The sequence below is a fragment of the Lissotriton vulgaris genome, chromosome 4_1, assembly GCF_964263255.1.
Source record: "Lissotriton vulgaris chromosome 4_1, aLisVul1.2, whole genome shotgun sequence".
Classification (NCBI taxonomy): domain Eukaryota; kingdom Metazoa; phylum Chordata; class Amphibia; order Caudata; family Salamandridae; genus Lissotriton; species Lissotriton vulgaris.
Genome location: NC_141691.1, coordinates 5989266 through 6133444, shown reverse-complemented (window position 1 = coordinate 6133444; position 144179 = coordinate 5989266). Strand labels below are relative to the sequence as shown.

Genomic DNA, 144179 nt, shown 5'->3' with positions numbered 1-144179 from the left:
GGACCGCAGCTGTTCCTCCACCAGCCAGTCAATCGGCTCGCAGGTCTTCCTCTATGAGACAGCTCGCTGGCTTGCAGCTGTCCCTCTGCAAACTAAAGGTCAGCTTGCAGTTGTTCATCTGCCAGCCAAGTCACTGTTGTAGCTCCACAAGCGAACACTAAAAATATACTGCAGCTCTCTCTCTAGGAGATACCCACTTCACGTTCCCTCTCCCCACATCACTGTACCATACCTATTCCTTTAGAAGTGGATGGGCCTTACCTCTCACTATACTAGTGGGCCTGCAGCTCTCCCTCTTCAAACCAACAGGCCAAAACTCTCCCTTAACGAGCAAGCAAATCTTCTCGGAGGTCTTCCTCTATGAGTGAGGCTGCCGGCCCACATATCTCCCTCTGAGAATGACCGGTCGGCTTGCTGCTCTTGCTCTGCAAGTCGTCGTGTCCGCAGTTGTAGCTCTGCTAGCCAACACTGGAAATATGCTGCAGCTCTCTCTGGGAGATACCCTCTTTACACTCCCTCTCCCCATATCACGGTCGAGCAAATATCCCTTTACAAGTAGACGTTGCGCACCTCTCCCTATAGAAGTTGGACCGCAACTGTTCCTGTGTGAGCCTGCCCGACACTCTCCCTCTACGAGGCAGGCAGCCGGCTTGCAGTTCTTCCTGTACGAGCCAGCCCGCCGGCCTGCAACTGTTTCTCTGTGATCTGACCCGTAGCTCTCTCTCTACAAGCCAGCTAGTCGGCTTGCAGGTCTTCATCTAGGAGCCAGCCCGCTGGCTCGCTGGTCTCCCTTTGAGAACCACTGGTGGGCTCTCAACTCATTCTCTGCGAGCCAGTCTGCAGTGGTACCTCTGCAAAGCAATACTGGAAATATAGCACAGCTGTCTCTCTACGAGATTCCCGCTTTACGCTCACTCTCTACACATCACTGTCCTGAACCTATCCCTTTGCAAGCTGATGGCTGGCACTTTTTCCTATAGTAGTTGGCCCGGAGCTGTTCTTGTGCTAGCTGGTCTGCACTTCTCCTTCTGCGAGCAGGTGAGCCACTGCGGCTCCTCTATGAGCCAGCCCTCCGGACCACAACTGTTCCTCTGAGCCGGCCCGCAGCTTTCCCTGTATGACCCAGTTAGTTGACTCACAAGTCTTCCTCTATGAGCTAACGTCCCACCTTGCAGCTTTCCCTCTACAAACCAATGTTTGGCTCACAGCTGTTCCGCTGCGAGCCATTGGGTCCGTAAGTGTACCTGTGCAAACACTGAAAATATACTGCACTTGTTTTTGTGAGATATCACGTTCATACTCTCCCTTTTGATATCACTGGTCGCAGCTAACCATTTGCAGGGGTATGGCCTGTACTTTCACTATAGTATTTCAACCGTAGCTGTTCCTGTTCTAGTCGGCTCGCAGTTCTCCCTTTGCACGCTACGCAGTTTGGCAATCCTACTGTCAGTGCCATGCACTTCTCCAATCACCTATCCAGCAGTATTTACTTATTATATCTCTACGTCAATATCTACGCACTTATACATTCAATATGAGCTCTGTTTGCAGGACTGTAATTATTTTAGTTAATAGTACTGTACATATGGAATGGTGTAGCTACTAAAACTAGTATAGCTACAATATTCTGTGCAGTATGTAGACCTCTAACCAGCTACAGACTATTGATATACTGTTCTAAATACATAGTTAGTACCTGTGCAGTGTAGGAATTCTCTTGTCTGTTCCATTCACTTCTCAAATCACCCATCCAGCACTATGTACTTATCCTACCACTCTCCCAATATGTAAGCAGTTATAAATTGATCATGCACTTTGTTTGCAGCAGTGTAATCAATCCAGTTTGTAGTCATTTACTATGGAATGGCCAAGACAGTAACTGTAGTACAGCTACCATATTCTGTGCACTATGCATGAGGACCTCTAACAAGCTAAATACTATTGATCCACTCTTGTAAATTCCAACTTAGTTAGCCAAGCAGTCTAGGAATCCTCCGGTCTGTCCCATGCACTTCTCATATCACCCATCCAGCACTTTCAACGAATCCTGTCACTCCGCCAGTACCTAAGCACTTATAAATGCACTATGCACTCTTTTGTAGCACTGTAATTATTTTAGTTAGTATTTATACAATGGCCTAGCCAGTATGATACCTACAGCTACAATATTCAGTGCACTATCTATACACACTTCTAACCAGCCACATAATATAGGTTCACTGGTGTATATAGCCAGTTAGTATCCATGTAGTGTAGGATTCCTCCTGTCCATCCCATGCAGTTTTCTAATCACCCATCCAGCACTATCTACTTATCCTATCCCTCTACAAAATCCTAAGTACTTATAAGTTCACTCAGGCACTCTCCTTGTAGTATTGTAATGTTTTAGTCACTAGCCATGTATTTATGGAATAATACAGGTTTGTAATCATGCAGTTACACAATCAGATGTGTACTACTAATGCTGTGCTCTAGTATCTTTTACACTACTCATAAAGTAGCACAATTATGCAGGTAGCACTGTTCAATTGCAGAAATAATTGATGTATTTTCTTTGTACGTATTTTTATAATTATACATGTGAATATATCATTATTTTAATTATATTAACCTGTTTTCAAAATGTTTATTTTTTTACAAGTATTTAGCATCATTATTAAGAAGGAGAAAGAATGACGAGAAAACAGGAAAGAAAAAGAAAAGGAAGAAAGGAGGTTTATTTGGAAAAAAGGAAAAGAGAAATTAGATCAGGTATAACATGGATGTTCAAAGAAAAGGCCTTCTTGTAAGAAAAGTAAACTTTTTAAAAAAAACTTACTAAGACTGTTTTGAATTTTAAAAATATAAAAGAGACAGACTGAACAAGAACATTGTTCAAAAAAGTGGAAAATTAGATTATTAGAAAAAGAATTATGTTGGAATATGGATCAAACAATTTTCAGAAATTCGAAAAATAATATATACAAGTATAGTACTCCAGAATTTACTAAAAAAAATTAAAATATATAAAAGGAGAACAGACAAAAAAGGAGATTCTAAGTGTTATTGAAGAAGCTTTTGAATTAAAAAGAAGATTATTTATCTTAATTTTAAACAAGATTGAAGACTTGCTATGAAGGAAATAAAACGTAAAAGAAAAACAATTGTAAATAGAAAAAAATGTGAAAAATATTTTCCGGGGAATGGAAACATACTTCTAGTATGGAACCTTTTTTTAATGAAGAAAGTTATTTTCAACAAAATAGTTTAGTGAATGCAGTTAATATCTGTGGTCATTCTTATTAAATACAAGATGGTTGTCCCTCATAAAAACACTCTGCAAACGTGCCCTGTGGCGCGTTTGTAATTGGGGAATAATTCCCCTTCAATACTGGGGGTGCCTGGGGGCCAACTAGCCCATAGGGCTGCGTTACAGAGAGGTGGTTCAGGCCACACCCCTTTTTACACCTCTCTGCAACACAGCCTTGTGGCGCTTACTGGAGGTACCTGGTGGGCTAGTTAGACCCCAGGGACCCTGAGGATTCAAGGGAACCTAATCCCCCAGCTTAAAACGTGTCACGGGGGGTGTTTGCAGACATGTCACCTCAGGCCCCGCCCCTTCCTTCACCATTGTGCAAACGCGCCCTGTGGTGTGTTTGAAGTTGAAGATTTTATTCTTCAATCTTGAGGGTCCCTGGTGGCCAACTAGCCCACAAGGTACCTCCAGTTTGCGCCAGGGAGCTTCATTGCAGGGAGGTGTTCAGAGGCCACGCCCCTTTAAACACCTGTCTGCAACGCAGATCTGTGGCGCTCACTGGAGGTACCTAGTGGGTTAGTTTGACCCTAGGGACCCTCAGGATTCAAGGTACTTAGGGCCAGATGTAGGTAATCCAGATTTACCTATTCTAAAATACAGAATTTTACTGATTCGGTATTTTAGAATGGGTAAATGGATGTAGGTAAAAATTCAATACATTTTACCGAATCGGTAAAATTCGGTATTACCCATTCGGTATTTACCCATTCGGTATTTACTGAATGGGTAATTCCATTACATTCCTATGGTAATGAATGGGAATTATCGATTTGGTAAATACTGAATCTGTGAATACCGAATCAGTAAATACCGAATCAGCTTTTCAAAAAAAGAAAACCCAGGAGTCAGCCAATCAGGTGCAACCACCCCGTTCCCAACCAGGAAGTGGCTACACCCAGGCAGGTGCAAGCAATCAAAAGCTTCCGGAGAGGCTGTGAGAGCAGAGCAGAGTCCCTGAGCCACAGGGAAACGTTACTGCTTTTGAAAGTGTAAAAATGGCAACCAAAGACACTGAGAGGGAAGGTGCAGAGAGGAAGAGGAAAATCAAATTCAGCACCATGGAGCTGCAGGTCCTCGTGGAGGAGGTGGTCAAGGAAACCAAAAATTGTTTGGGAAGTAGTCCCTGATGGTGTCAGAAACTGGCAAATGGAATATTTGGTTTGAAATACAGTCAAAGGTAAATGCAGTTGGAGTGACCACACTGGAGATAGAAGACCTGAAGAAGAGGTGGTACAACCTCAGGAGCCTAACCAAAAAAAAAAACATTGCAGAGCTCCACAAAGAGGCAAACCGTACTGGAGGAGGGAGGAACAGGGCACCTGCCCTGACTGAGCTGGAGGAGCTGGTGGAGTCGCCCCTAGAACCAGAGAGTGTCTGTGGACTGTGAGAGGCAGACAGTTATGCGACACACATCAGTGATAAGCATGCTGAGGCAATAGCTACAGTGTTTCAGTGATTAGAATTTAATTGTATAAGCAGTGCTGCAAGAACACAGAGCTAATGTATGCTTTTATGTCCACAGGCGAGACATCTCGCAGGTGTACAAAGGAGAAGGAAGGCAGTGCACCACAGAGGGACGGCACCCAGGAGGCAGGCACAAGTGCATGGAATACCACAGAGGACAGTGGTACACCAACAGCACAGCCAGCTTTCCAAGACCTGCATATGTCTCCCCAGAGTGTTCTGGCTCCCCTATGCTACTGTCCTCACCTGAACTGCCTACGCCACTGCCTCATACAACACCTGCAGTTCAAAGGAGCAAGAGGCATGTAGTTGCCACACTAGTCATAATGGTGCAATCAGCAGGTGACATGGTGGGGGATGATACACCAACCTTTGCTGGGGAAGAAAGCACTGCCATACAGCAGTCCAATGCACAGGATGCCCGTACAGGTACCAGACGTAGCAGGCCCAGAGACAGCAGTGTTGCACAACATGTGGAGGGTCCCAGTGTCTTCCGTGGGCTGGAGGGTAGTATGGTGAAAATACAAAGTATGCATGGGAAGGCCATCCAGTCGGTGCACACCAGATGAGGCACTTGAATGAAAACATGGCAAACATAGGAAAGGCCTCAGTGCATTGGTGGATGTAAACAAAGAGATGGCATCAGGTATGAGGGAGATGGCTGCAGGGATAAGGGACATGTCACAATCTGTGATGCTCTTGTGCACAAAACTGGACCAGGATAGGACAACAAGGCGGAAGGACAGGCAGCGAGCACAGCAACACACAAAGGCAGTTAACCGCCTGCACACAGCAGCAATGAGGTGTCCAGGGGCCTTGCAAGGGTGACGAGTTCTGTAGAGGTGCTGCTTGATGCTCACTCAGCACATACTGCTGCACTGGATGTACCTAAGAGTGAGGAAAGCACAAGTAGGAGCAGCATGACAATTCCTCCTATTGCTGAGACATGGAGGAGCAGCAGGCTCCATGGTGCTCCCACTGCCCACCCACCCAGTGAGGACAGCCAGCCAATTTCATCTGGAACCAGTAGGCATGGCTAAAAATGATTAATGCTGTCCACACTCCATGACCTTTAATGGGGATGTGAGCAAGGACTCCCATAATTGATGGATACCATTTGTGTTGCACATTTGTGCCTTTGAGTACTTGCATAGTGCCAAAAACTAAACTACGTTGGGTACATACTCCACCTGTCTGTGTCTCTTTACTTACTTAAAAGTAGTTCTGTGTTATCTCTGTCTGTCTCTGTCTACCATCTGTTGCTGGAGCCACTCCTGTTGTGTTGGGGTCAGGCAGTGCATGTTCATCATCGTGGTCCTTATAATCGCTCAATTCCACCTCTGGGCCCTTCTTTGTAACAAGGTTGTGCAACATTGCGCAAGTTGCAATGATCTTACAGCAGAGGAGTGGTGACTACTGCCGTGCGCCTCTGCTTTTGTGGAGGCAGCGGAACCTGCTTTTTAACAGCCCAAAGGTGCTCTCCACAATGTTCCTAGTGGATTTGTGTGCTAACGTTGTATCGTCTCTCGCTCTGGGTTGATGGGTTGAGGTAGGGTCACAAACACATACATCTGCAATATCTATCAGGGTGTGTCACAGTGTTTTACCTAGCAGGTATCCTTCTCTGAATTCCCCCGTTGTCAGGCGTGTGCAGATCCCACTGCTCTGAAAGATGTAGGAGTCGTGGGTGCTTCCCAGGAATTTGGTCACAATGTCTGTGATAATGTTGTTAGCATCACGGATTACCAGCACATATTAATAGAGTCCTGTTTCTGTAAATGTACTCTGTGGCAGCAGTTGGGCAGATTGGGATGTGGGTGCCATCAATACAGTGGATGACATGTAGGAACTGTGCCAGTTGATAGAAGTCAGTCTTGGTCTTTAGCAGTTCTGCATGTGTGTCAGGGAAGCTGATGTAATGATGCATTCTGTGCATCATGGCCTCTAGGAACTTCCGGAAGAAACGGGACAGGCAGCTCTGGGACACCCCACCTACTGCAGCATTCACCCCCTGGTTACTCCCAGATGCAAGCAGGTGTAGGCTACACAGCACCTGCACATGGGTTGGGATGGCATGTGCCCTTGGTGTTGGGTGCTCCAGAAGTGGGTTCAGGTCTCTAATCAAGTCCAGGATGGTTTGGGGGTGTAGCCTATACCTTTGCAAGATCTCTTCCTCAGTGAGTTGGAAGAGCGTTATTCGCTGTCTGTAGTCTTGCTCCTCCCTTCTCCAAACCCTCTCTCTTGCTGCCTGTAGCCATAGCCGCCTTGCTATCACGTAGAATGTCGCCAGTCTGGTCACACTGTTGCCTTTTGGAGCCTTTTTTATAGCCTGCACCTGGTTACCTCCTGCTTTCATTCCATGGTAATGACCGTCTCTTAAATACTAAGTATGAGCGCAAAATCCGTTCCACTCACGGAATTTGCGAATTTTCCGCAATTTCGCGATCCGCGAATCTCGCGAAATTGCCGGAAAATTCGCAAATTCGCTTGCTGGCAGATTTTTTCGCACATACCCGAGTTAAAGCTCAAATTCTCAGCCCAAACAACTAGTGAGCACAGTCTAGGCTAGGCAGTTGTGCTTCCTCCCTATATCTACCACCTACAATTAGATGTAATCCTTGATGGAGGTCTTTGCATCCACAAGTTTCTCGAGGGAAATCCCCGTGTACTTCCTGTGAAGTTGCTTTCTTCTCATCTGCTGCTCTGATCGGTCTCTGACCCTTTATAAACAAGAGGCATGTGAACTTGCATAGAAGCCCTGCCCGTTTGGCCCTGCCACACACACACTAGGGTATGCAAGTCTGTCTTCCCGCCCTTTCCTCACTATGATTGACAGCTCACTCGAGGGACCTCGGCGCCTTTCGGCGCGGTGGTAAAGTTACAGACACACGTGGTCACTGGAGACAGCTGTAGTGTAGCAAAAGCACTATACATTTACCCAACGAGGTAGCACTTACTGATTAGCCAGTAGAAAGTACTCCAGTTGAGTAGAGGTATGACACAACACAGTGGCATCTTCGTGGATAAATATACAGGCAGGATTCATTCTGGCACGATGCTCCTGTCACAAAAATTAAACCTCAACAGGAAGCACTTACAGATATAAGCTGGTGCCCGAGTGGAAGCTCAAATTGAGTTGCGCATTATAATCAACCCAAACAACTAGTGAGAACAGTCCAGGTGTTTTTCCTCCCCATATCTACTGCCTACAATTAGATGTAATCCTTTATGGAGGTCTTTGCATCCATGAGTTTCTCGAGCGCAATCTCCGTGTACATGGAGGTTGCTTTCTCCTCATCTGCTGCTCCGATCGGTCTCTGACCCTTTATAAACAAGAGGCATGGCAACTCTCATAGATGCCCTGCCCGTTTGGCCCTGCCACACACATACTAGGGTATGCAACGTCTTCCCACCCTTTTCCCCATTATGATGGACAGCTCACTCGAGGGACCTCAGCGCCTATCGGCGCTGTGGCAAAGTTACAGACACACGTGGTCACTGGAGTTAACTCTTCTGGCCCTTTACACAGCTGTAATGTAGGAAAAGCACGATACATTTACCCAATGAGGTAGCACTTACTGATTTGCCACTACACAGTGGCAAACAGTCTATTTGTGCCGATCCACAAGTTCGCGAATTTTTTCGCGAACTCGCAAATTTTTTTGCGATTTTGAGCGAATTTGTGGACTTCAAATCCCCAAAATTCACCCATACTTATTAAATACAGAATTTCATGAAATTCAGTATTTTAGAAGTTACCTACATCTCGATTCTCATTTTTTACCATTTCTTATTTACCTATTCGGTAGATTCCGAATCGGTAAAATACTGATTCGTATTTACCAAATCAGTCTTTTTTGGGCTCCTACATCTCAAATGCCCAATAACAGTCGGTAACGGAGGAAATTCTGTATGTTTCGGCTGTTACCGACCGGTATTTGGCTACCTACACCTACCAGCTTAAATCGCACCATGGGGCTCGTTTACACACTGGTGAAGGGAGGAGACTGGGCCTGAGGTGACATGCGCAAACACGCCCTGTGGCGCGTTTTAAGTTGGGAAATAAATTCCTCTTCAATCCTGAGGGACCCAGGGACACAAGTAGCCCAGCAGGTGCTTCTAGGTAGCGCCACTGCGCTGAGCTGCAGAGAGGTGGTGCAGGCTGTGCCCTTTTTTACATCTCTCTGCTACGCAGCTCTGTGACGCTTACTGGATGTACCTTGTGGGCTAGTTGGACTCTACGGACCCTCAGGATTGAAGAGGAATTATTTTCCCAACTTAAAACACGCCACAGGGCATGTTTGCACAGTTGTGAAGGGATCGGATGCTGTAGGGAAGTGACTCTATATATACTTGACCGAAGTAAAATCAGCCGAAGTACGAATTCTGATTTACTCACTGTTACCAGGACAGACCTCAGTGCTGCATCTTTGAGCCCAGTACTGATCGTGAAAAGCAATTCTAACCGTACTTACCAGTAACTTGAATTACTTCCATAGGCTAACATTGACTTGTTTCATTTGGAAATTCTTCTAAGTGTGGAGTTTTGGAGCTTTAACCCCTTCCACACTCATGACGAGCTGGGCTCGTCATGGTGTAGCCTCCTCATACACTGATGACGAGCCCAGCTCGTCATAAAACAATATAAAAAAGCAAATCCCAGCACAGGAGGGGAATTGCCTTAGCAGCCATGGAGTTAAAATATTCATCTAAAATCAGCTGAATTACGAATTCTGATTTACTCACCTTTTATCAGGAGAGTCCTTAGTGCTGTATCTTTGAGCACAATACTGATCATGAAAAGTAATTCTAACTGTACTTACTAGTAAGTTTAATTTACTTCCATAAGATATCATTGATTACTTTTCAAATATTTCTCTAAAATCAGCTGAATAACAAATTCCGATTTACTCACCTGTTATCAGGAGAGACCTCAGTGCTACATCTATAAGCCCCGGACTGATCCTGAAAAGTAATTCTAACCATACTTACCAGTAACTTGAATTTCCCCCCATAGGCTGTCATTGACTGGTTCTTCTAAGTGTGAATTTTTGGAAATTACAAATATTCCTCTAAAATCAGCTGAACTACGAATACTGATTTACTCACGTGTTAGCAGAAGAGACATCAGTGCTTCATCTTTGAGCCCAGTACTGATCCTGAAAAGTAATTCTAACCATACTTACAGTAACTTGAATTTCCTACCATGGGAATCCATTGTCTGGTTTTCACCAGAAAAGTTTATAAGTGTCTATTTTCACAAACTACAAATATTCCTAAAAAATTGGTGTATGACTTAAACGCATTGTTTCAACTGTTTACAGGAGATGCACCAGTGCTGGATCCAGGATCCACCACTGAGTAAGAAAAAGTAATGATAACACTACTTACCTGCTAAGTGAATTTTTCGTCCATAGGGTAAAATTGAGTGGTTTCACTTGGAAATTCTTCTAAGTGTGAAGTTTTGGAACTTTAAAATATTCACCTAAATCAGCGGAACAACAAATTCTGATTTACTCACCTGCTATCAGGAGATACCTCAGTGCTGCATCTTTGAGCACATTACTGATCCTGAAAAGTAATTTTAACCATACTTACCAGTAACTTGAATTTCCTTCTATAGGCTAACATTGACTGGTTTCAATTGGTAATATTTCTAAGTGTGGAGTTTTGGAACTTTTTCACATTTACCTAAAATCATCCAAACAACTAATTCCGATTTACTCACCTGTTATCAGGAGAGAACCCAGTGCGGCATCTTTTAGCCCAGGACCACAGCCAAACTTCAAAAAAGACTCCAACACTTCCAGAACGCCTCCGCACGACTCATCCTGGACATCCCCCGACACAGCCACATCACCGGACACCTGAGAGACCTGCACGCGCTCCCCATCAGCAAGATAATCACGTTCAGACTCCTCACCCACGCACACAAGGCTCTCCATGACCTGGGCCCCTAGTACCCCTAGTACCTCAACGACCGCATGACCAAAACTTGGAACTCCCTCCCCACCCACCTTCGGCCTACCCAAGACCATCTCTCCTTCAGGAAGCAGCTCAAGACCTGGCTGTTCGAGCAGTAACATACACCTCTCCCCCAGCGCCTTCAGACCCTCCCGGGTGAGTAGCGCGCTTTAAAAATGCTGTGATTGATTGATTGATTGACTCTGAAAAGTAATTCTAACCATACTTACCAGTAACTTGTATTTCCTTCCATAAGAATGCATTGTCTGGTTTTCACCAGAAAATGTTTTAAGTGTATATTTCACAAACTACAAATAATCCTTAAAAATCGTCTGTATGGCTTAAATGCATTCTTTCAATTGTTTACAGGAGATGCACCAGTACTGGATACAGGATCCACCATTGAGTAAGGAAAAGTAACAATAACACTACTTACCTGCTAAGTGAATTTCCTCCGGTAGGATAACATTGATGATTCTATGTGAGCAAATGTCTAAGTGTCAACTTTTAAAATACAATAATATTCCTTAAAAATCACTACTGTAACCAAAACGCTTTTACTCAGGATATGTCCCAGCACTAAATCTAGGATCCAGTACTGTGGTTAGAAAGGTAATCCATAAAGTAACTAATTGCATTTAACAAAAAATTTCTATTGAGCTAAATGTTGCATTGTGTTTGAAATTGTGTTGCCCATTGCAACATCTCTAACTACTGTACTTAAAAGACTATTGCCTATTTCCAAAGTATTTAAACTAAAGTAATTCATTCTTAGAAAGTATATTTTGTAAAGTAATGTATACTGTAATTATAATGTAATTTGAAAAAATAAAATATCTAAAAATAAATATTTAAAAAATGTAGTAAATCAGTATCAAACAAATAAATATAACAATTAATACATTTAAAAATGGTCATTTAGAAAACCTTTTAAATTCACTGAAAAATAAAATAGGTTTCAGACATGTTATAGTTAGGAATTAGCATTTAAAAAAACATTTGAAATTCACAGAAAAAAACATAGGTTTCAGACACGTTATAGTTAGGAATTAGCATTTAAAAAAACCTTGAAAATTCACAGAAAAAAACATAGGTTTTAGGGGTGTTATAGTTAGCTGGACATTTCGCTTGTACAAAACCATTGAAATCCTGTGTTATAGTTAGTTGTACTAAGTATAAATTTTCGCACCCGCAATCCACTGTTGATTATGTCATATATTAAATCATTTGTGACATGGTCATCATCTTTGACATCACTGATGACATCATCCACGTGACAATCTGATACATCTTATCATACACTAGTATAACCTTTTAACACTCATTATAAAATATGGAGTACCATATTTGAATCCAATGACACACCAAAACACTTTTCTAAAAACCCACTCAGTGATTCCTACAGGTACACACACATCTAAACACTTGCCTATAGATTCACTCATACATGCTAACAAAGATCAATACAACACTATTAAATATACTTATACACCTACATCAACATTACACACCAGCACACATCCTGTTCACTTATGTAGTTATCCTAATCACTTATGCAAACACATGATCATACTTATATTTACTTAGATACACACGTATACAAAACCACTTCATTGATTCATATAGATAGTAAGTCATAATTAATATGTTATAACATCACTATTACAAGTATACGGTTTTCGATACAGTCACTCATTCAATCACTGAGTCCTATGTATAATTATTTATATACAGCAACCGTCACACACACTGCCTTTTATATTTCTACTTTGTTGGATATTTATCATTGAGAAATATATTTACTCATCACCACACCCATAAAGAGATGCACTCACCCAAACAACTGTTTCCACTTATAGTCTCAACATCATATACCTACTAAACCAACTATTTTCACATCTTTGGACAGTCACACGCCTCCCACACAATCACACACACATTCACTATCCCATACAAATAGTCACTTAACTAATTAATAACTAATATAGACTTTCACACAGCTAGTAACCAACTTACATAGTAGTTTACACAAGAAGAGATAGACAGATATTCACACAGTTTAATCACTAACACATATATTTAGTGAGACACTTTAAATTAGTCACTTGGACAGTCAATTACACGGAGTCGCGCGAGCGCGTCGACCAAGATGGCCGCTGCCACCGGAGTTCCGTAAGTGTACCAGCACAATTAGCCGATAAACGACGATATTCCTATCAGGAATAACCAATTTATGGCGGCACTTGCATTCTCTACATATTTCCCACCTTGTGCTTGACTTTTAAGCGATTTCTCTGTGGGGAAGTGCTTCTGCTGGCTCCTTGGTTCCTCTCCCCTGCCTCTGCTCCAGCTTCTGCCAGCTTGCTCTGCATATGGGGCGGAGTGCTTACAAAGAGAGGGCCTGGCTTGGGCCTGGCCACACCCACGACCCAGTTTAGCTGCTGCACCAGTCCTTTTGAAGAGCTTTTGGGGAATTTTACGTCCTTTTTCCCTCATATTTATTACATTTTGAGGTTTTTTTTATATTCTGTATTTCTCTGACGCAAAAGGTTATTTTTTCACCTCAATATGGAAAATAAAAATGTTGCTGCTAATAAAAGGAAAAAGCAGATATCGCCTACTCCATCTAAATCTAACGTTGTTGAATCTTCTGAACAGTCACTTGCTCTAATTTTGGAGGAAATTCAGGCGCTGCGCATGAATACTGATACTATTGCGACTGAAGTGAGAAATGTTCGCAAAGATATGGCTCCTATGTCCATGAAAGTGTCTGATAATACTATCAAAATTCAGGACAATAAAAATAAGTTGGACTCTTTTACACCAATGCATACTCAATTGCTTGAATTTGAAAACCGTAATAGACAATACAATCTCCTTATTTTCAATCTGCCTGAAGAGATTGAGGGATCTGATTGTCGCTTATATCTAGAGTCATTGCTGCCTGGCCTCCTAAATATCAAATTCCCCCAAACATTTGAAGTGGATAAGGTTCACAGAATTCCCTCACATAGGAATCCTCGCCACAATAAACCCAGGCAAATTATTTAACCCCTTCGCTGCTCATGACGAGCTCAGCTCGTCATGAGCCACACTGGAGCTGTGCTTATGACGAGCTGAGCTCGTCATGAACAATGGGATTCAAAGCCTCCCAGCACAGGAGGGGAAAAGCCATAGCAGCCAAGGTGTTAAGGTTTTGCGACACCATCATTTGGTCCTTATCAGGAAAGCAGCAAGAGACATTCCCTCACTCCTAGTGAATGGTTGTAAAATCTTTATCCATCAAGACTTTGCTAAGGAAACGGTTGCTATTCGCAAGGAATTTTCCTCTAATTGTCCGCAACTGAGAAGCCTTGGTTTTAAGTATGGTCTATTTGATCCTTCTACGATGAGAGTCTGGAAATACACCTTCTCTAAATCTTTTCATCGTCCTGAAGATCTAAGGCTTTTTCTGGAACAACAAGCTTCACCGTCAATGGACACTCATGATCCTGTTACTTGAACGCTTATAGTTGATTTATCTTGGCATTTAAATATTTCTCTCTTCACGGGCTCCAACGGTTTTATGGCCATGCTTGAGGAACGGGTGTGCGTCTCTGTATTCTTCTTTATGTTTCTGTTTCTTGTTTGTCCTTTTTCTTTCCCTTTGTGCTTATCCCTATTGTGTCTTTCCTTTTCTTGTTCTCTACATAGAGTTGCTCTTTTTCCATGGCTGTTTTTCATTTCCTCTTCCTCTGATTCTTTTTTCTATCCTCTTCCTTCTAATTCCTAATGGCTAATACTCATAATGTTAAAATTGTTTCACTTAATGTTAAGGGTCTACGGCATCCAGTAAAACGCACTAAAATCTTGGACTACCTAGGTACGTGCAAAGCTGACATTTGTTTTATCCAAAAAACGCATGTTGATGACAACATTATACAATATATGAGGAAAAAGTGGGTGGATATTATTGTTTCCTCTCCTGCGCAGGGGAAGAAAAATGGTGTTGCAATTTTCTTTGCAAAAAGGTTGCACTGTCAGATTCTTAGTAAGCTCACTGACACAGAAGGTAGATATATTGTGGTTAAGGTTAAAATTCATGACTCAACCTTCTTTTTGCTTAATATCTATGGTCCTACGGCTGATGACCCTTTGTTTCGGTCTACTATAACTACTGAAGTTCTAAAGTTGGGGAAAGTTCCTTTGATTGTTGGGGGGGATTTTAATGTGATTATTGATCCGTTGGTAGATAGGCTTTCCACTGCAAAATTCCGACCTCCTAAAGTTTTTCATGCCTTTAAATCTTTCCTTCACACAACCAAGTTGGCTGATATTTGGAGGCTACACTTTCCTACTGATAAATGGTTTTCCTTTTTCTCTAATCCCCATAATTCTCATTCAAGGATTGATTATGTTTTGCTTTTGCCTTCATTATTTCAATTAGCCTCCTACCCTGTTGTAGGTAATATTGATATTTCGGACCATGCCTTAATTTCCTTTGTTTTAAACATTTCCTCTACTTTTACCAAGCAAAGTAGGTGGCGTATGAACACGAACATTGTACTTAATTATACTCATAAATCTAAACTATTACAAGCTATTCAAGACTATTTTTTGTTCAACCCTGAAGGTTCAACTTCGATTGTCAATAGATGGGATGCCTTTAACGCCTACATTAGAGGTACCACTATTTCTATTATGGCCCATGAGAACAAACAATTTAACTCTAATGTTAAAAATTTGGAAACACAAATTGCTAAATATGAACGTTTATTTATTTCTTCTAATGACCCTCAACACAAATTTAAACTACAAAAGCTTTGTTATGAATTTAATGCTATACTTAGTACTAAAGCAGGAATCCAACTCGCAAAATCTAATGCTAAATTTCGCTTTAATACCAATAGATCTGGGAAACTTCTTGCAAACTATTTACGGATCAAGTGGGATAAAACTCAAATAACATCAATACGCGGTTCTCATGGCCACGTTGCTATATCCCATAATGATATTGCCCAGGAATTTTTTAATTTGTATTCTACCCTATATAGTAAACCAGTCCCCTGTGATGATTCTTTATTTGATTCCTTTTTAAATAAGTGTATTTTGCCTCACGTTTCTCCCTCAGATAGAATAGGTTTAGATTCTCCAATTACTTGTGATGAGATTTTACTTGCTATTAAATCACTTCCTAAGAATAAATCCCCAGGCCCGGATAGTATCCCAGCTGAATTTTATAAAGAGTTTCAGTCTCATCTTTTACCTTATTTAAGTACATTTTTTTCCCATTTTGGTTCCACTGGCACTATTTCGGGCTCCTTTACGGATGCACTAATCATTGTTTTGCCCAAGCCTGATAAGGACCCTACCCTGGTTGCTAATTATCGTCCCATCTCCCTAATAAACCAGGACTGTAAGCTTTATGCTAAAATCCTTGCCACTAGATTGGAAAGGGGCGACCACTCGGTCCCCCCGAACGTATGGATGAGTGCCTCGATCCCCCCGGGAAGCCATTTTTGGGCGGGAGGCGCGTCTCGGCTGGTATGCCCGAAGCGGCGTAGCCGGGGCGCGCCTTTTCCCGCCCTAGAGTGGGCTGGCCTAGACACCGACGCAGCCAGCCACGCCCCCGGGGCGGGCAGGGGCGGGTTTTCGCCCGCCCTGAAGACGGATAAAAGAAGGCGCAAGACCAGAAGACGTCCTCTTGTTCTTGTGCTCCGAAGCTGCACCTCCTCGCTACACGTGAGCTCGGGACGGAACGAAGAGCCAATTTTGAGCGTTTTGATCTTTTTCTTTGTCTTTCAGAGACTTCGTCGGAGAGATGCCCAAGAAAGGCCCAAAGAGAATGACGACCGAGCAGATGGTTCGGGCCCTTTTTAAGGATATGTCCGACATAAAGAAGCGGCTGGCGGAGCGAGATGGGGAGGAGGGATCGGGCCAACCACCGGCTGGAGGGAGACCTAAGAGATCGAAAAGGGTTCCAGCTGGGGGGGACGCCCCGGCTCCCTCTGCCCCGCTCGAGGCGCCGACCCCAGTACCGATCGAGGGGAATCCAATCCCCGTTGTCGTCACCCCGACACCTAAGGAAGACATGCCCCCCGAGCTGGCAGCACAGCTAGCGGCATGGTTGGGGGATAGCAGTGATGGCGCCACGGCTGCTGAGGCACAGGCGCTGATCAAAAAACTTCGCGAGAAGAAGGAGGCAGCTAGAGTGGCCGCACCGTTGGCAGGGATAGACAAGCCGCAAGCGGCAGAAGCTGCGTCCGGTTCAGGTAAGCGGCCATTGCCGATTGCACGGGACGAGTCAGCACCCTCTCGTAGAGAGAGATTGGGACAGCATGTGCCTTTAGCCATAAAGGAAAAGATCTGGGCAGGGGAATACGTGAATATTTTTTCCTTGCTTGTTGATCATTACGATGTGGAGCATGTAAAAAGTCAGAAGGACCTAATGCATCCGAGTGTTTGGCGCGCAAAAATGGCCGCCTTTAAGGTAAATGAGAACATTGGGAACTGGGGCAATGCCTGGGGTATTTTTACGTCGATTTTGGGGGAACGTAGGCCTGAGTTGCTTCCTGAGTTTCCCGTTTACCAATCACGAATTATGGGTTACTCGACGGCGTATCAAGGTAACCATTGGTTTTGTTATGATAATCTGTTCAGGAAGGAAAAAGAACATAACAAGAGTTTGACCTGGGATTGTTACGATTCTTTAACGTGGGATAAAATGAAAGAATCGGGAATGTTACGAATGCCATTGGTCGGGAGTAATGTTGTTGACTACTCCCGCCAAAATGTGGGGTCGCCCTTTCGACCAAGTACGAGCACCGACGACCAGTCGAGGCCCGCAGGTAATAACGGGAGAAAGGGTTTCTGTTATAACTTCAACAAAGGGAAATGTACCAGGCCTCCGGGGTCCTGTAAATTTAAACACGAATGTAGTACGTGTGGGTCATCCCATCCTGAGTCAGCGTGCAGAGCCAGAACGGGTGAGAATGGGGGCAAGGGAGGCGCCAAACAGGTCTAATTTAGTCCGAGGGGCGCCTCTACCGACCCCGATTGATACCTTGGCAATGATCCCCTGGCTCAGTGATTACCCGGATCGTGCGTCTGCCGGGGTGCTGCGGAACGGTTTTACACATGGTTTCCGCATCCCGGTAGGGGACTTTCAGGGTGTAGGGATTTGCAAGAATCAGCTTTCTGTTTTACAACATTCATCTGTGGTGCAGGAAAAAATTCAGAAAGAGGTTAGCCGGGGACGGGTCGCTGGCCCGTTTAGTGTACCCCCGGTACCGGATTTTGTTTGTTCTCCGTTAGGGGTGGTCCCCAAGAAGGACCCAGGTGAGTTTCGTCTGATCCATAATCTGTCTGCGCCACACGGCCTTTCGGTGAACGACGCAATTGATCCTGAAGTTTGTTCGGTGCGATACGCATCGTTTGATGAGGCAGTGGCCATCTTGAATCGCCTGGGGCCCGGGACGTTGATGGCGAAATCCGATATCGAGTCAGCGTTCCGGTTGCTCCCGGTACACCCAGACGACCAGCGTCTTTTGGGATTCGGGTTCCAGGGATCATTTTACATGGATAAGTGTATGCCAATGGGATGCTCTATATCATGTGCCTATTTTGAGCAATTCAGTACTTTCCTGCAATGGGTGTTTACTAAAAAGACGGGTTTTCGAAATGTGATGCACTACCTTGACGACTTTTTGTTCCTTGGCCCCGCCGGAAATCCCGAATGTGCCCAGGCCTTAAACGAATTCTGTGGGTTGATGGGTCATTTTGGTGTGCCGTTGGCACCGGGTAAAACTATGGGTCCCACGACTTGCCTCGAGTTTTTGGGGATCGAGTTGGACTCAAGGGAGGGGTGTTTCCGTTTACCGGCTAGCAAAGTGTTACAATTCGGGTCAGCCCTCCGAGTATGTTTGAACACACCCAAGGTTACACTGCATCAGTTGCAACAATTAGTGGGGAAGTTGAATTTTGCCTTGAGAGTAATCCCAATGGCTCGCCCTTTTTCCCGCTCCATTGCCCAAGCGATGATCGGCCTGAAGGAGGGTCATCATCGCACGAGGTTATCGGCTGAGGTCCGCCAGGACATGCGGATATGGTTAGCATTCCTGGCGGACTTCAATGGCCGAGTCGTCTGGAACAAGCCAGCCGTGTCCTCGGAAGAGCTTGGGCTATGGACGGATTCAGCAGGAAGCATAGGGTTTGGCGCCATCTTCGGCACGAGCTGGTCTGCTCAAAGATGGCCCCTATGGTGGCACGAGAAGGGGCTAACGAGTAATATCGCTTTCCTTGAATTATTTCCCATTCTCGTTGCCCTGAGAACCTGGCCAGAAGGTTTCAGGGATCATTCTGTAGTCTTTTGGTCCGACAATATGACCGTGGTAGAGTGCATCAACAGTCAGTCAGCCCATTGTAAATTGATTTTGAGGCTGCTCAAAGAAATTGTCTTACTATGTATGCAACTGAACGTGGTTTTCAGAGCAAAACATGTCCCAGGGGTGATGAATCAGGCTGCTGATGCACTGTCTCGTTTTCACATGCAGGCTTTCTCGGGTTTCCTTCCTTCAGCGGACCCGGAGCCGGCACCCTTCCCCGAAGCTCTCTGGTCTCTCGGTGCCCCGAACTTCGTCACCTCGTGGGAGAGAGTCTAGCACCCAGGACAAGGAAGGCATATGAAGGGGCGTTCCAGGCCTATTTAGCCTTTTTGGGGGCAGAGAGAGGGGGTCTTTGGGGTCAGGAAGAGTGGGTAGTACTCTTTCTTATGTCTTTACACAGGGCTGGGAAATCGGTGGCTACGGCCCAAAGGCATCGTGCCGCCATTTCCTTTGTTGCCAGGGCCCATGGCATCCTGGACCCAACAGCGTCTTTCACAGTACAGAAAGCGCTGCGTGGGTGGCAACGCCTAGAGGGTCGCAGAGTAGACGTGAGGCGACCGATAGGTCTAGACAGGTTGTCCCTGTTACTGGCCACACTCCCGAATACATGCTCGTCCCCTTTTGAGACCTGTTTGTTCCGGACTGCATTTACGCTGGCGTTTCACGGGGCTATGAGAGTTAGTGAGCTGGTTGCAAGGAACAAACAGGATGTGACGGGGGGCTTGTGCAGGGAGCATGTTCAGATCAGGGGGGACGCGATGATTGTCTCCTTTCCCCGGTCTAAGACTGACCAAGATGGGAGAGGGGACTGTACGATCATTCGCAGGAACCCCGAGTCATCCATGTGTCCGGTACAGTGCTTAGAAGATTACCTAGCACAGAGAGTGGCAGCATGGGGGGGGACATTGTTGAGGCATGCAGACGCCACCCCGCTGACGAGGTTTCAGTTTCAACGGGTGCTTGCAATGGCCATTGCCGCAGCGGGCTTGGACCCGGGCGAATTTGGGACCCACTCCTTTCGTATAGGGGCTGCCACTGAAGCTACAGCCAGGGGTCTTAATGTAGAACAAGTGAAACGTGTGGGGCGTTGGTCCTCCAATTGTTATAAGAGGTACGTGCGATTGCACATGTTGTGAAGCTGTATTCATGTACTCACGCCTCTTGTCTTTTGTTTATTTTCAGTTGTGCAAGCTTACGCGGCAGGGCAAACTGAGCAGTCGACCCAACACCAGGCCAGCGGTCGCACGTCACCGGCTGTGAAGAAGGAGGTGTGGGTCGTGGGCCACTCATACGTGAGACGGGCCGCAGACGTATTCAAAGCAGGTGACATGATTCACATAGCTGGGGAATACGGGTACAGAGTGTCCTTCTACGGAAGGGGCGGTCTCTGTATTGACCAGTTTCAGGAATTTTTTGAGGGCCTGTTAGGGCGGATGAGGTCACCGCCGTCCATAGTCATAGTACATTTGGGGGGCAATGATTTGGTCACCACCGGTAGACGACTGCTCCTGGAGGCTATGCTTTCCACGGTAAGTTGGTTAGCGAGGAGAGTTCCGGGGTGCCTAATTGCGTGGTCTCATATGATTCCACGAAAAGTGTGGCGGGGGGCTATCTCGATCCCTGCTTTGAATCATTCTGTTAAAAAGTTGAATAACAAAGTAAGTAGGTTGTTCCGGTCCAAGACATTGCATTCAATCTCGCATAATTGTATTAATGATGATAGTATGTATCTGGGGGATGGTGTGCATCTGTCGAGGGCGGGGAACGAGTTACTCATAGGAGACTTCCTAGCCTGGTTAAAATCTTTAAAGCATGACCTATAGGTAGGAGTTTTGTGGGGGGTCCGGATAGCCGGTCAACTATCCGGACCTGTGGCGGTAAGGTCATGATCGGTGAGCACTAATTGGTAGATCCCTATGAGTGGGCGTCACCCAACACGGATGGGAGCGCTCGGGAGAGGTGGCCATTGGCCCCTCAGTGGGGAGGCGGTCCCGTCTAAGGGCGGGTCGCCGGAAGTAAAGGAAAGGCGGTCAAGGCCCCTTCCTTTGTAGGAGGGGTTACAGCCCCCTCCTGGGGAATTTCCCGGGGCTAGTGTCATCTGCGACGGCAGATGCGGTAAGTTGTGTGGGGTGGGGAGAGGTCAACGATACCTTCTAGATACCACACACAAGTGTTCGAACGACCTTTAAATGGCGTCGAGTCTTAAGTGCCCCCGTCAAGTCAAGGGAAATTGTTAGTAGTTGCACTTGTGGTAAGCCCCTGTGCCATCGCCCCTCCTAAGTGGGAGGGGTAAGTCTGGTTAGGGATCTTGACACCGGTTATGACCTTGCCGTTGGCCCTTAAACGTTAGGATGTACAATTTCAGTGTTCTTAGAGAATGTTTTGTAGGATGCTAGTTCGGCTAGGAGAACCTCTGTATTAGAGATTATGTTAAGGTTAGCCAAACATCGTAATGTGATAATGAAATTGTACATAACATGAAAACGTTTAATGTTTTAAATTTTTTGTTTTAATAAATACGGCCGGGATGGTCACTCCATCCCACATCCAAAAACTTTAAGAACAGTTTCCGGTTTCCCTTCCTTTTGGGGATTGTGTTGAGAGGGGGTGGCGGGTATCTCAGCCATATGGAAAGGGGCGACCACTCGGTCCCCCCGAACGTATGGATGAGTGCCTCGATCCCCCCGGGAAGCCATTTTTGGGCGGGAGGCGCGTCTCGGCTGGTATGCCCGAAGCGGCGTAGCCGGGGCGCGCCTTTTCCCGCCCTAGAGTGGGCTGGCCTAGACACCGACGCAGCCAGCCACGCCCCCGGGGCGGGCAGGGGCGGGTTTTCGCCCGCCCTGAAGACGGATAAAAGAAGGCGCAAGACCAGAAGACGTCCTCTTGTTCTTGTGCTCCGAAGCTGCACCTCCTCGCTACACGTGAGCTCGGGACGGAACGAAGAGCCAATTTTGACCCACCCACCAGCCCCTGAGGACAGCAAAGTTGTTGTGCAATAAAGTGAATTGATAAGTTTGTTTTTCCGTTTCGTTTACAGGCTATAACAGTATCAGTTTGTGGTTAATAAAGATGGTGAATATCGTTTAGGTTGTTACGATTAAAGTGATTTGATGTGATGTTGCATTGTTTAGCATGTTCCTTCGGTCGTAGCGACCAATGTTTTCATAGGTTGAAGAACTGTCGTATTTATTTTTGGTAGGCGGTAAGGTCATGATCGGTGAGCACTAATTGGTAGATCCCTATGAGTGGGCGTCACCCAACACGGATGGGAGCGCTCGGGAGAGGTGGCCATTGGCCCCTCAGTGGGGAGGCGGTCCCGTCTAAGGGCGGGTCGCCGGAAGTAAAGGAAAGGCGGTCAAGGCCCCTTCCTTTGTAGGAGGGGTTACAGCCCCCTCCTGGGGAATTTCCCGGGGCTAGTGTCATCTGCGACGGCAGATGCGGTAAGTTGTGTGGGGTGGGGAGAGGTCAACGATACCTTCTAGATACCACACACAAGTGTTCGAACGACCTTTAAATGGCGTCGAGTCTTAAGTGCCCCCGTCAAGTCAAGGGAAATTGTTAGTAGTTGCACTTGTGGTAAGCCCCTGTGCCATCGCCCCTCCTAAGTGGGAGGGGTAAGTCTGGTTAGGGATCTTGACACCGGTTATGACCTTGCCGTTGGCCCTTAAACGTTAGGATGTACAATTTCAGTGTTCTTAGAGAATGTTTTGTAGGATGCTAGTTCGGCTAGGAGAACCTCTGTATTAGAGATTATGTTAAGGTTAGCCAAACATCGTAATGTGATAATGAAATTGTACATAACATGAAAACGTTTAATGTTTTAAATTTTTTGTTTTAATAAATACGGCCGGGATGGTCACTCCATCCCACATCCAAAAACTTTAAGAACAGTTTCCGGTTTCCCTTCCTTTTGGGGATTGTGTTGAGAGGGGGTGGCGGGTATCTCAGCCATATAGCTCCTATCCTTCACTCCATCATTCATCCAGATCAATCTGGTTTTATGAAAAATAGGTATTGGGCTAATAATACCAGAATGCTTTTACACGTTATTGAATAGAGCCCTCACCTTACTTCCCCTGCGGGACTGATGGCTTTGGATGCAGAAAAAGCTTTTGCCAAAATTCATAGGCAATTTTTATTTAAAACTTTATTATCTTTTAATTTTGGTGCCCATTTTATTCTTATGATTTCTGGTTTATATTTTGCCCCCACTGCTCGTTTGTTTATTAATGGTCAAATTTCTACTCAGTTTCATCTCTTTAGAGGTACTAGGCAGGGTTGTCCCCTTTCCCCACTGTTATTTTTATTAGGAATTGAGCCTTTTCTTAACCCCTTCCCTGCTCATGACGAGCTTAGCTCGTCATGCAGTACACTGGTCGTGTGCTTATGACGAGCTGAGCTCATGCAGTGAACCATATACTGAAAAGTGGAGCACATCTGCAAAATGTTTCTGAGAGGGACTGTATGCAGAAAGTCAATCTGCAATACATTATTTTGGAATCTCAGCTAATCAATCTCATGGCATGTCAGCGTGGTACAAACGAGTATTGGTTCCGTCGTCATGGGGAATTGAAATGTATGCTAAGAATCCTAGGAACTCCTACATGTTTCCTCACTCTTAGCTGTGCTGAGTATGCATGGGACAACTTACTTCAATTTCCACGAGAGGCAATTGGAAACATACAAAATATAGAATTCAATATAGAATTCAAAACACCTGGAGAACTGTGTTCTTTGGATCCAGTGAATTTTTGCAGATATTTCAATCATAGATTTGAAGCCATGATGTCTTTTATTGCCAACAAAAAAAATCCTCCCCTTGGAGAGGTTTTGGATTTCTTTTGGAGGAAGGAGTATCAAGCGAGAGGTGCTCCTCACATACATATGTTGGTATGGATTAAAGATGCACCCAAATTTGGAACTGATTCGGATGACACAGTGATGAGTTTCATTGAAGAGTATTCAACATGTGCTGTTCCGAAAACTACTGAAGAAAACAATTTAAGGCAACAAGTTTTACGCTTTCAATCCCATCGTTGTGGAAAGTACTGTCGTTGAAAATTCAGAAACAAGGACAAGTTTTACACAAAATGTCGTTTCGCGTTTCCACGACCAGTGATTTCTAAAGGAAGAGTAAATAATTTGATGTCTTCTCTGCGACATACTCTGACAAGGAAATCACCAAAAAATACATACAATTTAAAAAGAAACGAAGAGTCCAAGTATTTTAACGACTACAACCCAGTGATTTTGTCCATGTGGAATGCTAACATGGATATTCAGTTCGTTGCTGACAACTCTATTGCTGTGGCTCGATATGCGACATCTTACATCACAAAAAAATAAAAGACAGAACTGAAAGAAATGTGGGAGGACATTTCACATAAAAAGAGTGTAAGTAAAAAATTATACAGTTTCAGTCTGAAGATGTTATCGCATCGAGAAATTAGAGCATATGAATGTTCTGATCGGTTATCATCAACAAGTCTCTATGCCAAATCTAGAACAATCATTTGGGTGAGCCTATGTCTTGCTGCAACACGAAACTGAGTTTTTAAATCTGTACAAGAAATTGAGTATTTGGTGGAGAAAGAACCACACAGTACAGATATTTTGAAGACAAACATGTTGGATACATACTATCCAAATAGAAGTACTCAACTTGAGAACACTTGTTTGTATGAAGTTCTTCAAAACTATAGTTATAAGAGGAACATCACAGAAGATATCAATAATGGAAAATATGCTGTCATTGGGTATGAAGGATGTCTAGTGAAGCAGAGAAAAGGACATTTGATTAATCATCGAAAATTGAGTTGCGAATCTCCAGACAAAAGAAAATTTTACTATTTAGCTCTTTTGCAACTCTTTAAGCCATGGCGTACAGAAGAGGAACTACTTGGAGATTTTCTCTGTTATGAAGATTCTTTTAATGCAACCAAGGATACCATAGAATGTCCTGTTTTTCCAAATTATCTGCAAATGTTGAACGAAGAAATACAGCAAGAAGCCACAGATTGCTAGAGACAGTTCTCAAGACAGTCAGAGTTCTACTTCATTGAATCAGGATCCACTAGGAGGACCAATTATCCAAAATTAAGCTGCCACTGCCATGCATGAAGGTGGAAAGAGCTATGGAACAAGCTCAAGAGGATGTAGTTAACTTAGAGGATTTGGTAAAGCAACTAAACGTTGAGCAGAAAAAGATAAATGACTAAGTCACAGAACAGATTGAACATGGATTCAGACATGAGAAAAAAGAGTGCTCATGTACATCATTTAAACCTGTCTGACTGTACGTAAGTGGAGAAGCAGGATCAGGAAAAAGTTTTCTGATTAAAGCAATTGCAACTTATCTGCAGAAAAGGACTGAATAACCGCTGTCTTGTGTTGTAACCGCTCCAACTGGACTGGCAGCACATAACATTAAAGGGATTATTCTACATTGTTTACTGATGCTGCCAGTAGAGCATGATAATAAATTGCATTACAACAAGTTATCTGGAGATGCGTGTTCTGAAGTTTCCAGAGTCCTGAAGAAAATGAAACTTCTTATCATTGATGAAGTAAGCATGGTCTCAAATCTAATGCTTGCTTTTGTGCATTTGAGAATGCAAGAAATTCTTAGAACAGAGTATGATGTGTCATTTGGAGGAAAATACATTATTGTTTTTGTATATCTACTGCAGTTGACTCCAGTAAAAGGACAACCAGTGTTTAAAATGCTTACACATGAAGATACCAGGAAGTCCCTTGGAAGCATTGGAAGCATTAATATATGGTTAAATTTCAAATATGCAGAACTGTTTCAAAATATGCGACAGGCAAAGGATGAAGATTATAAAAAAATTCTACAAGATATAAGAATCGGAAAAGTAAGCGAGCATGGGAAATAAGCTTTACATGCATGATTAATTTCAAATTTGTATCTAAATGAAAACATTCTTTCAGAGAATATTTTTAAGAATATTACTGAGAACAAATCTGGAATATGTTTAATGCCAACTCTGCAAGAATGTTCCATCTTCAACAACAACATGTTAAAGTTAGAAAATGAAGAGATTGTGAAACTAGAAGCAATAGATAAAATTGAGCATATGGGAGCAACAATTATTTTGTCAGAAAATTTGAAATCAAAATTGTATTCATTAGAGAAGAGTATATCTAAAACAGCTGGTTTTGAAAAGACTCTGAATGTGTGTTTTAATTGTCGTAATATTTTGAGATGGAAATTAAATGTTGAAAGAGGTCTGGTAAATGGAGAAATGGGTAATGTTGTTGATTTTGTGAATCATAGAAATAGAGATGGAATTTAATTTTAAAAAATTAAATTCGATGGCATTGAGCAAGTACAACAAATTCGTTGTTGTTCTGCTAGATTTTTGCTTGTAAAAGACTTATATGTTCGCCGAAAACAGTGAGTGATGTCACTGACTATGTCATGAGGGATGTAATATATGACGTCATCAGCAGTGCATTGCAGGCGCGCAAGTTATAGTGAGTCCAACTAACTATAACGTGGAATTTCAATGGTTTTATGTCAGTAAAATCTCCAGCTAACTATAACTGGTGTGAAACCTATGGTTTTTTCAGTGAATTTAATAGGTTGTTTAAATGCTAATTCCTAATTATAACTGGTGTGAAACTTATGGTTTTTTAAGTGAATATATATATATATATATTAGTGCTGTAATCAGTGATGTCACTGACCATGTCATGAATGATGTAATATGTGACGTTGTTAGTAGTGAATTGCGGTGGCGCAAGCTTTAGTTAGTTGATCTAACTATAATGGCAGAATTTCTCTGGTTTTGTATGAGTAAAATGTCCAACTAACTACAACACCCCTGAAACCTATGGTTTTTTCAGTGAATTTCAATGTTTTTTAAATACTAAATTCTAACTATAACATCCCTGAAAGCTATGTTTTTTTAATGAATTTCAAAGATTTTTTAAATGCTAATTTCTAACAATAACGTCTGTAAAACCTATGGATTATTCAGTGACTGTCAAATGTTTTTTAAATATTAAAATGCTATTCTGCTCATTCTCATTAATACTGTTTTCTCTAACTTTTTCACTACATAAACGAAAATAAACTGTAAAACTGTGTGTAATGTAATATATTTCACAAATCACATTGTTACTTGTCAAATAATAAAAAAATATTTTACATTTTGAAAAAAAAATGTTATCCCTTATTTTACTGTTATCAGATTCTACGTAACTTCACTATTCACAGTGATGTTAGTGTAGTATCATCATAAACAGTTGGGAAAAAACAATCAAATAGATTGTTAAAAAAAACAAATAACTAATTCTTGTAAGCACAATACAAAATTAACACAAATTATATTTCCAATACTATTTCCAATTTTTACATATTACCTTTACAAATAATGTGTTGAATGTGTTTTAATCATTCAATATGAATTCCTTAAAGCATCTTCACATTTTCCCTCTAGTCCCCAATAATGTATCTAACATATTTGTTCCAGAAAAATTAAATACCAGTTGGGTAATTCATAAGGCAATCTCAGTTTTATTTCGAAGTGTGTATCACTGAAGTGACTCCACCCATTATTGCATTTTAAATATACAGTTTAAAGTCCACATGTGGTAGAAGCTCCAACATGGAAAATAATAGCCAGTGTTGCAAAAGTTCTTTCAGAAATAGGTACTTGACTAGCAACACAATTTTTAATTTTCGATTCCACTTTTCTTCAATTTGGTCTACGGCTTTGTAGCTCAAAATTACATATGTTCTAACTCTTTGTAAGCTTAATGTAGATAACATTTCTGATTGACAACAAGAACATTTCATATCATGAATTAGCTATTTTACCAATTTTGTAAAAGGTACAGATTTGCCATCAGGTATTGTTAAATATAGAAACTGTTCTCTGTTAACTATAGTGTTTGAAGTTAATGAACACTGTTCACATTCATGATCCCATTTGTAACTGAGTCCGTATAAACTTTCAATCTCGATTCCTTCAACTTCTAATACTACAAGCATACCCACCAGAAACTCTTGTGTATCTTATTGTATATTAGGGCTGACCGTTAAAAATTAAGTACATGTATCCAAGAGTTGGCAGATACCAGAAGCAGTATTGATTATACTTCTGTAGTTTTCAATTGTTGAAATAAAGTATAAAGTGCAGAACATAATCTTTTTTTTCTTATTTTCCATAATTTTGCCATAAATATCTTCTAGATAAAATATAATGTTTAGAATAACATTACCATAACAGTTGACACTAGAAGCATTTTCTTATTGGTATCCCACAACATCCTCACTTGTTGTATTTTCTGTTTCTATACATCGTTTCTGGTCTCTTGAGTTTATTTTCTGCTCTTGAACCACACTTGATTCAGCAACATGTTTGTGTTTTAAACACACAACTGATTTTTCATGAATAGTATATCCACCTAAAGTTGGTGCATAAAGTCGTCTTAAACTATTATATTCTCTTACACAGTTTACATCAGCACTAACCTTGTTTTCATCAAAATCAATTAAATGCAAACCAGACAATGTTCTAACTAGAGATAATGCAACATATGCCATTCCCTCTTTAAACACAGTTCTTCCAACATTTACTAAATCATTATCTACACTTAATCTTTGAGATTTATGAATGGTTATTGCATATGCTGAACAGAAAGGAAACTGTTTTCTACGAACATACAAGTCTTTTGCCAGCAAAAAAACCCATACATAATGCCCAATCAGTCTCACCTCTAAATCTGATCAAATTTAATTTTCAAGATTTCAATTGCATTTCTTTTTTGACATTTTATAAATTCAACAATGTTCCCCATTGCTCCACTCACTAAACCTTCTTCTATATTCAAATTACGCCTCAAAATTACCTGACCGTTTATAAATACATTTAAAGCAGTTTTTCATACAAACTTTTCTAAAGAATCCAATTTAGTCTGTAGTTTATTAGAAAGAAGAATTGTTAATCCTTGTTGCTCGATTTTGACAGTAGCTTCAATGTGAACTATTTCTTGATTTTCTAATTTCAGAAGCTCTTGATTAAATGTAGAACACTCTTGCACTGTAGTCATTAAGCAAAGTATCTACTTTTTTTCTTCAATGTTCTTGTACATTACTGCTGCTGGTGTGTTTTCAGTTGTAAACAAGTTCTGTAGTAGAAAATGTTATAAAGCTTGTTTGCTTTGACATCTTTCAGAATACTTCCATAATCGTCATCACTTGCTTGTCGCATATTCTGAGTGAGTTCTTTATATTTAAAATTTCACCAGAGATTCACATTTCCAATACTTCCCAAAGATTTCCTAGTGTCTTCATGTACAAGAGTTTTAAAGACTGGTTCTCCTTTCACAGGAGTTAGTTGTAGCAGATCTGAAAATACAAATAATTATTTTCTTCCGAAGAGAACGTCGTAATCTGTTTTTAATAGCTGATGCATTCCTAAATGTATGAAAGCAGGCATTAGATTTGGGACCATGCTCACCTCATCAATAATTAAAAGTCCAATCTTCTTCAGCACTCTTGACACTTCATAAGAAGCTTCTCCAGACAACTTCTGATATTCAAAATTATCATCATGCTCAACTGGTAACATCAGAAACTTATGCAAAGTAACTCCTTTAACATTGTGCACAGCTAATCCAGTTGGAGCTGTTACCACACATGATAAATGTGAACCTGTCATTTTTTGAAGATACCTGGTCAAAACTTTAAGTAAAAAACGTTTGCCTATTCCAGCTTGATCACTGATGTACATCCCAATAGGTTTAAATGATGAACATACACATTCTTTTTATCATGTAACAAACCATGTTCTATCTGTTGTCTCACTTGTACATATATTTCTTCTGTTCAATATTTACTTGTTCTTCTAACTTTTCTAATGTAGTATTCTCCTCTTGTGCTTGTTGCATTGCAATTTCGACTTCATGCACAGCAATCTCGGTTTCCTTTTCTACTATTGGTTGTCCTAGAGGATCTTAACTACATGGACCAGAACTTTAACTATCTTGAGAACTTTTATTAGCAACTTCAGCTGTAATAGTCTTTTCCTGTCCAACTTCCTCATTCAACAAGATACCCGGTCAAAACTTTAATTAAAAAACTTTTACCTATTCCAGTTTGATCACTGATGTACATCTGAATAGGTTTTAAATGATGAACATACACATTCTTTTTATCATGTAACAAACCATGTTCTATCTGTTGTCTCACTTGTACATATATTTCTTTCTGTTCAATATTTACTTGTTCTTCTAATTTTTTGAATGTAGTATTCTCCTCTTGTGCCTATTGCTTTGTAATTTCGACTTCATGCATAGCAATTACTTTTTCTGTTTCTACTGTTGGTTGTCCAAGAGGATCTTAACTACATGGTGCAGAAATGTGACTATCTTGAGAACTTTTATTAGCAATTTCAGCTGTAATAGTCTTTTCCTGTTCAACTTCATCATTCAACATGTTTAATTATGTAGGGAAAATTGAACATGCAATGCTATCTTTACATGCATTAAAAGAATCTTAGTAGAAGTCAAAATCTCCAAGTAATTCACTTTCGCTAAGCCATGGTTTGAAGAATTGGAGATGTGTTAAATAGTAAAATTGTTGCTTGTCTTTCACAACTGAGTTTCTTGTGGTTGATGAGGTTACCTTTTGTGTGTTTTACTAAACATCCATGACGTCAAACTACTGCATATTTTCCTTCTTTTAAATTCAGTTTAACATGTCTTTTGAAGCAGTTATGTTGAAGTACTTCATACAGACATAGCTGTTCCAGATGTCAACTCTTTTTAGGATAGTATGTATCCAACATATTAGGTTTAAGATTGTTTGTACTGTCTTGTTCATTTGCTGCTAATAATTCAATTTCTTCTAATGATTTCAACACTCTATTTTGTTGGCAGGTAAGACCTAAAGTTACCCAAATAAATTAAAAGTGCCAAAGTAAATTTGGATTGAGGCTAGGAGGCATTAAATCTAATCACACGAACATCAGGTCTAACAAGGCATGTCATTATAACATGCTACTTTACAATGCAGTTTCACCAAAAATGCATTTACCAAGTGTTTTAATTCATCACTGTGTATTTAATATTACAACACAAGTTTGTTCAATGTGTTTTTATACCAATTATTAAAAAAAAGTAATTTCTAAATGACATGCCTTATTAGGATAATCTACTTATATACACAATTAAAATAAACAAATGTATTTAATTATTTTAAAACCCTCCTAAAATATGGATGCTTCATTACCAAACATATCAAAATTGAAACACTTTTTTACATTGAGGTTTTGTCACAGAAAGCTCTTGTATTAACACAAAATCCAGTAAGTAATTTACAAATAAAAGCACATTTAGTACTATAAAAACTTATGACTGCCATTTTGTTATCAGTCATTAGTAGACCTCTGAGGAGACGCAATCAGTATCTTGAACTGCATGAAAAGGGAAGCTAAGAGCATACTACTAGCTGTCTCTTGTTATTTGTAAATGAATAAAAATACAAGAAATCATATATTTTTCACAATGAGTACATATATGAGTTGATAATCAGATTATAATCAGACATTTTTGTTTCCTGTTTTCAGAGCACATTCATTGTGTCTGCACGAAACACAGTGTTATTCAACTAAACCAAATCGGAATCCAAAAATGCGGTCAAGAAAATCCATCACAAACAAAAAAAAAATCATTCCGGGCCTGACTAACAAATGTAAATTGCACTTTTCAGTACTCAATGCTTTTGAGTATGTTTACTACTTTTTGAGTATTCCCAAAATCTGATTTTAAGTGTATTTCAAAGGTGCAACTAACACATTTATCACAAAGTTGAATGACCTGGAGGATTTACAGGTTTGAGGAATTAATAATTTTTTGTAAGTTTGCTACTCCCTTGGCTCATTACAGAATCCAAATGTTAAGTTATACTTTAGAGTTTGTATCTAGCCAAAGAAGACCAAACTTACTCAAAAGTGTGAAGTACTCAAAAGTGTGTTGCCGACAAGTCTTTTGATATAGGGGAGAATTTTGACTTACACTTTTGGAGTAAATATACACTAATGTTTGGGAATAGCCAACAACAAGTGAACGTGTTTAAAAAAACAAATTAGTCTAAAGTTTAATACACCTTTGTGAATCTGATGGCATAGTGAGTACAGGACCCACTACAGGGCATACCCTTCCCACTAAAGGGCTGATTATGAGTCAGGGAACCACAAGACTTGCTAGGGTCTGGCAGCGGACGTCTCCCCACCACCCTATTATGAGTTAGGCAGTGGGTCCACCATAGCCACGCTGCAAGGAACTGTTATTCCCTGGTGGTGTTGTGATGGTGTACATATATACCATACTCTCAAATAAGCAAAATATATCTTACTGCAAACACTTATACCACATTAACATAATTCAACTAACTAAAAACCACAAAAGTAACTATGAACATGTCATGATTCAAACCATTTTAAAAGTTTACCCCCAAACAGTCATAAAATGCTATTACTGCCATTTCGATCAAAGCATAGGGAGACACCTCCAAGCAGACTCGTGGGGGCTCGGCAGTGACTGTATTCTGACTGTCTTGTTATGGGATAGGCAGATGGACTGCCACACCCCTGCCACTGCTGACAGGGAACGGCCATCCCTGACAGCGTTGCAATGGTTTAGAGGATCTATGTGCTTGACGGGAAAGCCGCAGTCCTGCTAAGCATGTAATGAGTTTCCTCTCTGACAGGGTATTCTGGCAGTTCCTCCTCCATGGAAACTCTAGGATAGAGGAGATAAAGGAGGATCTACAAGCCCTCCTTGTGCATCTGTGCCCCATGGATGCACACAACTGGCTGTACACCAGTTCCTGCATGGCATGGACTTTCCAGCCCCGGCTAATGCGGAACTGTTTTAGGAGTTCCCATTGCAGTACCTTTGTTTAAAGGCACCACCGTGGGTACACCACAAAAAAAGTCTGCCAGAGAAGAAGAAACTCCTAATCTGGTGGGTTGCCTGACCACAACTTTTTTGCTCTGGCAAGGTCCCAATACCGCTCTGCCAGTCATAATTGGGCCTTGAGGCCACCACTGCTGTGCACTGCACCATCAAGTGTTGCGACCAACTGCCATATTATAACTTAAAAAAGTGGTCTGGCGAGGTGGTGTAGCAGTTTCCACTGTAGTGCCTCTTTCAAAGGCAGCAGTGCCTTTGAAAGAGGCACTACACTGGGAATGCCACACAAGCTTTCCTCACAGCATGGGCTTGAACGTCCATGCTCTGCAGGAACTGGTGTGTATGCACACAAGGAGGCACATGTTAAGTATAATCCACTAAAAACAAGAACAATATGATTCAAAAAGCCCAAAATGTGCAATGATTCAATGATCAAAATAAGGATCCTGCAAATCAACCCAAAGTATCTAGGAACCAGACCCAATCTGAAACAAAGATTTACCCTTTGTAACCCGAAAAAAAGAAAATGTAATTGAAAAAGTGTTTTATTATATACCAAACAAGAATTCATTTTAAAATACATGGCAAATCCCAATGCCCATAGGACAAGCTCATAGACGAAAAGATGGTTGTGGGCAAGTCAAGCACCAGGCACCAGTGTATGCCATCTTGATGGTCCACTTCCACTCACTCTCAGGTAGGCCGAGATGAACTGATTGCGCTGGGTGGGAATTACGGGGCCTGAATGGAGATATCACCATAGCAAATACTCCTCCCCTCACCCAGACCAGCTAATTCCACTGGAAGTATGGTACTTGACAAAGATTGGAAGTGTACTATCAAAATGGCTGACACTGGTGCTTTGTGTCTGACTTGACCACAACTCCCATCATGGCCTTGTGTTTCAAACACCGGTCCCCAGTATTAGCCATCTTGCCAGTACATTTTACTAACTATCAGGAAAGAAGAGTTACATGGGTGCTAGTTGGGCTTGGCGGGAAGAGTGTGTGTATGGGGGAGCCAGGTGGGAGTTGGAGTCATGACAATTGCTCCACCCCCTACACAGAACAACCACTTCACCGGGCCTATGGCTAACTGACAGTGAGAGGAGAATGGACTAGCAAGGTAGCTGACACTGGAGACTGGTTTCTGTAGCACAAGGCCTTGATGGGAGTTAAGGGCGTTAGGGGCAACTTAGACACTGGTCACCAGTGTCAGCCATCTTCCCAGTACATTTCCCCTCACTGTCAGGAAAGCAGAGTCTCATGGTTGGGATGGATGGGAAGGGGTATGTAGGAAAGGACCTGATGGGGAAGTACTAGCAAGATGAGTGACACTGAGGGCTGCTGTTCAAAGTAAAAGGCCTGGATGGAAGTTGTGGCCAACTCAGACAGCCAGCACCTATTGGTCACACTGTCCTGTAATGCAATGACTAGGTGAATACTGTACTTGGAAAGCACAACATTTTTTATTTTGACTGTGTTCAACCACAAGAGACAAAATTGAGCAGTTTCCTTATCTATTGGTCTTAGCCTCCCAATAAGCATGTCATGTGCTACTCAAGGTTCTATTATTATGAGAGTATTAGTGTTTCAGTTAAATGTCCCTTTCCTCCCAAAAAATACTGCATCAGCCATGGAATATCCCAAACTCACTACTTTTAAAAAAATGAATGCACCACAATCACAGTAGGCATCATCATAACCAAATTAGACAGAACCATAGGTTGTTAGTTGTCATGGTGACAGTCGCAGGTTTCGGATTGTGCGAGCATCCAGTATAAACCAACGTGGTAGCCTCATATTAGAAATGTACCAAAGTCACTTGCAGTCCAATGATGTATTTTGAACCACGCAGCAGGTTTGTCATCTGTAATCAATGGAATGTATTGGACGGATTCAGAAAATGTGACTGACACAGACCTATTTCTTTGTACGCATATACTGTAGGCTTTCTCTGCGGTTTAGATGTAAGACTGTATGTTCCCTAGAGAGTGCACTTGCCTACACCAACTGCATGATTCCAGGACCTTCTCATCTCTCTGCTGCTGTCCACATCCTCTGGCAGCTACAGAGCCTCAGCATTCACAGCTGAGCAGAACTAGATGCTGCTGAACATCCTCCTGCCTCTGTACAGCCAGCTCTATGGCAAACCAGAGGAGCAGGTGAGTGACGATCACACAGCATTGTCAGTTAACATGTGCAATAACCATGCACACACATTAGGAATCCTGGAGACAAGCATGTAAGCTGTTATTTTTCAAAGTTTCAAAGTGTGTATAAAACTGTTCTGGGCAAGCAGATTGCTGTAGAAGTGTATGTACTGATGTAAACACCATGTTACTGTTCTCATGGGAGAGAGTCATCATTGAACACTGGTTAATTGCACAGAATGGCACTTTGCTCACCTTCAGTCAGTGTGGGAACGCTGCTCATGACCTATGTGTGCCAGTATTTATCTATGTACATAGTATAAACTAAGGCCTGTCTCAATGTCATCTTTACAGGTCAACTCCTGTCAGAAGGTCTTCCTGTGGAGGACCATCGCCAGGAAGGTGTGCTCTGTGAGGGTCACCCGTCGGCGCAGTATCCACTGTAGGAAACAGTGGCAGGACATGAGAAGCTGGAACAAGAAGATCTCAAGAGTCCAGCTGGGCCTAATACCTCCAAGCAAGAGGGGCCTGTGCTGCACCCTGAACCCCTAATGCTCTGTATCCTTCAGCGGTCTTCCATGACCTGGATGGGCAGTTGAGAGTCAGACAGCAGCAAGGACGGGGAGAGTATGTGCCTTGTTTCACAATATATCCACCCAAAAATACAGTTTAACAGAATGCGATCTATTCAGTTTCATAATTCAAATATTCCAGATAGGCAAGATCCTTTCTTCGTTTGATGGCCATCAATATAAAACGAATAAAAAGTTGATAAATTTTCCAAATTACTAATTTATTTAAAAGCAGCTTAGAAGGAATGCAGACTATTAACAATAAAAATGGGTTATACATTTTCTAATGTCTCTGTAAAAATTACAAAAAAAGTAGGAAATGGAGAGTAGTCTGAAGAAATCTACCATCACACAAACATTTCGGTAACTTAGAGCTTCACTTGCTCATCTTTGGGAATGCCATCTGGAAGTGAAGTGTATTTAGCCTTAATCTAGTTAAATAAAATCGATGTTGTATATTAGTTATAAAAATAAGATACGGCTGAACACCCAATAATTAGGTGCCTTCAAGGTAGGAGCTTATACACGATTTAGTACTTAAAACAACATGCATTTGATGAGGCCCTGGCATTAAGGAGCCTTTTATTAGTTCTCTTTTACTAAAACTTTTGAATATCCTCAGGGGTCTTAAGATTCACGGCCAAATTACATTCAATTAAGAGACCACAAATATGGTTTAGCCATGTTATTTTCTTACAATGATCCAGGGTGAGGCAGTCCAGAATTAAATCTCTCGCAGAATGTGTCTCCTCCCAGGCAGTATTCTAATCAGATCATTTAGATACAGGGTATCTGCAGCCTTTTAAATAAATTATTGTGTGAACTTCATATACCTTTACTATTGTAAAGTATCCCCAGATAAGAAAAGTCCTCTCTATACATAAACTTCATCATTATAGTGTGTTCTGTTGCCAGTTTTCTTTTTCCCGCACTTTATGACTAGGGTTTTACTCAAATTAATTTTCAGATGTTTTTTAGTCGTGAAGGTTGTGAAGTTATCCATCAGGCGTAGCAGGCCATTTGCTGTCCTCGAGATTAGGACAGCATTGTCGCCGTATCATAAAACTGGGGTAACACGCTTACCAGCTTTCGGAGCGTCAAACTCTCAGACTCTGTAATAATGAGTCAACACGGTTAATATAAAGCGAGAATAAAAGAGGGAAAGGGTACAACGTTGTCTAATCCCACGAGTAATTCTAAAGTGCTTTGTGCATTCCCCAGTCTCGCAAAAACGTATCTTTGAGGTTAAGTGAGCATATATTTGCGATACAAAGCTAATATTGTCCAGTGGGCACCCATCCCTTCGAGCGTCTGCCATAACTTAGAATGATTTACTAAATCCAACGCACTAGATAAATCAACAAAATAAAGGTTGGAGGGAGCCTTCCTTGGCGAGGGTGTATGTCCCTATAGGCAGCTCAAGGTTAACACACTGCTCAATCGTTCCAATACCCCTTCTAAATCCATACTGGGCTACGAGGAGATATGTTTTTCCTTTACCCATCATGCCCAACAATATTCTACCCATTACTTTAGATGTTGAGTCGATAAGGGATATTGGACAGTAGCAGCTTGCGATGCCTCTATCACATTTTTTGAAAATGGGGACAATCACACTCTCCACTCAAGTTGCAGGTTTTACCCAATTGATAGTTGCATTAAAAAATGATGTTGGTGCCCAGAACTCAATGTTATACTTAAAAACATCAACTGGGAACCCATCCGGGCCTGCAGCTTTCCTGCTGGCACTATTCTTAAGAGTGGTTTTATTCTCATCATGGAAAATAATTTCTAATGTAGTATTATTTGAAAAAATAATGTTACTATTCTCAACTATATTGATAGTCTGCTGTGTGGAATTCGAAATGGCTTCAAAATGAGTTAGCCAATCGTCGGCATCACTAATGTATTAACTTTAGCGGATTGAGTGTCTTTAAATAATGGCTGATCCATGGTGTTCCAAAATCAGATTGAATCTTTAGTCTCAGCTGATTTAATCAAACTATCCCATGCATTATCTCTAAATTCCATTTTCTTTGGTGTATTGCTTGTTTGTATCGTTTCCGTAGGTTAGTGAAGTCTTCCCTATTTCTGGGGATTGCTTTTAATGCTTCGTTTAAATCCCTATTGAGTCTAGAGCACTGCTGATTAAACCATCTTGGGCAATATTCCCTGTTTATCCTAGTCTTACGTTTCAGGTCTTTGGAGATTTCAGCAGAGATGTTTAGGAAGGCCTTAACAATGGCATTACTACTAGAAGAGTTATCTAGGCATGTTGTTATGTGGTGGTTAGTTTTTTGGATTATCCTTTTTGAAAAAAACCTGGAATCAACACCTGTCCATTTTATAGAGATCCCATTTTCACCCTGTGTTTTTTTTATCAACAGCATGGACACAAGCTTTTGCTATGTGAAATATACTGGAATTTAATATTAGCACCAGAGGATGGTGATCACTAAGTAAACTGGTCAGCAAACTTCATTTGTATACAAGGGACCAACAGTTCCCTGAAATAAAAAAATGGTCAATGCATGAAGATGGCCTAGCTCCCACAAATCCATAATTAATGCACATTACCTCACAAGCATCCAGCTCCATAATTTCCAAGTTATGTTTATAGATGACATAATTAATTGTTTCACCATAATTATTGTGTGGAAAATGAGAAGGATTATCACCTAGTTCATCCTCGTAGCCACATTGGGTCCCTGGTGCAAGTTTACATGGTTCGATATTGAAATCCCCCGCCCAGATTAGAGTATAACCGGCCTCTGTGCTCTTCGAAAAATTAACCAAATTTTCCTCCATTGAAGAAATAATCTCATGTCTTGAGGAGTTGAACATATTATTATAAAGTTAATCACTATAATATCCTGTTTTCCTTAAACTGAAAAAAGTAGAAACTGAAAAAGCTGTGCTTTAATAAGTGTTCTCTTTAAAGTCAAAGGAGAAGATACTGATATTAGTAATGCTAAGCCACTGCTCGCTCTCCCAGCCCTTGATGGATTTTCTTTGGTGAAAATTGTTTTAAACCATTAACAAAAAAGGTTTCTTTAAGCCATGTTTCTTGTATTAAAACTAGGTCGCAGTTTTGATGCTTTCAAGTCAAGTTATATCATGCAGTTTGTTCTTATTCCCTGCGATATTCCATGTCATAATATATAATGAATCCTGCAAGGTACGCCTGATAAAATTGCAGTCCGCCAGGCTTGTAGGCAGGGTGATATTATTTCTATGACATTGTATCTTGGCGTCTACGGAGGTTACACCATTACTAAAAGGGGAGGATATAGTTTGGTTGCCTTCAAAAATAGGTGCCGGCTCCACACAGGCTACTTATACCAGTCTACTATGCTGGGATATAATGTGATCACTATCATCCTGAGCTACTTCCCTTGCATATACTCTTTTTCATCCCAGTCAACCACCTCACTACAGCACCATCTTTGGCATAGATGGTATTGTCTGTATAAATTGATTACTAGTGCTAAGTTGGGCTCTTCCAAACATGTGGAGCTGCTCCTTTCTGGGTCTATAAAAGTATCCAAGGGGTAGTGCAGTGATAATGTCTTCAATACTATTGTATTGCCAATCTGGATCTACTGCAACTTTTTCTAATAAGGAGCCCACCACATGGGGGCGGCAAAAATGTACAACTACACAGTCCCCATTGCATGCTTTTTCTGTTTTTCCCACCCAATTCACTCTTCTTACTATAAGTATTTTCCTGAGATAGGAGCCTGGTACTGCAAGAAGTATTTACAGAAAATCAGTAAGCAACTCTGTTTTTCAACGAGTCACAAGTTTCTTTATAACTATCAGTCTGTTTAGGAACATTTTTTAAAATGATCACATAAGTTGTAGCTTGTGGGGGCAAACTGAAAGGGGCCTCCTGCTGCTTCCCATATTGAACCTGGCCTTCAGTTTTCCTATTACCATTCACTACAGTTACTGCAGGATTTTGTAGGGGTGGACCATGTTCTTCCTTTCTATATTGAACGGGTGGTTGTGAAATATTATCCTTTTCTAGTACAATTTTATTGCTTGAGCCAATATTTATATTTTTATCTGATTTATTATTTGATATAGCCTTCTGTAACATATTTGATGCATTAAGTGGCCTCAAAGTTTTAACCAGTTCCAAAAATTTTGAAATGTCATTTTGCACAGTTTTAATTTTGCTCAGGACCTGCCTTTCAATGGTGTTGATTTTCCAGTGAATATCTATAGCATGTTTATCATATTTGAACCCTAGACCATTGTCAGTCAATATGGTAGGTTTTCTCTTTGTTTTAAGGGATCCTTGCAGGACTAGTCCTCCTTGATACCATGTTTTGTTTAAATTTTTTCGAAGGGTGGGAGTCCAAATCAAGCGTGTCCGAAACTTGTAATTTCATGGGGGGTTGTTAATACACAGGGGGATAGCCTGACCGTGTGATCAGTCTTACTATTATTTAGACTGTTATTTATGTTAATACCATTTCTCTGGTCCAAGGCTACAGTATGGGGGCAGGAGATATTACTCCGGTCATGCTCTTCCACGACTGACTTGGTCTCCCTTTGGGCTGCACCGAAAGCCAGCTTGGCGGCTGCCAATTACTCCTCCACTCGTACAATCTCTCTATTGATAATACCCATAGCGCTTTTTAAAGAGTTAGTAATAAGTACAGTTTTATCTGCAGTCTTCCCTTTGCTTGTTGTCAATTTTCTCTTCCCCATTTCCTAAAAACGCAGCCCAACGAGGAGCTAATGTAGTATTAAACAGCTTACCAGGGTGCCACAGCTCAGACTTGCTGAATCCAAAGGGAGTGGCCCTGCCCGGCATCTTTTGGTCTTGGACGGCTCAGACGGGCCCGTCTTGGTCCTGTCTTCACCCAATCATTGCCCGTGCGTTTCCCTCGTTGCTTGAACACCGCAAGGTCTTTCAAGCCCCTCCAGGGACTGGGTCTAAAGTGCAGGGCCCGGAATTGTCCTGCTACCAGCAACAAGATTTCCGTGCTCCTTTCTCGGTCTCCCGCATTGCGGGACCGCCACAAGGTCTTTCAAGCCCCTCCAGGGACTGGGGCTAAAGTGCAGGGTGCAGAATTGTCCAGGGACCAGCAACAATGGTCTAGTGCTCCTTTCTCGGTCTCCCGTATTGCATGACCGCCACAAGGTCTTTCAATCCCCTCCAGGGACTGGGGCCAAAGTGCAGGGTGCTTAATTTTCCAGCAACAAGTGTCCAGTGCTCCTTTCTCTGTCACTCATGTCACTAGAAACACTGGTATTTCACATGATTGGGTGTATGATTCCCTCCTCTCTATTCCAAAGAGTCAGTTCATGTTTCTGACTCTGTAATAGTGAAAACACATGCCATTCAGTGGCTAACAAAGTAGGTCTCTGGAGGAAACAGGGTTTTTATTGTCAGGGATGATGACTGAAACAAATGTACAATGGTTCTCATATGTGTAAATGCACTTGTCTGGTCATACATGGTGCTGTTTTAATCCATGCTTTGTTTGCTTTACCGTTGGATTCTGACATATCATATTCTATGTTTTTCCCCTCTGTGTGGAGTATCCGGGTCATGGCGGGTGTCCAGAGTGTGATGTTGAGCTTCCTTTTGTTTGGTACTTAGGGTTGTACAAAGTAGGCATTTTATCAACATGAAATGCACAGGAGATGGCGGGATCAATGCTCGCTAAAGCACAGCTCCCTTGTGTAGCTGACAGCATGGTGGCCAGTTACAAGAACATCCTGACTTTCTAGGGGACCATTTCTTGGCACATGGCTCATTGATAGATATGATGGGACACCTGTGGAGAATCAAACATACTAAATGCAGACATTGTCTCCTACCCCACACCCTTCAAACAAAGGTGGAGTTAAGAGACTGGTGAACTTATTTGATAATGTGTTTGGACACATGAAGAATGCCCCACTTTCACCGGCTCACTGGCTATGGGCCACTGATATTATATAAGCCTTCAATGACCGAGGAGGAGTAATACACTAGGCACTACCGATGTACAGTATCTTGTGATGCCAAACTCTAGTCCATTCAATTTCATGTCAGCTACAGGGCATGTCTCACCTCAGCTTTAAACTTGTGGTCCGGAGTAACCAATGTATTTTTTAAGGGTTGGTTCATCCTCCTTCCATGGAGTGGAAGGAATGAATGAATGAATGAAATGGCATTTGTAATGCACAACTATGCCCAATGGGCGTCAAGGCGCCTAACTCAAATAACTAGCTGTCAGCAGTCAGAATCAGTGCTTACTGGTATGCTTTAATGAAAAACCAAGTTTTCAACGCTTTCCTAAAGAGGTCAAGTGAAGGCAATGATTTGATCTCAAGGGGAAGTGTGTTCCATATCTGGGGTGCAAGAATGGAAAAGGCCTCGCTCCCCCAGCTAGCCTTCTTAGCACGTAGGATTACCAGTTGGTTAAGCTCCCTCGAGCGTAAGCATCTGTTCGGGACATACCTAGTGAGTAAGGATCCAAGGGCATCTGCCGGACCTGCCATCAGGGCACTGTATGTAAGGCAAAGAAGTTTAAACATAATCCTTGAGGGAATAGGGAGCCAATGGAGATTCTTCCTCGCCAAGGTCATAGAGGACAGCCAAGGAAGGGCAAGGGCAAAACGCGCCGCCGCATTCTGTACAACCTGCAGGCGCTGCAGAAGGCCCTTTTTGGCCCCGGCGTAGAGTGAATTACAATAGTCGAGCCTTGAGCCAACAAGAGTGATCACAACCTGCTTACGTGCCTGTGGGGAAAAGATAGTGGACAATTCTTTTCAGAGTCCGGATGACACCCCAACAGGTGGCCACCGTCCTATTGACCTGGAGTTCCATAGAAAGCCGGGTGTCAAAGATGACACCCAGGTTCCTGGCAGATTGTGTAGGAGTGGGGCAGATGCCTAAAGATGGAGGCCACCACTCACCTGACCACATGCCCAGGTCTTTGCCGAAGACCAGGACCTCTGTCTTGTCCCCGTTCAACTTTAGGGAGTTGGAAATCATCCACTCTGCAACAAGTTGCATGCAGGACCTAAAGTTTGACGCGGCGACATTCACAGAGTGGGTCAGGGACACCATAATCTGCGTGTCGTCGGCATACGACACTACCTCCATCCCCTGGGATCTTACTAGTCTTGCAAGGGGGGCCACGTAGATGTTGAACATGGTCGGACTCAATGCCGACCCCTGTCGCACCCCACATTGCAAAGACTTGGCTGGGGAGAGGTACTCTCCTAGCATAACACGCTGCTCTCGTTGATGTAAGAAGGAGCTCAGGAGACTGAGGGCCGGTCCTTCTACCCCTGCCTCCCTTAACCTAGATGTTAAAGTGGAGGAGCGAGGGATATTCCTGGGGAGAATGTTTTTAAAGGTATCCAATGAAAGGATGGATTTGTAAATGATCATCCCTCACAAGGACATTTGCAGGCATTGTTAGGCCTCTGCAGTCCCGACACTGCAACACTTGTGCGCAGCGACTCGCTAATGGTGTATGGCTGAGGCTACTGCACAGCGCAGGGAATGAGCTATGTGCTTTCAGGGGATTGCAATAGCTAAGCCTAGGATACCTTTTAACAGCACTTACAGGATGCTCAGCAAGAGCCACTGGATGGGTGCAGGACTTTGTAGGATGAGAGTCCCAGACATGTGGCCATATACCTATCAGAGGCTGTCTGGACATGGCTAGATGAGGCAGCTGTGCTGTCATGTGAGGCAGATTGGCTGCATGACATGTCCTCCTTTGGTAATGTAAATGGGTATCTCTTAGAGTTCACATATGCTACAATGACATCTGTTGACAATGGGAGCCCGTACCTGCCAGCACCTACAAATCCAGTCACAATCTTTGACCGTGGGGGACCGTTGGGGGGCATATCACTGCTACATCTGTTGCCAGGGAGGCTAGGACCACAGCCGCCAGTCTGCTTTGCGGCGAGGTGCCGCCACCTCCACTGATGTACCCTGCCACCAGCAGGAGGTGCTTAAAAAATGAACAGGGCTCCTGCCAGCGCCTACGAATCCTCCTGCAATCTTTGACTGCGGGGTCATTTCACCGCTACCACCGCTGCCGAACATTGCCAGAGCCACTGACGCACCCTGCCAGTGCTTAAAACCGTCAAAGCCCGGAGGAGACTGGGCTGGGCCTATTCACTTGTTGCTGCTGTTCCACCTTTAGGTCCTGTGGGAGTTTCCTGGTGTTGTGAGTTGCTCATAATAAGATGTATATGATGTTCGCCTGAGTCTTTCTTACGCCTTTCCTCATACTATTTGTGGTAGTGATCTTTGTCCCATAAAGCAAATCTCTGGCCATAAAATTGCCAAAAGGAGGCAACTGGGGACCACGGAGGGGACACTTAAGACCCCCAAGTTGACTGCTTCCTAACAAAGGCTGCCTCTGTTTTTGACAATGACATTTAGGCAGTCGAAGGATGGCTATCCTTTGAGAGGAGTTTCCTTGCCTCCTTGAACGAAGATTTTGTGAACAGCGGGGTGCCCGGGGCTAATGAGCATGGAGTCCTGGAAAGCTCAAAAAATACAGCTATATCATGAGAAAGCACCCCTGTTACCAGGTCCTCCTGGGAAAAGGAAGAGGAAGTTGAAACATTTGGAAACCTCTGTTGGAGCTAATACCAGGTCCAAGGAAAAGCTGCAAGAACTATTGCAAGGGCACCACCTGGGGAGGTTCCTTGGGGTCCCATTGTTTCTACATGCTCTAGGCACTGTTTCTTGTCAAGTCGTGATTGTTATACCATTTTTAAGTATATGGTTCGGTATCCCCCTGGAGCCCTCTGTGTATTTTACTACTTACAACTGATCTATTGTTCCAGTATTCTGTGTTTTGTGTCCTAACCTCGTGTAGAGGGTAGTAGAGAGTGTTATATATTATAAATACATATTTTTATGTAACTGCTGTGTGGTTCTCCGTTCATTTAGTCATTCAGGAGGTGATATTCTTGTAAAACAAGCTGCTTTACATTCCTTTTAGATTAAGCCTGAAGGCTGCTCTCCACAGCTACGACTAGGGTAGCTTTCTAAAGGTTAGCCTTGACCTCATACATAATAAGGGTTGTGTGCACTGGTACAGGGTGCATACTTTAATTAGTAACCAACATATTCCAGGCCACCTTCCCACAATATTATTTACCAAAACCTGTGTTTTTTTTTGCATTGTAACTATGTGTATAGGTTTGTTTAGAGTTCAAGGCATACACTATAAAACCTAGAAGAATCATACACATGCCTGCTGTGCACTAGTGAATATTACAAGTAGTGTAAGAGTCAGAGTTAGGTGCACTCCCATCTCTGAAGGAATCTTCGACCTTTATGTACTCAAGCCTCATCGCTTTCACAATGGTTCTACGTATTCAGGTACCTTAAGGTCGAGATGGGTTCCATGAATATGCGTTCTTCAGGTTAGCATAGAGTAGGCATGGCTCTGTAGGAAGAGTGAACGTTAGAAGGTACCATTGGCTAATCCATGGCATGTCTAGGACCCCAGGAGATGAAAGTTGAACCCGCCCCCTTGATTGATCAGGGGTCTTTCTCCTGAGTCTAGCTGGCTTCCACTCTGGTTCAATGAAAGAGTCAGCAGCAGTGACAACCTAAAGGTTTCTCTGTCAACAGAGGTCCCTCGCCTGGAACCCCAATAGACTTGGCTTAAATAGAGAAGAAAAGATTCCATGCAGGAGGCTCTCTCTTCATTTAATAATTTAAAAAAGGCTTCAGAGTAGAAAAGGTGACCCCATGGGCAGATTAGCTGCTGGGGAAAGTAGTCAATCAATCAATCAATTAATCATGACATTTGTAGAGCGCACTACTTACCCGTGAGGGTCTTAAGGCATAGGGGGTAGGAGGTGCTGCTACTGCTCGAAAAGCCAGGTCTATTTCTTTGTAGAGTGTTTATGACCATTATGCTAACATCACACCCTTCTTATTAAGGATGCTCAACAGTGCTCTGGTTCTTGGTCCTCTGGTCCTTGGTCCTCCCTAATGACTGAAAGAAAGCCTGATGCTAGCTGCAAGATGAAATGTTGGAACATTTACAGATTTTCAACTGTTCTTCATTGAAATCTTGGTCAATATTCTACAGTTCAGACCACACTCTTCATTTTGCTAAATTTTGATCTTCACTCAGTTGGAAGACTTATCACTAACTCGACCACACATTCGGACAGTGAATATTTCATTTTTAGTAACAATTTATGCCAACTCAGAACCCATTGGTGGTGTGTTTTTTTAAAAACCCTCAGGGCCTTATTATCTAGTTTTTGACACAGGGCAGAGCATCACACCGAATGTAGCACGTTACAATGCATACTTTTACATTGCGGTAGGTAACAACGCAGTAATTACAACAACCGCTTTGCTACAGCACAATGCTATTACCATGCAAGTCATTACATCAACTGGTAGTAACATTAGGAATGTATAAAGTATTATTCCAACTCCAGCCTACACAACAGTAGGGAAGGTGTTGGAAAAGTAAATGATACTACTCATTATGTTAGATCAGCATCTACTGCAAGTTGATGCAAAGAAAAGAACAGGAATGCGCTGTATTTGTGACATAGTATTCCTGTCCCCTTCATTTGCGCTGGCACACAATTGGCTGCCTTGCGCCAACTCAGGCATCCTTGCACTCTGGTGCAAGGCTGTCTTCATTGTAGCAATGTTTTTTTCTGCAGAAATGGACACCTTCCTGTACACAAACTATCAGTGGAGGTATTTCCTTGTTCTATGTGTGGCTCAGAATTCAGCACATATAAAAGAAAAAAACAAGATACAGTGCATTCATGTCCTCTTCCACTGTGCTAGCACACTATTGGCTGCTTTGCACTAATGCAGGCATCTGTGCACCATTTTGTAATGATTTCCACGTTGTAGGACTGATTGTACCTATAACCAGGCGCAGTGGCCTTTCCTGTCCTTTTAAACATGGAGGAGCAATATATGCAACCAGTGCATCACAACAAGTTATGTCCTGGTGGTGCAGGGGGCTTCCCAGCAGAGGGAAAAGCCAACCCCCTGCCTCAGGCACATTTGCAACCCTGGCAGGTGGGAACATTAGGTACGCAAGAGGTGTACATCCCCAGAAGTTTAGCCACACCCCTAGGGTGGGCTACCTGGTGTGTACAACTGAAGAAGGGTTGTGCCATTTTTAAAAGTAACGGAACAGAGATGACAAATGGGCAGAATAGCTGTTGGCGAGAGCAGTCTACTAACTCCCACCCCCATAAAGCCCCACAATAAATGACTTAAAAAGCTCTTCTGGCACCAGAACCTCAGATCTGATTAACTTTCAACCAAATGACAAAGAATTGACCCGAGGCTGCAACTTCAGGACCTGAAGAAATTAAAGGAAGCAAAGACTGCTCCTGTGACAACCAACCTCAACTGCTGAACTATGACTCGTCCTGGACCAGAAACTGATTCCAAATGAAACAGGCACTCTCCTTTGCAAGCCAAAGGGATCTCCAGAAGCCCCTTGGTCTAGAGGTACAAGTCCCCAGCAGCCTGAAGCCAAAACCACACCCAGATCCAAAGAATCACTAACCATCTGGCTCACCGAGGGAATCACCCAAAAGTAAATGTTCTAGTAGATTTTGAGATAAGTAGTTTTAACCTCCAGCAAGTTCCGAGCGGCTACTATTTACCCCTGCGCTCCAGGGGCATCTCAGTGACCAAAGGCTGAGCTTGCTTCTACCATGGCTCATTGATGGGAACTACCTTGGATTGATGCTGTCACTTGAAGGAACCCTGCAGCATCCTCGACCTGTGACACCTTTGATGTTGCATCCCATTCCTCAAATCAATGCCTGTTCTTCAGCACCAGGGGCAGCAAAGGCTACTCTATCCATTTTTGTGTCTACATTTATATCAGATTTTACTTTATTTCTTTAAACTGGTGTTGAATTTATTTTATTTCATGACAATTAGTTGTAATCCATGTTGGTACTCTCAAAGTCTTATTTCTCTAATGAAGCCTGACTGAACTGTGCCACACTACTAGGACTGACCCAGGGATTTATTAGTATGAATCCAAAGGAACTGTTTGGGGTATTTTGAGATTATTGCATAGTGAAGTCTATCCAGCCTCACTGCATAATAATCCATTATTCTACAATAGCATTCTTCCATTTCATGGGAGACAGGCATAAAAAAAGCAGGCAAGGCTAAATTAAGATGGATATAGGTCATACTGGCGATGTTGTGTTCTACTAGCCATTACCCCTACAGAGCTAGTTCCACTATTGTTTATGCGCCAACCTCGCCTTTGGTCAGGCCTACTGATGCCATCACAGTTTTCCCAAGGGTGCAGTCTACCTTTCCAGCAATAGAGGTCTGTAGCTCAACCAGGGTAGGATGATACCCTGAACCCTTTTTTAACAGGCCCCTCATTGTGTCCCTACACACTGCACAATGAGAAGGATGACAACTTCGCTCCTTCCTCACTGCTCCATGGGGGGGTCTCTATAAAACATAAAAAAATAGGTGTAGATTTGCTTGCTGTGCAATAAATTGAAGTAATTTCCCTTCTGTTCCTTTCCCTGCAGCAAATATTTCCCATGTGCTCGAATAATTCACCAACAGGAAGGTGCAGTTTAAAAACCTGTTTCCCCTCTTCCTACAATCCCCACTAGAAGGAGGAGTAGAAATAACCTGTGATTATATGGGTATGTGTACACCACAACTATTTTAGTAAAGATTCAACCCCATGCATCAGTTCAGTAGATTTATATCTTTCCTCCAATTCACATGGCGCACTTGTGTTGTCCCTTTGTATTCTGAGTCCATATAACAATTAATAATTAATTGTGGGTTTGTAATGCGCTAGAATCGACTCCTGAAGGAGTATCTCTGTGCAGTAAACCCCTGGGGAACCCGTCCTGGCATTCCCAGTGAGATGGTCCCTACTGGGTATCCACAAGGTGAAACCAGGCATCCCCCGCATATGTGGCGGGCCGTTGTGGATTTGAGGCAAGCTAATGCCCAGAGTTGCCAAGTGTGATCCCTGGTTAGAGTAGGCACCGAGGTGAGAATTATTGAGTCCCCTGACCCTGGTCCACGACCCTGCCGTGTCGGGAATTGAACCCTGGTCCCGGGCCATCCTCTGCTCCCGGGTCTGCCGCCTCTAACCAGTGAGCCACACCACTCCACATAACAATGAAAAAGAGATCAGAACAACAAGTGTACATTATTCAGAGTTAAATAAGTAATGTTACATTTAGAATCCTAGATAGGACTTATAAGATATCTAAATTTCTAGGTTTTTAGTCTCTCTGCTGGTCATTGTAAAATATCCGATGATCCGATGAAGATGTCTTGAAAGCTGTGCGGTGCTATGAAAACCCAAAATCCACATGTGCATAAATTGATCAATCACATGTGCACTTTATTGGTTGTTGCTAGAGCAGGTCTTTTGCATTAAGTATTGCTTGGTATTCAAGTCCGGCCTCCAGAGGATGATATAACACTTGGGAATGAAGATGCATCCCAGTAACCCAGCAGCTGAAGACAAGATAGCGAAGATCTCCACCGCCACCATATACTTCCCCTGTGTGCTCAGATACGCGGGTATGAAAGCGATCCAGACGGCCAGAAACACAAGCATACTGAAGGTGAGGAACTTGGCTTCGTTAAAACTCTGCGGCAAATTACGGGCATAAAATGCAACCATAAAGCTGACAGAGGCCAACAAGCCTAGATATCCCAACATCAGATAGAAGAAGAGAACGGAGCCCTCATCACACTGGATGATGGTGGTGTCCTGTATCTGTATCTTCACTGGGAACGGAGGATCAAGGAGCAGCCAGAGTGTGCAAATCAGGACTGGAGCAAATGAACAAAGAAGGACAACTCCACTCGGCATTCTGGCCCCAAGCCACCTTGAAGAGCGGCTCAATGGGTCGCGAGCATTGAATGCTATAATCACAGTGATGGTCTTGGCCAGGACAGTGGAGATACTGATGGCAAAGCTAATACCAAAAGAGTTTTGTCGGAGCATACAGGTCACCATCGATGGATAGCCAATGAAGGTAAAGGAGGAGAGGAAACAGAGCATGATGGCAAAAAGAAGCACATAGCTGAGAACTCGGTTATTTGCTTTGACAATTGGTGTGTCTTGGTACTTTCTGAAGGCACAGAAAACAAACAGAGTGATTAGGAAGAGAAGACTGGTTAAAAATGAAAGAGCTGTCCCCAAAGGTTCCCCAAAGGAGAGGAACTGCAGAGTTGTGGAGAAACATTGCGTCTGTCTTTCATTTGGCCACTGTTGTTCAAGACATGGCCAACAGTCAACTGAATCTGAAAGGAAAGAATGAGGCTGTGGATAAGAATTTTATGCAAATGAAATAGTGTATGGACTGGCTATCAGGTTAGGTTTCGCACAAATTATAAGCTAATAAACAACAACAATCCTGTTTACAATAACAATTTGCGTAATTGTATTGTCTGATTAATTGAGAAAGTGTTGGGGTCTTGTTGAAGATGAGAAGCCTCGTACAAGTATTGGCTATAATGCAGGAATTATGTAGTGGATGAGTGGTTGAAGTAGGCATAATCTGTTTGGTGGTAGTAGGTTTTTTCAAAATCCTAGATTGAATTCCTTTGATTATTTATAGGTCACAATCTTTAGTTGTTACTCTTGACAAGAGATATCATCTCCAATCACAGATTAACAATTTGGGTGAGTCGGGCATATCTTTGCTGAGCAGCAGAATGGCCGCTCCTTAGAGGGCTCTGCCTGTTGAACCTAATCTGTTCTTTCATCTGTTATTCTAGGGGTGCCTGACACTGTAAAAATATATGTACGTCTTTGCACTACACTCGTGACTTACCTGCTGTAAGCAATAACTCGGCGGTTGCTCTCAAGGCTCATATTGAGGCATGTAAAATTGGTCCTCCTGGGGGCTGGTGTGTATTGGCTGGGATGTTGTGGTTGGATGGAACATACTACTTGGGCTGCTCCCACTTGCCACACCTTGTGCTGTGCTCACGATGGCTGGTTATTGCTGTTCGGGGATCAAGGCTGGCTGTGTCCCCTGAGCTATGAGCAGGACCCACCTGATGCCCCTTTGAGAATGCTGTGCTGGAAGGGCGTCCCATGATTCTCCCCTTTCATTTTTGGGCACCCCATCTACCTGATATCCCTGGAGGAGGGGGCTCGGGCTGTGGCACTATAGGTGTGCCCACGCCCAACTGCTTAGACCAGGGGGTGCCCAGGGCTCAGGGGTCACCAGCTCCCTGTCACCTGTGGAGTTTCTGCTTATTCTTCAGCTGGTGCTGTCTCCCACTTGCCTACAGCAACCTCAGCTTTGCCTGTCTCCGGCATCCGGGCTGGTGCATCTGAGGGCTGAGTGGTGTGCTGCTGCATCTGACCTGGCAAACCCTGCTGTGGAGCCTGGAATCAGCTTGTGGGCTGGCCACTGGGGTGGAATGCGCTCCCGCATGTAACATACAGCCCTGTTCCCCAGGCTATCCACGCCTCCATGAACAATTGGGACTCGGTACGGGTGTCACGTGGTCTACATCTCTCACAGAGGCCATTCTTCCCTTAGCAAACCCAAAGGGGATGATGGACGGAGTGTTGAGCATTGCAAGCACTCACCCCCAGTCAACTGATCTAGGGTTAATCCATCATCATTCTTTAGCTCACTCCCCCACCCAAGTTCAGAAATGGCCATGTGCAAATCAGTCTGACCCGGTGCCTCATGGGAACAGTCCAGCCCGAACTACCAAGCCATGTCTTCCTTGGACAGGAAAAAAGCATCTGGCTAATCAGCCGTCATCAGCCAGGCTAGCTTGAATCCAGTGGCAAAGTGAGCAAGGGACCCATGTCTGGGCATACCCTGCCAACTTAGGGTGAACAAAGCAAAACCAAAGTGTATTGCATTCTTCCCTTTGGGCTGCAGTCCACATATCGTAGTGTATCCCTTTTCTAAACAGTTGCCAACCTGCTGGACTATACCAGTGAGGCCCTGTGTCACCTAACATTGGGCAGCCCATGAAATCTACACTCACCCACCACACCTGTTACACTCCTTCCAGGTGTCCTGTTGCTGGCTACACTAACTGAGGAGACTTGGCGCTAGCGCCACTCCTGAGTGTGCTCGTGCCCCCTGGGGTGGTAGGGGCCCAGGGTGAGGTGGGTCTATGCAAACCTCTGCTTTCCAGGCTGAATATATCAGCTCGCAATTTTATTCCAACCTGGTAGCGATTGCCGGCTTGCCCTTCTCTACTTGACTGCTCCTTGCTTCTGTTTGCCAGAGCCGATCACAGCTCCCATTGCTCATCATGGACAAACACAATGCCAAAGAATCGAAGCTTTCCTTTGAGAACAGGTATCTCACTCGCCTTGCTAACTAGTGTCAAGATCCAAAGCCCACTGCAGCTAGTCTGGGGGACAGCGATTCACCGGATATACCACTGCACATTATTTATGGATGATAAAACAAGACTGAAAACCATTGGATCTAAACTTGACCTTCTAACTGGCATCAAATAATGTGTCAACAAAATCTGACTTGACCAGCTGGGAAACTGGGTGTAGATGATTCCAGGCTGACTCTAAAGAACATTTGCTACAAATGGACAAGTGTCTCAACATTATAAAAGCTACAAATGAAGATCTGGAAGCACAGTCCAGACAAAACAATCTCTGTGTTCGACAATCTAGAGCTATCACCTGGATGAAGGACTATGATGGGAACTTGCTGAGAGAACACTTTTGAGAAGGCCTGTTGGTGGTCTTCATTGTGGAACGTGCCCACCTCTCTCTTGACCAAGGTTGCCTGTGGGTGTACTGGTGTGCCTCATAGTAGCATGCATATTCAGCTACCGAGACCATGATGTAGTCATGTGACTGGCACATGAATGTGGATCACTTCAGAACCAAGGTAACAAAATCTCATTTTACCCATATGTCACCCTAACAGTGCAAGCAGCCTGCCGCAACTTCCTACCTGCCCAAAAACTCTTTCAACAAGCGGATGTACCCTGACAAATTGCAGGATTAATTTGAATGCAAAATGCACCTTTTTTACTAATGTTCTAATTTGCAAAAACTGTAACCAAGATACTGTAGTCCCTGCGGACTCACTTCACTCATCAGTCGGAACCCAGATCAGTGATAATAAATGATTGACTACAGTGAAGGAAATCTTCAATTGTTTGCCTTCCTGGGTTTTTCTGGGTGTGGTCTATATCTCTTTAACCTCCTATAAATATGACTGCTGTGCTATTAGCAAGGTAACTCCAAGGCAGAGCTCGCTTTATTCATCATCATCTGTCTGGCCACAAAGCCACCTATGCAGGGGTGTTCGCCGTGTGTTTCCTTATCCCTGGAGGCTAATGCAAAGCAGCCTAATTGAGCAGTTGGTGTGGGTGCAGGGTTGTGGATTGCTTTGTTTATGCTGTTGTTTAGTTTTCTGACTTTTTTCACACCCTTTTCGACACCATGCTGCCACAATTTCTCAATCTACAGTTGTCATATGCTGGAACCATGACACTAGCCACCAACAGCCTCTTCATATGACACTCCCCTGGGGATAATATAGCCAATATCTCTTAGATTACATTTGCGGGCTTAATGATCATAAAAAATCATGCCTTGTTTATGCCTTTTCACAGAGACACAAAATAGCCATTTGCTTTTTACAAGAGGCACATTTTAGAGGCCTGCAAGCACACTGATGTATTCTCCTTCCTACTGATTCAGTCTCCTGCATACTCAAACTACACTAGGGATGTTGCTGTGCTTTTACACAAAGATCTGCCATGACAGTTATCTCACTCTCTCACAGATCCTGAAGGGTAAAATAATATACCAGCAGGTTCATTTCATAGTGATGGTGGCCACAGTGTATAAACTCAACTTCTACAAACTCCTAACTTCTTTTCGGGGATTTGTACAAAAATCTCCTGCTTAGGCCGCTGGGTTCTCATATGGAGGCATGACTTTAATGCCATCATGTATACCCAATTGGATCTCTCTGGGGCCTCACAAAGTCCACATCCATGTGGCCCTCTAGCCCTAAAAAGATAGTCCATGACAATTGCCTGCTAGACGACTGGGGAAAAGCACACCCTCTGACTCGAGTGAGCACTTGAATTTTAGCCTTTTAAAAGACTTGGTCCTGACTTGATTTCTGGCTGGTGTCCAGGGATAGCCAATCTTGGATCTCCTCGCTATCTCACCTACCATGTGCCGTTTCTGTCATGCTATAGTCACAGATTCTGAAGGTGCCTCCTTGTGCCTTTTCTTGGTGCTTGCCAGAGGGAGCACTACTAGACGCAACCTTTTGGGAGGAGATCCGTGATGACATATTGAAATATTTCACACATAACTTAGACTCTGTCCAATCCCCATCCACACATTGGGAGGCATTCAAGGTGTTAATAGGGGGCACATTTATTGCAATCCAAGTTTCTGAAGGCCATCAGGGGTACTCTAGCTAGACTTAAAAGAGATATTCAGTCTCTGGAACAACTTTACTCCCACTCTAATGGCACTGACATCCTAGCCTGCCTCTGAGACAAACTCTCGGAATTCCAGGAGGAATCCTTCATGAAAGTCGCTTTTTACACAACCATTCTCAAACTAAAAGGTATGAGGAGGGCAGCCGCCAGAGCAAGACACTTGGAAATATCTTACATACCCCTTGAACCTCTGCTTAAATCACTGACCTCCTGGACTCCAAACCTGTGTCCCCCACAACTGAACTTCTAGAAGTCATGACCTCCTTTCATGCCCAATTATATTCCAGGAACCTAACACTAGATACTGCCGCAAAGGTTAATTATTGTGGCACTCTACAGCTGTTATGGTTTGATAATATGTATTTGTAAAGCTCAAACATATCACCCATCAAGGGGTTCAAGGCGTTGGAAGCCATTGGAGATATAAGGTCAGCTATTGTCCAGAGTCACATGACGTTGAGCTGAGCTGCTGCGGGCGATTGAACCATACTCCCTGTGCACCTGAGTCAGCCACTGTGGTGGCTGCATCACAACTCTCCCACACATTCCATGATTGGTCATGTTTACAGTGCCTATGTAGACACATCCATTCCCATAGAAGACATTGGCTTGCTCAAGATGCCAATGCCCTCTGCACCTATCCTTGATGCCTTCCCCACTTACCCTTCCTCCTATTTCTGAACCCACCTGATTTGAAGAAATTGATCAAGTTATTAGAAGCCTATTTGGTGATAAGGTGCCTGACATTAATGGGCTCACCACTGACTTTTATCAAAGAGAATACCTCATTACTAGCTCCTGACTTAGCCATGTTTCAGGACACCCTTGACACAGGAGCACCATGACCTTCACTGAAACAGAGAGGTATCATTATACTCCTTAAACGATGAAAACCTGCCAATCTCTGTGATTCTTATCGACCCCTCTCATTAATATTTGTGGAAAGTAAAATCTTTCCCATGATCCTTGCAAATGGACTGCATCCTCCCCTACCTATGATAGTACGACTGGATCAGTCAGGCTTCGCCCCTGGCCACTCAGCATCTCACAATCTTCACACAATATATGCAGTCACGCACCGCCTTGAGCTGTGTGTCTCGGCAATTGCTGACCTACTTGATGCTACTAAGGAATTTGATTTGCTGCAATGAGAATACCTCTTTCCCTTTCTAGCCCAGCTGGGTCATAGCCCTGGCTTTGTCAAACAAGTGCAACATCTGCACACCCTCCACACAGCATGGTTAAGCTTAAATAGACAAATCTCTGACCCTCTTCTAGTTACATGGGGCATGCAACAGGGGTTTCCACTGTACCCACTCTTTTTTGCAATCACAATAGAGCCATTGGTGGCAAGGTTTTGCCAACACCATGCAAAGAGGGGCATTGGATTCACCTTCAAGGGACTGGTAGTGACCTCGTATGTGGATGATATCACTCTGTATACCTGCAGACCCAAGGAGTTATTTGATGTTTTACTACCAGCTGTGTTATAACTGGTGCCTCCATCATAGCAAAGTGCTTAGAGATTGAGGTTGTGCTAGTATTGTTTTGCTATTCCTGGGTGCCTAAGCAGTATATGTGAAGGAAAGTAAGTGTGTTGTGACTTTACTCAAAAGTAAAAACTTCACTGTGGTGGATTCCTACAACTGTATTACTGTGTTTTATTGGCAAATGCTTTACTCATTGCCTCTTAGGTAAGACTGACGGCTCATACCAAGATACCAAGTGGTGAGCAGGGGTTATTTTAGAAGTGTAATCCTCCTTATCCTAACTAGACGGAAGGGTCCCCCATTTCCAACCACACTTTCCTTTAGTACAGAATTCATTACAATGGCTTGCCTTAGGGAAAGCACTGGACTTCTAATATTATAATTTACTATTCCAACTCGTGTCTACGCATCAGTAGGGAAGGTGTTGGACTTTAAATCGAACACCAGTCTAGCCACCTGCTCTCTAAACTTGTTGTAAAGTCTTGCATGGTAAAACATTGTGACCTAGCGAGGCAGCCATTGCTGAGACAGCCTTCTAAAGGCACTGTGTAGTTTAGACTGCTGGGTAAACAACGTTTTCTGCCAAGCTGACCCCACCCTTCCACAGAACAGAGACACAAAAGGCTCAATGTCCAAGGTGAACAAGAGCCTCATACAGCTAGATATCACCCACTAGGAAAAGAGCGCTCCTCCATTTACCCTGGCTATCGAGTAAGATGTACTCATTGTAAATAACCTTCTCAATCCCGTCTTTCTTTTTACTACAAACAACAAACAGGAACGATCTTAGCAATGTGTCTAACGTCTTCTCTATATCCAATGACACGACCATCGGCATTCCAGAGCTCTCAGAGTTTTTTTCTAGATTCAGAAAAAGTGCTGTAAGTCCATCTGTGTTCCTCGCTAGTATAACTCTACTCTGGTCTGTTTGAACCAGGTCCACCATCAATTGTGCCAATCAAATGGCCAATATGTTAAGTAGTACTTTTTACTCCACATTTAATAATGGCAATTCCATGTAAGACTTAAAATCAAGAGGAGCCCGATTCTGGTTGGGCAGTACCACTACAATTATCTCTGTTATTGTGCATTGGTGTCTTCCCTTTTCCTAAGCATTGTTATGCATAGCTAAACATTTGGGAGCAATCGTCCACGTATATGTTGAATAGAACTCTACCCGTAATATACGTGGCAACAGTGTTTTAGCTTTTTCTGGCTCCTTCATAGCCACTTTGATCTCTTGTACTAATATTAGTGAGTCTAGTTCTTCTATCTGGGTCACTGATATGGTGGTTATGAGATCAATCTCAAATATGATGTAAACCATTGTCCACTGGTATCAGCCACCCTGTCGTAAAGGTTCTTGTAGTAGTTAGCAAGTATGTTATTTGGGGCAGCCTATGCACTATGGCCTAGATGTAGCAAGCCGTTTGCGAATTGTAAAGCCCAAAATTCGCAGAATTTCGGCATTTGCGAATTACAAACGGTCTTTTTGCAAGTTTTGGCATGCATCAAAAATTTGCAAATTAAGGAATCGCAAAAATGTGCTATTCCTTATTTTGCCATAGCATTTAAGGAATCGCAGTTTTGCGATTCCTTAAATGCTTTGTATATAGCATTTTTCATTTGCGAATTTTGGTTAAGAAATCACAAATTACCACCAACTTGTAGTTGATGGTAATTTGCGAATTCTTTTAAAAATGCACAATTTGTAATTTTTGAAGGTGGCATGTGATGCACACACATACCCATAGGGCATGTATGTGCACCATATGCACACACATGTACATTTCAGGGGTGCAGCAGGGTGCCCTTGAGACACCCCTGCACCCTTGAAATAATTCTCAAATTTGCGATTAGCAAATTGCGAATCGCAAATTGAGATTTATTTCACAATCATTCATATGGGCCTCCTGGCCCATAGGAATAAATAGGAAATTATTCCTTATTTTCGAATTCACAAATTGCGAATTCGCAAATAAGGACGATTAAGAAATTGCTAAAAAATAGCAATTTTCTACATACATTCCATTTTGCGATTTTTAAATAGCGATGTCTTAAAAATCACTATTTAGAAATCGCAAACGGGAATCTTGATACATCTGCCCCTATGTGTCCAGAAGTGTTATGGAGGGCACTTTTTGAGATTCATTTTGCTTCCCTCTGAGTGCTGCCTGGCTAAACAATCCCAATAATGAACCCTCTGAATGCCCATGTTAATTGTATCACACACTTTTGATGCACCAATACGGACCCCTCATATTCATTTAAATATTTGTCAATGTAGCACCCCTCCTCCACCCTAGCAGCTTCATCTAGCACGTTGCAGCCCCAAGAAAGTCTCCATGATATGAGTTCAGCTACTGTAATGGACAATAACAGTAAATTATTGATTGACAGTGTATGTTGTGTGTCCGTATCCCCACGTGTCAAATAATATGTCTAGTGTAGTGTATATTTCTTGTACCAGTGATTAGAAAGAAAACTCCATGAGTTCTTAGTGTGCCTCCCCATCTGTCAATCAGATTCCACTGACTTAACCAAATCAAAAAAGGTTGGGCATGCACCATTTGTTACCATATTAAAATCCCCTCCTATAAACGCCTTATCTCTGAAGGATAGCAGTGCTGAATTCAGCTCCATTAGATCTTGTATCTGATTCACATTATGCCTGTATATGAACATTAGCGCTCACTGTGTACCTTTCAAAAGGCATTTTCATATCACATAACAACCCTCAGTACAAATTTATGTGAAGCCCAACACATATGGAAAAAGGTGAGTATGTGGTTCTGCATAAGTGCCTCTGCCATTTCATTTCCAGATTTCTGAGCTCAGCTGCCATAAGATGGGTTTCCTGGACATATGCCACTTGAGATTTTCTGCGTTTTAGGACAAGACTTTACGTCTCTTTGCTGGGGCATCCAGCCCTTTGACATACCACCTGAGCCAATTATATCCTCCTAATTGTGCCATCTACTTTGTCTTCATGAACCAGTGCCCCGGGATCTGCTCCTATATTAGTTATCTGTTGGACACCCTTGTCCCAACTCACCAGCCCCATCCAACAGCTTTCATTCTGATAAGTGTATTAGTAGCTACTTCCATCTTATATTTGCCAAAGCCCTAGAGATTAGCAAAACAAGTTTTCGAATAATGCCTTTAGTTGTTATTTCCCTTCCCCAAGCTGGAGTTATCAGAACTCATCATGCAGAAGTCCCTCCTGGAAGTTCAATTTGAGCGTCTCCTCAGGAACAACTATACATACAAAATTCATATTCCAGATAGACTCCCTATCCATTCAAAAATTGTACAGTAACCCATTGATCAAGTAGGTCTGCCATGTTCTTTATATGTAAGTTTCGGAACTGAGTGCTTGATCAGCAAAGTTAAATATACACATACAAAAAGCCGGGGGATAAAGAGATGTGTGAGTTTCTATGATTACATATACAGATTGGTTTCATCAGCATCGAGGAAAAACAAAGTAAATCTTATTAATCAAATGTGCCCATAGCAATTACATTGATGTTATGTATATGCATGTGATAATGCGTTTGAAATTGATACATAAAATGTATAAATAGGATGAGACAAACAGTATTTGCCCTTTGCTCGTGCAGTATATTGAGACATAAAAATTCCAAGATGGCCACTACTTTCTCCTGAGTGAGTATTGACACTAGATGGCGGGCCTAGTCCTTTCTCTTTGACTAATGTAAAGGGCGGGCCAGGAGGACGTAGTCGCTTCCTGCTAGATGAACGAGGAAGAGAGACGCCTTGCTGAGACGCGACCGGTCTTCGCCATGGCGGTAAGTTTAAAAATGGGTTCGGGAATAGCACTTGACAGTTTAAAACATGATGGAGACAATTGTGCCTTGGCGCTCAATAGAGACTGGGTTTAATTAATTTGGAAGGCGCGATGTACAGATGCACCCGGTCTGACGTGTCTTTATTTGTTTCTGGTTGTTTAATTAAGTGAAAAAAGAAATAACCGGATGAGGAGTGCGCACCCATATCGATTGGAAACACGAGGGGTGCCCGTTATTTTATACAATTTTAAGGAATACAAGTCAGCTCTAGAAGAGATATATGCACTACGAGGGGCAGCTTAAAAAGATGATGGGACACCACTAAGATTGATGTGGTAATGAACAGTATGAAATCGGTGTTGCATACTGCTGCTAGAGAAATAACGCGTAGTATCATGGACGTATTTTTAAACAGGGTTTGGACCGGTATTTGGAAATGTGGTGAAAATTGGTTGCATTTCGGGGGCAACATAATGAGGCATACATGTGGAAATATAACAGACCTGTATAGAATGCCTGGACTTTCCCCCCTAAACAACTAAAATAAGATTGGTTTATTATTTCAGATGGAACTTATTATGGCTCCTGCAGTGCTTTATTAAATAACAGACTACTGAGTGACTAAAAGAATAGTGAAGTACAAGAATACAAAAGAATAATTCTCACTTCCATGATCACAGGCTTTTAAGGTAAGCCGGTCGACTGGGATCTGTCACTAAAATATTAAGTAGTAAGATGTATCACACAAATGTACAAAATCTTTTCTAAATACCGGTACTGTTTGGTTTTATAGGACTAATGACAAAGGAATTTTACGGTTTTTATTGAATTATACGCAAATACGCCACTCACCATACTATACTTTTCTGGTAAGTGGAATTCATTAAGTTGAGAGTTTCCATGGGTATAATTGGATAAAAATGTGGCCAGTATGGGCACTGATACATGCGTTTGAATAAAAGACACTGAGGCAGAAGTGGTGGCCAACTTGAGAAACAGGTGTTGTAGGGATAACTCAGAAATGCATGAATAATGCCAGCATAGTATAACCATGTGAAGAAAGATGGCCACAATAATTGGATATACTCAACTTGCTATATGACATCAAGCATACCAAATTGATTAAGCAATTGTATAGTGATTTACAATATGAATTCAAGATCTGAAAAATGATATTGATATATGTTAGTAGCTCCAAATGGAAATGGAGGAAAACAAGGGTTGGAGTTGACTAAGTACGGATGTGTAAAGGTGGCTTTGTAACTATGAGTTTTACTGATTGTATGTATTTGTATACTAATTTGCAGCCTTGAAAAAGCCCGTGGAGGGCGAAACGCGCGTCGGCTGTGACGATGTGGCAAGAATAATCAATAAATAAGAACGTTAACAACCAATGGACTCTGTGCTATCTAAATAACTGTGTGGACTGGAAAAGAATTGAAGTACTGAACTGATTGTACTGGATAATAGTTACGAGTAGGGATGTGCACTGGTTAAATTGTTTCTATCTATGTTCTTTATATGTGCTGCACCATCCAAACCCAACTAGAGGTCCTAGGTTAACCTCCCACATTACCTTGATTATCCATTAGCTTCTACCTTTCCAATCGCACCCTTTCCTGAGAGAAGTTCAGCCTTTATCGGTGTCTAGTCCGGGCCCTGAATCACAGCCCTCAGTTCACTCTGACCATCCCTGTTATCTTCTAAGACTGTATGTTCAGTTTCTGACCCTGAATCCAATGAGCTTTGATCTCTTCAGACATCCACTGCCCTAACGCTGTGAAATCACAAAATGATTGTATTCAAGACATGGTCAATTTATTATGGTCAGTGTTATCTAGCTGCTTATAATCGTTGGTTGCAATCTCAATAATTCAGGAAACTGCAATGAAACGTCTCTGTGGGCCCCTAGAAATGGATGCTTGCCGGGTAAAAAGCGGAGGTGATGCACTGTTGAAAATATATTTATTTATTTTATTTATTTATTTTAAAGGTTTTATATAGCGCTGGCTGGACCCAAGAGTATCAGAGCCCTTTACATAATTAGGTTACAACATCGAGAGCATATCACACTGGGAAAAAAATAATAAAAATTGCTAATATAGAATACGGGCAATCAAGCTTTCAGAGTAAAAAGAAGTTCAAATAGGAAGTAGTAGATTGAGGAGTAGATCATGAGGGCAGTGAGGAAATATATATTAGCGCAAGTGTTAAAAGAAAGTGAAAGCTTTTAGGAAAGATGGAGGGCGGAGAGGTGAATAAAGATAGAGGGAACCCTGCAGAAGTGGAGAATAGAGGGGGTAAATATAGCCAGAGAGGTCAGTAAAATTAAGATCCCCAACATTTGTTGAGAAGAAACAGTTTGAGGTTCTTTTTAAAGAGAGGGTAGGATGGGTTACTGCAAAGATCTTTGGGAAGAGTATTCCAGATAGAAGGGGCGTTGCCAGAGAATTAGCGTGATTGAGTTGCTTTCTTTTTTAGCTGAGGAGGGATAAGGACAAGAGCGTTAGTGCTTCTCAAAGTTCTAGTACATCCTGCTTTTTGGAGTTTATCTGGGAGGTAGGAGGGGGTGTTTTGGTGAAGGGATTTGTGTGTGATGCATGCAGTCTTGTAGGTGGATCTGCCTTCAATTGGTAGCCATTTGAGGTTTTTGAGGATTGGAGAAATATGATCATAGCGCTTACAGTCAGAGATAAGCCTGGCAGCGAGATTGAGAACGGATTTAATAGGGGCTAGGTGAATTTTAGGGGTGGAAAGGACCAGTGATTGTACAACAGATTTAAAGTTATCAGCTGGAATGAAGGGTTTGATTTTTTTAGGATGATGAAGAGTGAAGAGGGCACCTTTTCCTGAGTCTTTGATGTGGGGTGTGAGATTGAAACTCTGATCGACACTAATGCCGAGGGATTTGACAGAATTGTGTCGATGTGATTGTCCAGCTGTATCAGGATGCATTTTTCGAGGGCTTTGGATAGTAAAGGAAGGTTGGAGAAGGGTGCAGATTGTTTAAGTCATTGGGATCCACCGCTGTGTTTTTAACGGTTGGGGTAATTTGGATCAATTTGAGGGAAGCAGGAACGATACCAGTGGCAAAAGAAGAGTTGATAATATTGGTCCAGAGAGGGGCAAAGATATGTTTACGTTCTTGAACCAGATGAGCAGGAAGAGGATCTTTGGAGTGTGAGGATGGTTTAAGTTTGGAGATGATGTTGAGCACATTTTTTGATATTGGATCAAAATCACTCCATGAAGCGTTGTTTTTTAGCTGGAGATCTGTAGAGTGAAGTTTGAGTTGGGAGACAGAGAGGAGGAGTTGTGAGGGATCATGGGGGGAGTGGAGGAAAGTACCAGGGGGATGCTGATGGTGGGGCGTTGGCGTAGTGAAGAAGGAGCTGGGAGGAAGGATTGTTCGATCTTGGTGACTTTATCTGAAAAGAAGCAAGCAATTTATTCACATCTTTCAATAGTAGCTAGTAATTTAGGGGGGCAGAGGAGCTTTGGTTTTTGACAATGTTAAAAAGTTCCCTGGGATGATTTTTAGCCTGATCATGTTGAGAACGGAGGAAGGAAGCTTTTTCATTTAATGTGTGTCTTTTGTCATTGGCCCTAGCAGTTCTAAGGTGGGTAAGATTTGAGGTGGAAGGTTGGTTCCTCCACAAGCGTTGGGACTGCCGGAGAGCTTGTCTCTCTTTGATTAGGTCAGAGTTGAACCAGGTTTTAGGCAGAATATATTTTGGGAGCTTTAATTTGGTTGGGGTAATTTGGTCAAGGGCTCTGTGTCCTAGTTCTCAAAACACTCCTCTGTATCTCTGCCTTCTACAGCTTCTGAGAAGCCCACAAGATACACATGATTGCACTGTTAACAAACCTCAGTAACTTCCAATCCATTTACCCAATGAGAAATGTCATGTCTGTATGTGGCTCACATACAATATATCGAAGTGCCAACAGTGCAAATGTATTGATTGTGACCCTTTCATTCAGTAGTTACTGCATAAAGCTTGGTCTCAAATTATGTTTTGGTATCAAGGATTGCTTGTAGTATGACCTCAAATTTGCAATTGTGTAATTTCAGCACAGCTTCCCTAGCTGTTGGGGCATTATACGTCAAAACGTCATTAATTTGCTGCACCATAACATCTTTGTGACCAATTTAGACGTTTCTGTTTCTTAGTTTTCACCATTCATCTCCGTCAAGACATCCACTAGGTGTGTGTCTATTACCTGTTCGTATTATTGCCAAAACATAGGGCACATTGCTTCCTGCTACGAGGCTGGATCTCCGTGCCCATTTGCCAATGAGTACTCTACATTCTCTGCTTGCATCAGTTGGGCTTCCCTGGAAGCCCAGCCACTGCTCAATCCTTACCTGCTTAAGCTGCTGGTCCACTCATATGTCTTCAAAGAGGTAATTATAATTGTAATTGTAATTGTAATTGGGATTGGGATTTCTAGAGCTCATAATCACTGCCAGGTCTCTAAGCGCTGTGAGAGCCGAGCCCAACCTTGGCACGTCTTGCAGAGAGTGTCATGTATATTTGGTTAGGTTGGGCCCCAGGCTTCCGCAAAGAGAAGTGATTTTGGCTTCTTTCTAAACTAGGGGAGAAAGGTACCGCCATACGTGAGTTTACTCTGTCTCTTACTTAATCAATCACACTTACGCAGCCCCCTAACAAATACTGCAACTCAACTTATTACTCAACTTATCACAACTCACCTTATTACAAACGGAGTTCCTTTTCTTGAGGAAATAATTTCCTACTGTTGCCCTTGTAGGGAGCACCTGGGCCACCACACCTCTGCGTCCAAACATTGCGTTTTAGTAATCAGGGCTGCAACTCTTCTCAACAGGGCAACCCTCCTCTTGCTGTTCTGAGCCTGGAGGTAATTCCGTCCATACGTGGGGCCTCCAGCTGTCCAGGCAGTGAGGGTGCCAGCAGGCTTTTGCCCATTTCTGATATTTCAGACTACTGATTTGCCCCACAGCTCTGTTTCAGATGCTCATCACAGCATGGCCGCCTATTGTTCTGAGCGGTAGCTGCCATCTTGTCATGCAGCTTTTCTCCTTTGTTCTCTGCTTCTTTTTGTAAAGACTGGGGGAAAGAGAGGAGACCAGTGGGAACTCACTTGATCATTTCCAATTGCTTCACAGGTCCAATGCCATTCCCGGTCACCAAGACCAGAGCAGGTTGCAGCAGGGCTGCTTACGCCCCTGTTCGACCATGGCCTCTTTGGCACTCTACTCACTTTGCATATGACTTTTATTTGCAGAGGGCCTGCTAGGTATCAGGGCAGCCTTCACCATCTCAATCATTGCAGGACCCTCCTGAGACCCTCTCTATTCACGATAGGGGTCACAGGACATACGTTAGCAAACTTTGGGGAAGGCAAAGCCAGAACACCACTGACGTACAACCTACTCCTTTGGGATCATTGCCATGTCCAAGTCACATCTTTTCTTTTTATCTTTTTCTTATCCATGTGGTATTTCCAGTGATAGGTGGAGCATCTTGTTACCATTTCTATTTTGATGTATGATCGGTCTGAGGATTACTGCAGGGCCTATATCTGTATAATTGACTTACAGAATATGAACCCAGCTCTGTATAAAATGCAAGGGTTGGATATACTAGTATTATTAGCAGTAAGTGAAACTCCAGGGAAGGTGAAGGAAGGGTACAGAGGGGGGTCTTCTTCATCATGTGTCCACGAAAACGAGTTGTTTACAGGCAAGTCTTATGTGTAAAGAGCACAGTAACATCTCCATTCCAGTTCTTCTGATGCTCCCAGAGCTGTTGTTCTACTTCTGCTGAGTTTACTGCCCTAAGCCTAGACAAGGCAGGGGGCCACTCTGTTGCTTGAATGGACTCATTGTTATCCAACCATGTTATCAACTCATCAACATGCCAATGCTGGCCTAACGTTGTACTAGCTTGCATATAATACTAATAAGACCTTATTCTCACCTGTCTTATTAGAAATCTCTCCAGCAGGACAGGGGACACAGTCGAAGCAGCAGATGGGCTGCCCTTTCCTCGAAGCCTGTCTGAACCCAGGAGGGCAGCTCTCGCTGCAGAAGGAGCTGGGAACCTGGTGTCAAAGCAGAGGAAAAGTCAGAAAAATAAAGCCTAACTAAGAAACAGAGAGAGTAAACAAACATAAAAAACAAACACATGCACACACTAATAAAGACAAACACACACTGCACACACAGACAGACAGACACACACACACACACCCCTCACACACACACACAAATGCTCTCACACACACACACTTACACAGATCCTAGCTGCACATCTGGGATTTAAGTTCTATACAAACACTGTGACACAGAAGTTCAAATGCACCCCTATGCATAAGATATTGTGTATTCCTTTTTATGTAGGGTAAATACATGACATTCATAAAAGGCACATATCTGAGTGAGGAAGCTGTGCTTTTTGTATCTGTAAACCCTTATCTAATCATAAAAATGTGTGTTGCCCGGTAATAGCCTTCAGTTCCAGGCATGTGCAGCAAAGTCTGACTGAGTGTCAAATATTAACTGAATTTTGATAGAAAGGTGAGATGGCTTGCAGTGCTTATCCTATCTGCCCATACTCACCAGACGCACTGATTCTGTGATCTGAGTGACGAAGAGCTGTCAGCTCGCCATGGTTCTCCCAGCACTTAGATCACACAGAGGGATCTCAGCTGTTTGAAAGGTGTGTGCTGTCAGTGGTTCACAGCTCTCACAGGGCTCAGATGACACATTTGTAGCTTAGTATTAGGATCACTCTGAGGAGCCGGCAGTACTAAGATCACAAGGTGTACTATCAAGTGCTTGGAGAGCATGGGATGTGGGGCCCAGGTAAGCCATAACACCCATTCCTGCATGTTGGTAAAACAGGTTGGATGGGAAGCACATGTGGGCAATGCAGAAAGGGAGATGTGGAACACCACAGCTCTGGCATTTTTTGACCACTCTACCCTTTGCAAGTAGGCAAGGCAAGAGTGGTTTGGTGGCAAAACCTGAACCTTATCCTGGGATAAGTCTGGGACTTTCTTTTAAGACCCTAATAGCTTTTTGCCAAGGAAAGGCAGTTCAGGGATGAATGGCCCACCTCTCTTTGCCCTTGTTAATGTCTCTGGAGCAGTTCTTCCCAAACGTTTTAGAAACACAGCCCACTTTTTAAAATGACATACATTTGTACTGCACCTAGCTAACAGGCATGAGGTGGGGTGTTTTTCTGATGAAATAGTAAATATGCTTTCAAAATGCAGTGAATGAAAAGAATCACATTACCCTTAATTTGGTAAGTGTCATGGACTTACCACATCCTTTGATGTACCTTTATCAGAATGTGGCCATGTTTGCTGGTTTGTTTGCATGGATCCCAAGTCTGACACCTTGGTTTACTTATGATGTGGACACAAGTGCCCTTATAAAGAGAGATTTATAGTTTCTCAAATCAAGTCATATCTGGCATAAAGTCTGATGTTGTTAACATGCTAGAGTTGTGGGTGTTTGAGCCCGGTAGTAGTGCACGGGGCAGGTCCACTGGTTCTGGCACCAAATCCAAACCAAATGATTTTCTGTGTGGACTACTGTGGTCTAAATTAAGTCACAGAGACTTGTGTTCTCCACATGCCCAGAGCTTATAAGCTCATAGACAAGTTGGGGCTGCCAGGTGTCTAAGTAGATTTTCCTTCACTTTAGGTTACTGACAGATAGGCCTCACACAAGGAGCTAAGGCGAGGTCAGCCTTTTCAACTCCTGAAGTCCATTTTCAGAGTGAGTGGTGTACTTTGTGTTGACAAATGCACCTGCCAACTTCCAAACTTTGGTGAACAACGTTCTTCAATGTTTCAAAAGTATTTAAATTGGGTTACTGGTTGAGGGGATAGAACGCTACCCAAGCAACATCCACAATCCTTGTCAGGGTGAAGTCATGAGCAAACCTCAAATTAACCAGTGCGTAACCCTCTCATACCTTGGCACAAAAGCTTTAAAGCTTTAACCCTGAGGCAATGTGTAAAGTATTTATGCACCACTTCAAACAGTAATAAAGTGAACCAACAAGGAAAACCCCACACCAATTTGGAAAAATAGAGTAAAATGTAACACATAATTTAAAAACAAAATCTAAGCACAAAGTACTAACTGTGGTTGTCTAGTTGCACCGGGACGAAGTCATAAGTTTAGGCTGACCGTGTTGGTTCACCTGTCAGCTATAGGGACCAAGCTAGTTATGATGCAGAGTCTTACGTCAAGGGTGTGTTGTGCAGCAGCTGTTCTTAGGAGCTTCATGGATGCAATGCAAGGTTCTGTGTTATCATCAATGATGTTGTTGATGAGGGCCTTATGGTGGGAAGTCCTGCATTGAAGATGCATCATGCCTTGGCTGGTTCAGAAGCAGAGTCTTGCATTATCATGTAGAATGCCATTGACAAGGTGCTTGGGATGCAAAAACCTGTAAGGAGAATGCATAGTACAGCCACAGCTCTTAGGAGGTTGCTGCCAGCAATGCAAAGTCCTGCATCTGGGAATCGTTATGCAGTGGTCCCGATGTGGAGTTTGGTGTCTGACACGTGAATTTTGCTTCCACCACAGTTTGGCTAGTAGTGCACCTTCAGGCCCAATTACCCAGGTCCAGGACTCTTTTGGCACCACTTGGGTGGACAGGACTCACAGCTGCCCGGGTTCATGTGATGGGTTCAAGATGGAGGTAGTCTGATCTGTCCCTAAGGCTTTTGATTGGGAGTAAAGCTAACTAGCCTTTGGAGTCACTCTGGTTGTCACAGGAGGGATTTGATCTGCATCCTCGGTACAGGATGCATGAGGAAATAGAAATTTTTAGGTAGTCAATGTGTCCCCCACTCGCACCCCATCCATGCACACGTGCCCCATGTATGTCATGTAATTCCCTTTCCGTGTCTGCCATGAAGACGCATATGCATTTGCGTCCAACGTTAACATGTCAGTTATTCAGTCCCCCCTGAAAACCACGTTAATTTGGCTTTTAGGCCTATGGTGCCGTCTTTATATGGTGCACTTTTAAATATTGCAAAGCACACGTTCTCCACGTTTTTCTGGCTCAGCCGACCCAGGCCCTTAAATTGAGGCTCCGAGACTTTTCTGTCTCTGAAAGCTGCAGTTTAGGTATGCATCCCTGACCTCTACCTTACATCCTGCCCAGACGAGCGGTGCCCGGCTCGGCCTGGCCTGCCTGCCAAGACGGTATTTTGCCTACAGTTATCTGCTCAACCTCCGCAAAAACACATTCCAGTCTAGTGAAATAGGTAAACATATTCCCAGCTGCAGAGCAAAGGGCCCTGCCTTCCTGTCTCCATGCAAGTAATTTACTGCACCCGTTACCATGGTAGGCCCATGGCCCCCGTACATTGCATGAAGAACCATATGCACGCACTAGCATTCAGTAATGAACGGCCTCTGCCCGAGAGACCTTTTACTTCAGATAAAACATCCTCTAAACACAAGATACCAGATATGCTATAGGTGCAGGTCGTTCTGACATCCCAGACACCAGTCTCCTCTACTAGTGCTAAAGTCAAGCCCCCAGCTCTCCCCAGCTACACGTCTACACCACGTCATGCTCAGTTGCGCGCGCAACCGTGGCAAAGGTTTCTGCTGACCCTGCAAACTTTCTCTAGGCATCCACCCACTTGTGACGTTTCTCTGACTCGTCAAGTGCACGCCTACGTGTACGCCCTTTTACACGCCTTCTTTTACGCACATGTGTTCTTATCTCTTTCTTTTCACTTGTTACGCCTACTGTATTCATTTCAATTATATGGTTATACTATATATAATGTGTGATGTTAATAAAATGTTGAATATCCCTTCCTGAACCTTAGTGGTGATGGAACCCGATGTCCAGTGTCTCGAGATACTTAATTAAAGCCCGTATGACTCTGATACCACGGACTCTGCCTCTCATTGTATCTCATGGAAACAATATCTAACACATACAGCACAAAATCAAATTAATCTGTGAAGATTGTGAAGTAAAACTCTCAATCACGTGACCACTAGTAATGATCACAATCAATCAAAGACCATTTCTCTAATCAAGTCGTAGTGTAGTCCATTCAACATCACAATATGTTCTCTTGTGGTCACACATGCTCCAAACGTTGTAAAATCCAAATTTTAGAATCTTCTTTATTTCCTTGAATGATGATTCAAACAGTTCATTACAGCCGAACGCAGTCAACACGTATTTCGTCAGGCACCAACATGTGCCATTGACTTCCTCAGGGCTACAACCCAAACATCAAAAATAATATATATCAGACATTTTCAGTCACATGACACTAATAAATAGTTGATGATAGTCCAATACCAAGATAAAAGGATAAAAAATAAGTCTCAAGTGAAAGACACTAGAATCCATACTGTGCTACAAGTAATCAAAAAGAGAAATGAACAAGACAACAGTAAAACTCCATCAAAGTGGCGAGGTCACCATTGTGCACAGACTGTAACACCAAGATGGTGAGTTCCAACACAAGCAATATTCACCTCAAATAAAAATCACATTTAGGAAAATTCTTCCCATAACCTGGCACCGTACTTCACTCTGTAGAAATACATTTTTTTTTAAAAATGCCAAAAATTATACAATTCTGTCCATACTATAACAGTGGACCTCTAATAAACCCCAAAGGATCAACCCCTTGGATTGTGACAACAAATTATTACAAGTCATCAGTCGAAGAGTATCCCCACGGGTCATCCCAAATGCTCACTGTATCTATTCTTAAAGTTAGCCTCATCAGTTTATCCAAATTTACCCACGGTCGAATTCAGTGTGCCCATTATTAGTAAGCACTCACCATTTATAAGCAGTAGCCAGTAGTTGTCCAAAAGAAAGTGTATAGTCTCTTAGGCTGCACACGTTTGCAAGAACATTATCTGTGTCTATAATAAAGAAACATAATATTTACAATGGTCACGTTTCTAATAGTTGTATGTCAATAATCCCCTAAGGTGGTCTAGATAGACACCTCACCTTAATGTAGTTTTCATCCTAATTCAATATCAAGTCTTCTGTATCCAAAAACACATATAAGCCAGTATCGTAAATTGAAACCTCCTGTCAAAGTAAGACATAGAGAGTAATCAAACCACCGGAATATCATACAGCCTGATTCATGATCAGGCCGTTTTGCGAGGCTCAAATAGCGAATCATAAGGAATCGCTATTTGAGACTCGCAAAACGGTAATCATGTAGGAATCGCAATATTAATTGCGATTCCCCCTGATTCCTTATTTGCGATTAGCTAATTGCTAATCGCAAATAAGGAATAACTCCCCATGCATTCCTATGGGCCAAAAGGCCCATAGGAATGCATGGGGAGTATTCCTTATTTGCGATTAGCAATTTGCTACTCGCAAATAAGATAGCGATTTAAAGGGTGCCAAGGGTGTCCAAAGGACACCCTGTAGCACCCCTTAAATGCAAATTGAAACAGGTGTTGCGCACACACATGTCCAAAGGACATGTGTGTGTGCAACATGCAACTTAGAAAAATGCTTTTAAAAGCATTTTTCTAAGTTTTTGCTATTTACCGAGAGGTCTGACCTCTCGGTAAATAGCGGCCCAAAATTGCATTTTTGCAATTTTCAAATGCTTCATGAATTGCATTTAAGGAATCTCAAATAGAGATTCCTTAAATGTAATTCCTCGCAATTTAGCGATTTAGCAATTACCGATTTTTGCATTTGGGATGCTGAATCCCAAATGCAAAAAACGCACTCGCAAAGGGCCGGATTCTCAGAATCCGGCCCTTTGCGAGCCGATTCAGCCTTCATGAATAAGGCTGATAGTGATTCAGAAAAGGGGATGGTGATGAACAGAGTGTCTGAATTAAGCAGACCACTCTTACCAAGTCCAAAGATCAGGGCTTGATCCATCACCGTTTTTTAGCTCACTGCACCATCCCAGCTCAGAACCTGGCTACATGCAAATTAGTCTGTTCCTGTCCCAGTGCATGATGGGAACAGGGCAAACCAAACTACCAAGCCAATTCTTATACTGGGAAGGAAACAAGCTACCGGGGACCGGTTTCTGGCATTTCAGCCGTCGTCAGCCCGGCTTGCTTGAATCCTGATGGTGCAATGAGCAAGGGACTCACATCTGAGTATACCCTTCCACGCTTATGGTGGACAAAATGATTCAGAAAAGGGGGTGATGATGAACAGAGTGTCTGAATTAGGCAGACTACTCTTACCCAGTCCAAAGATCAGGGCTTGAACCATCACCGTTTTTTAGCTCACTGCACCATCCCAGCTCAGAAACTGGCTACATGCAAATTAGTCTGTTTCTGTCCCAGTGCATGATGGGAACAGGGCAAACCAAACTACCAAGCCAATTCTTATACTGGGAAGGAAACAAGCTACTGGGGACCGGTTTCTGGCATTTCAGCCGTCGTCGGCCCGGCTTGCTTGAATCCTGATGGTGCAATGAGCAAGGGACTCACATCTGAGTATACCCTTCCACGCTTATGGTGGACAAAATGATTCAGAAAAGGGGGTGGTGATGAACAGAGTGTCTGAATTAAGCAGACCACTCTTACCCAGTCCAAAGATCAGTGCTTGATCCATCACCGTTTTTTAGCTCACTGCACCATCCCAGCTCAGAACCTGGCTACATGCAAATTAGTCAGTTCCTGTCCCAGTGCATGATGGGAACAGGGCAAACCAACCTACCAAGCCAATTCTTATACTGGGAAGGAAACAAGCTACCGGGGACCGGTTTCTGGCATTTCAGCCGTCGTCGGCCCGGCTTGCTTGAATCCTGATTTGGCCAGCAGTACTTCCAACAGATTAAGGGAACTTCCATGGGGGCTGTTTTTGCCCCCAATCTGGCGATATTGTTCATGGACCAAATAGAGACCAACTCCATCCTAACAGCTTCTAATCCGTTCTCATCAGATATCTTCATCTGGAAGCGTTATATTGATGATATTTTTTTAATCTGGAACAGTGATGTAGGCAACTTGAATCAATTCATTCATTGGTTAAACAACAACTGTTGTGGGCTCACATTTACTAGTGCCATTGATACCGAATCCATCCCTTTTCTGGACCTCAATATATATCATCTTGATGGCCATTTACACACTAGACTGTACCGCAAACCTACAGAGAGGAACACACTGTTATCTTATAACAGTAATCACCCCAGAGCCCTTAGAGACTCGCTACCCTATTCACAGTTCCTCTGCATAAGAATGAATTGTTATGCCAAGGAAGACTATTTTAAAGAGGCCGCTGTCCTATCAGCCAAACTCAAACACAGGGGCTACCCAAATAGACTGGTAAGAACAGCGGTCAAGCGTGCCTGGTATTGCCCTAGGGAAGCGCTCCTCTGTCCCAAAGACAAAGAGTCCACCACAAGACTGGCTTGTGTAACCACATTCTCTCCTGCATCCAATGAACTGAAAAAAAGTATACTGAAACACTGGCCCACTCTCAATGCGGGTACTTTGCATTATGACCGCCCTCTGTTTGCCTTAAAAAAAAGTTCTAATTTGAAAGATCATTTGGTTGGTGCTGCTCTTCCTTACCCTCCAAATTTAAGCACAATAAACTCTCTATGGACCCAAATACCACTAGTAGGGCATGTCAAATGTGGTTCATGTAATGTCTGTGAATTTACCATTGAAGGAAAATCTTTTGTGTTTGATAAAGTCACCATTGAATGTAAAAATGTCACCAATTGCAACAGTAGTGATGTGATTTACTTGATCCACTGTCCCTGTAAACTTATACATGTGGGTCAAACAAGGCAAAAAGTCAAGACAAGGATCTGTCAATATCGGAGTAGAATTCGTTGTAAAACTCCCAACACCCCACTGGTGGATCACTTCAGCGCCAAAGTACATACAGACAATGATCTCAAATGGACTGTCCTGAAAAGTGTGAAGCTACCACCTCGTGGAGGTGACATCGGACTGTTACTCAACAGAGAAGAACTCAAAATGATTTTACTTTTTGACAGTATTCGCAATGGCTTGAACCGAAATGAGGATTGGACCTCACTTCTATGAAATTCAGCCGCCTTGACTCAAAGACATTCAGTATACCGTAGAACCTAATGGCACCCTGAACCACCTTTATGATAACTAGTTATCTTGTCTCTCAGCTATTAGCACCTTGCAGATCATGATGTTGGGTTCCTTCCTTCTTCATTGCCATAATTGAAAATGTAACCATGCTTGTAAATAAGGGAATGTGAGAAAGTCACCTTAGTCACCTGCATGCCTTGCGCGATCACTTCGTCAATTTATTTAATTTACCTTCCCTTCACCTCCCTGCTATCGACCTTCAGTGACCCATTCAACATGTCAGCTTCCTGAATAGGTCCCTGCCACTTCCAATATGGCCGCCACGTCATGCCAAATCCTCGAGTAACATGGCCGACGCGTTTATTTCAACCAACACGCCCACAACCAGACGTTCCACGGCGCGATCGAGCACCGGGACGTACTCCTCAGTTCCATCGTGAACCAAGGTAAGCAGGGTCTCCAGTTCCCGTGATTGAATTTCCTCCCAGTTGGGCTCCGGTAATTACAGGTTCCCCTTTCCCCTCGCAGGAGCCCCGTTTACAGGCGACAGCGCTCCGCAATTGGAAGACGCCGTATTCAAATCAAGGTAAGATGCCCCTACCTCAGCTCACTCCTACCGCTAGGTTTTTAACCCGCCACGGCCACAAATAAACCTTAATTCCTCAACCCGGCTATAGGTCCACTGCTGATTACTGCTACGAGACCCCTTCCAGGAGCCCCATCGTAGGCTTCCTGTCCCGCCAACGAGCCGTTTTCAAATTCAGGAACCGACACCCGATACCTTAGGTAAGCATTGACGGGATCGGCTCGGTTACTCATACTTAATGCATCGACTCGGACATAACCCATTAGTAGCTGCTACCATCCTTGGGGCACCGGTTAACGGGTTTCGTTAGTATGTTGTACCCAATTGTACTACCAATCAAGTGTCCCTTCTTCCGCTGGTTGGCAATCCCAATAAACGGCACAATTATTAACTTATACTTTTCAGATCACATGTCCCTTGAATGCTTCTGCGCCCAATTGACCTTAGCCTCCTAAATCAGAACAGGCTTCTCACTGGATACCTCAACACCAAGTTGTAAGGTAAGCCAGACAACCATGGCAATCGTACCGTAGCTGCCCTCGGGCCATCTCGATTCCACCCTAACTTTTGCTCACTTCACAGGTGCCTTCCCAATCGCTCCACATTGCAGCGGTCATAACAGCTCCAGCTCTTCCACAGGCGACAGGTGGACAGCGCGGTAGACATCCCGCTCCTCGCGCTCATGTAATTATCCCATGCGCCTATCCGGGCCCCTTGACGACTCACTACTCTCTGTAAAATAGTGTGGAATATATCACTTCGGCATGCCTTAGGCACTTGAAATTGATACATGATAGTCACGACTTGACACCAATACCCCTTGTGGCATGGAATGATCACAATGCACCGTGGATGACTAGCACATGCTGCCTGACACTTCTCTCACAAGAATGACCAAGTAGCACCTTAAAGCATGGTATGAATTCAATTTTAGAAGTATCCTAAGAGTTACACAGATGATTAATGTACTGTCATATGTCCCCTTCTTCCCTGTCCATACAGGCTTTAAGTTCGGGCAGGCAATGGTTGTCCTGATGATGATCCACTATTTTTACCTGGATCGAAAAGCCGTCGACATGATATGTGGGTTTAACACTAGTTCACTATTATGTGCCGAAAATGATGTGTTTCCCACATATGTGAAGCAAATACACTGTAAATACTGCTTTTTTGCTCACTTTTCCTCACATGCCTGAAATACCTTATATGTATGTATTGTCTAAATGTACGTGTAGCATTGTGGATGCAGGACTGTGTCCCACTGTTCCATTGTTTTTTCTCCAGAATCAATTTAATTAACTATTGAATAAATCCTTAAGTCCGGCTGGACTTTTTGTTCATTATATTGCATATTGTGGCCTATAATTATTTTTATTGTTATTTTCCTTGTCAAGGACCATTGTTTCTTTAATAATTGATACCACAGGTCCTTGCTTACCTAGAGGGTTCCCTTGTCTTTAAAAATAGAATGCTGTGAGGGTCAGAGCAGGGTCATACAATTGTTGCAACTAGCAACTGAACTCTGGAGGGGCCCCAGTCAGGAAGCACTACAGGGAATGGTTATTAATGATGAGTTTGAACTCTTGCACCTGCCGAGTGCTTTCAGTTTTGCAAAACTCTTTTTTCTGCAATTTCGTGGGATTCGCGGGGCGCGAACACGCGCGAGATCTGATTCGGAAGCCGCGAATTCGTGCGAATATGCGATTTGTTTTTTTGCGGCGTGTTAGTTCGCAAGGTTTTGTGCGTTTTCGCGAGCCGCTTGTAGAGCAAGGCGCGAAGTTACCCTCGCGGTCGTTCAAGGGCACCGCCATCTTGTTTGAATGACGTATTTCCGTTTCCGGGCGGGAAGTGTAATCTCGCAAAGTGTGCGGCTCGCCAGTACAATTTCGCGAGTGTTCGCGGGAAAATCTCGCGCGAACTTACCCGCACGGTCGTGAACGGGCGCGCCCATCTTGTTTCCCATTCATTGCTATGGTTCTGGGCATGCTCTTTGTATCCTCTCTAAATCTCTGCCATCCTTTGCTTGTTTGAATTTTTTTAATCTATTTTACTTATTATCTATCCCTCTATTTTTCTAGCCCTATATTTTTGTGTTTAATGCTACTTTTGGTTAATTTTAAACTACTTTTTTAAACTCTTTTCTTTTCTTCTCTTCCCTATTCTATTTTCTTTATTCCTTTCCTCCCAGACCATGGTGAAGGGAGCCGGGAAGCATCTCGAGAAGGGGAAGGGTCCCGCACCCCGTGCCCGGCTCCCGTGCGGGCGTTTGAGGGGGGAGCAGGTTGTACCCAGGGAGATCTTTAGCCCGGAAGAGATGGGCGCACTCATTTTTTATGTTCAGCGCCGCCTCCCCAGGACCATCATGGCAGGCGGCAGGATCGGTGTCGGGTACGGGATCCAGGAGGGCCGGAAGCGGTGGGATAAGGTGTGCCAGGCCATGTACCACCACTCTCGGGTCTGGCGCACCTACAACCAGGCCACCCACCGCTGGACGGATGTCCTGACCCGTGAACGAGATCTGCTCGACCTGCTTGGCCTTGAGATCCCCGGGCTTGGTGAGTAGTAGTAGCTATTTCTTAATACTCTGTTTTCTCCTGCTGTGTTATTATATTGCAAATTTTAGTTTTTTACCAAGAGCAATAATGCTGCTCATTACATTGTAGCTAAATTATATTTCAAAATCTCTCTGTGCATTTCAGGTGCACTGCTCTCCTTCTCAGTAGTGTTGCTACTATGCTTATTTGTTTTCGATTTTGTGTTCATTTCATTGGCCTGTGAAATTATGTATGAGTGTAGTTTAAAGAACTGAGTAATGCTACACACTAAGGTTCAGATTTTTAATTACCGGCGCATCCCTGCAAAGTAGCAGGGATGCGCCAGTAACTGTGCGCCACGCCACCATCACCCATGGTGCGCCGTATTTACAATGCGGCGCACTATGGGCCCAAAACGTCACCAAAGCATTACGCATGTGTGCCGTAAAGGCGGCGCATTGCTGGAGTTGCGTCACAACGATGGCGCAGCTCCATCAATGCTCTGGGGTGCCCTATCTCCCCAATGCTGCGTCAAGCCATACGTCTGCTTCAAGCAGGCGCAGAGTTTGAGTCACGCATCATTGTCGTTAAAGTGAGTGATTGAAATCTTGTAGATTTCCCTCAGCCACTTTTAGGATGCGTTCCTGCGCAGGAATGCCCTCCCTTGCGCCGGAACGCCCCCTGATGGCGCAGGGCTTTACAACGTGATGCATCTCCCATATGCGTCACGTTGTTAACATACGCCGCACCATTGCGCCTCTTTTGTGCTGCCGCTGCATCACAAAAGTCACGCAACAATGGAGCAAAAGACCCGCAAGGGGCTTCTAAATCAGCCCCTACAGACTCAAGTCCAGTCCTTCCTTTGTACACATGGCGATAAGAAGAAATAGTGGTGGTGGATTGATAGTTTGAGTATTTTAATGACTGGTTAATGTAGTAGGAAACTTTAGTGTTGTCGCTGCTCTGCAATCACGATGGACTTTGGCTGTCACTTCGCGTGCTGCGGACTGCTGCCTGCCAATCCTAGGCAAACCTTTTTAGTACTTTCTTTAGTGAGTTACATCAGAAGTTTCCAATTCGACGGTCCCCAAATCAAGCAATACTAATACCTAGTAGACCACATGAGATTGGTAAATAATATATCCCGTGGAATAGTTGTCTATTTGCTTTTTCGCCAAAATATTTTGTTAGTTCTTTTGAAATGTTTGATTTGGTTGACAAATATCATCCATGTTTTCTGTTTTTCTTTCTTTCATGTTGTACATCAGCTTCTCCCAGGGGCAAGAGGACACAGGAGGAGGAGGAGGAGGAGGGTGCTGTTCAGGAAGCAGGCCAGGATCGGGCAGGCGAGGGCTCCTTTGCTGGCCCCAGTAAGTTTTAATTTTAATATAGAGTACTTATTTTTTCCCAGCGTTCCTCATTCGATTTTTTCTAAATCGTCTTTGATCTTCTTGTAGACTGGATCTAAATTCTTATCCTGCCTCGACTATGACTCCGTGTGGTATTACTAGATTATTCTTATTAGTCTGTCTGTGTAGCTAACTAAGATTGCACATTTGGCAATTCCATTGGACTCCCATTCTAGTCAGCAATAGCTCTATGCAATGAGTGCAGTCCTCTGGGATTGTCCATAATGTCTTTTCAAGTCTTCTAAATGTTTATGCTTTGACAATTGCCAACAATAAAAACGTTAATGACCACCAAGAAAGAATAAGATACTACTTTACTTTTGGTTTGGATAGGAGGACAATCCATTCTACTACTGTTGCAGGGACAAATCTGCACAAACAGAACTATGGACAATAAATAATGCATTGCTTAGCTTATCAATCATAATAGGTGCTGTTAGACTTTCCACATACCTCAGTGATAACAGACTTTGTAGTTGAGCCCCCAATCTCCTTACTGACTAGATTGTGTGGCAGAGTCATTTAGCTCCCAAAGTCACCGATGATTGATCCCCAATGATGTCAGAGGCACGGACTCATGCTTGCAAAAATTGCTAAACCTTTAGCTCATCCACTCTAGTCTGGAGGACCAAAAACCACAAAGTCTATTTAAGTTTAAAAGCTTTATTAAAAGTAAACACATTTATTAAAATCAAGTTTGTCATAAAAGTAAACGTTTAACTGAAATGGAAAAGTGCTTAGTGCTGACACATTTCTTGTGGTCGAGCCGAGCTCTCACATGGTTTGAACTTGATCCTGCTCGTGTTCTTAGAAGTCAAGCTTCTGTTTGTTAGGAGAAAAAGTGGTGGGTGTTAAAAATAAAAAGCAAGCATTCATCAGTTGTGCCAAAAAGTGCAGCAAGACAACAGCCTTCCCTGGAAAAAGGGACATTTTTACTTTAGAGTAGACAGTCACAAATTATTAAATTGTATACTGTTTTTTTCACATTTCTTTCTTCCTCCTAGACCAAATATTGTATAGTAGTGAGTGGTGTATTCTAACATTATTAAATGTACTTTGTAGGTGGAACATCTGGAGGCGGGGCCAGCGCGGAGGTGGTTTTGGCATTGGACGAGGACAACTCTGGGGAGGAGGCGGTGGAAGTGCCGGACAATTCTGTGGGGGATGACACAATGGTGGCGGGCAGAGGTAAGCTATATATTCCTTACTTATTGAGATTGAAGACTGCAGAGTGTGCTTTCTGCACGGGTGTATTATAAATAAGCCAGGTAGTAGCCTCCTCTAAATGTACTTCGAGTTAGCTGTGAAGTTTTTGGCGAGAAGAATCCCAATCAGATCTGAGATGAACTTGATGGATGGGATGAACGAAAAGTGAAAGAAGGGTGTAAGTAAGTGTGGAAGGGCGAGAAATGTAATGATGACTGGCAAAGAAGAATGATATGTGTTTGCTTGGTCCCGGAGGTGGCTGGGAAGGAAAGAATATGATATGGTGCATGGCTGGGTGAATGATGAAGCAATGATGGGTGGAAGGAGAACAGCCTGGGTGGGTGAAACAGAAACTGTATGTGTGCATATACTTTGAATGGATGGATGCCTGGATCATTCATTGTACTATCTGACTCTTAGATAGCATATGTGTATCTAGAGAGAGTAGACGGTCACTGGATGAACTAAGTGTTACTTTGAAGAGCATGTAACACCGCACCCGCACGTCCGTTCCAGTGTAGGAAAGGCAAGGAAAAGAAGTTGTAATTTTGTCCAAATACTACCATGAATAGTAGCAGTAGTTTGTATTGCAACTGCAAGCACAGCATATATCCGGTTATTACGGTGGACACTCCCTACCTCTCTTAATAACTTTAGTTTAGTAGTAGTACGTCATTCATGTGTGGGTGTATCACTGTTTACTCAATAATAAGCAAAGCACCTAAAGTCATCCCATATGTCATCAAATACATCCCATGTGAAGTGATAGATAATCAGATTATTTAGCTTCTTCATTTTCCTTTTCTAATACTCATTTGCACTGTAGGGTGAAAGCTAAATTAATTAAGCAGTAGCCCTTTTAACAGATTATTCTCAGTGCCACCCGTAATAGAAAAGTAAGAGCTTCACCACCTGCATGTACTGGACCGGTACAGTAACGCAAGTCTGTCTCACTCACCATGGTGTGCGTCTGTTTTTCTCGGGTGCAAGTTCACTGTGCTGGCATTATGCTGGCTTGCATAAGATAACGTACCAATTTTCCTAAACAAGAGAGAAGAAGAAGAATACGACTGGTGTACTGTCATAGTCGACTGTAATGGAAGTCCATAGTGCTTGTAGAATTTGTCCCTTAAACTCCCACTAATGTTAGAGCAAGGATGAAGAAGTCGGAGGTTACATAGATACTGTCCTCAATAGTTATGTACTGTGCTTTCAATTTGCTACTTGTACTGTGACACAACTTTCTGCTCAATCATTTTGTGTTAATCTTAAGGAGCATTGGTTACAGACTATGTCTTTCTTTCTTCATATAGTTGCTCCTTCCAAATCAAAGACACCATCAAGGAGGAGGGAACTGGCTCAAATGGCCCGGCAACGGAGGCTGGATGCCACTGTCGCCGAATATCGGTGGCTGGTGGCCCTGGAGGAGAAGGAGACACAGTCTGGTACTACAACAACATCCACTGGGACAGCTGCATCCTCCTCCGTGCGGGCTGCCAGCCAGCGCAGTGCTCCAGCGGTACGGAGCCGGGCTACCAAAGCCAAACGTCACCGCCGAGCAGCAAAGACAGCAGCTGCCCCCCACAGGATTTGCAAGGCACGCCGGCGCCGCTTATGCCTCCGACTGTCCTACCTGGAGCAGGAGGTCCTAAGCTATAAGAACTTGGTGGAGGGCCTCCGCTTCGAACATGCCACCCTCCGCAAGGAGCATGATGCCCTGGCTGCTAAAGTCAACAGCACCCTGCCGTAGTGTCCCTTGCCCCTTTTTTAGAGACTTTTGGGGGTGGGAATTGGGAGTTGGGTTTTTTGGGGAGTTTTGAAGGACAATCGTTGGGGTTAGGGATTGTCTTGCTGGAGATTATTTTGTTAGGGCTATAAAAATATACTTTTTGAAACTTTATCTGACCATACCTGTTTTTTACTGCTTTTGAGTCCGGTGGGTGGGAGTTTAACAGTAAGTTTGTTTTCCTGAATAGTCCTAGGACTTTAGTAGTACTACCGTCAATCTCTCATCTCTCCTAATACTCCATTATACTACCTCCAACCAAACGCTTATCTTACCTGTAATTTCTGTTTGAAAGTAGGGCTAGGCCCAGGGCTGGCTCCACGGGAAATGGCGATTAAGGTTGCAATCCAGGGCGGATGAAATTTCCTCCTCATTGCGGTGGTACTAGTGGTGTGACACAAAGGCAGTTGCATGGCTATGGAAAAAAAGAAAATGAAACCTGGTTTGTCCTTACTGTAGCCTTACAACGGTACGATAGAGAATATAGCAGGTGACAGTACACTAGACTACAACAGTGCCACAATGTAGCCTAACAAATGGTAAAGTATTGATAGTATAACTTGTACTTGTGTAGGATTTCATTGACAATGGCTAGTACTACAAGAAATAATACTGAAGCTGAGGAAGTCTAGAATATATCCTCGGATTCCTTCACCAGCCTGTTGCTATGACCTTATCCTCCCCAGCAAGTGTCTGGAATTATTGATGTCATTTAGTCACACATCAAGCAAAACCACACAACCCGGGGGAAGAGCGTTAGGGTTTGTAGAATGGATGGGAATGGAGGTTTCTTTTTGGGTAGGTTTTGTTGAGAGAAAAAAAAAAGCACAGCATGGACAAACAATAATTGAACATAAAGAAATTTGTGGGTACAAAGCTAACCATAAATCTTTTAAGTGACATAAAGGAAGTGCATGCACTACTGAATGCATTGTTACTGAAATGTAAGTAGTACTTTCGACAACTGTGAATGACAGAATGCGACAGTACAGGGCTACATCAAATTAGGTTTAAAAAATAGCCGAAGTAAAACCTATAGAATGGCTGTAGGGATCAATTTAGAAGCAGAGAGAGATCCAAGAAATGCAGTCACACACACTCATAGAAGAAAAGAATGGATACTCTATCTGTATTGTTGTAGTTGTCCTGTTGAATTTGGTAAGTAAGTTGCATGCAGCAAACAATTCCTCTTATTAGCGGCACTCCTCCATTCCAGCTGACGCTTCGTCCATCAATGTTGGTGACCAGAATACACCCTGTACACTGCCTGCCTGGCGGATACTGAATTGCGGCTCGCTAATGTGAAGCCTGACTCAATCCTTTTTTCCCCATAGCACAGACTGAAACCCAGCCTGTAATTATTGAACGAAAAACAGCACTGATAAATAAATATAAGGTATGTACGCTGTGTAGTGCAAAAAGTCACACTTTGATTTTCCTAATAGACAGTACAACATTTTTGAAAGTGCGTACTCTGTCTGAGTCACCTTTTGAAGGATAAATAAGTATGGGTAAATTAATTTAGCGGATCTTTCCCCTCAAGCTAGGTGTACTGTAAACTGTGTTTTAGAACAAAATTAGACCTTCCCAGCAGTGCTTCCACCCAGACCCTTACTAAAGCCAGTTGCAAAAATGTAGAAGACCCCCATTCAGATCTCAAAAAACGAGGCCTAGCAGAAAACTGGTGACAAAACGTACTTTGAAAGTAAAAGTAGGCCCAAATACCCCCTTACCCACCGTGGATTGTATTCAAACCACTTGCAAGCAAGCAAAAGAATCCATAGCCAGCATCGCTCCAAGACTCGAAAACCCCCCCACCCAAACACATGCAATAGAAATAATGCTAACCCTAACGAGCCCTAAGTTAATAATAGTGGCAGAGGCTTTATTTAACTATGCCAAATCCCCCCTTTCCCACCATGGATTTTCTTCAAATGACTTGCAACCAAAATTACACATTCTCACGAGTGCTCTAAGACCCCAGAACTCAGTTGCAAAAATCTAGAACACCCCGAAACACATGCAATCCTGCTGCTAGGGCTAACCCTAACAAACCCTAAGTTACAAAAAGTGCCAAAAGGCTTTTCCTTATGGATTTTGTCCCAACCACTTCTATCCGGTATTAGACCTTCCCAGGAATGCCCCAAGACCCGCCAAAAAGCACAACACCCCCAAACAGCCTAAAAGGAAAATCTCATACTTATAATATTTCTCGGCCTTCGGTCCAAATGCGCTGTGCAGCTAGGTCATAACTCCCATTTTCCAGCACTGATTTCCTGAAAAGCAAATGCAATCAAGATTAGAGTGTCCCAGCAGTGCTCCCAGACCCCAAAACTCACCCACAAACAGCCAGAACCCCCCAAAGAGCTCCTCAAAGGCAAGCAAGTCAGCAAAAACACACAAAAATTTCCACCTCCGATTTGGTCCAAATCACTTTTATCCGGTATTAGAGCTTCCCAGCAATGGCCCCAGAGCCGTCAACCCAGGAGAAAATGAGTAGAATACCCCCAAACAGCCAAAAAGCAAAAGTACAAAAATGGGGACTTAGTCATTTTTTGCCAATTTCCCAAATCACTCCGCGCGCTTTGCAGCTAGGCCCTAACTCCCCTCTGCCACCATGGATCTGCTTCAAACCTCTTGCAAACTAAAGTATCCATAGCCAGCAGTGTTCCCAGACCCCGAAACCCACCCACAAACACCAGGAAGCCCCCCAAACAGGCCCTCGAAAACGCTACATTAAGCAAAATGTCAGAAATAGCAAAAAAAATCAGCGTGGATTTTGTTCCAACCACTTCCATCCGGTATTAGACCTTCCCAGGAATGCCCCAAGACCCGCCAACCCACTCGCCAAAAAGCACAACACCCCCAAACAGCCCAAAAGGAAAATCTCACACTTACAATATTTCTCGGCCTTCGGTCCAAACGCGCTGTGCAGCTAGTCCATAACTCCAGTTTTCCACCACGGATTTCCTGAAAAGCAAATGCAATCAAGATTAGTGTGTCCCAGCAGTGCTCTCAGACCCCAAAACTCACCCACAAACACCCGGAACCCCCGCAAAGAGCTCCTCAAATGCAAGCAAGTCAGCAAAAACACAAAAAAAATTCCGCCTCCGATTTGGTCCAAACCACTTTTATCCGGTATTAGAGCTTCCCAGCAATGGCCACAGAGCCGTCAACTCACCCGCAAAGAAGTAGAACACCCCCACAAGTGCTGAGTCTTTCTTCCTTGGGTGTAATCCAGCCCTCTGCTTTGATGGAAATAGGAGTCTGGAGGAGGAGGATAGAGGAGCATGTTCTTCTGAACTTGTGAACCTGAGGAATGCAGACTGCGGCACCTTCAAATCAATAAGCAAACAAGTGAAGGCAGTTCTGCTGATGGGCTTGTTTTTGTGATTAGGAGATTAAAGTTTGAATTATATTAACTGTGCACAACAAAGAAAGACAGACACACAGGAATAAAAGTGAATAAGGACGAAAAAGAAAGTTAATGATTCATTGTCTCATTTTCAGGGCTCGGTGTCAGGGTCCAGGAATAAGAATAAGGCTTCGTCATCATACTCTGTGAATTCAGGCAGGGTGAGCTCAGTGTCACCTGACAGAGAAGAAATTCCCTCATCTACGTTGCTGTCCACCTCGTCTTCATCTGGCGTGCTTTCTCGTACTCTGTAATATGGTGGTATGAGGTGCTGATTCATCTTGATCATTGTTAACCTCTCCACATTTTTGGGCGAGAGGCGGCTCCGTTTGGGAGTTACAATGCCACCAGCAGCACTGAAAACACGTTCAGAAGACACACTTGCGAGTGGGCAAGACAAGTAGTTTAAAGCCAGGTTGGAGAGCTGTGGCCACAATTCTTTTTTCCCATGCCAATACGCCAATGGGTCAGCATTAACATCGACCTCTGTTGAGTCATTCAGATAGTCCTTCACCATCGACTCAAGGTCCTCCTCCAAGGTTCCTCCACTTTGCTTAGCTGTTGCTGTGACCTTTTGAGAACCAAACCCAAGCCGAGCTAGCCAATCCTCTTCAGCCTCCAATGTTACTGTTGTGTCTGGTGCAGATGATCCGGTTGCCGGTGTCTTTAACGGCTGAGAGGTCACTTGTGCCACAGCCACAGGTGCAGAAGTGGATTGTTTTGACTGGGGATGGCCTGTTGATGCTGATGTACTGCCTTTTCCTTCAATTTTCTGCCGTTCTCTTTCAAACCTCTTGGCTGACAAGGCTAGCCAACGTTTGTACTTTGTAACATCTTCATCAGCAAAAGGAAAGAATGCTCGGCCTGCCAGCGCCTTTTTGTAGCGTGGATCCAGAATAGTAGCACAAATGTAATGCTGGTTTGAGTGGATCATTTGAAGACGTTCATCACCTTGTAGGCGCTCTGATAATTTCTCCGCCAAAACAAAAGGGTCTTTGTTTTTTTCATCTTTTTGAAACACAGAAGACACCTCCTTCAGTTGGTGCTCCAGCATGTACAACAATGGGATAGCTTTTCCCAAATTACAGTCCTCCTTGCTGACTGCACGCGTGAAGACCTCAAAAGGACGAAGCATGCGTGTCAGGCTTTTAACTATGTCCCATTGCGCCGCACCCATCCTCAGGTCCTTCTGAGCTGTACCCTGTTTTAAGAAATAGTGATCGAGTACTGTATACTGCTCATACAGACGCTCAAGCATGTAGAAGGTTGAGTTCCAATGTGTTGCCACCTCCTGGATGAGTGCTTTCACTGGCATTCGGCGTTCATGTAGCAGGCTCCTCAGATGCTTGCGGGCCTTAAAAGAATGGCTGAAATGGTTGCACATTTTTTGGCAGGTGTCCACTACCTCGTACGCTGCACTGTCTTTATCACTCAAGAATTTTTTGACAACCAGGTTTATACAGTGCGCCAAACACGGCACTCTGAAATACTGACCCAGCTCCATGGCCTTAACTACATTGGGGCCATTATCCGTGGAAACATAACCAATCTGGCATTTTTTGGGGACAGCCAGTCAAGGACCTTTGTGTTAAACTCATCCAAAATGTTTTGTGCTGTGTGACGTTTCTCCAAACCAAACATGGCTAGTGTTGCATGTTTCCGAGCAGCTTTAAAAACTTGGTCCGGGTCAACACCTGCGTTTAGCTTTGCTTTAACCCCTGAAAAAGAGACCCAGTGTGCAGTGATGCACATGTAATCAGCGCCTGCGCCACTGATCCACATGTCTGTTGTCAGATGTATAGTGTGAACAGCACTCTTCTGCAAAGCTGCCCCAATCACCTCCAGCACATCTTCATGTAGTGCTGGAACCACAACTCTGGCAAAATAGAACCGGCTAGGAACCTTCCATTTAGGGCAGAGCGATGCCACTAATTCTAGAAAACCAACCCCTTCTACAAAAGAAAAAGGGAGAAGGTCCAGAGCCAGCATTTTAGCCAGCTTAGTGTTATACAGACGCGTCAGTGGGTGGTTGCGTTCATATTGCGCTTCTGTAAACAACATCTTTTTAATGTTGCCCTGGACCAAGCATTTACGGGTTGATGTTGATGATGATGATGATGATGATATCTTCGACCCAGTTACGCTCGCTGATGAACTTTTTCGCATTGGTGTCTCACTCTCTCCCACACTCTTAGTGTGGCTCACATGGGGTGTGCTGCTGACAGGGGTACTGGGTGTAAGTGAAGTGTTTGACACGTCTCCTTCCTCCTCGTCATCATCAGATAAAAAATCAACGTTTTCATTACGTGCAATTAGGGCTTCCTTGATCGCCTATAGGTGCGCAAACCATTGGACAGCGTGCTGTCTCTTAAGATGACCTCTCTGGCCTCCGGTACCATAGTTGGTACCAAACTTACCACTACTAACTGCAACCTTACAAATGCTACAAATGGCGAAGTTTTCCCTTTTCGCGCAAACAATAAAGAAGTCCCTGGCTGGGGACTTGAATTGTCTGTGGGGGCCGGAGGAGGCAGCGATACTGGTGGCGGTGGTCTTGCTGCTAATGCCAGATGAAGTGGAGGATGTGGATTGCCGAACTTTAGTACGTTGTGCACTTTCACCACCACTAATTGAGGTTGAGGTGGATGGAGGTCCCTTCTTGCGAGGAAGAAATATGGAAGCGGTACGTGTTGGTGTACTACTTAACTCCAATGATTGTTGTCTTTCCATTGCCTCCTCGTCGACATCATCATCACGTTCAGCAGCTTCTTGGGCTAGGGTCAAAATGTCTCTTTGCTGCATGCCCGCTGGAGCTGCAGTGACCTTTATGATGACTGGCTCGTCGTCGTGAGAGGCTTTATCAGCAGCAGTATCCACCACTTCTTGTTGAGCCTCATCACACTCCATAACTATGAGTTTTTCGATGACCTTCCTTTTACGCTTAAGTACCTTTGTCAGATCATGGTGTGCCTCACTCTCTGACGGCCGTGGTGGTTCCCAATTTTCATCCAGATCATCAGAAGGAGGTGGGCTTGAAGAAGATGTAGACACCCCTCTTGATCTTTTCCTTGCTAGGGATGTGGAAGACAATGAATGATCATCAGGAGGAGTGGCTTCCTCAAATGATACCTCGGCTTGATTGTCGATTTCCTGATGTTCCCCTACTTCGGGAGGAACAACTATTGTGGGCACTTGTGACCCTCAATGCACCTCTGCGTGCGCATCTCCTTGCGCTGCCTCTCCTTCCACATGTACTTAGGCTTGTACTTACACATGTGGTTGTTGTTGCGGCTGTGGTTGTTCAACACTTGTCAGATGAGTTACAACAACCTGTGTTGATTCAGGGACATTGCTGCTACTTTCTTGCGATGAGCCCACATCACTGGTCGATGGTGATTGAAGAAGTACACTGACTGCCTCTGCAGCACTCAAGGGCTTGGACTTAAGTTGGCGTGGTGGTGGCGGCACTGAGTCCAATGGAGCGGGGGTGCTGCTCCCAGCTTGGTCCCCAGCAGATCCCTCCTGTTTTTTTACTCCCCAAAAACGTGGCGGCCGGCACACCAGCCTCCTTGGTAACTTGCTTCTTCTGCTCCTTACTGGCAACTTTCTTGCTATAGGAGCTACGGGGACCTATTTTTGGGGCCATCTTCTTCAGAGCAGGTCAGAACAGCAGGCCGCAGTTGCACGAGTTGCAGAGTTGTCTGTGGCCAGACGTGATGTCGCGTGACGTTATGCTGCACACACACACCGCTGCAGGACTTCTTCCTGGCACTGGTGGTTCTCTTGAGTCTTGTGCACCTCAAAGCAATGGAAGACAGAGGAACATCAGTTCAGTTATACACCCCAAAAAAATCGAAAAAACACAGAAAAATCAGCATAATCCCATGCCCTCCATGATGTTTAAATTCAAGACACCTCACAGAAAGACTAGGCCCATGCAACACTCACTACCCCTGGTGAAAAGGCCACAACAACAGGCCAAAAAACAAAAATCACAGAAAAATCAGCACAATCCCAAGCCATCCAGCCCCTCCATGATGTTTAACTTCAAGACACCCCACAGAAAGACTAGGCCCATGCAACACTCACTACCCCTGGTTAAAAGGCCACAACAACAGGCCAAAAAACGAAAATCACAGAAAAATCAGCACAATCCCAAACCATCCAGGCCCTCCATGATGTTTAAATTGAAGACACCCCACAGAAAGACTAGGCCCATGCAACACTCACTACCCTTCGGCATAAAGGTTGAAAACTAGGCAAAATGGTTGCAGACCTGAGAACACTGCCAGCATTCAAAATGGCCCCCTCCCTCCCAGCACATGGCCAGGGCCTGTAGCAGCACTCAAAATGTCCCCGCCCACATGGCCTGTCTCCACTAACACCCCAAAAAATCGAAAAACACAGAAAAATCAGCACAATCCCATTCCATCCATGCCCTCCATGATGTTTAAATTCAAGACACCACAAAGAAAGAATAGGCCCATGCAACACTCACTACCCTGGTGAAAAGGCCACTAGTACAGCCCAAAAAAAACGAAAATCACTGAAAAATCAGTACAATCCCATTCCACCCATGCCCTCCATGATGTTTAAATTCAAGACACCCCACAGAAAGACTAGGCCCATGCAACACTCACTACCCCTGGTGAAAAGGCCACAAGTACAGCCCAAAAAAACGAAAATCACTGAAAAAACAGCACAATCTCAAGCCATCCAGCCCCTCCATGATGTTTAAATTCAAGACACCCCACAGAAAGACTCAGTCCACCCACCACTGAGTACCCCTGGGCATAAAGGTTGAAAGCTAGGCAAAATGGTGCAGACCTGAGAACACTGCCAGCATTCAAAATGGCCCCCTCCCTCCCAGCACATGGTCAGGGCCTGTAGCAGCACTCAAAATGGCCCCCACCCACATGGCTTGTCCCCACTAACTCCCCAAAAAATCGAAAAACACAGAAAAATCTGCACAATCCCATTCCATTCATGCCCTCTATGATGTTTAAATTCAAGACACCCCACATAAAAACTAGGCCCATGCAACACTCACTACCCCTGGTGAAAAGGCCACAAGTACAGCCCAAAAAAACGAAAATCACTGAAAAATCAGCACAATCCCATTCCATCCATGCCCTCCATGATGTTTAAATTCAAGACACCCCACAGAAAGACTAGGCCATGCAACACTCACTACCCCTGGTGAAAAGGCCACAAGTACAGCCCAAAAAAACGAAAATCACTGAAAAATCAGCACAATCCCAAGCCATCCAGCCCCTCCATGATGTTTAAATTCAAGACACCCCACAGAAAGACTCAGTCCACCCACCACTGAGTACCCCTGGGCAAAAGGCCCTAAAACAGCCCAAAAATCGAAAATTCCGAAATTGTAGTTGCAGCAACTGTAATGCCCCAAACAAACTTACTTGTGAAATTTCTAATCCAAAAGTGATCCAAAGAAAGTCAAAAAGGCCTCCAAATATCCAGCAGCATCCACAAAAAGTAATCCTTCCAGCTCCAGATCCAAATGAAAAGTGACCAGGAGTTGGACAAAGCACTGGGAGGAGCCTGCTGGACAGGAACAGGAAGTTGAAGACTGTGGGGCACTTCCTTCCTCCCCCCCTCCTCCCCAAAATGGACTCCTCGCAAAAAAAGTGCAGGCAAATGTCAACCTGAGGAGTTATTCAGATAAAAATCATCATTTCCAGAAGGTTTATGCTGCTTGCTGGTGGATTTATTGTGCAGAATTGCAAATTTTGTATTTTCGCGAGTGCGAGTGCGAGATTGTTGCTGCTCGCTGCATCTACAAGGTCACAATTGCGAAGTCCCGCGATACGTGATCACGGCGTACTCGCGTTGACAAACTCTCGTTGTGCAAGTTGGCAAGCCACGATGACGTAATTGCGCTCGCCAAATTCCCGCGGGATCCCGCAGCAAGTTCCAAAATGGCGCAGCACTCGCAAAATATCGAGAAAAACAACTCGGCAAACGCTGAATGACGGTAAGTAAACGCCGTGCGCCGCAAAATTGTATCACTAAGAAAAAAAAAATCCGCTGCGTGCGAATTGGCGGATTTTTGGTAAATTCGCGAGCGTTTGCGGATTGCGAATTTACCAAAAATCCGCAAAATCCGCGAGCGAAACGGATTTTCCGCCCATGCTTAGCTGTGATGTGGCTGTGGTGGGGGAAGTCGAGGATGAGGCATGCAGAGGTGTTCTGTGTGCATTGTAGTCATTTCTGGAGTTTGGCTGAGGTTGCTGCGTAGAGAGCATTGTCATAGTCCAGCCTGCTGCTGTTGAGGTCCTGGGTGACCATCCTTCTGGTTCCAGTGGATATACATCTGTAGATCTTGTGCAACATGCAAAGGGTGTTGAAGCAGGAGGAGGAGACGGCGTTTACTTGCTGGGTCATAGGCAGTGCGGAGTCCAAGATGACTCCCAGGTTGCGTGCTTGGTCAGTGGATGTCGTTGCAGCTCCCATTGCGGCCGGCCATCATTAGTCATCCCAAGCCTGAGGGGGTGGATCCAATGATGAGGACCTCTGTCTTGTCCGAGTTCAGTTTCAGGTGGCTGTTCATCATCAATTCATCAATGGCCTTCATCACTTCATAGAGGTTGTCCTTGGTGGTGTTGGGGGCTCTCGTGAGGATCAATTGGGTGTCGTCAGCATATGAGATGATGGTGAGGTCGTGCGATCGGGCGATGTTGGCGAGTGGTGCCATGGAGACGTTGAAGAGTTTTGGGCTGAGGGACGATCCTTGGGGTACACTGCAGTTGATCTTGGTGTCTTTAGAGCAGAATAAGGGAGTCGGATGCTCTAGGTTTTGCTGGTGAGGAAGGAGGTGGTCCAGTCCAGTGCTTTGTGGAGGGTGTTGTGGTGATTTGTAGGCTGGTGTAGTTTCAGTTCTGGCAGGAGAAGGGTCCATGGGTGCGCCCTCGGGGTGGCCCATAAGCTGATGTGTGCTCGGCCGGCATTGAGTGCATGGAGGGAGCTGGTGTTGTAGCAGTATCAGGTGTTGTAGTGTTCGCAGGGCCAGGAGTTCTGGCGCTGGGCATGGTCAGGTGCAGATGGGCACTGGTGGGCTTTCCTTAGGGGCATCAGCAGCAAGGCCGTGCAGCAGCCACCATAAGAAGGGGAGGTGAGAGTGAGGAGCAGCTGAGAGGTAGAAGCTGGACAAATGGGGGATAGGGGGCCAGGGCCACAGGTGACGCATGTCAATCTTCTGGAAGCAAATATAGGCATGCCCCAGTCAAAAAACTCAAACAAGCACATTGACATGATGCACAGAGATGGTTCTCTGATGAACTAAGAGGACATAAACTGGCCCTTCAATGAAAAGAAAGGAAATAGAGACTGAATTATTCTACAAAAGAAAAATACTACTATTTGGAAGCACAGAAAGAATATAAAAAGACTATTATGGCGGCCAAGGCTGTGCATCTTTCCACTAGAATTTTAAACTCAAACAACAGATCGAAGGAAAGCTTCTCTATTGGTAACGAACTATCAAATACAGACGGAATCCTACCTAAACACACACCTACTCAAGCACTTTGTGACTCCCAGAATAACTATTTCTTCAAAAAGATCTCCACTATTAAAGCTAGTATTCCAATATATATCTCCAATGAGACAACCCCTCTATGCAGTGGAACCCCTTTACCATGAATCATTTCCCGGCCATTAGTACCCAGACTTTACTGGACTTATTATCCAGGGTAAAATCTGGATCCCGCACGGACTGCTGCCCACCTCATATCCTAAAAGGTGCCCTCTCTGTCCTTCCGAGCTCCGCCATTACTCTTTCCAGGGCCGCCTCCCTAAAGTGTTTCAAGAAGCAACAGTGGTCCCCCTTTTAAAAAAAACTGGAGAAGACCCTAAAGATTTGTCAAATTATCGCCCCATCTCTCTGCTTCCCTACCTGGTCAAGGTGCTGGAGGCCATTGTGCCAAAGTGTCTGTCTAACTTCATGGAACAATCCAACTATCTAGACCCACACTAAGAGGATTTTCGTCTCACACACTCTACGGAGATGGTGATATTGGAGGTCTTGGACACCCTACGAGATAAGGCTGACAGAGGTACCCCTCAGGCCCTGGTGCTAATAGATCTTTCGGCCACCTTTGACACCATTGATCACGATATTCTGAAGGACCGTGTCAGGCAGGCTTGCATCCAGGGCACAGCCTTTAGCTGGATAAGCTCCTTTCTCGAAGATTGCTACCAAGCGGTCCGCTTAGCATCATTCACAGCACCCAAACTAAAAACAACAAGCAGCGTCTCACAAGGATCCTCACTATTCCCCCATCTGTTTAATCTCTGACTTTTTCCCTTGATTTAGTCCCTGAAGTAAAGGAATGTGACCACATTCAACCATGCCGATGACTTACAGGTAATGTTTACCATCAACAATTCACCTAACTCAGTTCTTAATTTACAGGCTTCATTCACCACTGGATGGACCATAATCATTTAAAACTCAACCCAGGCAAGACTGAATTAGTTCTGACAGGGGTCAGGCATAACTGCTAGGGGTCCACACTACTGGCCTATGGAACTTGGACCCCCTCCTGAAGCCTTTTCCTCTGCAAATAATGACCTGTCTCTAAGATCACATGTCGGTGCAGTGATCTCGGCCTGCTTCTTTCAGCTGTGAAAGATCAGAAAGGTCAGCCGAATGCTCACACACACAGCTCTGATACATGTTGTGATAGCTATGGTGCTATTACACTTAGACTATGTGAATTCAGTCTACCTGGGCGTGCCACTTTTTCAAATCAAGTGGCTTCAGATGGTTCAGAACCAAGCAGCCAGACTTATTTATAAGCAAACCAGGTGGCAACCCTCTTTTAATAAAGCTACACTGGCTCCCTATTTCTCAATGCTCTGCCTTTAAAACTGGATGCCTGAACTTCAAGTCACTACATGGTCGCAGCCCCAAATTCATGAATAGTCTTCTATCAAGGCACCCTCCCCCTCGCTACCTACGCTCAGCACACCTCCAGCTACTGACTACCCTGATTTTAAGTTCAAATGTCAGGGAGGATGTAGGTTTGCTTCCTCGGCCCCAGGATTGTGGATCTCCTTTTCTCTGGAGATTCGGTCATGTACTGATCTTTTGAGATTCAGGAAAATGTTTAAGACATGGCTGTTTGTGCAGGCTTTCTCCACTGGGTTAGTCAAATTCTAGATTTAGCATCATGAAACCTACAGGTGCACTTTCGATTTATAACTCTTTTATAACATAACATGAAATATGATGCGTTGATGGAATTCGTTATTTTCCCATCCGCAATTCACATTCCTTCAAATTGAGAAAACACATTTTATTGCACCTTTAGAAATGACCCTTTGCTTTTCTTCACTGCTCAATTGATTCCCTTCTTCTAGATTGGGAAGTGAGCATAATTATGCTTGGGGTTGATAGAGTTGACAATACTTCAGTATTAGAGAATCCGAAGCTTATGGTTTGTTGAATTGTGTTCTTCGGTAATATGGACTATTTAGGAAAGTAACTAGTAGGAAAGATTGTTTCCCATCCCTGAATTTTCCAGCACTCAGTACCACCTGCCGACTTTATGAGCATCTTTTTATTCCAAACCATATGCCATGGGGTCAGTTTATTCTCCTAAAAATCAAATCAATATATAATTCTGGGAACACCATTGAGGTATGCCACAATCAGATTGTAGAAATACATTCTGGGACATTCAATCCTTTCACAAAAGATTTAAAATAAGGATTTTGTATAATACATGCAGATTTGCTTTGCTGCATTGGAAGAGGCCACAGTCCCTACTGTATTATGTTCCATATAGGTACCCCAATATAGGCTCAGGTGGTCACTTAACCTTTCACCTATATTCTTCCCTACCATTACAGTACTTAACAGTTCTTGGGACTGACCTTTTTCTTAATTATGGTACTGCTTACCGGATGCAGGGTTTCCCTGAAAACTAACCTCATCCACTATGCATGAGGATTCTTGGAAACTCAGCAGGACTACCATCTCCTGCATATTAAATATGTAAAAAAGTAATTCCTTCTGTCATCCTAGTTCTGACATGACACAGCAATGCCGACACATTGACGCACCATCCTGAGTTTAGTGCATGCAGACACTCCAGCTCGCAGTGGTCTGACCTACTTTGTAGTGTGTCCATTTCAATATCACGATGGGGTCCCACATTCACTCACTTCTGGTAATGGGGTTGACTTTATCCTAGAGGGATTCTTCGATTTTGCACCTACACACATGCTAGAAATACTTAGGTACATCTACTTAGGGTTGCATCGTAGGAGTACGCTTTTATTTACTGTCATGTATTTTAATACTTGCCTGTATTTATCGTTTACCACCAGGGTAGAAACCTACCATCCTTTTACTCTGTTAATGCTTATAATCATTTATATCTGTTACTGTCTAGTGGTTGTTTCAGCACACCTATTTTACACTAGAATGATGCTGGTTTAATAAATGCTTATTGAAAAATTACCCCACTGTTTATTCTGTGTATCTCTCTGAGATGAAGTGAGCACGAGAGACTGAGCAAAACTATAGCACTGTTTCCACAATCCTGTGATATCAGGGCTGTCATGTTCGATGGTTGCCAAGGACTATTAGTGAGCTAGCTGGGGGTGTCCAAAATCAGTCTAACACCAATCCTACAGTGTATGTTGTCTAAACCGGCAGATCCTATATAGGTTTATAGGAACTACACAGCTACTGCTAATATTGGAATACTGTTCTTGAAGCATGTGAGAAATGCAAGGATTGAGCATCATATTGATTATAATTGAACATTTAATGTTCTGTAAAGTCAGCATTATACATTGAGGAATTTGACTGTAAATTGTCAATAATTCCCTGTACAAGTCACTTGTAAAGGAAACTGGAAGCAAGATGTGGAATTTGAACAGTGCCTGGAGCTCTTAGAATTTGATATCCTGTATCTTTACAAGAGACATCATCTTGCCACAGAGTGGAACACTTCTAACTACCCTGTTTACTTGTTTAGTTTTCTAGATACTAGCTCAACCATCCCTGGAATAGGTTCACATTGCACCACCTTTACTTGAGATATTGTTGTGATGTCCGATTATGAGCGCCATTAGTATTAGTAGTATCCAAACATAAGCTTATGGTAACTTCACGTAGAATAACTGGTTACATTTCAATTTCATTTATTATTTACAATGGTGTTTCTGGCATCATCATTTTAAGGCACTGTTATTATTAAATCGTTTTACTTACACTCTGGGATCTACCCCTGTTTTACTTACTATCAAGGATCTTCTTCTTGTTTTACATACAGTCCAGGATCTTGATCCTGTTTTACTTACAGTCCAGGATCTTCTGCTTGTTTCAATTACAGTCTAGGATCTTTCTTCTGTTTAACTTACCTTCCAGGATCTTCCTCCTGTTTTACTGACAGACCAGGACCTTCCTGCTGTTTCATTAAATTCAAGGATCTTACTCCTGTTTAACTTACAGTCCAGGAACTTCCTTCTGTTTTTCTTACAGTTCAGGATCTTTCTCCTGTTTTACTTACAGACTAGGACCTTTCTCCTGTACTTCTTATAGACCAGGACCTTCCTCCTGTTTTACTTACCGTCCAGGATCTTCCTCCTGTTGTACTAACATTCCAGGATTTTCTGCCTGTTTTACTTACAGTCCTGGATCTTCCTCCTGTTTTACTTACATTCCAGGATCTTCCACTTGTTTTACTTACAGTCCAGGATCTTCCTCCTGTTTTGATTACATTCCAGGATCTTCCAATTGTTTTACTTACAGTCCAGGATCTTCCACTTGTTTTACTTACAGTCCAGGATCTTCCTCCTGTTTTACTTACATTCCAGGATCTTTCTCCTGAATTATTTACAGTCAAGGATCTTTCTCTTGTTTTACTTACAGTCCAGGATCTTCCTCCTGTTTTACTTACATTCCAGGATCTTTCTCCTGAATTATTTACAGTCAAGGATCTTCCACTTGTTTTACTTACAGTCCAGGATCTTCCTCCTGTTTTACTTACATTCCAGGATCTTTCTCCTGAATTATTTACAGTCAAGCATCTTTCTCCTGTTTTACTTACAATCTACGATCTTCCTCCTGTTTTACTTGCAGTCCACAATCTTTTTCCTGCTTAATTTACAGTCCACGATCTTCCTCCTGTTTTGCTTACAGTCCAGGATCTTCTTCCTGTTTTACTTACAGTCCAGGATCTTCTTCCTGTTTTACTTACAGTCCAAGATCTTCCTCCTGTTTTACTACATTCTACGATCTTCTTCCTGTTTTACTTACAGTCCAGGATCTTCCTCCTGTTTTACTACATTCTAGGATCTTCTTCCTGTTTTACTTATAGCCCTGGATCTTCTTCCTGTTTTACTTACAGCCCTGTATCTTCTTCCTGTTTTACTTACAGTCCAGGATCTTCCTCCTGTTTTACTACATTCTAGGATCGTCTTCCTGTTTTACTTACAGTCCAAGATCTTCCTCCTGTTTTACTACATTCTAGGATCTTCTTCCTGTTTTACTTACAGTCCAGGATCTTTCTCCTGAAATATTTACAGTCAAGGATGTTTCTCTTGTTTTACCTACAGTCCAGGATCTTCCTCCCGCTTTACTTACATTATAGGATCTTCCTCCTTTTTTGCTTACAGTCCAGAATTTTCTTCCTGTTTTACTTACAGTCCAAGCTCTTACTCCTGTTTTACTTACATTCCAGGATCTTCTTCCTGTTTTACTTACAGACCAGGATCTTCCTCCTGTTTTACTTCCATTCCAGGATCTTCCTCCTGTTTTACTACATTCCAGGATATTCCTCCTGTTTTACTTACAGTCCAGGATCTTCCTCCTGTTTTACTTACATTCCAACATTCCAGGATCTTCCTCCTGTTTTACTTCCATTCCAGGATCTTCCTCCTGTTTTACTACATTCCAGGATATTCCTCCTGTTTTACTTACAGTCCAGGATCTTCCTCCTGTTTTACGTACATTCCAACATTCCAGGATATTCCTCCTGTTTTTCTTACATTCCAGGATCTTCCTCCTGTTTTACTTACAGACCACTACATTCCCACTCTATATAACTATGATGGACATAGTGATACCTCATAAAGTGGTTTGCTGATTAACTGCGTACACAGGTGGCAAACAATCTGGTATCCATCAGTCGCCACTGGGATATACATCTCCATCTTCCATGTATAGATAGTGAATGAGCGACCATACTTAAAGGACCCACATCCAACCCCAGGGATGCCAGTTTCAGCCTCTTACAGTACTATATAATACTCAGAGCATGCCTGACATCAGTCAAAATAAACACATATTTTAAGCGCACCGGCATCAACTGCGCAGGTGCATTCTGATGGATGTGGATGTATTTCATATGTTATGGAACTGTACTGCTCTCACTACTTATTGGATTGCTGTTGTCACTTACCTGATGGGCTGCACCATGTGCACAGTGAAGTATTCCTGGGAGGTGTACCTCCTAGGCCTCTATCGCAGGTCCAAAAAATACAAGGTAATGTCAATGTTCATAGACCTGGTATTACTTGTAGTTTACCACTTGATTACCTGACATTGGAAGCGTTGTGAGCCCCTGCACGTGATGGAGTGGTTCTGCTCGTTGACAAACTTGGAGCAGCCTGAAAGTGTCACCTTGCTGCACAAGGATATCTCAGGGCTCTATAAACTACTGATGAGGGACGCATGGGATGCAGTCTTCCTGGACCCTGCAACATCTGGCAAAGAGATGAGGAGCCCCCAGCACCTACTATGGACACCAATAAAACAATGGTGGTGACGTGCTCTGAAGCAGAGCGGAGGGCCAAACAAGGCTCAGCGGATAGATGCCTGGCCTACCCTATGTTCTAGGAACCTACTCACACACCCAGTATACACAACAATTCCCGCACATGATGGATATCACCACTGACTACAGCTGTGGGTGGACTAGTAACAATGGGGCGTGACAAAGAATTCATTTGAGCAAAATTTTGCACAGTCCATACGCTGACTTTGCCCCTCTCCCCTCTCTTTCCTTCCCTCTTTTCCCTTACTCCCCTCTCTTAGCATACTACATGCAGACATGGGAGCTAATAACACCAGCAGCAACAACCTCTTCTTATTTGTAACATGTCACCAGGCAACAGGAGCTGCAGTAATGCTAAATCTAGAGAACATTAGTGATGACCATGCACCCTGCTGCCTACTTGATTTTTGAGTTTTAACATCCATGTCCCCAAATCATTTAAAAAAATTTTTTTTTTACTTATATATTATTGGTTGTATGCATAAAATGATGATGTTATCTCCAAATATTAGTATTTTTCTATGTCTTGTTAAACTTCAGCAAAACAGTTTCCATTTACGTGTAGGCAGTTTGTTATCTTTAGATACGTCAACTTTAATTCTAATATTCTAATCCTTATGTAAGGTGACAGGACTAGGCCATTAATCCCCACCCTCACCTGGCTCTTTCCAGTGTTCCACATCATGGCACCACTCTTCATCCTGACCTGCTTCCCTTCAGTGACACTGAAGTCATACATCCCCACTTTTACCAGTTGTACTGTGTCATTCAGCGAGATCTGGAGGTTTAAATATTCAAACGCAGGGGGCACGTCTCCATTCTGATCAAAGAAGATTTCCTCTCCTGTGCTAGTGGTAAATCGCACATTCCTCACATAGTACAACATCTGAAATCAAAAATTAGAGGGCACAGTGAAAAATCTAATATGAACTCATAACATGAACCAAGAGAATCTTTTTCATACATGGAAATTAAATCTGCAGTTAATATCAAGGTCAGTTTGAGTTCTTCAGGCAATATTTACAACTTAACCAAATATACCTTGAATTTCTTCAAAAACACTAAGCACATTGTATTTATTTATTTATTTCCTTCCACAACTGCTGGACATGCCGCTACCACGATTGATGCTGTTCTCTCCCTTTGATGCTAACTTCATCCCTGGCTGCAATTGGTGGTGGAATGTCACTAGAGGAATCCCTGCTTGGGGATCAGATTTGCATCTATGTCCTTGATGACTGACAAAGGAATCATAATGTCATTCTCATGTTCTTAGGTTTCAACAGGTGGCTTCAGTGTAATGGACAGAAGAATGCATGCTGAAGTTTGTATCCAATTCTGGAGCTACCAACAGAACCCATCCCATCTCTACGCCACGGTGCCCACCCACATGCTTGACAGATTTCCTTATCCACTCAGAAGCAGGCATTGAAGAGGTGAGAGGGCTGCATACAAATCTAGACTGGATCCATATATAACTTCCGCATGTTTTCAGGAAGAAGGATTTACAATCCAATACTTATTGGTAAGTTGATGAAAATGTTGAGGAGGAAATGAGTCCAACCTAAGATGGACTTTGTCTACTTGCAGCACTGGACAGCAGACATACAAAGTCAATTAACCAATAAAGGAATTGTGAGCATGCTACTCACCCGTGAGGGTCTCAAGGCACTAAAAGGGGGGGTCCATAGATCTGTTTAGCCAACGAGCCAGGTCTTGAGGGTCTTCCTGAAGGCATTTAGGGAGGGGCCATATCTGATGTCTGCTTGTAGCTTGTTCCATGTCTTGGCTACAATGTGAGAGAAGGATCTTCTACCACGTGGGCAGTCGGCCACCAGGTGCTATCCCATGCAGACGGGTGGTTCCGAGGACGAGGACTTCTGTCTTCTTGGCGTTGAGCTTCAGGCAGATGTTGGTCATCAAGACTGCAAACGTCTTGCATTTCTTTATGGAAGTAGCTGCAAGGGGGCATGTAGATATTGAAGAGGGTGGGGCTCAGTGATGAACCCTGTGGGTCTCCGCAGGGGATTTACATGGGTTCGGAGGGGAATGGTGGGAGTGTGATCCATTGGCTTCTTTCAGTGAGGAATGATCGGATCCAGTCCACGGCTTTTCCTTGTATGCCTACGTCATGTTGTCTGGTGACTACAGTGTAATGGGAAACTGTGTTGAAGTCTGCTGATAGGCTGAATAGGATGAGGGCTGCAGAGTGGCCTTGGTCCAGGAGGGTACGTATGTCATCTGTGGGGGAGTAGGGAAGTCTCTGTACTGTTGTTGCTTCGGAATCCGAATTGTGACAGGTCAAGGAGAGCATTCTTTCCTGTTTACTGTTTTCTCTGCAACTTTGGCTGCGAAGGGGAAGAACGAGATGGGCCGATAGTTTTTGAGTTCAGTGGGATCAGTTGTGTGATCTTGAGAAGGGATCTGACTTTTGCACGCTTCCAGTCATCTGGAAATGTGCCTTTTTTGATAGAGGAGTTGATGGTGCATTTAAGTTTTGGTGCGATGGTGGCCGAGGCCCAGTGGTAGATGTGAAGGGAACAAGGGGCAGTAGGGGCCCCCAAGTGAATGCTTTTCATGGTCGAGGCAGTGTCTTCAGCTGTGATCGGTGTCCAATTGGAGATGGTGGGCTGGCGGGTGTTTGTGGGAGGTGGAGGGCTATCTGTGGCACCTATGTAGAAAATAGATACCTTCTCAGGGGTTCCACTGATTCTTGGTACTTTTAAACCAACAAAGAAGACATTGGCACAGAAGCTGAAATATAAAAAAAACATCTTTATTAACCTCAAATGAGGGAGAGTACGTCATACAGAAGCCTTTGTCAAACCAATGAGGCTGTCTAAGGAGTACAAAACACTGGGGCCTTCTGTATGCTTAGGGTTACTGTGTCAGCATAAGACCAAGGGGCAGTCCTGGCTCATGTAAGCATGCAAAATGCCTAAGATGGGTATGCAAGATCTGCTTTCTCAACAAAGTGGGAGGAGAGTTACTTCTACCATACAGCAGCAAAAATAGGCTGACAGTTATACTAGAGGAGCAGGTGCATTCTACTGGCTAGGCCCTTCTGAGCATGGGTAAAGGTGGAAGATGATAAATATAACTTGTTTCTAGGCAGACTACAAGATCAGTTAACACTGAGGGAGGACAGAGAACATGGCAAGCATGTGGAAGCCAATGGCAAACAAGATGGCTGCCAGAAATACAAAATGGCTTTCAGCTCATGCTAACAAATCCATCCAATCTTTAACAAATGGTCCTTTTAGCATGAGCTAAATACATTCCTATGATACAATAGGAACATAGAAAATATGTGCATATTAATTGTCATAAATTTATCAATATCCTAATTCATTGCTATGTGGGCATTTATCATTTGAAACATTTCATTAAGTGGGTACATGTATGGTATAAGCAGGAATACAAAGGGAACAAAGCATTAGGTCATAATTAACATACAAATAGCAGGAGAAAGTAATGACCACTATTACAAAGAGAATTATCATTGTTCCTAGTCCTAAGCAAAAGCAAATCCTAAAATCATCTAGTAAAACATTTCCAGGGCCCCTATGCATTTCAGAGACCATTCATTTTAATTTCAGAATAGCCAGCAACACATATCCGATTTAAAACTATTCCAATTGACACAGCACCTGTACCCTAAACTCAAGTCCTTCCCTAACTCCTGTATTGCTTTGCTGGCGCGCTGCTCATTCTTTGGGGCCACACATTGCATCCAGTGTACCCAGGTATCTCTTGACCAACAAACAAAGGAGCAAACTTGCATTCACTTTGGGACCAGGATTTAGAGGCCTGATGCTAGGATCTCTGAAGCAACCCTTGTTTCAAAAAGGGTTCCCTCAAGCAAAGCCTCCTCACCATTCTGGTTGGTCTGTGACTCTCAGCTGGGCATCAAATATTACTCCTTTCTGATTTGTGACCCCGTCTTTCACCCAAGACAGTGGCAGGGGTACACACTTTACATCCCAGGGCTTCTGCCTTCACTGATGTCCTAGTTGTCAGCAATGCCTGTGCTGGTTACCTTCACTTTGGCTTCAAGCTGTACTGGTGCTGACACTGACTCCCCAGGCTGAATCTGATGTCCGGGCCCCTCTGGCAATGGTTGTAAAGCAGCAAATATCTATTGGTGGAGAGAACAAAAGGTCTTTAGGCAAGGCACAGAAACAGTCTATCAACAGAGAGGATAGTCTCCGAATACTTCCTAATCTTGGGATGCCCCATATATTAGCAAGGCACCCAAGAACCACTTCATTTATCTATGTGAGAGTAAAAAAAAAACATCCTGGACCCATTGGCAAGTATAAGGAACTCTTTGCCAAGAGTAATACATCACCCATTCCCAAGCAGCCAATGAAGTCTGTATTCATTTGCTAAATTGTGAGGAAAAGAGAAAAACAACCCTAAATCCTTACATTGGTGTACTCCTGTGTACTAATCTGAAAACCCTAAAAAGGGAAATGTTCTACACTTTTGCTCATAAACTTTACATTACTTGTACAGGACTGCAGACACTTCTAAAATGATTCTTGTTAATGAAAGCACCTACATTGTACACTTAGAACCATGCTCTCATGTTATAGGAGCAGCAGAAAAAATCTAAAACTGCTAATTTAACAGGGGCTCTTATCTATAAAACAACATTTCCTTCAAAACATTTTTTTGCTAAGGATCACATGGGCATCTTCCCTGCGTTCTACTTTTCATGGCCCAGACTATGCAACGTCAGCTCTAATAAGGACTGTCCATTTATTTACTCAGACTAGCTAATAACAAACTAGCAATGCCCTTGCAAAACTATGTAGCATGGAATAACATACAATAATGGTGTTATCACCTTAGAATTTTAGAGCAAAAACTACCCACATCTAGCTTCCCTTAAAGGTCAAATTAGGGAACAACAATCTAGATTACTGATCCTGTCATATTTCATCAAACAGGATGGGCAGTAACACAACATATATTTGTATTAATTGTATTAATGATAACAATGTTTAAAACAGTATTACTGAATAGCCAATTACATTTCTCATTGCTATTTCACTGACAATTTATACAGGCTAAAAAACTATTCAGAAAAGGAGAGAGCAACATACATTTTACCTAGCCGTAATTTGTAGAGGAGCTAGACTCCTTCCCCCATTTTGACAGTAGGAAACCTGAAACAGGTTTCACTTCTGTCAACACTATCAACCCCAATTTGTAGCAACTGGCCATAAACAAAGTTATAGGAGGTACCTAGCACTTCTGAGGAGAACTAAAAAAACATGAATACCCAAACCCCAATCCTTTTAGCAAATGTACAAGTGAAACATAACTAAATCCCATTGGCTCAGCCCTAGTATGCACCAAACTAAAAGCATTAGTGCTGTATATATGGCCAAGCTCACATATACAATTGTATTGTGGTTTATTCATATGAGTTCCCAAAAAATGTTGCTTTTGACAACAAAAAATAAGCACAACTCCTCCTTCTTTCCCTGCGCTGCCATCTGTTCTTTCAAAAAGTTTCAGAGGTCAAAATGTCAAAGCAGACCTTGCTCTGGTAGCCCTGACAGGCTTCTAAATATAGAACTGTCTTTTAACTCTTCCCACCTGTCCTATTCTGCGTGCACATTTTCCATGCAGCTTTCCCTACTCAAAGTCACCCTGAAAACAGAAAGCTGACCCATTCCCCTGTTTGTCAGTTTAATAACTTCTGCTGTTTTTTATACATATTTTCACTTGTAAGCAGTGTGCAATACACTTGTCTAACAATATAGAAGTCAGCTATTTGTATTATACCTAAATGATTGCATTTACTGAAGCCTAAGGCACTTTAAAAGCTGCTCTGAATGAAATAAATGCTGTTTAAATAGTGGATTTTGCACAATTTCGACTTTGATATTTGGGGCACTTAAAATGAATATCCTATAATTTCTTTGCATAATAGTCATCCTCAGAATGTTCTCTACAAATCCTTAAGATTTGGGCATCAGAAATATCATGTATACCATTTATAAAAAAGAGTTTTTTACGCCTTTGGCGGAGTGAAATTTCATATGCAAAGATAACTTTTTAAAACAGCAGTCTGAAATGCAGGGTTTTACACCATGTTCTGTAGTGACACACTCCTTGGCTGAGTCAACATTCCTGTCTCTCTGTGGCCTACAATCAAAACAACAGCTGCTGCTCAGCAGTTAAAACACAGCTGTTGTAAAGCTTTTTTTAGTGTTGAAATGGAAGCACAGTGACTGAATGTTTAAAACTGAGTCATTCCAATGCATGTTCTATAATATGTTTTTTAGTTCAACAACATCCAATTTACTCAGATGATGTGTTTGCCTGTTTATATCTAACACAATGTATGTAAGGAAAATGTTGTACCATTTTATAATTATTTATTTATTGCAAAAATACACAATTTCGTTTTTTTAGGCCTATTTTATTCCTATTCAATGTGAATTCTAATTTTATCTTTTATGCATTAACAGTTTGTACAAGTGCATAGTTGCTTACTCTTATCAATCTAATAGTAACTTGTAGTTATTTAGCATATCATATGGTTCATTTCTGGATTGTTATTTAATGTTTATTTAAAAATAAAATGACATTTTGCGTAACAGACTGATGACAGCAAGAAAACACAAACACACCCATTGTGCTCATTCCAGACATATACAAAAGGGGTCATACACTCAGAATCACATAATACAGCGCGCTTAAGGCTACCAATCCTTACATAAAGAGCGCAATCAATATTTACTTACAGAAGTATCACTAATGTGAAAACCACAAACCACATAGACATTTAAACACACATTTAACCCACAGATCAACACTTAAGACAGAAACAAAGGACAGCCCAAAGACTGTACTTAAACCAAACCATTTGTAAATACTAGCTTCTCAATAGTATTCCAAAAGACTGCAAAAAAAACAGCCCAACAAACTGTTTTATTTCAAAGAAGCCAAAATACACTCAATTCACTAGCTTTGTCTGACAGAACACCAAAAAATCGCTCTGCATATCTCCATTTATAAACGTGCACAGAAAAGGATCCTTTTTTGTATTTTTGTCATATTTTAAATCCATGGGGATTCAGAATCACCAAGGAAGAAATATGTTTTTATACCTAAACCTATCTAGCTATTCCCCCAAGGAAGCTGGCTAATTTAAGTCACATATCACTATGGTACATCCAAAAATCAACACATTCTTCGATGTGTGCTTGAAACAGGCATGCCAAAAATATTGCAGAAAATGCAAATATTATAATCAAAGTAGCGTTTAAGGTACTCCTCGTACATTGCGCGGTTCAAACAAATTCAAATAGAGAAAAATCTCCTCATTACCTGCCTACATAAATTGCAATTTACATATTACATACATACTAATCAAAAATTGTCCAATGCAAATCTAAGCCACAGTAAATGTTACTAAACTACCTTACCAATCCAAGGCATCAAAACCAACAGCAAGTGCCGCAGAACAACTCTTACCAAACAAATGGTTGTCCAAATTCTAACTGCCAAGTTCTGAATGACCCAACTGTCGCTTTTTAGAATACTCACGCCAAAAAGGTTCTCAGTCAGGAGTGACTTCATGTGGAGGATCAAATTCAGGAAGATCAGAAATATACTGGGCTGCAGAGACAGAGAATCCCCAGACAATCCAGATTTTCATGGTCTGTTTGTTTACAGTGCGTACATGAGGAGGGTGCATTTTAAGGTGTCACCGGTGCTGGTGTTGGTGGTGTTGGCAGCTGGGGTGGCGATGAGGGTCTGGTGGTAGTGGAGGCAGGAAAACTTGACGGGTCATCTTTGGTGAGGGCTGTTGGCATTCTCTAAGTCTTCCATTGTTGAGTGTAAGGAGTGTGGTGGTGTTGTAGCGATGGGTAGTGGGCGGTCCAGGGTTCCTGGCACTGGCAGAGGTGAGGTCATGAAAGGGCACAGACAGTCTTGCCTTTGGCATACCTTCGGTATACCAGTGGCACACTCACTGCACATGTCCTCTGTGCAACCATGCAGCAGTCACCATTAAGTAGGGGAGGTGGGAAGGAGGAGAGGCATGCATGAGAAAAAAAAAACAGTTATGGAATTAGAGCCAGATACAGATGGGTACAATAGAAGTGGCACAACAGGGTGAGAAAAACAAACCGCTGTGAAAGGTTATAGGGGTTGCAGGTAGTCTGGTCCCAGTTGGAGTGGGCAGCAGCCTTGAACCTCCCAAGAAGAAGGTCGAGGTCTGGAGGCAAGAGACAGCACAGTAGAATTGTGGGGAGAGAGTGGACCTAGACCGAGAGATGGAAGTCGAACTCCTTAGTGTGAAAAGGTTTCAAGTTAGTCTAAGCATAGGTTTTTGCAGTGGAAAGGTTCCCTTCCAGTACACATCCTATGCTTGACTCACAGAGACTCACTTGCACTATGGTACAAAGATGTGTCTGTGGTGCACAGCAGCATATCTATGCACTGGCACTAAGGAGAGTGGAGCAGCATTTTCAGGCCACCACCCCCAGGGCTCTATGTAATTAACATTGCGGGGGCACAATGCCCCCGCAGCCCCGGGGACCGCCAACCCCTGGGATTTTTATGTTAAATAAAAAAAAACCTGTGTGGGAGGGGCTTGAACCCCTCCACATGCCCCTGGGACCGTCACCTCCCTGAGGCTCTATATTTGTAAATTGGGGTGAAGGACCCCCCAGCCCTGGGGAACACCACCCCTTGGGGCTTTGAAGAAGGTGGGAGGGGGCCACACTGCCCCCTCCTGGAGCCCTCACAGGCCCGGGGGACCACTGCCCCACAGGGCCAGCTCCTACAGTGTCCTGGGGTACCCGTCCCCATTAATCGCGTCCCTGATTTAAAAATCACGGGATGCGATTGCCGATCCCCCAAAAAAATGAAGCACTGCTCCCGCGCTTCAATTTTCATTAGCCCCCAGGGGGCCAAATCCTGGGGGCTTTATAAACATTAAGTGTGTGGGGGGCTCTATCCCCCCCACACTGACCCAGGGACCGCCAGCCCCCCCGGGCAAAGTATGTATTATAGCAGGGGCACATGGCCCCCCGCAGCCCCGGGGCTGCCAACCCCCGGAGCTTCTTTTTTTTATTTTTTAAAACCTCTATGGGTGCTCAAGCCCCCCCACACACCCGGAGACAGCCACCTCCCCGGGGTACTACATATTTAAATTGGGGGGTCCGTGACAGATCCCCCAGCCCTGGGGACCACCACCCCACAGGGCTTTTAAATATTGGGAGTGGGTCCACGTGGCCCGCTTCCTGAACCCTTGTGGTGTGCCTGGGGACCGCCACCCCCAGGGCCAGCTCCTGCAGTGTCCTGGGTGCCCACCACAGGGACACTGTAGTTTGCTATGGTAGGGCGAGAACCTCGCGGCTCCTGTCCTACCATAGCAAGCTGCTTTGGTTTTTGAAAGAGAGAGCAGGAAACCTGCTCTCTCTTTCAACAACCAAAACCGATTGCTTTTCTACATGGAGAGCAGCATGTTAGCTTCTTCCCATTCAGAACAGCAATGCCGGCTCCCGCAGGATGCTGGGAGCCGGCAGGGACCGTGGAGTGCTTGGGGACATGCCACGGAGCTGCGTTGCACAGAGTTGAAAAAAGGGGCATGACCTTTGAACACCTCTCTGCAACTCAGCTCCTTGCCGCATCCTGGAGGTACCTGATGGGCTAGTTGGCCCCTAGGGGACCTCTGGATTGAAGAGGATTTAATTCCCCAACTTAAAAAGTGCCACAGGGTGTGTTTGCACACATGTCACCTTGGGTCCTACCCCCTTCCTTCACTATTGAGCAAAATATTCCTCTAACATCAGCCCAACTACGAATTCCTATTTACTCACCTGTTATCAGGAGAGACCTCAGTACTGCATCTTTCAGCCCACTACTGATCCCGAAAAGTGATTCTAACCATAATTACAGTAACTTGCTTTCCTTCCATAGGCTAACATTGGCTGGTTTCACTTGAAAATTCTTCTAAGTGTGGAGTTTTGGAACTTTAAAGAATTCCTTACAAATGCCAATTTACTCACCTGTTATCAGGAGAGACCTCAGTGCTGCATCTTTGAGCCCAGTACTGATCCTGAAAAGTAATTCTAACCATTCTTACAGTAACTTGAATTTCCTTCCATAGGCTAACATTGACTGGTTTCACTTGGAAATTCTTCTAAGTGTGGATTTTTGGAAATTTAAAAAATTCCTCTAAAATCAGCCGAACTACGAATTCAGATTTACTCAGCTGTTATAAAGAGAGACCTCAGTGCTGCATCTTTCAGCCCTGTACTGATCCTGAAAAGTAATTTTATCCGTACTTACCAGTAACTTGAAATCATTGCCTGCTATTTATATATGTAAATTAAAAAAAAATATGTAGAAAAACAAAAATATATATCATCATTTAAATATTTTTAAAAACATTTTTTTCAATTTATATTAAAAATATGTAATGTAATTTTAAAAATAATATTTCTAAAAATAAATACTTTAAAACAATGTAGTAAATCAGTATAAAAAAATATTTACCAATTAATACATTTAAAAATGATCATTTACAAAACCTTTGAAATTCAATGAAAAAACCATAGGTTTCAGTCACGTTATAGTTAGGAATTAGCATTTAAAAAAAACCTTAGAAATTCACTAAAAAAACAAAGGTTTCAGCCTCGTTATAGTTAGAAATTTGCATTTAAAAACCTGAAAAAAACAGGTTTCACACATGTTACAGTTAGCTGGACATTTCACTCCTACAAAACCATTTAAATTCCCCCCTTATGGTTAGTTCATCTAACTATAACTCGCACACCCGCAATGCACTGCTGATGACGTCACATATTACATCACCCATGACGTGGTCAGTGACATCACTCATGACATTACTGATGACATCTCAATGGCACTGTTCGCAGAGCTACTGAGATGCTTGCAGGCCCGTAGTTCTGGGCAGGTGAGATGAACCACATTTTCATTTTGATTTCTGTGACCCTGAGTTCTCTTCTTCATCTATGTTGGATTTCATGAGCCTTCTCCCTTTTTCTTTTCTTTTTGTTAGTTCCAAAAATTATCCCCAAATTGTCCTTCAGGTGGGTTACTAAGCCAGCACCGGCCAATAAGTGAGGGACGTGATTTGTTTTGAAACCGTCCCAAGTATATAATTGGTCTGTGAGTATTTATTTAGGTATTCTCACAATCCTTTGATCGATTTAATTTCTGGTTTGGTCTGGTTTCTGATAATCCTTTCACTTGTTTATGAGTACTTTGGATTGATTCCAAATTCATGAAGTAATTAACTCTTCCCTTGGCCTCAAGTGCATTTGTAGTCTAAAGAGGTTTACTTTTAGTGAGCAAGTATGATTCCTTTGGATATTTTCAACTAAGGGCCTCCGTGCTATGAGAAATTGATGCAAGCACTGATGGTGGATTATATATGGCGTCGTAGAAGTGGTGCAGTGAAATCTTTTCTCACTTCTATGAGGCTCCCTTACATTGTAATACCCAACCTCCATACATTATACCTGATGCAGGAATAATGCGGCATAGGGCTTTACAAGGTGACGCATCTCCCTAGATGCATCACATTGTAAATGGGCCACAATGTGGGTATTGTTTACACTGTATTTGCATCACAAACAAAAGTGATGGAAAAGCGGCACAAAAGTGTTGCAGGGGGCTTGTTAATCTGCTCACTAGTTGGGCCTGTGTGTGTCGGGTAAGGGATGTAGGGCCATAGACACTACATTCAGGAAACTGTGTGCCTTTGTCATACTGTTTTTTTGCTAGAAATGCTTCAGTAAGTGAGTCGACCTGATTGGGTCGACAACTGCCTTAGTTGCTGCCATAGCAGGTAGTCCTGCTTTTGCACTTGCTAGATAGTCTAATGGAGACTACCATCATTACTATGGCCAATCAAGGCCACTGCAGCAGGGTCTGTACCTCTTTAAAAGTATCAGGGCCACTGCTCACCACTGTGCTGGGCAGCTACATGTACAGAGACCTGAGCCAAGCCTAGCCTTCTTGGTAGCCTCTACATCTGCCCCTGGGATGTGGCCAAACTGCCAGATCCTCACTGAGCCTCTAAGTGAAGAACATTGAAACGTGTGAACATGGTGCACAATTGACCTGTGAGGAATCTGAAACTGTGCATAAGCTTGACTCATGAGGTAAAGTAAGTAAGTAATACATACTTTAATTGGGCCATAGGCCATCAAAGTAACACAAGAACAAATTTAAAAAAACAGTACATCGTTTTGTAAACAGTACAACAAGCTTGGTTAAAAAGTTACATAAACTACTACTCTAAGTCAGATTACACAAAAAATGCACCAATACGCAGCCAGAGACAAAAACTTGAGGATAGGATTCATACATAACACAATTAGGCCATATAACAATCAAAAGATGCTACATGAATTAATACAATTAAAACTCATTACATACAGAGTAAAAGCTTGTGCATCAATTGTCTAGTAATAACTGCATTGATTTAACATAACTAGCAGAAAGTGGACAAGGCTCTTGTGTCCTAGCAGAAGTACAAATGCGCACCCTACAGGGCCCTACAAGACAGGCAAATAAAATGTGCTACATTATGAAAAGTAGGGCAAATTGTGGTCCTAAGCAATCACATTTGCACATTAACTAGATATAGGACTCTATATCTCAATGGACATGTGGGCAGAATGTAGGAAGGCAGCTGCATGGCTAACACAGGCACCTAGTGTAGTTGCAGGTACAAATGCACCCTCGTCCATAATCAACACTAGGTACAGCAAAGTTATAAAACACTTAAAGAGAAATTAACTAGCCCAAGTTTTTCTGAACATCTTCAGAACCTAAGGAATCTGCACATGCCTATTTTGAGAGTGTAATGCAAGTGTACAAGGAGCATAGCAGAATGAAAAACAAGCTTAGAAACAACATAATAGGGTTCAGCGATTACTTTCTACAGGACTGTGACCCAAATGAGTAATCAGATCATCCAAGGTGTCCTTTGCTGGCAGAGCAAACCACTTGAAGAGATTCTGCCATATCAGAAATATTGTAGTGACATGCCGGAAGCGAAGACAAGGAGTGTTGGACCTGGCATCATTGGCGTGGGTCTCACTTCCATTTTCACTGTGTTCTCCTCTGTTTTTGCTGGTATTAGATGCTCTGGGTGCTGTGCCACTGCCATTCAGTGCCACATCACAAATGTTCCCTGTGTAAATATGACTGTGAACTGGTATATCTCTGATTGGCTTATTTTGTTTACCTGCTAGTCCCTAGTAGTGTGGCCTGTGTGTGCCCAGGGGTGGTAACCCAAATGCTGCTGGTAGGCCTACAGCGCTGGTTTGCGTCACCCGCAGAAGCAGCTTGTAAAGTGTTCCTCAGACTTGCCACTGCAGTGTATGTGTGCAGTCCAGAACTGTCATCTTGGCTGTGAAGTGCCCACACGTCCCAGCCCCTGAAGCTTTCCATAGCATCATGCCAGTCACCCCTATGGTGGGTGCATTGTGTGTGTAAGGTAGGACATGGCTTGATATGTGTGCATGTCCTTGTAGTGAATCGCCCTCCATTTTGTTTTTCACTGCTGCAATACTACCTGTTCTCCCTTGGCTAGAATGGGCAGACTGGCTATCACATTGTATAGTCCTGTCTGACTCAGGGAACATGGTAGAAATTTGAGTTTAATATGCCTGAACTCAGGATGATAAAATACATATTTTAGTGAAGTTGGTATTAACATTCCATGTTTGAAAATACCACTTTTAGAAAGTAGGTATTTTCTTGCCTAAGCCTCCAGTGTGTTCTGCTGTTATGTGTATTGGCTGTCCGGGTTTAGAGGGGCAAGGCAGGCTGGGTCAGACCTGGGTTGAATAGTCTCTAGTCACTGAACCCAGCCAGAACCAGTTCTGCTCAGGCCTGGATCACTTTGTTTACCAGGCTGCATCCGTCCCTTCAAAAAGAGGGGGTCTACCATCAGACGCACAGTAGTAGGTGGAGCCATTGAGTACTGGGGAGGGGTAGCTCCTTGACCTGAATAGGACTGTGCCTGGCAAGGTGAAATCTGGCTCCACCTACTACTGTGTGTCTGATGGTAGACCCCCTCTTTTTGAAAGGACGGATGCAGCCTGGTAAACAAAGTGCTCCAGGCCTGAGCAGAACTGGTTCTGGCTGGGTTCAGTGACTAGAGACTTTTGAGAACAAAGACTTTTTGGGTATGAATATCTGTGTCCAAAACCCTGATTTTTGTATTGCTCCTGGATGTCAAGAGGAACCTCTGTCTGTGTTACTGAAGAAATCTTGAGGAGAGAACTGTTCTTGTGCTTGCGTTCTGTTTCTTTTATTGGCCTGCATTAATTCTCCTAGGACTTGGAAAGAGAGGGTAGGGACTTTTTGAGAGACTTTTATTTTGCTAAGCAATCACCCAAGGGCTAGAAGAGAGGTAGCCTCCTGCTGGAGTCACAGGCACATCTGACTCCCCCACCAGCCTCCTGATTCCTCCCAGTGAGGATTTCTATCTGCAGGTGAGGCTCCTGTGAGTTCCAAGGCCTCTAGTTCTAGTACAGAGAAGAGAGTGCTGAAAATCGTCTCTAACGCCATTTGCGAGCCGCCGCAGCTGAAGAGCGTAAGAAAAATCATTGCACTGCTGCTGCCGAGCGCTCGGAAGAACCTCCTTCTTAAAAAACAGATATAATCTGACAACAGATTCTGTCATTTGTAGCCGTAACTCTGCATCAGCTGTTTGGATCTCAAAGTGGCAAAGGCGTGAAATTCCGTTCCACTCCCAGAGTTTGAGGAGTTTTCCCACTCCATACTCACCAATGTTACGTTGGCAAGTGCAAGCGAGGAAAATCTTACTCCAGACCATTGCTCTGGAAGATTTCTCAATGGGGACGGTTGGGTATGGTCGCCACCTCTTGCATTTAGAATCCTTCGGTTCATGTTGAAGAAGCCGCCACTCGAGTAGAACATCGACTCAAGTGGCACTGCTCTTGGTGTCATTCGTGCTGATTTTACAAAATGGGACAATCACCCAGCACAACAAATCTGTACAAACAGCACAACACCCAAGGAGGTTCTTCTATCATGGGTCACCGGGGGCTCAGGAATTTTGAGGTGCTCCTTTACCACTTTAAAAGTCTCTCTAGCAGATTTGGAGGAACTTTTTATTCTTTCCTCGAAAAATTGGGCCTTAGCACACCGAAGAGCGTTTTTATATGCTCTAATTGCTGCGCGATATTCCTCCCGACTAACCACCCCCCAATCTTTCCTCCAAGCCCCCTCTAACTTCTTACATCTCCTTTCCTAAGGATTCGCAGATCCTGTGAATACCATGGGGCAGAACCCATTCTCATTTCCCTCTTTGCCACTCTCTTTTTCGGGAGGATGGCATCCAGGGAATTGGTCACCCACAGATCAAAATCCGCATCAGCCACTACCGGGTCCGAGGCTAGGAGAGGACACGAGTCCTCAAGTTTGGCGATCCAGTTATCCACTGATAACCTGTACCAAGCCCTTTCCAAGGTATAAACCCTTGGAGAAGGGGCGGTTCTTGGATCAACTTGCAAGATTACCGGGACCAAGAAATGGTCTGACCACAGGGCAAGCGGGCAGGGCCCTAAGGTCCGGGATATTCGAGAAGATGGGATCGAGGAGGTGGCTCTTGGTATGCAAGGCTCCTGGGTTGCTTAGACTAAGATTATATGCATTTATATCACACTGCAGATCAGCAGCCACTAAGTCTGCCGGGTCATTGACGTGGAGATTCAGGTCCCCTAACACCATAAAATTAGTCGTGGAAGAGGCCAAAAGCGTGACTGTTTCCATTAGGGAGCTAGCAAAGCTGCCCATGCCCCCTGGAGGTCGGTATATCAGAATGCCTGACACTGTTACCATAGGGGACGTCCGCAGTGAGAACTGGCAGCTCTCACAGTCCTGAACATCACTATTCTGGGCCGTGCACACAAACATGTCTCTATATATAATAGCAATGCCGCCCCCGCCCCACAGGTCTATCCAGGTGGTATATTTGAAAACCTGGGGGGAGGGCACGAACTATGTCTGCACCAGAACTGGCTGTAATCCAAGTTTCCGTCAGAAACAGGATGTCCAGATCATGGTCTTGTATCAAGAAGTTGATTTCGAGAGCATGGCACGGGAGGGATCTACAATTCAGCAGGGCCATCGACAGGGCGTTCTTTCCCTTGTCAGGTTGGATCAGCTGACATATCCTACACGCAGAAAAAGGTTTAGATCCTTTATAGATGTACTTACACGATACATTTTTAGGAGCGCGCAGCGACATGATGTCCTCTCGAGAGTATGTTATCCGCATTTCTGGAGTTTGAACCAAGAATCCTGGCCCTAGGCCCGTCTGGGCCTGGACGGGCACAGACGGCTGGACTCTGGCGTGACTCCGGCGGTGATCCGGCATTCCCGCTGCGCGTGACTGCTGCGCGTAAGCATGACCTCCTTAATAGGAGGTCGAGCGTCCTTGGGCGCTAGAACGTGCAACTACACGCCCGGCGTCCTTCCCTCACTCAATATGGCCGCCAAAATGGCGAGAGGCAGTGACAAGGGACCCGCAAAGCGCGGTCAGTTCAATTATTATGGTGCAAGTATGAGGGGAGCAGCCTAAAAACAGGGAAGAACAATAGGTCCCAAACTATATCTTTGTGGCAAAGCCTTTACTGAGGCTGATGCACACTGATGTCAATGACCTGGTACCAGAAGCTCACAAAGTTACTTTGCAGCTCACCTGCTCTCCGAATGCTACATTATGCTGAAAGTGTTCTCTTACCATATAAGAGAAGGGTGTGCTCTGTCTGTACTAAGCCAAGGATAGGGGGAGATGAAGGCTCTCACTGAAAAGTTTTCAGTGACTCTTGGTCATGTTGTAGCAGAATGACCTGGTTGCCTCAAAGGGGTTGCTGTGGTGAGGCTTATCATTCATCAAACTGAAGGGATAGTGATGACTTATCCACGGATTGTTTAGGTCCCCCACTTGTCTGAAATGCTCACAATGTGCACACATAATCAGCATTGGATGTATGACAGTACAACGTGATCATTTTAATTGCGGTACTTTACATTGCGGTTTTCACAACACAAGTCATTGGAGGGCGCTGGATTGAGGATTAATATGATTTTCTATTCCAACTCCAGCCCAGGTAACAGTAGGGAAGGTGTTGGCATAGAAAATCACACTATTCCTTAACATGGAGCGCCATCCAGTGCAAGTCGTAGTAATGACTTGCGTTGTAATGGCTGCGTGATAAAGTTCATGCGGTGTAAACACCACGTTGTAAACGATGTTTCCCCACGGCATCTGACCAACTATCTTTTTACCCGCTATGTGAGAATCATGCTTGTAGCCAAAACTATCTCTATCAGGAGATGTAACACACTAACCTCAGCTTCTCCTGGTCCAACCCCAGAGGAAGCCGATGGGAGTGACTTTGACAATGACTTTGTTAGTGTTACCAAATTGTGCACAGAAGAGAGACCCAACATATTGGATGTACCCCCTCCCTGTTTCTGATCACACCCTTTTTATTGATGGGTTTTGTTTGGAGACTAACATAGTGTTTTGAGAGCTGCCTATGCTGTATTCACACTAAGTGGGGTTGTGGACATGTCATGTCACATCTGCACAAGTAGCTGAACTAATTTCCCTTACCAAAGCCTGTTGTACTTTGGCAGCATCACAAGTCACATTTATATTGCAGCCAGTGTTGGTTCAGAGTTGTGCATGATTGTGTACATTTGTGATCATGTAAGGATTGCAACTGGGCTTCAAGTGCTCCTCTGGGTCCGCCATTAGGCATGGACTGTACTTCTTCAATCTATTGGAAGTTTTACAATCGCCGAAGGAAATAGCAGCGGAGAAATGAGCTTCACAGAAGAGTGGCGACGACTTTGTCATCAGCGGCAATCATTATGCAGACTAAATTGCCTGATATTGCAATCTTCCTGCTCTTTTCACACGGATGAGCCACATAATTCAGAGGAAGAAACTGTGTCAAAATGCTGCTTAATACTGCACACAATTTCAATGAACTAAGAGAATTGCAACATGCTGCCCCCAAAGTAGAGACAGCTAAGTGTGAGAGGATGGGGTTTGCGAGAGATGGAAAGCCTGTCCTCCCTGATTCAATGTTGCCTTCTATGGTACAGCACATGCAGGGCATCACACATGTGGGGAGAGAGCCTCAACTTCCAAGTTGGACTGGTACAATCCTCATTTCCAATCAATGACAGAAAGTCTGTGTCAGCTTTGCGCTGTCAACCAGAAGCAAAAGGTGTTAACAATGTTGGTGACCATGAGCCTCGTAGGAAAGTGCACTGCTCCCTTGAACCATCTTCAGTTCAATTTTTATGGAAATCTCCTGATGTAATCAGTTGAGGTGTATCTTTGTCATTCTCACAATGGGTTCCGGCATTCCACACCAAGGGATGTGAAAGTCTAACTGTTGCTAAACTATTGCTGCATGAGTTAATACTAAGTTTCAAGATGTCAGTTCATCTCAATTCGGATCAAGGAACTCACTTAAAAAATGAGATAATGTAGAACTTTTGCAGGGTACTAGGAATTGACCAGAGATTCCACTGTAGTTACAAGTTGTGCCTGGAGTACCCTTGGAAAGAGAGAAATGGAACCAGCATCCTCTAAGTCATCGAGAGTTAGGGTAAAAGTCAGAGGATGTTGGAGCATTAGGCCTCCAGTTGGCACAGAATAGTGACAGTGGGTTTAAAGCTTAAAGGACAATATGCTCCAATCTAAGATTCCGATATTTACTTGATCTGATTTGAGTTAACATAGTGCAGCAACACTGCAAATTGTTGCTTGTAGTTTTGGCGGTAGCCTTTTATGTTTTTATGACTGGATGGATGTTAGATATTTATCTACTGAGTGGTAACTTCTTGCATATCACAATGAAGAGTTCAGTTAAACTTGTTGTCAATAAACCAGTAAACGAAAACAAAGTTTCATGCATTGGACAACAGTGAGAGTATTTTAGCTACAGTGTAGAAAACTGTTATGTGTGTTCTTACCTTTCCAGCCCTGCAGATGAAGGGGCAGCATGTATTAATTAAGTCCTGTCCTGCACATTTTTATGCTCTCAATTTTTGAACCTTTATTATAAACAAAACTAAGCTATCTTGGAAAGTATAACAAATGTGAATGATGTAAATATGTATTTCTTGGCTACTAAACATGTTCATCACTCTTACAAGGCCTTTAAATCAATGGATCGATCAGTGTGAGTACATGATGAATGTATTCACTCTTATAACTAATATGAGCGCTACTCACTAAAGCATGCATGATGTAACATGTAGAATTGATAAGGATGTCAGAGTATTTATAGATTTACTGAATGAGAGGATACGAGTCGATGAAGAGAAAGAGGATAAGAAATCTACTGCAGAACACAATATTGGGAAGGGTGAGGAGATTTTAAATGAACCTCCCCCAAGATTGAGTATTGAGAGTGTGAAGAATTTATAAGGAAGAAGGAGGGAAACAACACTGTCTAGAAATGTGAGTAGAATGAACATGGGCATTAATATTTAGTTAGAGGCATTTTCTGTTACCACACAACTGGGTAGGTAGTTGTAATGCAGTTCAAGTTTTCTCCAGAATCTATCACATTAACATGCTTGATTTGCCTCTTGATTGCTGCAGTAACAGAGTAAATGGAGCTTTGATCCGATACTTAGTGACATCTTTAGAGCTCTTATATCATCTTATATCTTATATCATCAATAGGATTTGCATGGAACTATGTTAAGTTTGAAGCTCTCTTCTTTAGTAGATTGGTTTGCTTCTAACATCATTGGAGCATTAATAGTTTTAAATCAGATTTTCTCCTTGCAATGAAGGCTGAAGTTTGCAAAGTGATTCATGCGTATACATTCTGTGCATATATAAGCAGCTTCACAGCTACATAGCTAATACTGCAAACATAACACAGGAACTGACATAATTAGAAGGGATAGGTGCCTGGGAAGGAATAGTGTCTCCATTTAAATCCGTTGGGAGAAGTTTTGCAACGATAGGGGAGTGGCTTGGAAGCGTAGGTGGAGTAATACTAAAATTGGTTTTACCCCTTCTCTTGGCCATACTATTTCTGCATTGCACGTGTGCTTGCTTCCTTCAAATTTTACAAGATATTTTATTCAAGCAATGCTGTGGACTTGAGTATAAGAAGCTGTAAGCAACAAGAGGAAAAAACAGGAAGAGAGTTGATGCAAAGTTGAAGAGGCGCAAAGTGATCTCTATGATATGGTGAAGGATCTGGGAGAATGTAAGAAGAAGAACCCGAAGTTGTTGAACTCTGTACTCAAATACCAGTATATTTTTATGAACTAGAAGTCATCAGAGGGGGAGTTGTGGGAGCTGTTTTTTCCTCTTCTTCACTTCATATACATTTAAAAAGGAGCTTACACTAACAGAAACTGTGTTTACACTCGCCTCCATCTTGAATTGGTGTCATAGAACGCCATCGGATGACTAGTACTGTTATTTCTTGTCTAAATACAGAATTCAAAACGTTTCACAAATAAATGGAGAACATTCTCAGTGGTTTCCCACTGTGCTGTCCCAGAGTATCCATGTACAATGTATCAGCCATCAGGCTTGAAGACACTTCAAAGGTATTCAGCAGTAAAATGTTTCTTCTTGTTTGATCCTCATTGGTGCATTCTTTGAGGACCATGGATTTGTGTAGTAATGAATGACCACCATTAAAATGAAATGAAATGAAATGAAGAAGGTTCTTAATAAAGTGCACTGTGACCAAACGGCTTCCTGGCGCTAGAAAAGAGGACTGAGGGGGGTGGAAAGTGCCAAGAGTGCTTTAACAGGAGTACGCAGTAGAAAACAAATGGGTCTTAAGGCCCTGCGGAACTGAGAGTAAATGGTGATTGATCTGATTGACAAAGAAAGACTGTTCCAGAAGGAGGGACATAATACAGAAAATCTTGTTCAACGTCCTGTAAAAGTAGAGAAGAACTGAGGGGCAATGTGGTAGATAGCGATGCAAATCATAAATCAGGTTCATGAACGTCAGGCAAGGAATCTTTGAATGTGAATGTGTCTTCGCGGCTCCATAAACCTGGAGTAAAGCAGCACAGCACAAATCGCTGCATTGCCTACTCTGCCTTTGGAAGGCTTCCCATGGGGTTTCCAATGCACCCCCTGAAGATTTTGATGCATTTTCTAATTTACCGGAATTGGTAAACCTGAAATGCACCAAAAAGGTATGCCCTCCCAGGAGAGGAGTAATAAGGTGAAATATCTTTATTTTTCCTCATTACTTCCACATCCTGTGTGAGCTGCATTTTGCAGCACATATAGAAAGAGGAATGTGCCTGCCAGGAATAATCCTGCACGCAACAGAGGCACGCTTGAACCACGGTGCAAGGGTGCCTGCATTGAACCACGGTGCAAGGGTGCCTGCATTGAACCACGGTGCAAGGGTGCCTGCATTGAACCACGGTGCAAGGGTGCCTGCGTTGAACCACGGTGCAAGGGTGCCTGCTATGAACCACGGTGCAAGGGTGCCTGCATTGAACCACGGTTCAAGGGTGCCTGCTATGAACCACGGTGCAAGGGGGCCTGCATTGAACCACGGTGCAAGGGTGCCTGCATTGAACCACTGTGCAAGGGTGCCTGCATTGAACCACGGTGCAAGGGTGCCTGCATTGAACCACGGTGCAAGGGTGCCTGCGTTGAACCACGGTGCAAGGGTGCCTGCATTGAACCACGGTGCAAGGGTGCCTGCATTGAACCACGGTGCAAGGGTGCCTGCATTGAACCACAGAGCAAGGGTGCCTGCATTGAACCACGGTGCAAGGGTGCCTGCGTTGAACTATGGTGCAAGGGTGCCTGCGTTGAACCACGGTGCAAGGTGCCTGCATTGAACCACGGTGCAAGGGTGCCTGCGTTGAACCACGGTGCAAGGGTGCCTGCATTGAACCACGGTGCAAGGGTGCCTGCGTTGAACCACGGTGCAAGGATGCCTGCATTGAACCACGGTGCAAGGGTGCCTGCATTGAACCACGGTGCAAGGGTGCCTGCATTGAACCACGGTGCAAGGGTGCCTGCGTTGAACCACGGTGCAAGGGTGCCTGTGTTGAACCACGGTGCAAGGGTGCCTGCATTGAACCACGGTGCAAGGGTGCCTGCATTGAACCACGGTGCAAGGGTGCCTGCATTTAACCACGGTGCAAGGGTGCCTGCGTTGAACCACGGTGCAAGGGTGCCTGCATTGAACCACAGTGCAAAAGTGCCTGCGTTGAACCACGGTGCAAGGGTGCCTGCATTGAAACACGGTGCAAGGGTGCCTGCATTGAACCACGGTGCAAGGGTGCCTGCATTGAACCACGGTGCAAGGGTGCCTGCGTTGAACCACGGTGCAAGGGTGCCTGCGTTGAACCACGGTGCAAGGGTGCCTGCATTGAACCACGGTGCAAGGGTGCCTGCATTGAACCACAGTGCAAGGGTGCCTGCGTTGAACCACGGTGCAAGGGTGCCTGCGTTGAACCACGGTGCAAGGGTGCCTGCATTGAACCACGGTGCAAGGGTGCCTGCGTTGAACCACGGTGCAAGGGTGCCTGCGTTGAACCACGGTGCAAGGGTGCCTGCATTGATCCAGGGTGCAAGGGTGCCTGCATTGACCCTTAGTTGCCATAGGGGCACCAGAGCATGGGAAAAAGCAGGAATGTATAGTGTTGACTGAACTAATGTGTATTTCTATCCTTTGCGTGTCGTGCAGTGCAGTGCAGCAAGGCGGCCAACTGTGCTGCAATGACACGTTTGTAAATCTACCCCTGACTTTCCTCTGTATCTGGAAACCCCATGTCCCATTCTTAGATCGCCAATCTATGCCAGATGTTCTATAGATTTTTTCTTTGTACCTGAACTATACACTTTGCTACTAAAAGTGTTGATGGCATATTTCTTGTTTTTTTACTATTAACTTCTTACATAATTAATGCAATTTTAACCTTTGCCTGTCATTCTTTCAGAATGCTACAGACCAGGGGGCATAATATCAAGGGGGTTTATCTCCGCTTTTTTGGCTTTAAAAGCCAAGAAAGCAGAGATAAAATTATCTCCCTATTACCTAGCTGTCGCTAACACCAGTTAGCAACAGCTAGTAGGAGATAGCGACCATCTTGGGCCCCACTTTGCATGTCAGTGATATTTATCACTAATGACATGCAAAGTGGGCGTGCCAAGATGTTAGCGACTGGAAACAGTTGCTAACATCGCTATCTCCTATTACCAACTTTTGGAGATATTCGCGCTAAGCGCGAATATCTCCAAAAGCTAACACCTGCCCTGAGCAGTTCTTAGCCATGTTATCCAATGGCAGGTGGATAACATGGCTAAGAGCATTAGCTCGCGAATGCATGAATATCGCTGACTTTTCAGCGATATTCATGCATTGCAGCCGATTTTTATCGCATTATCTGTGATAAAAATCGCCGCAGCTCGGCGATAATATTTTCACGCTAACCAAGCAATAGCAATAATTATCGCTATTGCTTAGTAATATGCCCCCTGATTATCCGAATTGACCTATATGTATTTGAGTTGGGTCCTGTCAGAGAGCACTATAATCCGTATAAGGAATACCCCGCTCCCAGTCCTAGTCATTGGTATGCCTTGGCTTGATAATTGAAGACTGGCCTGCGCACCGACGCTAACACTACTGTTATGAAAGTCCTCATTATTTGGTTAGAAACATATTGCAGTGTTTTTGCGATTGGTCTCTCATATCCGCTTACCTGCCATGGTTTCAGATGTTCCACATCCGCACAGCTGGCATTCAGGAAGGGTCCCTTCCCAGGTTTACACAACATCATGTCCTGCAGAGCCCATGCCAGGGCATACACGGCCAGGTAGTTTTGATAAGTCTAACTCATATCAGACAATACAAACATTGACTCCAGGTCATCCGACACCTCTTTGCCTGTGCAGTACTGCTTCTCACCTGGTGATTCTCCGGTGATTGGTACAATAGAGGTGGCATTGCTCGGCCACTTGCAGCCAAAGGCTTCCTCCCAGAAAGAATGGATGAAAATGTCTTCTGGGTACCTGGAGGGGTGAAGACTCTCTATAAATATCTTCAGATTTGGCATTTGTGGGGCATTTAGCACGAATATCAGGGAGCCATTCAGTATTCTCAAAGAGGTCATTGGAAAATATCCAGGAGTTAGAACAAAAGCAGTTGGAAAAATCCAGGTTATATCAGTTATATTGAGGTCGATCAGCTCCTGTAGAAGAGGCTTGATGTCCAGCTCGAAACAATCACATACGATAACCCTGGCGGATGAGCTCCTTATTCTTTGAGCAATGGACCTCATCCTTTTCTTGGAGTAAGAGTCTTGGATCTTCTCCCAGAAAGAGACACAGATTCCCATCCCCTCTACCTCCTCCTTCATCTGCTTCATCGCCACGTAGCATGCATCATAGTCTGAGGCCAAGATTCCTATCCAGGCCCAACCAAAGTGCTTCACTACCATGGCAAGTGCTGAGATTTGAAAGTGCAAGGGTGGGACGGTACGTAGAAAGGACGGATACTGGGTCTTGTCACTCAGGACATTGTGTTGTGCACCATAACTGACCTAATGAGGAAACAGCAGGCACAGATTGAAGCTCTCTGTGGTAGACAACCCACAGCCACACCACTCATCAATGTTGAAAGTCAGAATAGTATAAGCACTGTTTAAACAAAATACATATGTTTAAAATTTAAGAAAAACAAAGATGGCAGTGATACATTCAGACCTGGATTGAGTGATGGTTGGTCTACATCAGTTTAAGGTGCTCTGCCTCATCTTTGATTGGGAGGGTAGAGTGATGCATACACTGTCACTGGGGAACTATTTTCTTTTTGGTACTTCCATGCATGATTGTTTCCTTCAACTGCCTCAGTGGGAACCAAAATAGGATTCTGCCTAAAGCATCCTGTCATTTGAGCTGCTTTCAGTAACTTGAGAGTTTCGAAGGAAAATGTCTTCCTTCCTGTTGACCACTTCCTGGATCACTGACTCACCAATCTTTGGCTCAATTACAAGTGAGGTGTCATTAGCTGTGAAGTTTGATGACTGCCCAAATTCTGCCCAGAATGTGGAATAACTGTGCAAGCTGGGATTTGCAGGCAATAATTCCACAAGCTATCCCCATTCCATTGGCTTTACCACACACACTAACCAACCTGCTCTGAAATTGTGATAAATATGTATGCACCAGGGAGAAGGTGGCTCAGTGAAGAAGAGGCAATGACCTAGTAAGGGGAAGCATTATGAAATGAAATAAAAGGGACACTTGTAAAGCACATGGCTAAGCGGTGGCCTTCCAGCGCTAGTATATTAAGACCAGCTTCGATAAGCTAGGGCGGGCTGACCGTTTCACTAATCCCAAACTGATCACTAAAAAGGATGTGGAGTTAATCAGGGAATCCTTCAACAGTCAAAGGAAATTGGAAAGTGAAGAGGTGGAATTGCGGAAACCGAGTGTCTGGGAATTTCTATTGCTAAAGACAACTTTATCTGCTGAGCCTTATCTTTTGGGGTTTTTATCTATTTATGAGCAGTTTCAATTAACTAGGTTCCGGTTAGATATTTTTCCCCTCCTGCTTGCAATCACCAGAGGAAGCAGTAGAGGCCACTTGCTAGCACCCTGTGGCGGCGATGGAGAGTCTCCACAGGATTTGTTACACTTTATGTTTTTTTGTAAATTTCATGATGTGCCCCGGAAGTACTTTTTAGATTAATTTTAAGCAGGCTCGTCCAGCTTTAATGTATCTCCAACTGTTGAAGAATGATTGTATTTTTTTTATTGTTGGCTGTCTGACTTCCTTGTTGAAGTCCAGGGTTTGTCTTGACTAGTAGTTTATTAATACTATAATGATGTTATATTCGGGCTGAGGGTGGGGTTAACGTTTGGTGCAGAATGTTGATTAAAGGGGGATATTATCTGAACTTGAACCTTGTTTTTTTATTGATTGAGATTGTTCGGCGAGAGTGTGCTATGAATTCTAATTATTTTTAATGTGATTTGATACTATATGGAATCATCCACCCTGTTTTTATTTGTAGGTTCTTCAACATTAATGGTTTTGTACCTGTAAACCCAAATAAAGTTTATTATTTACCAATAGCACAGAGCCTTGCTCTTGAGAGGATCAATGGGGGCTGACTTAAGGGTGACACCTTTGTCTGGAGGCTAAACATCAAAGTCTACCCAATAACATGTTTTGATCACTCTCAGTACCCAGCTGCTTGAAGCAGTGTCGTCATTCCCTGCATACGTCCTTCATTCTTCCTCCACTGAGTCTGGATTGAAAGGATGAGAGAAACTGTCAGGATTTGTGCTTAGAGTCTATGGAAACACAAGAAGGCCTCTGACACTTAGACGTGTTCTTCGGCTGGAATTTCTCTCTGCACAAAGAATACGTTTTTGCTTCCCTGTTGTTGTTGTCAATGAAGTACCTGCTCCAAGCACCTGGATACCCAGGGGTCATAAGCCATGCTTTAAAAATACTTATTGATTGATTGACTCTCTCTCCATTGTACCTGGCCCAGCAAACCCCATCCTGGCTGACTGTAGGCACAAGTCCAGCTGCTGACATTGCTCCCTTTTGGGGCCTGGAAAACACTCCAGGAAAAGGCCACTAAGCTTCATGCCACAGCCTCTCCACTCAAAAAGATAAACAGATATCTGCAGTCAGTGCTCTGCACTTGACTAGAACGTCATATATCTTAAAAGCACATTAAAACAAGATGTGAAGGATAGGTCAGGGACATTTATACCTCACTATGATCCGGATGGAGTAGTCACCATTGGCCAGGCAGATGACTTTATCTCTGCCAGGCTGTGACTACTCCATCCGCAAAATGTATAAATGACCACGTAGCGGGGAGTCATTTAAAAAGGATTTGGAAGGAACCTCTGTCACAACAGTTCCAGTAAAAAATGGGTGGGTGGACATGTAGTAATTTCTCCGACAGCCCTTAGTCCCCAAGGCCGTCAGAGAGGATTAATTGAAGTGGAGACCGAATAGTCTTCACCGTGATTATCCCGAAGGTCCATCAACATCTAAATGCTGCAGTCGGACTGCATTGTTCGGGTGAAGATACTCTGGTGTGATGTAGTATCCTTACTGCCAAGAATTGAATCCGGCCGTATGCAATGAATTCAAGAGACGGGGAGGAGGAGGTAATGAGAACCAACTAGTCACATAGCCAACGTTTAAGCACGTATCATATGTTGTCTGGGTAATTGTGTATGTGAAGTAACTACTCTTACTGCATACATGACATTCATGGGTTTTGTGTTAAATATCTTCAGGTCAAACATGCCAATATTTGTTAGGGCAAATATGTCCAATATTTACTGGAGCATGCAGACTCTGTTGCATAAGCAACAAAATTCTAACACTAAGCTCACAAATAGTTGGTATTTATCACATTCAAAAAAGTCCAATACAGTAGAGTCGGATTTTATCAGATGTAATTCATATCACCAGTTACCTGGCAGCTCGTAATGAGGGCCATGGAGTAGGCACAATAAACACAATCAAACACTACAAAAAAGGGAAACCAAGCACACAATTATCCTTTCATTATGAAAACTCCTACCTGGGGAATTTTGTAGCGGTCTAAAATGTAAGACATTGCGATGGAGAGTGAAGAGGCACTCCCTCCGACAAAACCAAAGAGGGTAGAGTGAGGCTTGCATTGGTAGTTAGGAACCATCTCCTCTGTCCCAGCGAGCATTCCAAGAATCCCCCCCAGGGCTCTCATTTCCTGCATGCATGAGTCTGATATCTTCAGTGCTAGGGTCTTATTCGGAAGGAGATGTGGGTTCTCGTTGATCTCAGAAGCAGCAAGAAGTATGGCCAGTGTGTCCCTGTAGTACCGCATCTGAAAACTAGCAAAGGTTTAAATTTGTAGCAGCTTTATCCAGCAGCACCGTGTTGTTCATAAATGTTGGTGGAATTTTGAGATTTATTACACATGTTTACACTGGGTGGAATATCTGGGCAAAACAGCTATGCTTGTGTGTGTGAGTTTGGGTGTGGGTGTGTGAGTGTGTGTAGGTTTTTGAGTGGGTAGGTGAGTGGTTTTGTTTTTGTTTGAGTGGATATGAAGTTCGATGTATGGGTATGTGGGAATGTGTGTGATGAATGTCTGTGTGTGTCTGTCTGAGTATGTTAGAGAGAGACAAACACACAGAGCAATAGAGAATAAGAGAGAGAAAGAAGGGGAGGTGGGGGCGGTGGGGGAGAAGAGGGAAAGAGAGAGAAGGAAGTGGGACATAAACAGAAAGAAAGTGGGAAGAAACTGAGTGGGGTACAGGAGACATTTAGCAGAGAGAAGAACCGAGTGAGAGCAGAGAAACTGAAAAGAGACAAAAAGGAAGAATTAATCTTCACAAGGAAAAGTGATGATAATAAAATTTAATCTACGCAAACTCCAAATCAAAACAACTAATTATGCAAAAAAATGCAATTGTCATCAACTTTTGTAGATGAGGGGGAAAAATGATGGAGGTCTACATTTTAAATCAAGGGATTGAACACAATTATTTTCATCAAACGTTTCGCCAGACTTTCTTTCCATATTCAACCTTCATATTTGACTTATAATTCCTATCCAGAGCTCCTTTGGCATTCACTGTATATTATATGTACATGAAAACACCAACCTGGTTCTCCATTTCGACTGCTGTACTGGAGAAATCATCAATTTCAGTCATGGCTTTCAGCAATCCAGTCTTGGATGAGCAGAAGCATGCTCACGTTAAATGCTGACAAAACTGAGTTTAATCTATGTATACCAGGCTTTCTTTGTAATATTAGCCTCATGCCTGTCGAATAGACACCCAAGTCCATGTTAGCATTATAAATAAAATATGGTGTTCGGTTGAACACAGAGGCGCTCTTGTACTGCAAGTGACTCTGTGGCATCTGTATGTCCTTACCATTTAGACCTGATTAGGAAAAGCCTCACAGGTGTTCTCCTTGTTAGCCTAGATTCTTTCCAGTAAGTACCCCTGAGGTGCATTGCAGAGAGGTGTAAAAAGGGGCGTGGCCTCTGAACACCTCTCTGCAATGCAACTCTGTGCCACTTCTTGGAGGTACCTGGTGAGCTAGTTGGCCCCAGGAATGCTCAAGATTCAAGGGGGCTTAATCCCCCCACCTACAACAGGCTAGGAGGCACATTTGCACAGTGGTGCACGGAGGGGGCGGGGCTTGATATAAGAAGTTAGCAATCTTGCTGTGCTGGTCTTACTAGTGGTAATAAAAGGGATAGTTGGACCCCAAGGTTGATGTTGGGGGCTAACAACTCCTCCAGGTTCCTCCAGTAAATACGACACAGTGGGATTGCTGAGAGGTGTTTTTGGAGGCCACCCTCACCTTTCTCCACCACTCTGGAAATGCGACTGGTATGTTATAGTTAGAAATTAGCATTTAAAAAAGCTTTGAAATTCACAGAAAAAAATGTAGGTTTCACAGACGTTATAGTTATTTATTTATTTGTTAGTTTGTACCGCGCTTGAATCAACTCCTGAAGGAGTATCTCTGCACCCAACGCCAGTGAACAGATGGAAGGGAAGAGCTGAGGCTAAATAAGATGAAGAGGCTGGAACAGAAATGTTTTCAGCCTTTTCCTAAAAGTTAAATGGTCCGTGCACTGCCTAAGCTGTGAGATGGGAAGTTTATTCCATAGTGCTGGACCAATGGTAGACAGGGCTTTCCCACCCTGTCTTGCTTTTTTTACAATTGGTGCTTGAAGAAGCAGCTGGTTGCTTGACCGAAGGGAGCGAGCTGGATTGTAGGGAATTAATTTTCCGGCCAAGTACGAGGGACCCAGCCTGTGTAAGCCCTTGTGGACCATACAACAGGTCTTAAATTTGACTCTTGACAAATTGGTAGCCAGTGTAGTTTTTCTAGCAGGTGGTGTGAAGGGGATCTGGGAGGGGCATTTAGAACCAGCCTTGCAGCCATGTTTTGCACCACTTGACGCATGCTGAGTACTCCCTCATTAGCCGATGCCAGCAGCCCGATACAATAATCCAGGCAACTGAGCACCAAGGCCTGAACCAAAGGTTTTTCTGGTGGTGTCTGGTAGTAAAGGAACCACTTTACGTAGTAGTCTAATTACATGAAAACAGGACCCTACAGTGTTATTTGCGTGGTCCTTCAAGGACAGATCTTGGTCCAATTGGACCCCCAAGTTCTTCACCACCTGCTTAGGGCTGGGAACTGGGCCTCGATCGGAGGCCACCAGTCAGGGGTCCACAGCATTTTGGCTTTCCCAAAAAGCATGACCTTCTTTTTTCCCACGTTGCATTGTATGAAATTCGAGGCCATCCACTGTGCGACCGCCTTCATACCTTCAGAGAAGGACTGTTTAACCGCAGGGGTGAGTGATTTAAAAGGAAAAAGGGGCTGAGTGTCATCAGCGTATGACACTGAGATAAAACCAAAAGCTCTCATAATCCTAGCCAGGGGGGCCACATAGATATTAACAAGAGCCCTGTGGCACCCCCTTTGTAATCTCTACTGCAGCAGATCAAAATGCACCCATGTTAACACACTGTGTGCAGCCGGATAGAAAGCTCCTCACCAGGCCAGTACCAAAACCTCAAGCCCAATCTCTGGCAACCGCCCGAGCAAGATGTCATGGGATATAGTATCGAACGTTGCCGATAAATCCAATAGCATCAAGACCACCGAATGTCCCTTATCCTGGAACATACAGAGTTCCTCTGTCACTGAAAGAAGTGCAGCTTCGGTGTTATAATTTGGCCTGAAGCCAGACTAAGAATAGTCCAGACTCCCTGTTCATTCGATAAAGCTCGACAAATGTATATTGACGTGCTTTTCCGTTAGTTTGCTCAGGTACGGAAGCAGAGATATAGGTCTGAGGTTGGATAGATCTGTTCAAGGGATAGAGGAATTTTTCCGGGTGGGTCTCACCAAGGCCTTCTTCCACTCGGCCCTCGGTAAGCGAGAAGTTGACAAGGGACTGGATTACAGGACCAAGCACCCTCCCCACCACTCGCATAATTCTTGCCGCGATAAAATCTGAAGGGCAACCACTCTTGATTTGACCAATGATGTCCTCTACCCCACCCAAGGAGACAGCAGGAAACTTGGTAAGCACGGCAGAATTAGCTAACCTCTTTACCTGAGGCAATGCCACAGGTCAGCCCATAGATAGGCTTGAGTCAGTGATTTTATCATAAATCCTGTTGATCTTACTGGTGAAATAAAGGGAGATAGCGTCACATAGTTGTTGCGACGATACATCGAAACTTTCACAGGCTGCAGGTTTAGTGAAAGTTTGAAGAATCCGATAAAGGGCCTTAGGGGCGTTACCTGCCTCCGTGAGCTGAGAGGCAGTATGGTTTTTGCGTGCAGCTCTAATGTCGTTATGGTAGGAGGCAAAGCAGTATGATAGCAAATTTTATCAGCCTCAAAATGGGACGATCTCCAAACCTTTTCAAGCTTCCTGCCTGCCCGTTTGTGAATCTGAAGTTGGTCAGAGAACCATACACCCTGCCGTTTTACAGGACGTAGTTTACATGATTTCAAAGGGGCAATAATTTCTACTGCCGAATGGGTGGCAAGGTTATATTTCGATAGAGCCATCTCAATGTTCTCAGAGGATGCAGTATGGGGTTCAACAAATGTCTCATGGAAGACCTCCTGTGACATTTTGAAATTAACATTTTAAAAAACATTGAAATTCACTGACAAAACATGGGTTTCAGGCATATTATAGTCAGAATTTAGCTTTTAAAAGACCTTAGAAATTCACTTAAAAAACATAGGTTTCAGGGATGTTATAGTTGGTTGGACATTTCTCTCATACAAAATCCTAGAAATTGTCCCATTATATGTAACTCACCTAACTATACCTTATGCACCGCAATGCACTTTTGATAACTTCACATATTACATCATTCATGACATCTCAAATGACATCATTGATGACATCATCCATGTGAATATCTGTTGTAATAATAATCTTTATTGTGTGATTTAAAAATAAACCATTGCAAGTACAAAACATTTAAAAAGTTTCAAGGTTGCATTTACAATGTTAAATTCATTAAAAATCAGTATGTATCGATGATAACAAATGAAACTTCCATTAAAAAAGTCATATTCATAAAAAGCCAGCAACAGCAAGTAAAGTTTGGCAGCATTATTCCAATGGGGGATCGCAAACTCTGGGCAGCTCAGTAAGATTTTTTGCAGCGCGCTCCATGAATCTTACTCGGGCACAATTTAATTTAGTGTTCCTAGGGTCGAAACAGGCCAAAACTGCTACTCTGCAGCTTCTAATCATGTTTCTATTCCAATGATGCTTGAGTAGGGCCCGTCTCTCTGTCAATAGTAGAGGGCACAGGCATATGATGTGTATGATATCTTCTTTGTGGGTCCTACAAAGTCGGCATTGAACTTTTCCATGTTCTCTTTTCCATTTTGGCCAATGGGTCAACAGGTTAATAACTCCCAGTCTCAGTTTAAAAAAACTTAATTTCGTCCGAGCACTAAACGATATGGTAAGGTACGGCTGTGGATTTAGCAAGGCATAGGATTAAAGGGTCATCCACCCATGACTTCTTTTTGCAAGGCTGGCTTTCTCTTCCACTATTGATAATTGTTTGGTGCTGATTTTCGCTAGCCTTTTAAATTCCATCTGACTAGCGTGCGAGTTCCAGAGGTCATTTAGGCACAGGGTTTTTAAGCCGTTTGACCAGTATTCATGTCTTGCTCGCCATGAGTTGTTATCAATGCTGGCCCACAAATGGTATCCTAAACTTCCCTCCTTTGATAGCCTCAATTTGTGACAGCACACGAGGAAAGACATGGCTCTGGCCAATCGTTGTTTGCAGATGCCAAGTTCCATCCTAATTTGTGCTGGTGATGTATGGTTTGGTAATTTGAACACTGACCTGTAGATTCTAGTAATTATTTTATCCAGATGGTCACTGTCCAATCCTTTTAGAGTTTTGCTGCCGTAAGTTAAGGTAGGAATGATTTTAGCCTGAGCCACCTGTAGTGTGGGTGCAAGAGTAGGGCCTTGTAGTTTCTTTTGAATTAGTCCGATTGCAAAAGCGAGTGCTGTACCCTTCCTTTTTTGCTCTTCTAGGTGGGATTTGTATTTTCCATTGCTGTTGAAAGTGACTCCAAGGTACCTTTGGAAATTTGATTCGACAATGCTTTCATTGTTCAAAGCCCAAGACAGTTTCTTAACTTTCCTTGAGTGCACCGCTAAAATTTTCATCTTCCTGTTATTGATAAGAAGCTCATTGTCGTTTGAATAGTCGGAAGTAGCATCCAGAAGTCTTTGCATTCCGATCTTTGTTTTACTTAACAGTACCATGTCATCAGCATATAATACATTAGTCAGCAGCAAGCCCGATAGTTTGGGAGCGTGGGAGTTAACCTTATTAAGAGCTTCAGGGAGGTCAGCTAAGAATAGGATAAAAAGTGTCGGGGCCAGGACACAACCCTGTTTGAGGCCTCTTTCCATCGGAATCGGGCGAGACAGTCTTGAGCTGTCCCCGATCTTAATTCTAACCCATGTGTCCTGGTGTAGGAGTTGTATGGCTCTTAGGAGGGCCTCTGGAATGTTAAGTCTGGACAACTTCTGCCAGAGTTTACTTCTGTTGACATTGTCAAAAGCCGCTTGGTAGTCAATAAACCCCATATAAAGACAACAAGTGCAGAATTTTGCTTGGTCAATCAAGCATGAAAGGGTCATGAGATTGACTGTGGTACCGGTATTTATTGTGAAACCTGTTTGATTCGGAGGAATTATAGAGTTTTTATCAGCCCATGCCCTAAGTGAGTTGAGCAGCACTCCTGCAAAATACTTCGCTTCGTTGTCAATGAGTGCGATGAGACGGTAATTCCCTGGGGATTTTTTGTCCCCGCCTTTGAAGATTGGTGCAAGGATGGAACCACGCCAGGAGGGCGGTATGGTGTTGTTTTGCAGACATGAGTTAAACAGGGGGCTTAGTTTCGCAGCCCAGAAAGTTGGATATTTCTTGAACAGAGCTTGAAGAATTCCACTTGGACCAGGCGCGCCATCCTTACGTCCCTTTTTTATTATTTTTTCAATTTTGCCCTTCTGGACTGCCGCAATATTGACGCAGCTTTGGGTCGAGTGACGTTCTTTTGTTGGTGCCATTTTGTGACCTAGCTTCTTTAGGGAGTTTGAAGTGTTCAGGAGAGGTTCCCGGACAATCTCTGTTTGTGTTAATGTGTCGATGGGAGGGGGATTTGGATGGGTAATGAGCAGTTCCTGGTCATTAAAGTGGGAAAAGAGAAATTCAACCCACTCTACTTCAAGAATGCTCAAAGGAGCAACTTTGGATGTGCGCCCAGATGCACTATTTATAGTGCGCCAAAACCTGGCAGAATATCTGATGCATCTCCTCACACTCTAATATAACCTTTGATATACCCACTGTAAAATACAGTCTACCATTTTCGAAACCTTCGACAAACCAATACCAGTTACTACATACACACTCACTGACTCCTAAGTCTACACACACATCAACTCATTCACCCATGAAGTCACTCATACATGCAGTCGCTCATCAATAAAATACTATCATAAGCACTCATACATCTAAACAGGCACTCACACACCACCACTCATCCTTGGAGTTACTCACACAGCTAGTCAGTCAGGCAAGGAATCAATAACATTTACTGACCTATACAGTTATAAACACACCACATCACATATTCAAACAGAAACAGATGCATACTTACTCTCTCATGCAATCACTGATACAAGTACACACTCATCCATACAGCCAGTCTCACAATCACTGAGTATAAGTCATTTATATACTCCAACTCTCACATACACTGCCTTTTACATATGTAGTTACTTGGACATGTACCACTGAGACATCCATTCTCTCACCAACAGACCCATACACACACCCACCCATAAAGCTGTTTGCACATTCACTCTTGAACCCATACATCCAGTAAATCAACCACTCACACATCTATGCAGTTACACACCTCCCACTTAGCATTTGTTAAGCGCGAACAATTGCCTGCAGGCGTCTCGGCGCTGTACATTTGTTTGCTCTCCTGTGCTACTCTGTTAAATTATTAGAGACTAAATAACCAAGTTTTCAGTTTCTTCCTGAAAGAGATGAGGGTTGGGCAGGATCTTATAGATTGCGGGAGAGTGTTCCACAGCTTTGGGGCAGTGACCAGGAAGCGTCTGTCTCCCCAGTTGACCAGCTTGGTCCGAGGTACCACCAAATCATTCTGTGTTGTTGAACGAAGTGTTCGCGGGGGAGCGTAAGGAACAAGGTGGTCTCTAAAAAATTGAGGTGCTTGATGATGTAGCGATTTGTAGACAATACATAATGTTTTACATTTAATTCTATTCCTAACAGGGAGCCAGTGAAAACTTCTTAAGGTCTCGGCTATTGGCTTGAATCTGGGAGTATCTGAAAGAAGTCTGGCTGCAGCGTTTTGAATTGTTTGCATTTTCTTGATGACCCTAACTTGGGCATTGGAAAACAGTCCATTACAGTAATCCAATGCTGATAGGACCAGGGAACTGACCAAAGTTTTGCCTACATTTTTTGGAAGAAAAGGGAGAATCTTCCTTATCAAGCGTAATTTAAAGAATGCTGTGCTAGCCGTTTGATTGGCATGGGCCATGAAATTTAATTTGTCGTCAAAAATGACGCCCAGATTTCTCACTTTTGTGGCTGGTTTTGGCAAAGTTCCAAATGATGAAGGCCACCATGATGGGGACCAGTTGGGACTGAGATGGCCAAAAGTGACCACCTCCGTTTTCTCAGAGTTTAGTTTCAAACAGTTTGCTGACATCCATTGTCCGATGGCCAGCATACCTGTTTTGAAACTTTCTGCTACTGTTTCCCCATCATGTCTAACTGCCAGGATCAGCTGGGTGTCATCAGCATATGAGGTAAGGTTCATCCCATGCGCTTTGATGGTTTTTGCGAGGTCCGACACATAGATATTAAAAAGTGTCGGACTAAGGGATGAACCTTGTGGTACCCCACATGGCAGTGTTAACTCTGCGGACTTGAATTGACCCAGAGTGACGGCCTGGGTTCTCTCCGCCAGAAAAGATGCTAAAAGATTTTTAACTAGGCCTTGCACGCCCATCCTTGCGACACGGCTGACCAGGATCTTATGGTCAACCGTGTCGAAGGCGGCCGATAAATCCAGAAGCACCAGTAGTGCTGCACCACCTTGGTCTCTAATTAATCGGATATCATCCGCCGCTTTAATAAGCACTGTTTCCGTTCCATGAAACTTACGGAATCCAAATTGTGATTCATCGAGCAGATGGTTTTGCTCGATGAATTCCGTAAGTTGGACATTCATTGCTTTTTCTACTATTTTTGCAAGGAGTGGTAGATTAGCTATGGGCCTAAAGTTTTTCAATTCTGTTTTATCTAGGCCAGGTTTTTTTAGGAGAGGTTTTAATAAAGTTTTTTTTAGGTGGCTAAGAAAAATGCCTGTATGAAACATTAAGTTGCATATTTTAGTTATGACTGGAATCACCGTATCTATTAATGGACGGAGGGTGTTCAGGGGACATGGGTCTAAGGCTGATCCAGACTTAATGGTTTTAATGATGTCGTAAATTTGATTCTCTGTAACTTCTGCAAAAACAGATAGAGTATTACTTGAGAGTGGGGTCATTATCTTTTCTGTGTTTTGACTATACCCGAGATTAAATGCAGAGAAAATATCGTTCACTTTAGTGAAGAAGAAGGAGGCCAATGAATCACAGAACTCTTGTGAACAGGGGGGATTCAGGTCTGGGACAGATCCCGCCAACTGTTTGGTTATTTCAAATAGCTTTTTATTTGAATTTTTAGCACTTTCAATTTGCTCTGTATAGTACCTTTTTTTAGTTTCGGTGATTAGGAGTTTGTATTGAATTAAGAGTACTTTGTTCATCTTTCTGTTTTCTTGATCATAGTTTTTCCTCCAATGTCTTTCTTTATTTCGACATTGCTGTTTGAGTTTTCTAAGCTCCTCAGTATACCACGGTGCTGAAGGACACCTTCTGTTCCTGGATATTCTTTTTATTGGTACTAAATTATCGGCTGCCTGGTTCAACCATGCATGGTATTGTTCAGTGGCAGTTCCAGGATCATTAGACAGGGAAGGTTTAGAGATATCCAGTATGTCCTTGAAGCTAGAAATATTAATGTCTTTCCATACTTTTAAAGACTCTGGTATAGGATCTGGTGTTGTGGCAGTGGGAGGTTTACCAATATGTATCGTGGCCAGTACCAGATGATGGTCAGTCCAAGTCATTGGCAGGACATCAGTCACTAGTAAGTTCTCTAGATTGGTAAATATTCCATCTAGAGTGTGACCAGCATTATGAGTAGGGTCTTTTACCAGCTGTGTTAGGACAAAAACCTCCATTTCCGACTGCAGGGATATGGTATCCTTGTCCTCACTACAGTCCAAGTGGAAATTAAAGTCTCCTAATAGAGTAGTGGACTTGTCGTTGGCGGAAGCTTCTAGGATGGTGGTGATTTCTGTGAGAAATCCCGACCGAGTTTCAGGCCGTCTGTATAATAAAAAACCTCTAAAATTAAAAGAGGGAAACAAGTAGATGTCAAATTGAAACGCTTCACATGTTTTGGAAGGAGTTGTTGTGATGCAAATTTTAAAAATGTTGCGGGCAATTATATATATAAAACATATTTAAACTTTATATAAATACACAGTCACTGGATGACGTCATCAGTGATGTCATTTGAGATGTCATCAGTGACATCATCAGTGATGTCACTGACCATGTCATGAATGTTATGTTGTTATGTTATGTTATTTCAACTTCTATAGCACACGGCTGCCCCAGCACAGGGGCGTCCCGGCGCTTTATCTGGATGAAGGAACACAACCGAGAAAAAGAGCAGAAAGAATGAATTAACAGTAAAACAGTCATTGGGATCCAGGAGGGAAATGGAAAGTTTTAATGGCCCTCCTAAATGCAAGCAGCTCGTCCAGAGCACGAATGTGGGCTGGGAGTGAGTTCCAGAGCTTTGCCGGCAAGATGCGGAAAGAACGCCCTCCCGCCCTACAGCGTTTAAATCGTGGGACTATGGCCAGATTTTGCCCCAGTGACCTCAGGTGCCGGGAGGAAACATAAAGGGTAAGGAGATGCTCAAGAATCTGGGGAGAGGAGAATGTAAGAATTTTAAAGGAAAGACATAGTGTCTTAAATTCAATCCTTTGTGTCATAGGTAGCCAGTGGAGTGTCCGAAGGATTTCCTTCGCTGAACAGAACCTAGGTAAACCTACGAAGGCTCTGGCTGCAGCGTTCTGTATGCGCTGCATCCGGATGACTTCTGCCTGATTAGCCCCCAGCAGGAGCGAGCTGGCGTAGTCAAGCAGTGACAGGATAGTGGCATGAATTATCAACTGCCTGGTGGGGGCATCAAAAAATTTCAAAATTGGCCTAAGTCCACGTAGGATCCCGAAGCAAGTGGCAGCCACTTTTTTGTATGACCGGAAAAACTGAGGGCGGGGTCTAGCCAAACACCCAAGTTTTTAACCTCAGATGCCGGAGTGGGAGTTGGACCTAATTCTGAGGGCCACCACTTATCACCCCAGAGGTTGCTATGCTTACCAACAATTAGGACCTCCGTTTTCTTAGCATTAAGCTGTAAACAATTAGCAGTCATTCAACCAGCCACTGCTGTCAAACCATCTCGAAACCTGGAAGCCTCAAGGTCGGAGTTCCCGCTAAGTGCAACCGTGAACTGTTTGTCATCGGCGTAGGAGACCATAGTCAAGTCCCAAGGCTTGGCGACCGCAGGTAGCGGCTGCACATAAAGATTGCACAGCTTGGGGCTAAGTGCCGAGCCCTGAGGTACTCCCTGTTCAATAGCATGGGGTTTAGACTAAAAGGGCGGTGTAACAACCCTAAAAGTACGACCTGTTAGAAATGACCAAAAGCAATCCAGTGCTACATCCGAAACACCTGCTTCTCCCAGTTGCTGCAGTAGTATCGCGTGGGAGACAGTGTCAAACGCGGCACTGAGGTCGAGTAACACCAGTGCCGCAGTTCGACCTGAATCCAGCACGAGACGCAGATGTTCCGTCATGGAGAGAAGGGCAGTCTCGATGCTATGTCCCGCACGGAATCCATTCTGGGAGGAATCCAGAATCTTGGCAGTCTGCAGATGATTAGACAGAATACCATTAGCATGGGCCTCAGCAACCTTCGCGGCCCATGGGAGAAGGGAAATGCGTCGATAATTCTCTAGCTTCAGAGGGTCTAATGCAGGTTTCTTCAGAATAAGGGTGATGTAAGCTTGATTCGCTTAGGAGGTACTATGCCTGAAGAAAATGATAGGTTGACAAGTTGACGTACAGGGTGAAGGCATAATGTAGCCGACTCTCTAAACTGCGCTGGTCTAAGTGGGTCTGCAGGGGACCCGGATTTAACTTTGACTGCCAGCCTACCAAACTCTTCCTCCGAGATACCAGGGAGTATAGATAAGGCCAAGTTAGTGATAGGATTAGGCCTCTGGTCTTCATTCAAAGAACTGGTACTAGGAAAAGAACGATAGATAGTATATATCTCTTCTAGAAAGAAGGTAGCTAGATCTTCACAGTGGGACAATGAACAAATCTCAGCTTCTGGGGCTCTTTTGGCAGTCAGGTCTTTTAGAACTTTAAAGATCAGCTTCGTGGGATTGAAGCTACTTCTAAACTCTTGGGAATAGTAAGCTGCACGGGCCCTACATATGGCTCTATGATAGCTTTTGACTTTAGCCAAGTAATACGTTGTTTTACCAGCCTCATAGTTCTTACGCCAGTCTCTTTCTGCTTGTTTACACATTTTCTTTAAAAGCAAAAGAGTGCTGTCATACCAAGGACTGGGTTCTAAGGAGCGACATTTACTCCATGCCGCAGGGATCAAAGAATCCAGTGATCGGGACATCCAATCACAGAAAAGATTGTAGCCCAACTCAACATCATTGAACGGGCCAAGCGGATAGCCACTAAGCAATCGATGGAAATCATCTACTTTTAATTTCTTCCAAGGAGGTTTAAGAACGACTCTATTTAAGGGTTTGAAAGGGAGATCCTTAATCGTAAGATGAAGTTCCACCAGAAAATGATCAGAACAAGCTACCGGCCTCGGCGGCAAGGCCTTAGCCACAGTCAGGTTTGTAAATATGGGATCCAGAATATGTCCGCCCACATGCGTAGGGTGGGTGACCACCTGATTAAGCTGCAGCGCCTCCAAATATGCAAGGATACTACTAATAGCTGGAATATGAGGAAGGTCGAAATGCAGATTAAGGTCACCAACAATGCTGAAATGTGCAGAGCCCATCGCAAGAGAGCTCACAATATCTGGAAGAGCCATCCTAAAAGTAATATCATTGCCTGGGGGTCTGTAGATCAGAAGTCCAGAAAAAGTAAAATGATGACTAATCGTGATAAAAAAATGTGCACTTTCACCTCCGTCTATGTCCAAGTTCTTCCAGACACAAGGATAGCATGATTTAACTACTAAGGCAATACCCCCTCCTCTTGAGTTACGATTATTAGAATAGATGGAATATTCAGAAGGAAGTGCAAGGTTCAATACAGTCATAGCCTCATCATGCAGCCATGTTTCAGTCATGAGAAAAATATACAGAACCTCTTCAGATAAAAGATCGTAAATGACCGAGTAATGTTTGACATTAAGATGCCAGATTTTTAGATCTCGAGGGGCCGAAGACTCAATAGATGGAAGTATAACAGGAAGAGACTCAGTAAAGGCTGTGATAGTGGCAGGGGGCGGAAGCGCCAGTTTACCACATGCACACTGAAAAGGGCCGCAAAGTGGATCAAGAGAAGCATAGTCACAAAGTGGGGATGATTGCCGAATCCTAAGTAATTCCTTCCTAGAATACATACCTCATACAAGCTTTATGGGGTACAGCATCCCTAGCACACGACGCTTCCTTAGCGCTGACGGGCGCAGACGGGCAGGACTCTGGCACGACTCTGACGCGATTACGGAATGATGTAATATGTAATATCATCAAAAGTGCAATGCGGGTGCGCAAGTTATAGTTAGCTCAACTAACTATAATGGGGGAATATCTATGGTTTGTACGAGTGAAATGTCCAACTAACTATAACGTCAATGAAACCTATGTTTTTTTCACTGAATTACCAACTGGCAGTTGCCGGAAGTTATAGTTAGGACCTAGATTCCATTGGAAAAGCCTTTTTTGATTTCCAAATAACTTTGGCGCCGGTTGACGAATCTTCCCGAAATTTTCAAAACTAGTGGCCCACTCTGGCCAGCTCCTGTCTTAAAAGTTTTGAGGTGATTTGTTAAGGTAAGCAGAGTCCAAAAAAAAGGGGGGTCTCTAATGTGTTTTCCCCATGTTATTTTCCTTAGAAACTTTAGACAAAGCTACAGCCCGAACTACTGAAAGAAATGACACCAAATTGGGCAAAAAGGTAACCCTTGGTTCGGAAAGATCAGTTCAGTAGTTCCTGAGAAATTAAAAAATAAAAAACTTTTTATATTTGGCCAGACATAACCACACAAGCCCAGCGGAACCACTGAGCTGCCTGGTCATGTTGCTGAATATTAATTCGCCCTCACAAACCTACAAGAAGTTTTTTGTATGATCCGCAAGCCAAGAGGTTCCGTTCTTGCACTCGCAAAACATTCAAAGGCAATTCACTCCGAGAAAGTTATGCCTGCAGAATTTTTCCGTGGAGAAATAGAATGTGTTCCGTAAGAGAGTGATAGTGGTGCAGGTTTCCTCCCCGTCTGTCATACGGATGGGAGCTCCCATCGGTGGAGTAGTTCTCAGACGAGCAACTCTTTATTTTATTTAAAAATGAAACGACTTTCTCTTTTTTAACTGGGGAGGGAAACCAGCTCTGCTTGGGCACTGTGCATTGACTGTTGTTAACTACCCCTTCTTTTCTGGGAAGTGGGGTCAACTGGAGACCCACACCCTCTTTCCCGCCTCAATGTCCTGCAGGATGCACTCTGTACTTGGCCGGGCTGCGGCTTACAAGCCGCCTCCTGCTGGCTAGTCCTGAAGAGTCAGTCGAAGGTGTCGCCCATCACCCACAGCAGCAGAGCGGCATCCGGTGGGGTGTCCGTGCCCCAGGACTTGCTCTTGTATAAAGGTAGGACCGTCCCCAAAGCCCAGTCTGCAGGGTCCTGGGCAGCTCAGCAGCCTGCAAAATGTATTACATCACCCTGGCTGCAGCCTGCAAACCCCAGAAGAGAAAAGGGGGTGAGAGCTGTGTACAAGCTTCAAGATAAGAACTGCAGCAGACGTTATTGGTCCCCACTTCATTCTTATAGCCTGTTCAGTTGAGTCCTCAGTGTGTATTTTTTATAACCACCCCACCCCAAATGTATACATTTGACTCTGCTCTGTTACTGTTTGTGTCAATCACATTTGAGTGATTTGTGACAATGCACCATTTCCACAGCATGGAAATGCCAGCCATTTAAAATACATCTGAGCATTCTTTATAACGGCAACCTACAGACCTCACACTTAGCCCCCATCCCAGACCCTTTGTGAATTTGAATATAACCGCCTGTACAGGTCCACCTTCACTCTTAAAAATTATTCACCTCTTGCAGCCACTTAGAGATTTTAAATATAAATCCAACAATTCAATACTTGCTTATTGTGGGCCTTTCTACCAGTGGAATGTGATTGCCCACTTCTTTCAATCTCCTGTATATCTTCCCCACAGCCCTTTCGCCGCCTATTGAGGATGTAATCCATCACCTTCCTCGCCGTCTGTCGACATCTTGAACAGCACTCCCTTCGATTTTTCATCCTGTCCACATCTGTTCTTCCTTCTCTTAGTCCTAAAAGATTGTGACGTCACTCTCCTTTGTCTGCTGCTTGCCCTGCTTCTCAAACATGGGACATTTCACTTACAATTTCAATTCTAAGAAAGACCTTTGTCCTTGAACCCAACTACTTTGTAATTATAATGTTTTCCCAGCCACTCCTACATTGAAATGTTACCAGCGATCACAGTTTTATATGCTTTCCATGAAACGCTACGTAGGGTTTTCTTCCCTACCCTTTCAATAATATGAGGTGTTTGAAAATGATCTATATGTGTTCAGTTTCTCCCAACTCTATAGATTGCAATGCCATGCGCAGACACTCTTGGGGTGACTGTTCTGCGCCACATCAATTGTGAGCAGGCATTTGTGCTTCCGACCTTTGAAATATGTGAATGTTCTCACTTGCTCTGGTGAATACACCCCGCTTCCTAGTGCCTTTTTTACTGTTTTTGTACCTGAAATGACATTTGGGCACAGTATCGTATTGCGGTAGGTGCAAACCCGTAAGCACTGTCTTAGGAGAAAACGAAAATAAGCAGTGAGCAGCGTCAGATTGGTAATGCGGGCACTTGGGCAATGCCCAAGGGGCCGGTGTCCAGTACCAGCTGTGGGCTGCTTTTTTGAGCAGTCTGGGGGTCGATTTGCCGGTTTTTGTGATGCCACCAATGGGTGCCTGAGTGGACTTTTGGAGGCAGATGGACCTCAATTACTTCCCCCGGCCCCCTGCCCCCCTTCGGGGGCAGGGGGCCAGAGCAGAAGTGGCCTCACTCGTATTCAGGGGTGTTTCACCAGGGCAAACTAATCTGTGGATTTGTTTTATCCCCCTTTTTTTTTTTTATAAAACGTGGCCGAAGCATTGATTGGCAAAGGCAGTATATCAATCAGGAGTTTGTTAAAGCGCGACTACTCACCCGTAAGGGTCTCAAGGCGCTAGGGGTGGGAGGGGTGGGGGTTGCAGGTTCCATTCCATCAAGGAGGGGGTCTGTCGAAGAGCCAGGTTTTGAGGTTTCTTGCGAAGATGGGGAGCGATGTTGTCTGTCTGAGGTGGAGCGGAAGAGCGTTCCATGCTTTGGCTGCGAGGAAGGAGAAGGAGCGGCCTCCCGATCTGGTCTTTCTGGTGCGGGGGACCACGGCGTAGGAAAGCTGGGCTGATCGTAGGGTCCTTTGGGGTGCGTGGAATTTGAGTCGGCTGTTCAGGTATGCTGGTCCGGTGCCGTGGAGGGCCTTGTGTGCGTGGGTGAGCATCTTAAAGGTAATTTTCTCGCCTCGACGGGGAGCCAGTGGAGTGTGCGCAGGTGCTGGGAGATGTGGCAGTGTTTTGGCAGGTTGAGGACCAGTCTTGCGGCGGCGTTCTGGATGTTCTGTAGCTTGCGGATGAGGTTTTTGTTTATTCCGGCGTAGAGTGCGTTGCCGTTGTCGAGTCTGCTGGTGACCGTGGCGTGAGTGACTGTCTTTCGGTGTTCGAGGGGGATCCGTTTGAAGGTCTTACGAAGGAGGCGGAGGGTGTTGAAGCAGGAAGATGAGACAGAGTTGATCTGGCGGTCCATTTTGAGCTCGGAGTCCAGGATGATTCCCAGGTTGCGTGCGTGGTCTGTGGGGGTTGGCGGGTTTCCGAGGGCGGTGGGCCACCAGGTGTCGCTCCAGGCGTCGGGGTTTGGGCCCATGATGAGTACTTCTGTTTTGTTGGTGTTTAGTTGAAGGCAGCTGTTTTTCATCCATTTGTCGACGGCTTCCATGCCTTCTCGAAAGTTGCGTCTGGCGGTGTTGGGCTCGTTGGATAGGGAGAGGATGAGCTGGGTGTCGTCTGCATATGACACGATGTTGAGTCCGTAGGTTCTGACGATGGGGGCAAGTGGAACCATGTAGACGTTGAAGAGCGTCGGGCTGAGGGAGGAGCCCTGGGGGACTCCGCAGGTGATCGAGTTGGTTGTTGATGCTTTCTCGATGACTTTCGCTGGGAACGGGAGCAGGGAGATGGGTCTGTAGTTTTTGAGGTCGGTGGGGTCCGCTGAGGGTTTCTTTAGGAGGGGGTTGACCTCGGCGTGTTTCCAGTCGTCGGGGAACGAGGCGGTCGCCAGGGAGCGGTTGATGGTTTGGCGGAGCATGGGTGCGATGGTGTTGGCGGCTCTGTTGAAGATGTGGTGGGGGCAGGGGTCCGTGGGGGCCCCTGAGGGGATTGACTTCATTGTCTTCAGTGTGTCTTCCGTGGTGAGGGCTGTCCAGTCATCAATCGCTGGTTTCCGTGTGCCAGGGGTGGTTGGTGAGGGTTCAGTGTGTTGGTTGTCTTCGTCGAAGTTGTCGTAGATGCTCTTGATTTTGTGGTGGAAAAAGATGCTGAGTTTGTCGCAGAGGTCTTGTGAGGGAGGGATGTCGGTAGACTCGCTGGTGGGTTGGGCGAACTCCTTGATGATGCTGAAGAGTTCCTTGCTGTTGTGTGCGTGGGTGGAGATTCTGTCTTCAATCGCTTTTTTCCTCGTTTCTTTGATGAGTTGATGGTGGGCGTTGGTGGCGGCTCTGAAGTTGTTGTTTGCTTCTGTGGATTTGGTGTTTCTCCAGGCCTTTTCAAGGCGGCGGCATGTGCCCCTGGACTCTTGAAGTTCGGTGGTAAACCATCTGGCTTTCTTGGCACGGGTATTGTTTTTCTTGAGGGGGGCTATGGTGTTGGTACTGTCCGAGATCCATCTATGCAGGGTGTTGGGGTTGTCGTTTTCCACGATGGTTGGGGTGGAGTTGTTGAGTGAGGAGGTGAGCTGGTCATCGGTGATTTTGGTCCAGTTTCTTTGTGGAAGCAGGTTCTGGTGTCTGTGGATGGTGGGTGTTCTGAAGGTGAAGTGGACGCAACAATGGTCGGTCCATGGGAGTTTGTTGGTGTGGCTGAAGGTGATGGAGTT

General features: G+C 43.7%; 1 protein-coding gene across 1 annotated transcript; it reads right to left on the bottom strand.

The window, feature by feature from the left end:
* Nucleotides 1-49145: 49145 nt before the first annotated feature.
* Nucleotides 49146-122226, bottom strand: LOC147718195 (extracellular calcium-sensing receptor-like). The gene is made up of 4 exons (XM_086967159.1): nucleotides 122152-122226; nucleotides 99023-99250; nucleotides 65498-65621; nucleotides 49146-50056 (listed from the first exon to the last, which is right to left on the bottom strand). Exons 1-4 carry the CDS (start codon nucleotides 122224-122226, stop codon nucleotides 49146-49148), a joined length of 1338 nt encoding a protein of 445 aa, XP_086823285.1.
* Nucleotides 122227-144179: the final 21953 nt, after the last annotated feature.

What these genes read in the sequence shown, in the direction of transcription:
- LOC147718195 (XM_086967159.1), bottom strand. Translation starts at nt 122,226, where the DNA reads ATGTTGTGTAAACCTGGGAAGGGACCCTTCCTGAATGCCAGCTGTGCG. An exon ending in AACATCTGAAACCATGGCAG is followed by an intron (nt 99,251 to 122,151) that starts GTAAGCGGATAT and finishes TTTTGATTTCAG; the next exon opens with ATGTTGTACTATGTGAGGAA. An exon ending in GGAACACTGGAAAGAGCCAG is followed by an intron (nt 65,622 to 99,022) that starts GTGAGGGTGGGG and finishes CTTTGACACCAG; the next exon opens with GTTCCCAGCTCCTTCTGCAG.